Source organism: Rattus rattus, chromosome 1 (genome assembly GCF_011064425.1).
Source record: "Rattus rattus isolate New Zealand chromosome 1, Rrattus_CSIRO_v1, whole genome shotgun sequence".
NCBI lineage: Eukaryota > Metazoa > Chordata > Mammalia > Rodentia > Muridae > Rattus > Rattus rattus.
The window spans coordinates 93,187,504-93,309,399 of NC_046154.1; the positions used below are offsets into that span (position 1 = coordinate 93,187,504).

Sequence of the window (121,896 nt, forward strand, 5' to 3'; positions counted from 1 at the left end):
AGTATTTACACCAGAGGAGGAGGAAGAGGAGGAAGAGGAGGAAGAGGAGGAGGAAGAGGGTCTCTAAAGAAGTGTGAAGAGGTAATCCTTAAGCTCTTTCAACTGTCCCAGAGAGGTTTCTTGATCAAGATGGGGACTGAATGTTTTATATCAATATTTCATTGGGATGATGGAAATTACATACAAATAAGAATTGACCTTGGGTTGTCTGAAAATTATCTAAGTGTCATCCTGTCAACAAGATTTTGTGAAGTAGGAAATGTCTTAGTGTTCTTACCAGTTGATAACACAGGGCATAAGTAGTATTGGACCATTTGATGCTTGCAGTATACATAATCTGGGTGTCAGTCAAAGTAACAAGTGACTTCATGTGGATAAAAGCTCTAAGCTCTGAGACAGAGGATATGGACAGCAAAGGTTAACCAAGACGGCCACTTAGAGGGTTATTCATAGAACAGAAAGACCCAAGAGCTTCATTGCTCTGACCTGCTCTATGAGTAGACTGGAGGATTTGACTGAGAAGGGTCCTGAGTTGGGATGTTGAACATAGGTTGTGTGTGTGTGTGTGTGTGTGTGTGTGTGTGTGTGTGTGTAGACAGGGTTTCAGAGAATAGAGAGAAAACAGACAACTGCAGGGGAAGAAAAACACTGAATCAATAACAATCCCTTCCTCCAGCATGAAACATATCAACCTTTAATGTACCTGGAGTAGAGATCTCCATTGTTTGAGCTACTAGAGGGCTCTGACTCAGATCACCTAGACTCTCCTGCTGGGTAAATACTCCAAGAGAAGCACAAAAGAAATGCCCTCTGCCACCACTACTAATCAGAACAGTGTTAAATTTGTAGTTATGGAGGCTATTTTTTAAAAATTACTAGATATTTGTGAAAAACAAAATCAAGAAAGAAAGGAACCCAAAGAAAGAGGAAGGAAAACTGAAGTGAGAAAGAGAGGGTGATGTGCCAATTCTGTGAGGTTTCCAGACAATAAGAATTACAGTGCAATCTCACCCATAGACAGTAAGAGATAGAGCATATTTTCATCTTAAAACATTGATATACCACTATTTGCTTTCCAAATTAATAAATGTTTACATGATCAAGTAATTATGATTAGCTGATTTTTGTTTTTACCATGCTTAGGATCAATTTATAATCAAAGTGCCCACATCTAAACAAGCTAAAAAAAAAACTCATTACAAATGATACAGATCGTGCCAGCATACAAATGCAGCTGACAGGTGTTGCCAGGAAAGGGAGAAAGTTATGGAGAAAATGTGGAAACTCTATCTTTATTGTATTTTATTTAGAAACAGTTGGTAACCTTTCTTTATTTGTGTGAACATTACAATAAATGTGATGAGTAAGAAGCTATCATGTCTCAGGGTCTGGGGAGATTTGAGTAAACACTTTCTATACATCTTTAATAAGGGTTGTATTAGTCAGGTTTCTGTAGAGTAACAGACTTTCTGGAGTGAATATATATGATTTATTAGAATGACTTATAGACTGTGATTTAGCAAATCCAACAATGACTGGTTGTGAAGAGAAAGTCCAAAATCCAGTAGTTGTTCAATCCACAAAAGACTGAATGTCTCCACAGTTTTCAGTATACACCAGAATTCTGAAGAAGTAGGCTCTAATGTTATTGAAGGGAATGAGCTTGCTATCAGGATGACAGCAATCAGGCAAAGAACAAAAACCTCCTTTTTCCAGGTCCCTATACAGACTTCCAGCAGAAGGTCCAGATTTGAAGCTAGCCTTTCCACCTCTTAAAATCCAGATTAAAGGTGTGATTTCCCACCTCAAGGATCCAAAATAAACGTGGATCTTCCCTCTTCAAATTAAGCATATATTCTTCACAGGTGTGCCCTCTTTTGGGTTTTTAGTAAATTCCAGATGTAGTCAATTTGATAACCAAGAATAGGCATCAGGAGGAGGAATAGTTTATGCCTTCTTAAATTGATCAATGTAGAAGGGAAAAATGGGCATGTTCATTAGAATTGCAATGCCCAGCACCAGAAAAGCTAAGTCCAAGAATGGTAAAGTTCTCAGTACAGAAGCTGAAGGAAAGAAGCAATAAGACAGGACTTGGGTTTTCTTCACCCATCTCCTGTTAAAGAGGTTATAGATCTGTTGCTTCTGTAAACAAATAATCAGTTTAAAATATACCTATTGTTGAGGGGCGTTCACCAGATAAGACTGCCCATATGCAGGTGTGAGCCAATAGAAAGTCTTTATTAGACAGCCAGTGATGACACTGGGTGTTCAGGATCCCACTGTAGACCTGGGCCTTGTTCAGGGTGAGCTTTTAACCACCAAAAATATATTCTGCGTTGACACATTTCAGTTAAACAAGGCAGTTAGCCAGAAGCAGAGCCACAGAAGATACAAAGCAAGATTGGTTCTCAGAACTGCGGACTTTGATGGATTAGGTCTTCACTTTTGATTTGGCAGATGGTACTGTCTCTGTGCCGAGTTTTATGGACCGAATGGTACTTGTGTCACGGCAACAGTTGTGTGAAGGTCTGGGGGCCACTGAAGTTCTGAGGGCCTTTTACATTTACGTATTACTCTATTTCCTTTTGCTATAACCAAATGCCAGAGGCTGAGTCCTTTATTTGGCTTATAATTCTGGTGGCTGGAGGGTCCAAACAATAATTTAAAGAAAGTTGGAGCCCATGGTAGGACATCTACAGAAATGACCTCATCCTATAGCAACCACTCTTATGAGGAGTAACTCACTCTAGGATGCCAGCATTAATCTCTTCCGAGGGTGATGTCTGCAATGCCTTAGTCACATAGGGCTAGACACCACCACCACCTCAGCGCTGTAAGGGTTCTTCTCAGCAATGTCACCCTGAGACCAAGCTTCTAGAATATGATCCTCTGTGGGGCACATCCAAACCACAAACAAACCATAGCATTAGCCAATATCAGACAGAAAAAGCTAAGATTATGAAACTATCTCTATGCAGATAAAACTGTAACAGAGAAGAAAGTGATGGATTTTCAATGTAGAAAGGTTGATGGGAAATTTCAATGGATCAGAAGTTAAATATAAGATTGAAATCCAAAGAGAGTTTATTCTCAGAATACAAGGCTGTTTCAATATTAGGAAGTCCATTTATATAGTTGTACATTATTAACATATCAACTAGGGAAAATAGTCATTTGAATATGTAGGAATTCAGCATCATTTTCCAATGAATAAAACCTGATAACAAAGACACGCCCAAATCTAGTGTATATATTTAACATGATAGCAATTCTTCAAATATGGATGACAAAGTTTAATGCTTTAATATATAAAGTGCTTTCATGAGGCAATGAAGAAGTGATACACTCAACAGAAAAATATTAAAATCACCCGAATCATAACTGTCCCCCAGACACTGAGAGATATTTAACATAATCAGTATTTAAATAACGTAAGTGCAAGCTGCATGAGGAATTCTAGGTGACTATGTTGTCAATGATGACGGTGTAATGGACTTAGTATGGATGAGGCCGAAAGAAATGGACTCTGTCATCTGTCTGGGAGATATATGCATCAGCAAATTAATCAAGAAGTGTAATCTGTTCAAAATTAATAAAAGTACAGATCCCCTTTAATCTAGAAATTCCACTCCAGGAGTGATTTCTAAAGCAATTACTTAAGAAGAATGCTCACAATATCTAGAACAAAGATTGTGAACGATGTTATTTTATTATGAAAAATAGAGGCCTAATTCCAACAATGGACTACCATATTATAAAACTATGGTGAATTCACAATCACTATGCAGCCGTTACAGGTCATACTGTGCATGAATAGTGTTATGTCCAATATGTCAGGGTTGCTATAGACCATGTTAAATAACGAGAACGCAGCTCAAACCTGTATAACAGAGTCATTCTGTCTGTTTAGCTTGAATTTATCTCATGTCTGTCTCTATGTTTGTCTATGTATTTATCATCTATCAATCATCTGCTGAACTATCTACATAGCTATCATTTATCATTTATACACCTAAGTATATAGCATCTATCTATCTATCTATCTATCTACCTACCTACCTATCATCTATCTACCATCTCTTTGTCTATTATCTATCTTCTATCTACTATCTGTCTACCTCCCTTATATATTGATAAATGGTGAGAGAATATTTTTTTCATATTAAAATTAATAAGCAGCAGCTGATGTTTCTTACAATGGTTTATTATTATTGTACTTTGCTTGTGATTTTTTTCTTTCATAAGAAATTATTTCATTTACAAGGAAGTAAGCAATATTTACTTTAAGGTAAAATATATGTCTATTTTCTCTTTTATATAAAGTATAACAGGAGCCTAATATACTTTTTATAAAACGAACCTTACTTTTCAGTCCTAAAGTGAACACAACAGAAAATTAGAATGTAGGTAACTACTAAAATAAAACTACAGATGCTCTGAGAAAAAGAAAGTTTCAACTTTCACTTTTGCTGAGTTTTGCTAAGTGTATAGTCCTAGCTCGCCTGGAATTTGTGCCCCTTTTGGCTTTGTCTCTTAAGTGTTGAGATTGAAGACTTGTGCTGCCATGCCTGGTTCAATTTCACTGGTGATTTAAAAAAATAAAAGTAAAATACCATTCTCTCCAACCCCATAAGAGAAGTGTTAATATTATGCATGCCATGTGGCCCATCCATTTCCTTCCTTAGAACTCCTAGAAGATGTTTAGAGATGTGTACACATGTGGGTGATCAAAATACCATTTATGATGAGGAAAATTAGGAGAACCTCACATGTTCAAAAAATCTAAGAGCAATTAAACTATGGGATATCCATAAAGTTGATATTATTCAGAATTTACATTAAGTTTTAGAATAATGACATTAGCAGATTCATAATAAACTATAAAGTGATAGAAAGTTGATTTCTTTTTCTGCTCTAATTCATACCGGAGGATGTGTTTGAGAATCATGTGCAGAATGACTTGGTATTTTTGCTGCGTTTGGTATCTGGACAGTTACATAGACTTGCTGGCGACGCAGTGAAACCGTGCTGCATTTGATAACCCGCTTCTCCTCTTGTGGTGTTACAGCTACCCCACAATATGATAATTATTTGTTCAGGGAAGAAAGCAATGCTGGACCCATGTTCTTACACGATAGCAAACTATAAGCAGTTAACGGTTCAATGCTCAGTGATTATAAAACCCCTAAGGAAATAATTGAGTGATTTTTCACTACAAATGCAATTAGAACTCATGCTGAGACAAACATGCCATCTCTTGGATGTTTAGATTGGGTTAATTGATAAATATTAAAACTGGCTTTCTTCCTATTCATTGAAAACCCTTAGGAAAATAATAACAAGGCACGTAGTGTAGGCTTTGAAACCACATGCAGATGAGAAGTCATCTCCAGAGAGACCTTATGTATATGGGGAGCTCTGAAGTACTGGTGGACCTGAGTCCAGGCAGCTAAAAAAAAACATATGAAGTAACGAGGTTTAATTCACTGTGCAGAAGCTATGAAGCTAATCATATGACTAATCGATCAAAAATGCCTGGTAAGGATAGCACATCAGAATGCATGCAAACATCCCTTGTGAGATGACATGGGACCACAAAGCGTCTTGTAATATCCATTATCACACCTCATATTTTACAATAGTGAGTGGCCTGCGGCAACAGAATTACTGTATGACAAATTCAAGGGCAGACAGAAGGGAAAAGTGATACTTGACAGAGGTAAAAAAAAATTTACCTGTTGCTTCTGTTATTTTAATGAAGATATGCCAGTGCAGTTCTCAAAGAAAAAGGTAGACTGATACATTATGAAATTTTTTTCCAGAAAAAGAACCAAACCTACAAGAGGAATGAGGTGAGTCACATCCGCGATGCGTGCACACCAAGGAAGGCCCCCTGGAGGACAGACAGGAAAAGGAGCCAGGAAGCACAGTCAGCTCGGAGACTGCAGGCTTTCCATTTTTTATTCTTCAAAAAGAAAAATCTATCAGTAAACTAGATAGCCAATGCCAGAACGCAAATGCAAAATTACACATTCAGTGCAAGAATGTAAACAACAGAAAACCTGCCGCTCGTCTAGAATGGATTCCGACTTCAGTTTTCTGTCTGTTACCTAAGTACACACAAAGACAGGCCGCTTTTGCAATGGGTAGGACGTCTTCCGTTAAAAATGAAGCTGCCCATCTAGCGTGGTATTCAACCTAAGCACAACAGTCTCGCGCTGAGAGGTGATGTGGGAACATAACGAGCGATGCTCTTATTATGCGGTAAGTATTAGAAACTGCCCTATGAGGGAGAAGAGCTGCCCACTGTTCTCTCTGCTAGCCTGTATCTCCAACTACCTATTTCGATGTGACCCTTCAACCCTATGGCTATTCACCCTCTGCTTCTCCTGGCAAGCAATCAACTGGCACGTGCCAGAGTTAAACTCTTCCTATCTGGTCTTATCCGGCCTCTGCTTTAGGACCCCTCCAGCTCGCAGTCTGAAAAGGTCCTCGTGGGTGTTGTTTGAGCACGGTCAACCTTAGACGCCCATCGTTCCCTCTGCTCTCTCGCACATGCGCTGTAGGATCCGGTGGATACTGCAGAAGCTGGGTCTGTCTGCAGGCAGCTTGCTCCAACATAGGCGCATGAGGTTGTACAGTTCCAAGGGGCAGTTCTCAGGGCAGGCAAGGATGTTACCATCTCTCACATAGTAAATGACCTCCTCATGGGCCATTCCGTAGTAGGGCTGCAGTCCATAGGAGAAGATCTCCCAGAGGACCACGCCATAAGCCCACACATCTGACTCCGTGGTGTAGCGGTTGTAGAAGATAGACTCGGGTGGCATCCAGCGGATAGGTATAGCATCGTTTCCATCCGCTTTGTAGTAGTCTGCGGAGTAGATGTTCCTAGAGAGGCCAAAGTCTGCAATTTTCACCACCATGTTCTCCCCAACCAGGCAGTTCCTGGTAGCTAAGTCCCGGTGGACAAACTTGCGCTCCGACAGGTAGGCCATGCCAGCTGCCACTTGCCTGGCAATACAGAGCTGTTCCGCACAGGACAGGGGTGGAGGACCAGGGCTGGACACCCGAGCCCTCGTGGACAGGTCACTGTGGCTGAGGCTGCACACAGTGTGAGGGGACATGCTTCGGAGGAACTCATTGAGGTCACCATAGGCCATATATTCAAAGAGCAGGCACATTGGCTTCCCAACAGCACACACACCTGCAGTCAAAATATCATCGTTAGACCGAATCTTTCCACAAGGAAAGAACACACCAAAATCAAGGGACTAGACGAGAAAGGATGGTGCCCCACTTTTATAGACCGTGTTAATCATATTCTGACTCCCATTTCTTTACTTCAACATCCCCTGGTACCTGGTAAGATTCCGTGTATTTCTTTTCTTTCCTGACCCCTTGATTCTTACATTTTCCCTCTGTTGTCTTTCCACATACACTACCACCCGACTTCATGCTCACTCATTGTATTAGCGATGTTTCCCCAACATTTTATCTCTTGGAATGGAGAGATCATGCCCCCAATTCTTTAAATCACTCAGACTGGCCGGGTATCTGGACAGCAGGTGCACAGTAACTTATGGTGAGTGGATTCAGGAATGGGTATTCCTGGGAATGTGTGGGATGTCTGAAAAAGTGAGAATGAGGAAAATCTACCACATTTAGGAAGAACAATAAAAATAATTCTCTTCGAGGACCTTCTTAGGTGGCGTTTGAAATTTAGAATTTCATCATTGATGTTCATTCTATAAAGAAAGCAATGTTCATATACACGGAGTTTTATGCACAGTGTTAAGAAGGGGTTTGAAAAAAAATCTTAGCACATTACTATATATGAGAAAACTGCATATGAATATCGGGCTTGCACCATGAAATCTGATAGGCATAATTTCACATCACAGTAAAAGTAGACTGTCAGATTTATTTTTTTCAGGGGAAAAATTAGAAGTCTCAGTTTGCAAGAAAGAAGAGAAAGGAGGAATAGGGGCTTTTCTAGTTATGTTTGTAATTCAAGGGATTCTAGCAGACAGTGTGTACATTACAAAGGAAATCAAATGCTGATCACTCTTCCTAGCGCCTCCTACAGGCTCTTCTCTTGGTCTTGTCAACAATCATTTAGTCATTTATTTACCCGTATCATTAAATGGCTTTGATGTTGCTGCACTAGTTAAATTTGATTTGAAAGAATTCTGTCATTAGAAAGCCCAAGACAACATATTTCTTGCAAGAAAAAAATGGTGTGTGTGTGTGTGTGTGTGTGTGTGTGTGTGTGTGTGTGTGTGTGTGTGTGTGTGTGTGTGTGTGACAGAGTCTCGTGGCTGTCCTCAGATCTACTTGGAGGCAATTGTGACTTTTAACTCCTGATCCTTCTTCTACCTCCAAGCATTGGGACTACAGACACTATAAATCAATCTTAGTTCTTGTCGGTTAAGAGACAAGAGACAAGAGAGAAATTTGAGAGACACTCTCACTAGTGATGTAGAAACACATTATGCAATAACCACAAGGCAGTGTACTCACTGTACCTGGCTAGAGTTAGAATCAGCCCAGGGGACCAGGGATGTGGTAAAATTGCAGACACACATAAGAATACATCAACAGTCAAAGGAACAGTTTAAATTCTTTTGCAACAAAACAGTGTCTCAGTTTGGTTCTCATTGTGGATCCTGGTCGAGGGCTTTCAAGCTAAACAAAAGTTTTAAAAGGAAACATATTGTCTGACTCCTTTAAGCTCTATTGTTAGGTTTTCTGAGCCTGATTGGTGGTGAACAGAGGTATAGACCAACGCAGTAGAAGGGATCTGGCATTCACATTGTCTTTTCAACTCTTCCAGATAGTTCTAGCTCATGACTCTTGAAGGAATGTCTATTACTATCCTCACTCAGCCGAAACATGTCTTGTCTTCCCCTTGCTCTCCCTCCTTGTCGCACAGCTCACATCTGCTGTCTCCGGGGATTTCTTGGCTCCACCTTCTAATTGCACACAGACCCCAGTCCCTTCTCATTACCGTACCCGCACTCCCTGGCCCGTACCAATGTCCTTCTGCACATTGAATGATAACATCCTCTATCTCCTTGTTTTCATTCTACCCCTTCACATCTGCTCAACAACCCAGCCAGGAACGTCCTGGAGAAAAACTGTCAATCACTTCACGTCATGGCTTGGCACTTTGTGGTTCAGAGTTCTTACTGATTCCCATTTACTTACGGTAAAAGTCAGGAAGTTTTCTTTAATTTTTGAGAGTATAATATAACTCATTTCCTCTTTTTACTCTCATTCGTGGTCTCTCTTTTTTTTAATCTTTATTAACTTGAGTATTTCTTATTTACATTTTGATGTTTCCCCCCCCAGCCCCTCCCCCTCCCCTTCGTGGTCTCTTTTTGAATGTTATTACATACATATATGTCCATGTATACAATACAAATATATTTCTAAATACAACCTGGTCAGTCCGTATAATGTTACTTGTATGAATATTTTCAGGGCTGATGAGCTGGAACTGGATAAGACTTGGTGAGCTCTTCCCTGAGGAAGACTAATTCTCCCACTCGTGGTATTCTTTGGTTCTTTGTTAGAAGGCCTAGTAGGGTCCTCCAATCTCCCCACTGCATTTACTAGCTGATCTAGTCTTACATAACTCTCTCAAACCATCCCATCGCTTTTCTATTTCTCCTCCTCCTCCTTCCTTCTCCTCCCTCCTTTCTCTCTCACATGTATGTATATATACATATATTAATGTTTGCATGTAAGGGTATATGTGTATGCAGGTACATGTGAGCATGGAGTATGGACACGGATGACTAGTGTCTATCTTAATTTCTCCCCATCTTATGTTCTTGAGATAGAGTCTCTCCCTGATCCTGAAGCTCACCAATTTCTGTAGGCTGGCTAGCTTCAAGGCCCAGGGATACTCCTGTTTCAACTTCCCTAGTGCTGGCATTTACAGGCATGTGTCACCATGCCAGGCCTTTGCATGGTTGCTGGAGATCCAAACTCAGGCTCTCATGTTGTTGCTGTGGGCACTGTATGCACAGGGAACCATCTTCCCAGCACCATCTTGTATTCTCTAAGCACTGAATAACTTTGCCATGGGGTCTGTGCTGGTGCATCTCATTCTTCAGCAATCTCCACTGCCATCCTCTCACCCCTGCCAGGTCCCTACACAAGTGTCACATGTCCACTGCAGTCTTCAAAGTTATTAGTCACATTCCACAAAGTTTTCCTTTGCTTTGAGTTTTAAAACAAATCAGGAGGAATATAAGCCACATCTATACATGCCCACTCCTGCTGTCTCCTAAGGCCACTGTAAGCTCCTCAAGACTGGTAAAAGTTTTACTTATTTCTGTGTAAATAAATAACTATTCTATTAACATGTGCTAAATTTATGAATCTGTGATGAAATGAGGACACAAAAATGAATAAAAATAGTATTTAAATTGTGCTATTCTAGTTAAGGAGAAAAGAAAATGGACAAATGATTAATAGTGTGTGTGTGTATGTGTGTGTGTGTGTGTGTGTGTGTATGCCTTAACTTTTGTGATGGTGAATTAGTGTCAAGGAAACTCCGTTCATAAGGAGACAGTTGAAAATAATTTGAACCGGAAAAGAGGCAACAAAGACAGAAAATTGGGAATCAGAGCAGGTATCTGTGAAACACAGAGTCTGGGGTAGAAGAAATTTTTGGGAAGTAGGGGAAGAGGCTAAATTAGGAAAGGAAGAGACATATCCCACCGACCAGAGAGTAAGGCAAAGGGATAAGTAAGTAAGTAAGAGTTAAAAAAAGAGAAGCTTAGAAAACCTCTTGTCGGAGGAACAGCCTTTCCTCAGTTTTCATACCTAAGAGCTTCACAATGTTGGGGTTGTCAAACTCCGCCATGAGGGCTGCCTCCCTCTGAAAGTCTGCCTGCATGTCTGCGGAGGCCTCCTCCTTCAGCATCTTCACGGCCACCATCGTGAAGGGTTCATAAGGAAGCAAGCCTGGGGCCCTGACAGAAAGACCACAGGTGGGGGTGTTTGTACCCCCAAGATTATGTTTACTCATATCTGTACACCCCACAATTATGCAGCCTTTTCCAGAGCCACAAAGTGAAGCAAGACAACAGCAGTAAGTCGTGCTTACGTTTCCTGATGCGAATAAGAAATTAACTAGTTATTCTTGACACAGGCTGTGCTTGACGATTATTTACCAGCTAGAGAAACACACACACACACACACACACACACACACACACACACACACACAGAGAGAGAGAGAGAGAGAGAGACAGAGAGAGAGACAGAGAGAGAGACAGAGAGACACAGACAGAGAGAGACACAGAATGACAGAGACAGAGAGACAGAGAGAGACAGAGACAGAGACAGACAGAGACAGACAGAGAGACAGAGACAAGAGAGAGAGAGACAGAGAGAGAGAGAGACAGAGAGAGAGAGAGAGACAGAGAGAGACAGAGAGAGAGAGATCCCCTACTGGTTAACCTAAATCTAAATTCCTTGAGGGTGGAGACTATGGCTGACTGCATGTCCTTCCCTAATACAGGGTAAAGTTGCATCTTGCCAATTGCACAGTAAGTGTGCGAAATTTCACCTTAAATGTAACCCCAGTATCAAGGCTACTTTAGGTGGAAGTAGGATTGCAAATGCTCAAGGATGAGACTAGTACTAGCATTGAAATCCAAGCCCACATTCTGTTACCCTAGCTATGTGTCTGTGGATCTGTGGCCACGCAGAGTAGGTATTTTATTCCATTTCATACAAAATGGGCTATGATTGACTGTAACATATACCCATTTCCTGAACTCACTGAGTTTTTGAATTTTTACATTCCCCTTTGTTTTGTTATTCTATAAATGTCTATTTAATGTCCACAGAAGTCCAGCTCTGAGTTCTTAAACACTAAATCAAAGGAAACTTTAAATGAGGCAGAGATTGACAAAAGAAAAATAAAAAAGAAGTAAATAGAAATTATGGCTAAAACATATGAAAATTATTTCCTAGGAAGAAACTATGGATTGCTAGTAATTTCTAATTAACGCTTATGGGATTTTCTATAAATTATACATTTACATTCAGCAAGCTAAGTTCTTTATAGATATGCTACCTTCTAGTGAAGGGGGGGCATTAAGATTTACAATAAAGCAGGTGGAGATAGAGAGATGGCTGAGAACACTGTTTTTCCAGAGGACTCCAAGAGTGGCTTACACACATCTGTAAGCACCTGGCAGTAGCCGGGTACTGCACCCACATCACAGACAAACATGCAGGCACAAAACCAACACAGGTAAAATAAAAAATAAAAGCTTACAAAGTATTCAATACAAACACATGATGTAAAAACACATGATAATAACTTGTAGCCACAGTCAGCAAGTCTAATAATCTGAGAAATTTTCAAACATAGTAAACTCTGGAAGAGATTTCCTCCCCCCATAGTTAACTTTACCTCGCTTGAAAGACCCTTCCAAACGCTCCCTCTCCGATGTCTCTGACATACTCGATGTTATTCCTCGGATACTCCAGGCTGAGCAACTTGGGATTCAGAAGGAGTGGCATCCTCTGGTACATGGGGTTGGGATGCAGCCTGTCCAGCAGGAGCTCGGAAGGCAATGTGGTGAGGGTCACCGCTGCCGACTCTCTGCGGGTGAGAGGGCGCGATCAACAATGGCCGCCACACTTAGACCTAGATCCTTAAAGATGCTTAGGAATACATAGAGCTAAGATGGCTGGAGACTCTTGGGCTTGGCAACAAGAAAGTATGTTGCTTGGTCTTCAGCTAATAGGACATTTTGTCACCATCCGTATCAGCAACAGCAGAGGGAGAAGAAAGGGTAAAGGAGTAGCCATTTCCACCCAAATGATGTTTTAAGTTCTGTCTGCTGTAAAAGCTGACTTTGATACATGTAACCTTTTTAAAGTTCAAAGTTGGGGTGTCTATTGTAAAGCCAGGGTATGGTGGCCGTGAAACAATGGTGGTGTGATTGACATTTCTCCTCCCCAATTCGAAAAGTGAGGGCGTGGGTGGGGCTGCAGCGGCATCCTCACCTTTTCTTATTTTTCCACTCTCTCCTTCGGCAGCAATAGAGAGTAGTGATGGTGAGGAGAGCAAACACCGCAAAGCAGGACATGATGGAGATGATGACAGTCATGGAGTACGCAGGCGAGACAGCGAAGGAAGACGTGGAAGCAGGCAGGTTTGGAATGTCCTCGCTCGGCTTGGAGGACGTTATGGACGGGAATGCTGCAAACAAACAAAAGAGCCCTCCGTGCTTATTTTGGAACCTTTAGAAATCAGTTTTTGCACCGAAGCACTCACCACCACGACCTTAAGAAGGTGCTAGTGTGTCAGCTTCTCTACCGTGTATCCGGTTCTCCTCTGTTATGTATGAAGTGCAGTGCTAATAATCCAACGAGGTTCATTTGTAAGGAAGGGGAGAGTCAGAGGAGAAATACGCTTTCCTAAAAGAAATGCAAACCCCAGGCTTAGGTTCCTTACCTACTGTTTATGACTGACTATGCTCAGAAAATTATACACTTAAAAAAATCACTTAAAATGTTTTCACATAAAGACTGCAGCTGAAGGTGAGAACATTTGAAGTGTGTGTGTGTGTGTGTGTGTGTGTGCGTGTGTGTGTGTGTCTAGTAGGTTTATAAATAATAAAAAATGACGAAGATGAAAGACGAAATCATAGTAACATAAAGGAGCAGAAACCAATTCACCTAAAACGTAAACTCTCATCAAGCTCCCATGTAGGAGGCCAAGAGATTTAAAAGCCAGTGGAAGGAATCTGCGTTTGCGTTGGAAATCTGCAGATGCTGCACCTCTGCTGGTCTGCTTGCAGCTCGAGAGCGTGGTAGAGATGTTTAGACAACCTCAGCTCACGAACCTTGACTCTTCTGTGTAGAGTGAATAAAGACAAAACCAGGAACCCAGAATATTTTATACATGACCAAAAAGACTCTTGACATCCGAGAATCGACTTTCGAGCTTAAAAAGAGAGATTAATTCTTCAAATATCTGGGGGACGCTAGAGTGGCTAATGCCAGGCCACAGAGAAAAACCTCAATACATTTCAAAACCATAAATCATAAGCTCTGTTCTCTCACCAAAAATGAATATAGTGAGAGGCTAAATAAAATCCAACAGGACTATGAAGAAAAAGAAAGATCTGTAACTCTTCTGGTTAAAAATATTAAAAGTAGTCATTGGTATAGGTCAGAAAACAAAAGTCTTAACGACATGTATGAAATTGGTCCAAAATTCTATTTACTGATAAACATTATCTTCTTCTGTTAGACACGAGGAAGAGGATGGACGGAATGTGGGACTTCAGACAAGCAACAGCAACTCTTGAGAACAAAGGGAAGCAAGGGACACAATGGTACCCATATGCAAGCAGAGGTTGCCAAGGGAGACCACACATACCACAAATGACAGAGACAAGTAGAATTTCCAGTCTTTTAAATATTTAGAACATGGTTTGATGAGTGGAATTTTAATTGGAAAAAACAACAAAAGCCACGAAAGCAGCAATTAAGAAAGAAGAGGGTTATCTCAAGAGACTCAAAGATCAATAAAGACAAACTAGTACATAATTATGCAATTACATTTTAAAAATCTTAGAGAAAATGATAGGAATACAGTAGTTACCAAATTTGAATAAAAAGTATACATGAGTAGAACCATAGGCAAGAAATTACTTTTAAAAGACATGGTGTAATGACAAACACACTCTGTGAGACTTGGGAGAGGTAAAATTCTAACTATCACAAAGTGTCCCATGTAGAGAACATTATTTTGACCTGTTAAGCAATCTACAGTGCTAATATGCAGCCCAGTAAACAGCACAAAAGAAAAAGGTACACACCAGTTATCTGACAGAGCTTTAGAAGTGTCTAAGGGAGCAATTGCTGACTGATCCCAACACAGGAAGAAAATACAGGCTCCACAAACAGGAAGATATTAATTAATACAAAAATCAAAAACAAAAGAAAAATCCATATTTCAACAGGAGCCAATGATGTTTGAAAACTGGCATTTCTAAAGTGACGGTTATGAATAGTGCCTGTGTCTGCCTTCTTAGTTTGGAGTGAGAACAGCTCGGCATTTCCAACTGAACAAAAGAAAAGCTTTAATACAGAAAGTGCCCAGGGCCATTTGAGACAGAGCATTCAGGAAAGTACAGGTTATAGGGAGTGTTTACCTCTGACTTCTAGTCTAGTAGTGGACATAGCGAATACTACTGGCTACCATTGGCCAAGCAAGTGTTTTTGAACTATAGAGGTCAAACACGGTCATTGCTGTGACTTAGAAAGGCATATGGGACAGGAAGATACTCAATACAGCAGTAAACATCTGTGTGGAGTTGGTGACAGTTTGCCTTATCAAGACACAGCAGTGATGGGCTTCGACTTCCCAGGTTTCGACACAGGTCCACAGTCCCCCCAAGCTCCTTCAATCCAAAGGAAGCTTTGAGTCAGCTAAACTTCTCATTCTACAAACAGTAGGAATCATTATTCAAAGATATAGATCAATATCTATTTTTTATATCTTGATTTTAGACAGCTATTCATAATGTATATGATATGTGAGATAGTATAATTTGTGAAGTTGATATGGTAAAACCAGGAAGTATATGAGTAATTTTTTTTTCAAAAAAGTATCAGAAAATTGGCTCTCTAGATAAAGCAGAGTGTGATGTCATGTGTTTGCAACCCCAGCGATGGGCATGGGCACAGACCGCTGGGTCCCAGAGCTCCCTGGCTGGCCCTTCTAACCAAGCGGTGAGCCTCAAAGGAATAAAATGGATAGTGTTACAGGAAGACATCAATGTCTGGTCTCCACATACGTGTGAACAGGTGCACCTACTCACATACATTTGTGCACACACATACACAAACCGCCCACCTACACCCACATACATGCAAACACACATCTGATTATTATGAAATAGATTTTAATGATGGGTTCCTAATATTTATGATAATTCTGTAAGATTTATTTTTTTAAATGGAAGAATTTATATCGTTTGACCAGTAGTTCTGCTGTGTGGATTCAAACATTTCTCCCTTTCTGGATAGTTCTATTATGATTCTCTGATTGTTGCTCATAAGAACAAGTTGCTCTGGTTTTTTCCAGAGCCATGCCAATCACATCTCTGAAACCGAATAGCCAAACAAGATTCCCATTAGAATTCATTTTTATCCTTAATTTTTATTTAATAAGATTTATAACTTTATCTTTTTCCTACGATCACCAAATAATCACTCATCCTTATACTAGCATATTGATTATTGTTAATGGCTTTTAGGAATCAGGAGCTTTGTGAACTAATTGTCAAGGAAGCAGATTGCTAGCAATGAAATGAAAGGGGATGTTATAAAAGTGGTAACGGATACTCAAGAACATGTAGGGGCAGTGACAGTGTGATTTAGGCATGTGTATATCTTTTAGTGTAAATGTAAACTAGACATAAATAAGGTAGAGGCAACACCAGTAGAAAGCATCTGTAGTCGGAACGTTTGTGTCTCTTGAAAAGCCATATGTGATTCATGCCCTTATCAAAGAGATCCAAGAGGCCTTCCCCTCTGCCACGTGGGATTACAGTGAGAAGACTGCAGTGTCTGAAGCCCATCAACACCAACCATTTACATGGTCCTCACCTGATCCCAAATACACCTATGCCTTAATCCTAGACAGTCAGCTCCCAGAACGCAGAGAAACAGATTTCTGTGGCTTGCAGGCTGCTCCCTCTAGTGTGTTTTGCTGTTGTATCCTAACGGGCCAAATCTAAGATGATATGGAGGGTTATAAGACCTGAGTGGGATGAGCATGAGTAGATAGTGTTTTACAAGAAGAATCGTATGTACTGGGTCGGAACCAAGCTGCTTTGTGCTTCTCCGAATGTGTACCTGATGGTTTCATTGCTGTAGGTGGAAATATCTGCAATTAAGGCAGATATCAGCTTTGGGTCATAAGAAGGTCTCACATGCCAATCAGAGTTATCTGGCCTTTGCCCTGAAGCAAGTGGAGAAAACCACAGAGGGTTACAAGTAGCACAGCAGTTGGTCGGTCAGCTTTGTGCATGAGGAAGATGTCTCAGCTCCAATGACATCATTCCCATCGTGGCTGAACACAGGTAAGGAGAAAATCTAAAAGCTTCAGTCTTGACAGAAAACAAAGCTAAACAAAAAACAAATTACAAAAATATAAGTTGGACATATGAAACTGTTTTACTTTCCAAACCAGAAGCTAGAGAAGATGCAGTTCCTTCTACAGGCTGGTTAGTCTGGCAGCACCACTTCATATTTTGCTATTGTGCCTCAGTCTCTGAGGTAAGACAAGACTATTGGATGATATTCACCCCTTCAAGGATTCTCTCTCAAGACCTCCTTCGAGAAAAAAATGTAAAACAACTCTTAACTAAAGACCATCTGAATCTAAAAGAGACATCATTATCATCATCATCATCATCATCATCATCATCATCATCATCATCATCATAACGTTTCCAAACCTAAATCAATAATGACAACATCACTGGGATCTTTGTGTAATTCTCTACATAAGGATCAAGATTGGATATCTCCAGGGGAAAATCCAATAATGCTGGGAAAACAAAGGACAAGATAAACAATGTGTTCTGAGACTCTCGCTGGGGATTCTAAAGGTTCTGTGGAGGACAGAGGAGCGTGAAGAAAAAGGCAGAATCTGATTTTTGTAGAATACTGGGAGAAGAACTAGTTCAAAATAAAAATGGAGTCCTAGGAATCCCTATCTCTGCCTCTCCAGCACTGGGACTGAGAGTGCAGGCCATCGCTCTTCTCTTTTACAAGTGTGCTGGGGGTTGAACTCACATCGTTGGGCTTCCACACTCTACTATGTGAGCCACCTCCCCAAGCCCACAGAGAGACGATTAGGCAGTCGGCATGAGTATGCCCTACACTAATGAGAGAACAAGCCTTCCTCACAGAGAATGACCATGTTCTAAGTCTTCAGATCTCACAACCTGTCTACTGCATTCAGTTCTGAACATCCACTATTCTCCCCCACTGTAGGCAAGGGCCTTGGAACTCACCTCACAGAAAAAGTTGGGAACTGAGGGTGTTTAATGTAAAGAGGAAGAAACTAGAAGGAGATAGGACATGCATTTCCAAATAGTTTTAAAGTCTGTGCTACAAAGTGAACCAGCAGAATGGAGAGAAAAACAAACAAACAAACAAACAAACAAACAAAACAAAACAAAACAGAGCAGCAAAACAGCTATTAGAACTATAATGGCCCAAGCTTAGTTCAACATAACCAAAATGTTCTCCCAGTTAATGGAGTGAATTTTAGTTTAGTTTAGTTTCTTAGTTTCTAGCTTTTCCACCCCTGCAAGATGGATCCAATCAACATTTCAAATGATTAAATTATTAATGCATTACAAACCCTCCCTCCCTTCCTCCTTTTGTCCCTCTCTTCCTCCCTTCCTCCCTTCCTCCTTCCCTCTCTTACTTCATTTTTGGCCAAAATAGTAGCTGACCCTTATGGAAACTGAATTTTTAGAAACAAATCACATATTGATCTAAATGGTGATGAAAAGCTTGTCAAGTTATCTGGATGATGTAACATTAAAAACATTCTTGTCTACAGGAGTTTCTCACTCCTAACTATGTGAGAAGCCATTGGCATCTCTTTCAGAATAAATCTGTTACAATAATCAGGCAAGCTTTTCATGTGAAATCTTGGAAATTAAAAAAGAAGATAACATCTCTCTACTTGGAGTCCTGCCTGGCTACAGCAAGTGGCCACTTCAGGATCCATATCCCCCACTGCTAGGGGTCTCAGCTAGAGTCACCCCATAGATCTTCTGGGGCCTCTCCCCAATCCCAGGTCCCTGGCACATCCTAGAGAATGGCTTCCCACTGTCAATCTCCCTTCTTTCTCCCCTGCTCTCCCTGTATATTATTCCCCCTGTCTTGTTCCCTCTCCATCTCCTATTCCACACAGTTCCCTCCTTCTGTCAACCTCTGATATCTATTTTGTTTACCCTTCTGAGAAAGATTCAACCATACTCCCTTGGACCCTTCTGGTTACTTGGCTTCTTAGGTAGGGCCTGTTGATTGTAGAATGGGTATTCTGTACTTTATGGCTAATGTCCACTTATAAGTGAGTTCATAGCATGCTTGTCCCTTTGAGTCGGGGCTATCTCACTCAGGATGATATTTTCTAGTTCCATCCATTTGCATGAGAAATTCATGAATACTTATTTTTAATGGCTGAATAGTATTCCACTGTGTAAATGAACCACACTTTCTGTATCCATTCTCCAGTTGAGAGACATCTACATTGTTTCCAGTTTATGGCTATGAACATAGACAGCAACCCACCCACAAAAATCTTCAACCCAAAAAATGTATCCTGCCTACAAGTTATGCAGGGATAAAGATAGAGCAGAGAGTTAAGGAACGGCCAATCAGTGACTGCCCCAAATTGAGACCTGTCCCATGGGCAAGAACCAATCCCTGACACTATTAATGATACTCAGTTATTCCTGCAGACAGGAACCTAGCATAACTGTCCTCTGAGAGGGTCCACCCAGCAGCCAATGGAAAGAGATGCAAAGACTCACACCCAAGCGTTAGATGGAGCTCAGGGAGTCATGTGGAAGAGTTGAGAGAAGGATTGAGGGGCATGAAGAAGACAGGGACTCCACAGGAAGATCAACACCTGGACCCTTGGGGACTCCCAGAGTTTGAACCACCAACCAAAGAGCGAGCACAGGCTGGACAGAGACCCCTGCAGATATATAGCAAATGGGCAACTTGATTGTCATGCAGGTCCCCCAACAACTGGAGCAGGGGCTGTCCCTGAGTCTGTTGCCTACCTGCCTGCCTGCCGACGAATCCCATTCCTCTAAATTGTCCACCGTGTCTGGCCTCAGTGGGAGAGAATGCACCTAGGTCTGCAGTGACTTGTGTGGGGAGGAGAGTGATACCCAGAGAGGTGCTTAAAGAGGGGGAAGATGAAATGGGGGGAGGACTTTTGTGAGGGGGTACTGGGAAGAGAGGAAGGCTGATACTGGGTTGTAAAGTGAATAAATAATTTTCTTTTAAAAAAGAAGATAATAGAGAACATAACCTGTAACAATTTAAAAATTAGACTTTGATAATGTAGCCAGAATCAAACAAACTGGGGCTTGACTACTGGCTAACTCAACACTAGATAGATCATGAGAGACACGTCAGTTGACCTGCTTCTCACATTAACTAGGATGTAGAATGGAACACGCTCACAGTACATACTGTCATAGGGCTGTTGGGGGGCTTAAGAAAGACTGTGTACCTACCGTACCAATTGGTTTGTTGGGACTTGGTACACAGTCTTTCACTCTCTAGGTACTTGAATGATGAGAAAGTTGGAAGGGACAAGAAAATGGGTGGAACATAGCTCTCCATGACTGAATAAACCAGACTGTACTTCTTCAAAAGCTTTGAAACAGAAGGCATGTCCCCTGCTGACTGTGCCTGGAAGGTATGTGACATCCCACAGAAGAGACCAACAGTATGCTCATCACAGAGTAATGTAAATAGGGCACAGTCATGATGTGCTCAAGGAGGTATTTCACTTCAGCAAAAGGCACTAAAGTAAAACAAACCCAGACTACTGAAGCCCTAGTTCTCTTATTCGAGCAAGTAGAAAATATTTTTTTTAAAAAAAATCCTTCTATTGCCCCCCCAATAAATTAGCAAGGATATTTGGAATTTATTAAGAAACCAAAAAGCGGGACCTGCAAGATGGCTCAGTGGGTCAGGGCGTTTACTGCTGAGCCTGATGAACTCAGTTTGATTCCTAGGACCAATATAGTAGAACTGACTCTCACAAGTATGCAAGCACACACACACACACACACACACACACGTACACACACACACACACACATACACACACTCATATACACATACACACATACACACATACACACACACATACACACATACACACACACATAGAATAATAAATGAAATAAGATCTTTTTAAAAATCATAAAGCAAGAAATATTTGAGGACTTATTGCATTCCATAGAACACAAGTTGTTGTATGTAATAAGGACGTTTTGTTAGGTTACTAACCCACCCTAAGATAACAGAGATGACTACTTGCTTTTAACTCAGAGAGCCTAGACATTACTCACCTACATGCAGAAAAAAAAAATGATCCCTTTACAACATTTGGAACTAATTTTCCCAAATGTATCAAACATCTCATAAAATTGCTTTTCAAAGACTAGGAAATCGGTATCTGTAGCTAGTTTGTGGTGCTCAGTATTTCAGCTTATAGGAGTTATTTCTCTCCTTCTTCCTGTGGGTCCCAGGGATTGCTCCATTAGGATTTACCCTCTGAGCTGTCTTGCCCTCCCAATGGCCCTTTTAAAATCATTTCACTTAGTGTTGCACGCATTATACTGAAAACAGGGTATCCTGAAGCAACAAGAATAAAACCCGACTGTGGTGGTTGGAATAGAAATGACCTCCATAGACTAATGCGCGTCTGATGCTTGCCCATAGAGAGTGGTCTATTAGGGGTGTGGCCTTATTAAAGTAGGGTGGAGGAGTGTGTCACTGCGGGGGTAGGCTTTGCGGTCTTCTACACTGTACCCAGTGTGGCATACAATCTCTTTCTGCTGCCTGTGGTAGACCTCTCAGCACCTTCTCCAGCACCACACCTGCCTGCATACCACCTCGTTTCCCACCATGATGATAATGAACAAAACCTCTGGAAGTGTAAGCCAGCTCCGATTTAAATGCTTTCCTTTATAAGACTTGCTGTGGTCATGGTGTCATGGTGTCACAGCAATGAAGTCCTAACTAATACAACAAAAACTGCGTTGTTCTATTTTACACTCAGAGGAGAGTATTGTATATTACAGGTAAGTTGGGAGAAAGGATTTTCAGTCTTTTTACATCAAAGACGTGATATATAGGTACGTAAGGGACAGGCTTATCTGAAGTTGAACATTCTGCAGGATATTAAAGCATGATACAATACTCCTCAAATATGTCCAATTAAAAAAAAACTTAAAAGAAATCTCAAACCCTAGATTGCACTCCACACCAAATACAGTGGAATATGTATGTGGGGGACCCCCAGGCAGCCATACTTTCCAAAGTTTTTTAGTTGATGTCAATTTGCAGAATGAATAGAGAATCATTCTGAGCCAATGCATGCGGGCATCCGCAATCACAGAATTCCAAAACCAAAGCCAAAACGTTTGAGGCCAGCCTGAGCTACTTAATGACATCATATCTAAACACGGCCAGCATGTAGGATGTGGCTCCGATGTGGAATGTCTGTTGGCATTGAATTGGCCATGAACTTGTTCCTTCTCACCACCGAAATCCCTACTCTATTTGAGCACCTTGAAAGAAGGATAGGAAATTTCCAGTTCTTCAGATAAAGACTACGGCCCAGATTGGTCTTGAAGGTTTCATTTTTGAAGGATGCAGAGTTTAGTGGGTAGAGAAACGAGATTGATCTGGGAAGAGTTGAGTAGAGGGGTGAAGATTATCAAATTATGTTGTATAAAACTCTCAAAGAGCTACTAATAAATGAACACAATCAGAAATAAGATTCCAATGACATACTAAGGACTTACCTCTCCCTTACTAGTAGAATGGTTAATTTTTAGAGTTAAAACAAAAAATTTTGAAAAGTGAGAATATAGGTGATTTACTGTCTTTTTCATTTTCCCACTTGGGCCAAATAAATATTGTATAATTAATATTGAATGTATGTATAAAAGCTCAAAGACTGACAGAAGATGAAAGAAAAAAGAAAAAGGAAAAAAACTACACCTTTTTTTCAAAACAGATATACTTGTCACAAATAAAGATCACAAATCACCTCAATAGAGAAAAAAAATAGTATTTGTTTCCATCCAAAAATAATTACATAATACAAAATTGTGACTGCAGAATCAGAAGGCTACATTTAAACTGGACTGAGTTTGCAAACATATGAAGTATAAAACAGGCCAGCCATCTTGAGATAGAAGATAGTATTTGTTCCCCTCACTAAGTGTCACACAGTCTCCATGTTCTACTTTGAAGCCAGAAGCTAAGGGCTCCGATGAGCTCCGTCCGACACTTGTGCACAGGCGCTAATGATGCTCGCCCAGTACACTGTGTTCTGGCTTTAGAGAAGCGTAGTATAAATATACATGCACGAATCCACTTACAGACACAGATTTCAGAGGCACAAACAAAATTACTTACTTGTTATGTTTTCTTTTTTATAATCTGAGGGGGAAAGGATAAAAATCGGTTTTAAGTAAGTGTTAAGATACCTCCTAGACCCTGTGAACTATAGCTAAGAAACACGGCTTTCCCGCTCAGCATTTAAATGAATGACAGACGAGCGTTCAAATGTGAAGAGTGCATCTTTGAAATTAAACCAGTCGTCATGCAGTGGCTCAGTTGTGTTTGATGAGGTCAGCATTTTCAAACATGTGGCTTATTTCTGCATGCTTAAAAAATCTGCATCGTTGGCTAAGGAAGAGGATTATTTATTCCGTTACGCCATTCCTCTGACAAACTGTAAGATGTTTCCTAGCCGTTTTTGCATACATTCCAGAAAACTTGTAAGATCCAGTAAGAAATAAAGCAAGATCCAAGCAGCAGTTAAAAGTGCCCTTTAATTTATTTGAAAACAAGTGAACTGAGTTTTTATGATAACCTATGCAATTAGGAGGGCATTATGATTCTGCTATTTTGTGTGTAGAAATGGCAAAGCGAAAAATATTATTAGAACAGCCTAGAAAGCCTAAAAATGTTAGGAGCTTTAAGTACACACCTTAACGTGGCTGAAAACAGTAAGAAAAAAAAAATTTCCTTAACTTCCAAAGTCTGGAGGAAATTCTTTGTTACCTAAATACGGCAGTCTTGTGCAGGCTGTGGGGTCCTGGTGCATGCTGGGAAGCTTGCTGCACTCCGGGACCGGGAGGAGATGCATCCCGGATCTGTAGAGTCCGCGGTGGGTCTTTCCTTCCATTGCCAGCCATTCCTTTGCACAGAAGAGCTCCTTTACTGCCAAGCAGTACTCTCTAAAATGTAAGTCAAGCAAGACTTGATGAATCATGACGAGTTGAAGCCAAACTTGCAGTGGGGCTTAAATTTTGTATTTTTGAAACATCGTCACATTGTAGTGTTTCCCTTATAAAAGCATTTTTGAAATGACTATACCTTAAATAATGCAAGACATTAAAGACACGGTGTATTACGCTGTGAAGTTAAATGCTATCTTGTTTAGTTTTGTTTTTTTCAAATTTAGAATGAATTAGATAAGAGTCCTGGTAGATCTTCTCTCAAAGTTCATATTAAAAACAAAGGAACAGGGGCTGGAGAGATAGCTCAGAGTAAAAGCACTTGTTTGCTACCCTTGCAGAAGACCAGGTTTAATTCCCAGCACCCATGTGGTGGCTCGCAACCACCTGTAACTAGCTCTTGGGGATGCAAAAGGCACTTAAATGGTGCACATACATGCATAGAGAAAAACATTTATACACATAAAATAGAATAAATAAGTAAACCTTAAAAATAAAGATATAGAAACCAAGTTGACAACTTAAAGAACATACAAACTAAGGAAGAGAAGCCATCACATCTGGGCTGATGGGCAGAGCTGGAGAAAGGAGCAGGCTACACTTAGAGGTTCTGCCTGCGTTGGTCCCTGAAAAACGGCAGCATCTCCTGTAACAGCTGACAGGGGCACTTTGGGTTCCTTAGCCAGCCCTGCGCTGGAGAAGCAGAGCCCCGCCCTCAGTGTAGCCCTTAGGTTTGGAGATGTTGTATAATGAGTGGAACCGCTGAAGAAAGACTGAACGGGCTAACTAAAATCTGGACGTTAATGTCTATTCGAGTGTACTAGGACAAACTACATCAAGAGAAACCTGGGTAATTCCAAGTTAAGATTGGTAGGCCTAATAATAAAAGGACAATAACTTAAAAGGGAAAATAATTAAAGTACTAAAGGGCTTGGGTTTAGCCCAGTACAGACACACACACACACACACACACACACACACACCCATGCGCACATGCATACACACGTATTCACTCACATACACACTAAAATACATTACATGCACATACACACACACACACACACACACAGGGAGGGGTATGACAGGGGTCCTATGTCCTTATAAAGGAGCGAGTTTTACTTGTGTGTGCATGCATATGCACACGTACGTCACAGAGCTTGTTTGCCGTACACAAGACAACTTTCTGACTGACCCAGACTCTAAGATTTTCTGTAAGTTCAGAGCATTTGTATCATAGATTGCCTTCAGTGGTTATAATGGGAGGGATTTCGTGCTTTTAATTAGTTCTTTTGGGCGAATGGCAAAATTTGTCTGACCTTCCTCTCATGGCAATTCCTTCTTTGGCAAACTGTTGGCATACAGTGAGGCAAAAAACGCAATTTTTTACTGGCTCATTTTCAAAGTTTTACCTGCAAATGGGCATAGGAGTAGGTAGCACTCCAGGGCTGCACTCCTGGAAGAGGTGATTACACAGCAGAGCCTCGGCAGCTGGCCGGCAGAGTGGGCTCACAGCCTTGAGTTCATTCCACGCAGTGTGGATCAGCAGCTCTTGGGCCTCCTCAGGGTCGGGATAGGAGGTGTTGAAGAAGACAAGAGAGTCTTTCGCCAGGGCGGCATCACACACCTCCCCTCTGTACTGGGCACAGTAGCCTTTGCTTTCTTTCTGTGATTTGCTGAAAGAGGTGATGAAGGGCAAAGCCAATCATCAGCAATTTCTTGGCATCCATTACACACACACACACACACACACACACACACACACACACACATCACGGAAATAGAGAGACTGTCCTGACAAATGTATTGAAATGTTTCTTATGAATATTCTCTCCATTTCCGGCACCAACCCGGTCATCTCTAGACACCTCAGGCTGTGGCAAAGGCTGTGGCAAGCTTTGGAAATGGTCAACAGCAGAGTGAATTTGGGCATTTTTGTTGTTTATGTTACACATAGATATGATTGTTCTAACTGCAGTCAGCTCACATATTTCCTGCACATAAACTGGTATAATCCAAGGAAAGCATTCATCCCGGCAGATAACAGACGAGAGAACATAACAATTGCTCCCACGGAAAAACCTTAGCTTTAAGAACGGTCTGTTTCTGCAGTGCTCAGTACATTCCCATGTGGGCTACGTCGTCACTTGTTTATTGGGGCAGTGGTAACTCAGAGACTCCCTGACAACCCTTACTGAACATTTGCATGTGAGGCAGCGTCATGGTTCACTGTATATTATAGTTTCTGTCAGACCTCTATCATTATCTGGATGGGAAACTTAGATCATTTTTTCTTATTTAAATGTATACTATTAATTTTAGATGTTTACTATTAAGATTTAGCTTTGTGTTACCATTACATAAAAGATTGAAAATAAGAAAATCTAATCCACTGAAGTTCATCAACTTTTAAATGGTTAAGGAACACTGAGTTTGAAAATGGATACTCTATAAGCCAACACTGTCTGGTCTTTGAAACGAACCTGTTGGAATAAGACACAGTACACTCGAATACAAGGGTTTCAGTATGGATTGGTTATTTACTAATTTGCCATCAGAATCATAAATGTACCATTTAATTAATAGTGGATATTTAAAATTTTTTTTAAAAAGCCTTGAATAAGAAAATAACCTACTTAGGAAACTCAATCCATGCTGGCACCTAAGAAAAACATTTAGAGTCATGGTTGCCAAAGTAAAAAAAAAAAAAGGCAGAATAATAACGAATAAAGAAATAGCTCAGCCGGGTTTACAAAGGGTTTGGTGTGTTATCTCTTGCTAAGAACAGAAAAAAAAATCTTGCTCCATATAAAAGGTAAATAATTCTTCCCATGTCTCTGACCTCAGAGTTATTCATCCAGGCTCTAACATCAAGTGTTCACCACAGACAGAAGGTAATTTTTGTTTTTTGTTTTTCCCCATGAACATCAAAATATAGAACACATTGATGTCTTTCCTGTAATTACACAAGCATAACACATTTTTTTGGAAAAGAAAAGGACATCATAGAAAATTGATTTTAAAAATGACTTCAGAAATAAAATAATAGTCAGTTTCTCTCTGAATCCCTGCTGCTTCCTTGTTGAAACCTTAGCATATCTTTGGAACAATATTAGAGTGACTTAAAGAAATGAATCCTTACTTATTTTTTTAAATATTAACCAAATAACCCCCCTAAAAGTATAAAAGAACTAAAGAGGGGAGTCAAATAGGTTTTGAATAAAAACTTTAGATGGCACAAATGCTTTGCTTGGCTCCACAGCCCAAGTATGTGAGTATGTTGTGTGTGTTTCATTAGTGTATAAAGAGATATATCATATATATCTAGAAGCCACTACCTACCTGTGCATTGCCTAGTCACAGTTTTGATATTTTAACTTTTTTCTTTTCTTTTTCTTGAAGATATTTATAAAACTCAAATTTTCCATAACTGTCAAAATTTAGATATCAGACATGGAAGCAAATTGAACATTCAGTCCACAGACTTCCTAAATCTATCAGTAATAATAATATAAGGATATAATAATAATAATAATAATAATAATAACCCCTAACTGTTGCTCCCAGCAAGAACTGGTTTTTGAGGTGCCAGAAAGCCTCCAAAGCCCCCACCTCCCGGTTCTGTGGGCTTTTGCGCGGCCCACCTGAGTCTGTGTATCGCTTTAGCTCCTGGACTGCTGAGAGGGCAGTCTCACATGCAGCTGGCTCTGCTGCTCGTTTGAACACTGGGGCAGAGGTCACAGAGGTCCCTTTACAGAATGCTGATTGTTCTGGAATGTTCTGGTATACTATCTCTTAAAAATAAGAGTTAATGTTATGCATGGCACCTGTTCCTGTCTTACCTCCTGGCAAACCTCCTTCTGCAGTGGTAAGAAGGAGTCTTTGACCCCAGACACCTCCCTCACCTTCTTTTATGAAGAACGGCTCTGCAGTCAGTCACTGGAGCATTAATATTAATTCTCTCTCCACTAACACATGTCTGAATCACATTCTCAAATATTTCCTTCCGGTTTCTACGAAGAAGGCCCCATCTATTCCCTTTGAACTTTGTTCAGAGGCATGTCCAGAGAACAGCTATGTCCTGTTTGGTTTATGACACCCGTACTGTAGTGTAGGTACACTTGATAGCTCTCCCTCTCCTTGGATCTTCCCTTACATGGCGACTGTCGCCTTTCCCCTGCAAAGGTGATGGCCGAGGCTCCCAGCCATTCCTCATCTTCAAAGCAGCTGGCAGGGGTTCCGTCTCTTCCTGTTGTCTGTCCGCGACTCACTTGCTAGGCAGAGGCCAGCAAGTACAACTCAAGACTTTTCGGACTCGATTCTTAAAGAAGTACATAGACTCACAAAAAGGTCCTAATGATCTTTTGATGATAATTTAAACCTTTGGAATGTGGTCAATACCAGATGCCCATAGTCACATGCACTAAGTTAAATGTTCACGCATGTGTACCATGACGGGCACTCCTTTTTCAAAGTAACATATACATGACGATTCTTCAGTCTTCTGCTTAAGCAAAATTTTTGTCTTTTTAAATAACATTTAATTGACGGAATCTTCGTATAGCATGCATGACGTGATACTTTGAATTGAGCTAATTGACATATGTATCATTTCAGACGCATGTTACAATTTGTGGTGCAAACAGTTAAATCTATTTAGTGATTATTTGAAAGGAATACTATACATATTGCTAACACTGGTCACCTTATCCTATGATGACTCTCTTCGACCTGTTCCTATGTCTCACTGAAACTTAATGCCCTTCATATTTTAAAGTTTATGCTTTTTACAGATTTTTCACTTTTCTTGAGAGCTAAAAGTAATGTCTACATTTTAAAGTGGTTGCAGAAACTTAAAAGAAGGATATTGAATGACATGGGGAAACTACATGCGGCTTAAACTGCATCTCCACAGAAAAGGAAGCAATTGTACCCTTTTATACACACTTCGTGCCTGGGTTTCTGCTAACGTAACAGGCTAAGCAGTTTTAATAAGGTCTGCGCAGCTCACTGAGGGAATATATTAATATCTGACCCTTTATAGAAAATGTTTGCCAGCCTCCGCTGTTGCGTACTGATCAAATGTCACTTTGCTGGACTGCCAAGCACGCTGTCCTCAGCGAGGAGAACATGACCTTCCTGAAAACTGCCTGTGCTTCCTGCGAGTGGAAGTTAAGAACCATTTACTGTACAAAATGTGCGACAGTATACGGAAGCAATGTTTTTTTTTTATTAAAAAATAAAAAAAATAGAGAAAGTTGATTTTATCTCTCCCAGAAGCTAAGAGAAAGATTCAAGGTTGGGTAGTGGGTGCGGAGGGGCTCAGAGGAGCCGGAGGACAGGGAGAGACTACGATAATAATATACCATATGGACTTCTCAAAGAACAAATACAAAAGAATGAATATAGTTCGAAACTAAAAATGTCTCCTAGACAGATATTTTATGTATTGTCTATTTGTGTATAATAGATTATATTATTTATACGCAGAAACTTTATAACTGATCTGTAAATACATTTTTGTGTCCTGCATTTTTGCATCATAGATATTGTAAACATTTGCCTGTGCCAATGTAAACATTTGTTTTTAAAACAAAGCTGCGACTCGATTTCTTTCACCAGTGGATAGGTATGCTGTTTGCACACTATATCCACGAGGGCAAGCAGTTGGAAATAGTATTCACAATTCTTATTTCCTTTGAGTAGGTTTCTAAAAGTTTTTTTGTCGATAGATACAATCACTTTAAGGCTAACAATAAAAATTTCTAAGTTGGAAATTATAAAACAGGCATTTTCGCCACTTTCAGCAGAGTTTGAGTGTTTACATTATCACAAGAGGAAAGTGGCCGGGGCAGCTCCTTTTATTTCTTGAGGCATCATCTCACTTTGTTGCCCATGCCAGCCTGAAGACTTCATGACCTTCTGTTCTAGCCTGCCGAGTGCTGGGGCGTTTATTTAACTTCCAACATGTCTAAACTGCTTCATTTGAATTTATTTCCATGGAGATAATCTATGTCACTCTTCTAGCCCTGGATTTTATTTTATTTATGATTCCAATATTGTAATTAATCTTTATATGCAAAATAAAATAAAGCTTCTATAGGCTTGGAAGTATATAAATTGGTTTTGTGTCTCCATTTCTTTTTTTTTGGTTCTTTTTTTTCGGAGCTGGGGACCGAACCCAGGGCCTTGTGCTTCCTAGGCAAGCGCTCTACCACTGAGCCAAATCCCCAACCCCTGTGTCTCCATTTCTAATAAGTTTACAGTACTTGTTTTTTTTTTAAAAAAAAAAAAAAGCAGGGAGAGCCGTTGTGTTAACCGGCTGGTGGTGTGTCTTCGTTGTCCAATGGCGTGACTCTTCCCTGCGTGCACCATGTGGCCCATCAGTAGACACTGGGCTTCACTGTGAAGTTCTTAAGAGTGGGTGTGTTGCCTCTGAGAGCTGTGGATCTCCTCAAAAGCTAACAACTGATCCCCAAAGAGGACATCGCAGCTGTACACCCAGAGATGAGATTTAGAAGGAACCACATTGTGTATTGAGTTATTTTCTTTATGGCATTGGAATCAGTGTCTGGAGTTTGATGTTCTTCTCAGTTTCTGTGCAGCGGTTGTGAATCGGTACTCTGGAGTCTGTCTGTCCAAACTTGGAGGCCTAGCACTTTGTGACCTGTGTGGTCTGGCAACACTGGCTGTACCTGGATCCTTGTACAAAGAGTACAAAGAGTAACACTTCTCCCTGAAGTCCCTGTACTGTCAGAATGAGAAAGGGCATCATGATGCTAACTGCCGTGGTCATTATCGCTGTGGATCAATCATCTTTACTTAGGACACTACATGGGACTTTTAAAGCTTTTTTGTTTTATTTACCTGTCTGTTTTGGTTTGATTTTTTGGTGTTGGTGGTAGTTTCCTGAGATGGGGTTTCATTTAGCTAAGACTGGTTTTGAACTCCTGATCCTTCTCCTTTATCCTTCCATGACAGCTAAACACCACCTAACATAACTAATTGTTCCACTGTCATTTTTCTTTCATGTGTCTGTTTTGAGAGAAGGTGTCATGTCGTATAGACCAGCCTTAATTTCACTATGTAGCCTAGGCTATCCTCAAACACACTATGTAGCCCACTCGAGTCTTAAACGTCTGACCGTCTTCACTCAGTGATGGGATTAGAGGTATGAACTTCTGTGTCACATAGTGTTTTTATGAAAGTCAATTTTAGCCATTCTGTATCTAAAAAAGCCATTGTAAACAAAACTTCTATAGGCTGATTTCTCTTGGAAAAGCATATATAAAGGAGTTTTGGAGTCAGTCTGGAGTTGCATTTCGAGATGCCTCATTTCTAGCTGTCTCCAGTGCAGTGTCTCGGTTCCTTTCCTGAAAATGAAGAAGGCCATAGTTCCTACTTCACAGCGATCTCCTGAACAGCTTCCAACACATGGGAAATAGTCATTGACATTAGTTACCTTTATTTTCATTTCATAAAAATACTAAATGGATTTGGACATTAGAAATGTCTAAAAAGTTTATAGCGTTTAGCAGGCAAATCATTGACGTGTTGAATTAAAACCACGAGTGACATGAAACACTGGAAAAATAATGGATGCTTACCTCCATTCTGGTAATCAGGAAGAAGAGTCCATAGGAGAGCACGGGGGAGGCGGGGAGGAGGAAGAAAGAGAGAGAGCGAGAAAGTCAGCACACACTCCTCTTAACCACTTTAAGATTCTATAAGGTTCTCTGCTTTTACGAGGAGGCTGGAAACTTCATTAACAGGTGGAATTGGGGGAGATTAAGATAGTGCTGTCCCCGGGAGCTGTAACATTTTCAGGCAGGAGCAGCCATGAGCACCACTGGTCACACATGAAAGAAAATACCCATTTAACCAAATTTTTCAATTAACTTGAAAAGGTAGACAGGAAAACAAAAGAGCTAGATGACAGATAGATAGATAGATAGATAGATAGATAGATAGATAGATAGATAGATAGATAGATAGATGATAGATAGATAGATAGACAGATAGAGAGATAGACAGATAGATAGATGATAGATAGATAGACAGATAGATAGATAAATAGACAGATGGTAGATAGATAGTGGATAGATAATATATATCTGAATAGATATATGATAGATATTAATATGTATTACTGGGACTGGAAATATGGTTTCTGATTGCTAGCTGCATTATTATTTGTCAGAGAAACTGCATCAGAGAGAGAGAGAAAGAGAGAGAGAGAGAGAGAGAGAGAGAGAGAGCTGAATGTCTATTCAGCAAATCCACTTGCTCTTTTCTCTATAAAGCCCCTTCTCCTTTGATATAAAGGAGCTAGAACAGAGGAAGAAGGGGAGCCAGCGATACGACAGCAGCAGGCGACAGTTCATCTGTCCTCCCAGGTTCCTCAAGGAATGGCTGCCTATCAGTGAGCAGAAGGAAGCGGAGGGATTTATAAGGGGATAAGACTGGAGGTTTAAACTAGATTAGACTGCTGTAATTAATCCTTAAACACCACCCGAGAATTGTGGAATCTGCTTAAAAGCTGTAATGAATTTGATTCCCTAAGGGAAAAGAAGATTCTAGAATGCATAATTTCTCAGCACCCAGCGACTGGAGAAAAGTAACAGTTTTCTCTGCGTGCATGACAAGTCTAGATTTCAATACACTGTTTGTATATGCCATCTTGAAACTTGTCACCTCTCTGTTTCCTCTTGAATTTATAAGCCATCTGACATTGTTTTGATATATATATGTATATCATATATATTTGATATATATGTATATCATATATATTTGATATATATGTATATCATATATATTTGATATATATGTATATCATATATATGTATATCACATATATATGTATATCATATATATATGTGTATATCATATATATATATATATATATATATATATGCATGATCATGGTATTAGCCAACAAAGACCCTCTCAGCATGAGTTGCTTAGCTGAGAGAAAGATGGTCCTCTTCTGATAGACCTCATTTGTAGTGGCAGGAAGTTTCCCGGGTGTGCTTTGCATACCTCACTGCAAAATATCGGGTAGCAATTGAGTGTAACTGCTGACCAATGCTTGTTTATTCTTTTCCCTTTTTGCTAAGAACAAACCCAAAGCACGTTCAGTCACTCTAAAATCCAGATAATGTTACAAGGAAATGCCAGATCACTTTGCAGAGATGGATACTCTCATTTTGTAGGAAGCATGGAATGGTGAAATGGGGGAGATGTGACCCCAAGTTCATCCCGGTGTTCTAAGACCAGATATGTATGTGTTCTTTGAACTTTGGAACTCCCTGTGTGATATGAAGGACTTTAACTGTCAACTTGATATGCCTAGAGAAGAGAACTTTAATGGAGGAAGTCCTTGAGCAGATTGGCCTGCGGGGGGTTGTCTTTGTTAACTTATGTAGGAGGGACCAACCTGCCCACTGTGGGCAGTTCCATCCCTAGGCTGATGCTGCTGGGCTCTGTAAGAAAACCAACAGAGTATAAGCTAGCTGGAGACCCAGCTGGCAGGCATCACCCTTCATGGTTCCTGCATATACTTCCTGGCTATGAAGTGAGTTCAAGCAGGCCTGCCTTAGATCCTGCCTTGACTTCCTTCAGTGACAGACTGTGACTTGGAGCTGTAAATTGAAGTAAATCCTTTCCTTTCCTAGATTGTTTTGCCTACGGTATTTGGCACATGAACTGAAATGAAGCTAGAACAGGGACTTACTAATGACGCTGAAAGTGGGGAATGCAGTTGTGAATCCCTGTGAGTGTCCTGATCCAGGACAATGGTTCCCCAGGGGTCATGGTTGTTGTGCCCTCTACCTCAGGGCTGAGGGTTCTCCTGACAAAGAGAAGTCATGTTGCCCAACATTCGTTTATCCCACGAGATTAAATCATAGCTCGGCCTTTTCAGGTTGTGATGATGGAGGAGTAAGCTTCCTGGTTTATGGGGAGAGGCTTGGGGACATTTTATGACTCTTTTCAATGACTACTATCAGATGTAAATGTCCCAGAAAGAAATGTGTTTTATTTCTCAAACACCTGGCAAGGGTCTGAGCAACATGTGGATGGTGGCTAGGAAAGCAAAAGCTGGTCTTTTTATTTTCCATTGTCCTTCAACCCCTAGACATATCATGAGACAAAATCCTCAACACAGACTATACCAGCTCTTTGCACATCCAATTTCCTGCTGGTCAGAGCAAGTGAGGCAGTGGCTGTGACAGAGAACAGTGAACTCTGGAGCTCTGAGGGGAGGAAAGGCTACAATTGGAGACAATAGTAGGAGAGATTGGGGACATTGACAGGGGCAAGAGGAAACATTCTGTATGACTGAAGCAATGCCACCAGAGGCCATCAGACAGGGCTGTCTGGAGAGCAGGTTTCATGCAAGTGTCATTCCCAAGCTTTGTGAAGTCTCAAGAGAATCGTGGATGTCCTGGCTAGACATACACCCCCTCTCTAGCCCCTGGGTGAGTGCGGTGCTAAAGAGCTCATTTGCATCAGTGCCTTAGCTTCTCTGAAAGACTGACCAATGGAGCACTCTACAGATTGAAGGTAGTTCCTCTGGGATTCCAGAGAAGTCTTTGTGAGGCATCCATCAGGTCTGATGGACAAGAAGAATTGAGAAAATGGCATATGGCTCTGGTAAATGAGAGGTCTAAGCCAACCACACTAGGGGGACAGTGGAGGAGGGTCAGGTCTCCATCACTGACACCTAACCTGAGGACAGAGATGAGCTGGAAACCACAAGACATGTGGTTATTTCCCCAGCAGATGGGCATGGTTTTGAGTTACCATGGCTTCCGAAGCCCCTCCAAGTCTTTTTCCTTACCTGTTTTTTCTCTACGCTTACATGTTCTTACCTGATCCCCAACATTGTGTAGCATTTGACAGTGCAGAGGGACAGATTCAGATATTTCTCATGAGGTTCAGAATAAGCTGTGGGACCAGGAAGGGGCTGACTTGTGAAACCCTTCCTGAGGCTATGTATCCTGCTTGATGTCCCCCTTCTAGCTCTTGTCCCCTCAGTTTCCAGGATACCTTTAAAACTCATTCCTAGGAACTCCAGTTCCTCCCAACTCTAAAATGACTTCCACACAATCTTACTGTCAGACTGACTGACTGGTTCAGTCATCCCTGGTACCAATCTTGATGGCCCTTGATCCTACTGAGGTGGCTGGCGTCCTTCTACATTCAACTCTGAGGCTATAGCAGTTGGAAAGCCCTTCTCTGCTGCTGCTTGCAAGCCAGGCTTCACTCCTGCTACTCCAGCCCCTGTGCCACCTTGGTTTCCTCTGGGCTTTCATTGCTGTTTACCCCTTACCCCTGGACATTGCCTTCTACATGGACTGTCTCACAACTTATGGAGATCTGTACCATAAAAAGATTCCACTGGGAAGGCAAGATGGTTCAGTGGGTAAAGGGGCTTGCTGCACAGCCTGGCAACCTGAGTTCAATCTCTAGAATGGAGTTGGGAATATAGACTGAGTCTACAGGGCTTTGGGGTTTTGTTCTGACCTCTACACATGCCATGGTATGGGCACACTATTTTCTCTCTCTCTCTCTCTCTCTCTCTCTCTCTCTCTCTCTCTCTCTCTCTCTCTCTCTCCTTCCTCTCTCCTTCTCTCTCTTTCTCTCTCTCTCTCTCTCTCTCACACACACACACACACATACACACATGAACACACATACATACATCATAATTATTTAAATTTTAAAAGAAGATATCACTGCATGTCACTACATGTTAGGATTACATATCTCTCTGTTGATATATTCCATTGTTAATGGGGTTGGATCTGGTTCTCACTGGTGGGGACAAGGATGGAGCGGCTATTACTCAGTAAAACATATGTCAGTTGTGCTCAATGGCTTTTATAGTTTCTGAAAGATCATGAACATCCTAGCTTTGTCGGGTAGAAGTAGCTGTTTTATTAGGTTCTTTTCCTGTTGTTCCTGTTTAGTGATACCTCTAAAACCATCTTGATATTTATGATGAATAGGCTCTAAGATTACCAGACCAAGGATGGGTTCTTCCCAGGTACTCTGCTGTGGACAAGGGGAAGGTAGAAGGGTGAAGAATTTGGATACACATTTTTGTAAGTTGTGGATCCAAATCTCTTATTACAAATAGTTATTGATTAAGATAAAAGCCAAAAAAAAAAAGGAGAGGGTTTTTAAAAACCGTTCTCATTTGAAATTCTAACAAAAAATGTCTCCTACTCTGCCATGGGTGCGTGTGCCAGAGGAGTAGCGTGCACAGTGTGGGTGCAGCAGCCTGTGCTTTGGTTTCTTCTGCCTCGCAAGAGACACGGAAGTGGTTTCAGGCCCATGGGGGTGGGGGTCACAGGCAGCTGGGTCCACAGCAGGCCTGGCTTCGGGTCACAGTGAGGATGTACAGGGTGACCTCACTGTTAAGGCTCCAGAACAGGCTATGTGGGGATTTGATGATGGTTTAGCTGATCTGCTAAGAGCTATGCCTCACTAGAAGGTGGGCAAAGGCAGCAAGTCATCCAGGGAGGACTCTGGCTTCAAACCCAGCTAAGGGATGAAATCCCAAGCTCTCCAGCTTCAGACTTCTCCAGAACTAGGGGATTGGAGGACACCATTGAAGTGTCGATCCCTTTCCCCTGCCATCTAGGGAAGAGGTGGAGGAAGGAAGGAACAGGAGCTCTAGTCAAGGATTATCACTAAAAAACCAAGAACATGAATAAATGGGGCTCTCTGAAGACTGGCAACACTAATATTTATCTTCCATCTAGGGGCGAATCAAGTCAAACTAAATCACATCCATGCATGTGCCTGAAATGTCCCTGGGTACGTGGGCTCATCCTTTCGTTATACTATGTTGAAATCCCGAGCGTGTATTAACTAGCTCTCATCTGGCGCCATGTTAGGGTGCTTATAGACCTCAGTTTTACCCCGGCAGTCCCTCCTTTTCTCTTTGCACCTGCCATTGCCACTGTGTTCTGGATGGCATGTTCTTTCTAGGCTCCAGGGCTGCATTCAGCATATTTGACAATTGCATACAAAGTCCATTACACAAAGCAAAGTGTGGTGCAAATGATAATCTTTTTTAAAGTTTTTTTCTTTTTTTTTTTCTTTTTACTGTTTTTAGTATATCTAGTGATTTCAAGGCTCGTCATTGCTTGGGTGAAGTGATATCCTTAACTGGTACAGTGATCAAAGACCCTGTAGAAAGACAGATCCTACAAGGAGATAGGAGACGAAGCCTATTTCTCACTCTGTGGGTATGCTCCTGAGGTCTAGCCTTGTCTACTTATATACTCTGTGCTTTCTATCAGATTAAAAGTCCATGGCACTATTGAAAAGTTCTCCACTGGGGAAGATCAAAGAAATAAGTTGTAATAAGAAACAGCGGGCTCCAGGAGCTGGCCCTGAGTCTGCCCATGGCTGGCTTTACATGTCCAGCCAAACACCTTTCGTCTGACCCTTGAACAGTAGACCTGCTATGAGTCTAACATGCCTGGCATTTCCTGATACGAGGATTATTTTCACCTCTAGGAATTCCACAAATGTGCCCAGAAGCCCTTTGGATATTTAACTTTTAAAAATAACCCTCCACAACACAGAGCAGGTAGCCTAGAAACACATGTGTCAGCTGTTTCCCATGAAAATACCTGCAAACCCTGTTGTCACTTGGATAACACAGGGAAATAAAACACAAAAAGCAAAGCAAAACAAAACAGAAACAGAAACATGGTAAAAATGCCCTTAAGAAACAGCTGTGTGGAAGCTGGTTCAGCCATGTTAAGTAAATATCTACCAACTTTGTGAGAGCCTTGGGAAGCTTGCTTAACCCAGAGAAGAGGGGCAAGAGAGGTTCTAAAAGGAAGAGTGGAGCAAAGAAGGAAGGAAGGGTGGAATAATAGAAGGAAGAAACCAAAAACCAAGAGAGGGAGAAGGGAGAAAGAAAGGGGAGAGGAAAGAAGAGAGGCAGAAGCAGAGGGAGGGAGGGAGAAATGGAAGAAAGAAGAGAGAGAGGGAGGAAAGAAGGGAGAGAGGACTTATGGGTAGTGACAGGGAGGGAAGGGTGACAGGGAAAGAAGAGAGAAGTTAAAAAGGAGAGAAAGAGAAAAATAAGGTTCTATACATTGGTGTCCATCATTTGAAGAAGAATGTGGAGATTTTGTTTTTGACACAACAAAGTCAAAATCTATGTCTTGATCACCCATGGGCGTCAAAATGAACAAGGGAATAGCTTCGAGGGGACTGGGGTGGTAAAGGGGTTTTACCTCTGCCTCTCTTCCAGGTGCTATGGAGTGGCCGCTGCCCCTCTTCTGGAGCATGGTAAACACGCAGCACCTACCTGCTATACTGACAGTGGCTGCAGCCTTTGCGGTACTGAATTTCTCTCCATGCTTATTGGTAGCTATGCATGTGTAGAGTCCTGGCTTTGTGATAAAGAGCTGGAGTCTTGAGTCAATCACTCGGTCTTTCACATTCTCTTGAATAGAACCTGAAGAAACCTAGTGAGTGTGGGCAAAATAAAAGGTAGAACGACATCACCCTCTCCTAATACACCACATTGGTCATCTGGAAGGGTACAGCATTTCAATCATGGTCAACAGGCATGGGCAGACCTGCAAATATAGACACACGCTCCCTGTCCCTGGGTCTGTGTCCTTGTACTATGACTCCTCAATCCCTCTCTCAAGAAGGACCATCATTCTCCGCCCTTCGATCTAGGCTAGCCAGTGATGCATCTTGAGATCACTTACAAACCTCTGACACATTGTGGCTTGCTTTCCTTTTGATTTTGGAGCCTGGATCCCTCTGTGACTAAGCTAGAGAGAGGTTGCTGGATATGGTGGTTTGAATGAAAACCAGGCCCCATAGGCTCATAGGGAGTGGCACTATTAGGAGGTGTGGCCTTGTTAGAGGAAAGACATCACTGAGGGTGGGCTTTTAGGTTTCAGATGCTCAAGCAAGGACCAGTGTCTTTCTGCTGCTTGCTGATCCAGATGTAGAACGCTTGGCTCTTTCTCCAGCACCGTATCTGCCTCCATGCCTGCATGCATTCCAATATGATGATAATGGACTAAACCTCTGAACCATTAAGACAATTAAATGTTGTCCTTTATAAGCATTGTCTTGGCCATGATGTCTTTGCACAGCCATAGAAACCCTAACTAAAACACTGGAGGGTGAAATAAACAATCTCAGCTGTTCCTCAGAAAAAGCACCAAACCACCAAACCATAAAGATATTCCGGACTAGGGGTTGGGGATTTAGCTCAGTGGTAGAGCGCTTGCCTAGCAAGTGCAAGGCCCTGGGTTCAGTCCCCAGCTCCGAAAAAAAGAAAAAAGAAAAAAAAAAGATATTCCAGACTAACCAAGACCCACCCAAACTGCCAGGCATGAAAGCCAGACTAACCCGGTGTTTGCCAATCCTGGCTCAAATCAGCAAAACCATCAGTTGACCCCCAGACTTCTGACCACTAACAGTTACTCTTTTGCTTCACTCAGCCTTGGCTGGATTGTGAGATGGTGATGGATAACTGGTACAACCTCTGATGACATTCTTCATAGATACTCTCTCTGATTTGTCCTGATCTGCAGACAAGAGTAAGAGGTTTCAGACTCTCTAACGTCTGATTCTTTCTCTATAAATGGACATCAGATTGATAGATGTGTGGTGAGGAAAGTGGTTTGTAAGGCCCAGGCACCCTGAGGCACAGCATATAAAATATGTCGGCACAGCATATAAAATATGTCGGACCCTCAAACCAGAAGTCGAATGTTCTTAAAGAGCCAGAGCAGTGGTACATTAGCATGGATTTGACCGATTAATTTTAAATGCCTATTCATTAGCCATCATTTCAACTATAGTAAACACCGCCTACATTTTAAAAATTGTTCAAATTATATTTTTATTTGCTTGTTTTTCATAAGTACGTGGGCACGCTCATGCCATGGCATGGGTGGCAGGGTGTGAGTTGGTTCTCTCCTTTCATGGTGTAGCTCTCAAGGATTGAACTCAGGTCATCAGGCTTGGAGGCAGGCAGCTTTACCACTCGCCCTAGACTATTCCCATCTCCTATCCAGTCGGAAGTTAGGATCTGTACCCTGTTGGTCTGACACCAAAGTCAATGGCTCTTTATCGCTATGTTCCCTAGTCCTTGAAAAGAAGGCAAATGAATTGCTAGAAAGCAAGCCCAGTCGCTTGGATCACGGGTATTCTCAAAGCCTCATTGTGGAAGGGTTGGTTGGCAGCCTTAGCGGTTGGGGTTTGGTCTGGAGCTGCTATATATTCAAATGCTAAATACTGACCCCCAAGATCTAGTTGCCACTTGATGAGCAGGGCTTCACATATACCAAGTGATGCTATGTAAATCTTGCTCCCTAATTTAAAGCTATTGGTTAAATAAAAGTGGTTACAGCCAACTGGGGAGAATAGAGAGGTAGACAATTTTCAGTTACCAGGCTGAAGTTCTCAGGTAGGGGCCAAGTGGAGAGAAGAGGAGGAAGAAGGAGAGAGAAGAGAGAAGGAGACCTCCATGCGGCCAGATGGATCACGAGCATATGGCCAGGAAAAGTGGAGCCTGAGGACAGGCTGTTGGGAATGTAAATGGACTGGGCAAGAAAACAGCAAATATCTGGGGATCCCAGCTCAGGAATTAACAGTCTGGCTTATAGAAAAATAGATAAGGAGTAATTTACCCAGTAATCATGCTAGAGCTGATTTTAAAAACCCGTTGGACCCTGCCTCAAATATTAGAGGACTGGCAGGGTCACATTAAGAATTAATAGAATTTAGTAAATCCATTTACCGTTGGTAATGTCAGGAAGCTGCAGAAGCATTGAGAGGCAGAACCAAGGAAAAGTTACATCATCAAGCACATAGCTTTGAAGGGGATGTTGGACGCCCTAACCTTTTCCCTTTCTGCTTCACAGCAGTTCCTGAGGAGAGCCGTCTCATCCACGCTGCCACAGCCATGGAGGTATTGTGTTGAATCACATCCTGAGGAAGCCGAATGACTAGACCCAGACTTCTGAAACCAGGAGCCAGAATGAGCCTGTCTTCCTTGTTATGTTGTTTTTCTCACATATTTTGTCAGGGCAACAGAAAGTGAATGCTACAACCTCAACAAATCAACAAATGTCACTGTTAAGACGGCAGCTTATTTTGAAGTGGCAATTCTTCCTTCTGTATTCTTAAGCACCATGGCACGTTTTCAATAACTGTTCATTAACTGCCACTACTTAGGTGAAGGGAAAATGATACCAGTTTAAAGGAAATTCAAGTGATTGAGAAAAATTAGAGAATTAGCCAATGATGTTTTAGAAGACTGGATGTTGGCACCAAGGTGAGTTCAGTTTGGCTTCCCCGGAATAAATCCCTCAGTGTGAATGTGGCTAAGAATGGGAAATTTGAAGAGAGTTTTCTTACTATTTTGCGTGCAGGTTTTCTCAAACTAGCAAAAGAGGGTGGAGAAGCTCTGAGATGTAATCATCTTAATTTTTGAAATGTGTGTGTGTATGCGCGCGCATGTGCGTGCGCATGCGTACGGCATGTGTGTTGTGATGTGTACGTGTGCATAGATTAGGTGGGGGTGCCACAGGGCATGTGTGCAGGTCAGAGGACAGCTTTGGATGGCTAGCCTTGTTTTCTACATTGCTTGAGACAGAATCTCATGCGTACTGTATCTAATAGCTACTGGAGGCTGTCAGTCTGCCTCCCACATCTCTGTAGTGGCTCTGGGATTACAGATGCAAGCTTTTATGTGGGTTTTGGGGCATTCAGACTCATGTGCCTCTTTTGTGCCTCTTCAGCTACACTCAGTTTATGACCAGCATTCGTCCTAGTGTCTAATGGTCCCCAGCACTAGACACTTTCTGTCTTCCCATCCTCTACCCTCATTACTAGTCTCAATCACTAGGAAAACTTCCCGTGTCAGATTAAACATTAGGGCATTGCCCCCACATAAGTAATCTGGTCTCTGGGAAACTGACAAAGCATAGAGAAATATCTTTAATAGGTATGCATCATCCAGGTTAAGTAGGTACAGCCTAAACAGCACTGGCTATACTTTGGGTCTCACTACCTCCCTCATATGTATTCTTTGTTATCATATTTATCAGATGCCCAGCATCTAACAGACCCAAGCTTTTGTGTCAGGCCTAAGGAGCTGGACATCTTTAACCGCAAACGTTCTCCGGTTTTGCTACGAAACAGCAATAAGACAACCTGATACTTGAGCGTCTGTAGGCTGTAGGCGTGCGTGTGCTTTGGATTTTATATCTTGTTTGTGAAGACCACCTCTTTTCAGTTGACAGAAGCAAAGCTGTGGAGCGATTGCTTTCCTCCTTTGCCAGGTTGGTTCCCTCCTCGGAGAAGAAGAGCTGTGTACTGCCGTGAACAACTCAGAAACAGGCAATGTCCTAATGCTACCTGCTAAGTGCTCGGGTCCAAGATCTGGAGTCTACGAATAGCTTCTGGGAACCTGGCCCTAGTTAATTCTGATTGGTAAATAAAGATGCCAGCAGCCAATAGGTGGGGAGAAGAGAAATAGGTGGGGTTTAGGTTTCCCCAGTCTTGGAACTACAAGGAGGGAAGAGGAGAAGGAGCTGCCATGCTGTAGGAGAGTGTGCAGGAGAGGGGGGAGGGAGGGGGAGAGGAGAGGGGAGGAGGGGGAGGGGAGGAGAGGGGAGGAGGGAGGGGAGGGGAGGGAGAGGAGGGAGGGAGGGAGAGCGGCCATGAAAGTAAAAGAGCTTGCAGGAGGGAAAACCAGAGCTGCCATGTGAAAGGGCCAAGAGAACATGGCCCAGAGGGCTGCTCAGTTGGGAAGAGCAGCCAAGACAGAACGTAGAAATTAGTAAGTAATAATGGGGTTGTGGATAGAAAGTAGATTCTAACAACACGGAGGTTACGCAACTATTGTGCTTCTTAAGGCAAATTAAAATATAAAGGCTGTGTGCGTGCCTTTCATCTGAGAACATAAATGAGGTTAGGCAAGAAGGAACCCCGAGCTGGGATTTATTAAAATATTCAGATACAGCTGCCCACCATTTCACACCTAAGCATGACATTCCTAAACACCCCCCCCCACACACACACACCCGAGGTCACAGGGTCACGGGAAACCTGCGTCACAGAAAGAAGAAGAGTTCTTTAAGCCTCCTGGGCTCTCCATCCAAGTGCTGGAATAGTTCAGTGGAGAGCCCAGGCCACTGTGAAGCTCTCTGGTCAGGGTGATGTGGTTTCTAAGCGCGTTTCCTCTTGCTGCCAGAGACCTCTCTTGATTCTCTACATGACTCACGCACAGCAGGCCTTGTTAGTCATAGTTTGAATGTTTTTCTTTCTCTCTTTGTAGCTTGTTCAGACCAACAATTTAGAATTTTTGGTGATCTAAACGTAAAAGCAACCCTCTGTCCTCTAGTTGGATCATTTGGCCTGCTTCTGGGTTTTAAACGTTTAAAAGGACAACTTCAGATTCCTGTGACCTTTTACCAAGGTGTGTTTCAAGTCCACCAGTACAGTGGCCCTGCACATCTGTCTGGACTACATGGATTCGAATAATTTTGCTGTGAAAATATTTTTAAAGTATGTCTACATTGAACAGGTATGAGATTTTTTTTTAACCTGTCAGTATTCCCTAAATAAAATGGTGCCACAGCTATTTCCATAGCATTTGTACTAAGAGATGATTAAAAGTACAGAGGAAGATATGCACTGGTTAGGTGCAAACACAACAAGATTGGACATGGAGGCTTGAACATCCTAGTAATGTGTAATCCATAGAGAGTTCTGGAACCCAGGCCCTGCAGTAACCAAGGACTGACAAGACTTAACTCAGGTGATTATATCTGACATTTACAGTAAGGATGTTTTTGCTAAATCACTCTGGTTCACTTAACTAAAGAAGCCAGAATTCTTATCTCTGGATAGAGCAGTGGTTCTCAACCTGTGGGCCACGGCCCCTTTTGAATCACACATTAGATCTGCTACATATATATATATATATATATATATACATATATATATATTCATAACTACCAAAATTACATTTATGAAGTAGCAACAAATGTTTTATGGTTGAGGGTCACCACAACATGAGGAACTGTATTAAAGGGTCGCGGCATTAGGAAGGTTGAGAACCACTAAGCTAAAATATTCTGTCTTTCTGATAGTGATGACTTTTGTAAGGACATAGATTGAGCTGCTGATGTACTTGACAGCAGTAACTATTTCTCTGAGTAAATATATACATATTACATATAAACATATTACAGAAAAAAATATAGTAATGGAATTTGGGGGGATTGTAGAGATGGCTCAGTAGTTAAGAGCACGTTTTCTTGCAGAGAATCCTAATTTGGGTCTCAGCACCCACGTCATGATGGGCAGCATACACTGCCTGTAACTCCAGCTCCGGGGAATCTGACGCCCTTTTCTGAACTCCTTGTGCACTTGCACTCACATGTACACAAACCCACAAGCATGTACACGCATGTGTATGCTCTCTCTGTCTCTGTCTGTCTCTTTGTCTCTGTCTGTCTGTCTGTCTGTCTCTCTCTCTCTCACACACACACTAGAATAAAGCTTTTTAAAAGAAATATTTTTAAAGAGTCAGTAAAATAGAAAGTTCTATCAGATAGACATCCTAATTTCCACTGAGACCGTGCATACCTGTACAACATTTGTGTGGGTCATTGATCTGCTGACAGTGCTGACTAGAGATAGTCTATCTGTAGCCATAGATAATCTAGTAACATCATGACTTCACCTCAACACAGAAATGCCTTAGAATGTATCTGGGCTTCAGTGGCCCTACATTATAAGTAATTCCAGCTAGTGGGGAATACCTCATGTAACAGGTATGACCGACAGGTTTTTTTTTAATATATATTTATATATGTTTATATTATATGTATACTATATTTTTCTGTAATGTTTAAGGCACAAGAGTAATATTGATTTACATACAAGTGCTCAATGAAACGTTTACTGCTCCAGCAAATCAGCAGATCAATACACCTCCTTACAACAGTCCCGGGAAGGTTCATGCTCTGTAGATATACTAAATATTGTTTGTCTCTGCATCATAGAAAAAAACATACTCAGATGAAAGGCATTTCCATTTTGTTTTATATTCCCTTAGCTATAAATATTGTCCTCTTTCAAGTTGCCTACTGAATTACCCCAATACTTATTTCATGCAGTTATTTCGTTTTACCAGTTATTTATATAAAATGACTCCGAAGCTCACGGACTTGAAAACCAAAATCATGTCCCTTTAAAAATCCTGCTAAAATATAGCTATTTGTAAGAATATAAAACCCCCCACAGTCACATATATGTACATATATATATATATATATACATACATATACACACAGTTTATTTTATAAAACTCATTTTTAAAAACTTTCGATTGTTACATGGTTCTTAGGAATCATGTGTATTGGACAAAGCAAGAGAGATATGCGATTTTTTTCTAAATGTTTAGTTAAATGCCTACATAGCAGCTCTTTTTATAATAACTCAATGAAGATGGTCCTGTAATATGGAAAGACTTTCTCTTTAGTCAGCTCTTTTTCATTCCCATCAAATTACTGTATCCACTTCCGTAAAAGAAAATAAAATCTTTCTGTCACCCTCAAATTTATCTTACTAAAAATTTCCATGGAAAAAAACAAAAAACCAAAACAAAGCATGAACATTGACAAGGGCAGAAAGGAGATGGGTCTTCAACTTGGGACACATTGTTGGATTTTCTTCTGCTCTTTGTCTCTGACTGTTCAACATTTCAGTTTGCACGGGAGATGGGAAACAGACGCATCTTTTATAGCATCATAGGCTTATTACCGTGTTCGGAGGTTAGTTTTAGTTTGTCTCTGGTTGGTGACTAGCCAGTGTGAATACTCTTTGTATAACATCCATAGTTAACACTCTGGTGCTTTCTAAATCTCCAGGGGCAATGTCAGTCCAGTCAGGTTGACTGTAAATAGTATCTCACAGAGAGGGATCTGCTGTCTAGGAGGGTGAAGAGAGAGGATGTAGAGGAGAGAGAAGCTCTCCTCAGACATATAGCAGCGGGATGTGCCTCAGAGTTTTAGACACTTGCCTCTTGGCCTCAGGCTCTGCACCAAAGAAAAAGATGCGAGCTTGCCAGATGATTCCATGAGGCTGGCCTAACACCGTCTGTCCCTGGAACATGATCTTGAGAGCTCACCAAAAGAACAGGCTGCTCCCAGTTTAGAAAATAGATACAATAATCCAGAACAGAAAAATGGAGCAAGATGAAACACCACGGTGAAACGAACGAAAAGTAGTGGTGCTTTAGGGAGTGAAGAGGTGCTACAATAGGAGGGAGATGTCATTTCCTGTGAAAACGCCATGCTCGCCAACAGCTGACGCAACTGACGTCCAGAAACTATATTGATTTAAATGGCGTCTATACCAAAGCAATGAAAATATGTTTCTTTACCTCATGAACACAATCTTAAAACTGTGATAGGTTAATCTTTTGGTTTGCTTTGTTTGGTCAAATTGACACAAGCTAGAGTCGTCTTGGAAGAGTAAACCTCAAATAGGGAACTGGTTCTACCAAGCAGTCTTGTGGGGAATTCCCTTGATTTATGTTTGATATGGGAGAGACCAACCCACTGTGGGCAGGTGGTCCAGGGCTGTATTGGAAGGCACACTGAGCAAGCCATGGAAAGCAAGTCAACAAGCAGCATCCCTCCATGGCCTCAGCTTCGTTTCCTGTCTCCAGGTTCCTGCCCTGACTTCCTTTCAGGATGGACTATAAGCTGTCATCTTAAAATCTTTCTTCCTCAAGTTGGTTTGGTTACAGATAAGATAAAAAGTATATTCTCACTAAACATAAATAGACAAGAGTCAATATTTTAAAAATATGGCAGTAAGAGTCCTGTTTAATTTCCCATTCTGGATACAAACAAACAAAACAAAACAAAAACAAAACAAAACAAAAAATTAGTTATTACAGATGAAATTTCATATTGCAAAGAAATTAAAATTCCAGAAAAAAAATGACATACAAAAAATATTCTTCCCTTGAGAGACTTCCCAACTTTGGAAAGTTTGAATTCTTTTGGTTGTCTTTAAGGAGTGAGAAGAGAAAATAAAATGTAGCAATGACAGCATATAAAGAATAATTAGATACAAGAAAGAAAGATATCAAAGCACAGGACGTTAGGATCTCTCAATGTTAGCTGTAAGTGAAATGGTCCACCTGAAGTATCACACCTGTGTTATAATCACCAGGTATGTACCAGGAGCTTCAGAACTTAAGTGGTCCAAGATTAGAGGTAGCCCTTAGATCCTGACACAATGAAGCAAAAATCAATTCCAAAGGAAAGTACCACTCTCCAGCCCTCAAATTAGACATCTTCAGTCCAGTACCATGAAGAGTGGTCAGTCGAAGATAACAGACACACAAGGGAACAGGACGATGAAGGAGTCACGGGACAATAGACAATAGAAACAGACTTGCAGTTGAGTTCCATGTCAGGCGAAGGAAAGCAAGGTGGCCTCCCAGCCTCTGCAGTAACGCTTTTGACTCCCAGTGGCCATGTGTGCCCCTCATTCCTGCATTCTTCATTCACTGGTCTATAACCACACAAACCTTCTGTCAGCTCCTCCAAGAAATCATGTCTCCACCCTTATCTCAGAGACTTTGTCTGGTAATCTTCCAGCAGCTATGCACATAGTCTCCCCTGTCATCACATCCATGCCTCTTCCCAGCTGTCTTTGTCCCAAGTAGACTCAACTACTCTACTGCTACTGGAATCTTTGTCCTAAGGCCCAACTCTCCGACTCATAAAACCCAGCTTTATGGGTTTTCGTTGTTGTTGTTGTTTGCTCGCTTGCTTGTTTTGTTTTGTTGTAGCTAACATAAGCTACGCATATTCTCTCTGATTTCATTCTTTATCCTTCCCCACAAGGACAGAAACCATTTGACATCATGGATAGTCTCTCATTTTTCTCGCTCTTGTTGCCACAGAGCCTACAATATTATTTGATGCTCAGAGGCTCAACACTTGTTTGTAAAATGAACGTGTGAATGCTTGTATGTACAGTACTTAGAAGAGGGCCTGGCTCAAAATAACCATGTGATCACATTAGCTACGATTAGCATTACTAAAAAAGAAGAAATATTGAATGGATTGTAATCCTGGATTATTTTTCATTAAAGTAACCTCCCCCAGTCAACTGGTCTTTTTCTGGTACATTTTATGAAAATTGTTTTAGTTGTAGGAAGGACTTTGGAACCATTTCTCTTTTACACAAAAAAGTAAAAGATACATGATACGGGGAAGAATGTAAACTCCCAGGATTCGATGCCAGTGGTTTCTGGTACCAAGGACAGCTTTAAACATTGGTAAACTAGGACCAGTGAGACAGATAGAAATGGTAACACTATATCTTAGTTACTGTATGCTTATCACAGTGCTGTGATAAAGAAATATGGCGATTTACAAATGATAACATTTAATTTGGGGCTTATGGTTTCAGAGGATCAGAGTCCACCACAGTGGAGCAAATGTATGGCAGCAGAAACAGTTAAGAGCTTACATCTTGATCTGCAAGAGAGTGCAAAAGGCAAAGAGAGTGGCAGAGGAAATGGCCTTTTGAAACCTCCTAAGCTTCTCAGTGACACACCTCCTAATCCTTCCCAAAGAGTTCCAACATGTAGGGATCACATACTCAAACGTGAGGCACCAAGGGCTGTTCTTATTCAAATCACCACACACCACAGGTACATGCTGTGTGCAGAAAGTCGCCACCGGCAGGTCTTCCCCAAATCATCCCCATGACAAGGCACTCACAGCATTTCCGTTTTCAATCCAGCTGATGGTGGGGACAGGGATGCCTATTGCTGTGCAGCGTAGGGTTACAAAGGAACCAAAGGTGACATTGTGGGATTCAGGAGCACGCAGGATTCTTGCAAAAACTGTTAGGAAAACAAAGGGCATGAGTGATTGTTCCTTATGAAATGGCTAAGCAAGGCAGGACTTTAAAAACTCCAGTCATACTGTGTGCCCTGAATATGATCACTCCTCCATGCTCTTTGTGCTATGACCTTGCGTTTGTCATCACCCCAGGACACACTGAGCTAACTCCCATCACAGACGTTTGTCTTTATTGTTACTCAGTTTAGAACATTTGTGCTCATGTGTGATGGGTTCCTTATGTCTATAACTCATGTCCCATTTTAAGGGACATTTTCTTAGAGCTGTAATCATCCAACACACAGTATATAACTCCCAATCACCTTTGCCATTCTGTCTTACGATCTTCATACACTTACTGCTATCTGGCTATCTGATATTCTATTCGTCAGTTCCTACTTGTGCGTTCTTCAGCTCCCCCATTAGAACGTCTTGGTCTATTTTGTTTCCTGCTGGATTAAGTGCCCAGAAGAATTCACGATGAAAATGAACACAGGACACCACTGTAGCAAACTAAAGAAATGATTAATGTTTTATATCCTCAACTTTATCTCTAGTAGTGAGAACAAATTAAAATATATCATGCATTTCAAAGAATGGGATGATAGACTGAGGGAAAGAAGGAATGTTTAAGATAAACGTGAGGAGGAGTATGAGTCTCCTGCATTCCTCATGGTTATACATCTTCACCAATTAAAAAATTCAGTCTGTAGACTTAGCAATTCCATCTGAATTAAAGGCAGAGGTGGACACTCAGAATCAACTGGACCGGGTGGTTGAGAAGATGGACTAGATTTCTGCGCTTTACGGATGTGGAAACCGAATCCTCATTAATTTTATTTACTTTCCCAGAGTAACAGCAGCGATGAGAATGACCCTGGTCTCATGCCGTCTGATGTCAAACCCAACAGGCTTTTAAGCTGTTATGAAATCCTTTTGTTTTCCTATTAGGTTGTCAACATATTTTATGCTCTTTTCTGTTGTTTTCTGGGGTCTGAGCCCAGGACATCACAGGAATTCTAACCCCTAATTGGCACAGCACTTTGACATCGTTCTTCTAATTCACTGAAATTTGTGGAGTTCATGTGGACAAGGCAGAAGATTGACAAAACAGCCACAGCAAGGCTAGAGCTTCTCAGCAGTCCCTCAGACTTTTGACCTTTTCAGAAGGTCACATCACTCAAGGGTATAAAAATGTGAGGATCTCTCTTGACAGCTGGATCTTAGAATGGTGCAAAATGGAATTAACTTGACTTCCTATCTTTTGAAATTCAGGACTCCAAGGTGTGTTATTTATAACACCATTTGGGTTCACCCATTTTAAATATGTAAATGTTGTACCCAAACACTGGGGGGGGGGACAGAAAAATAATAAAAATGTCACGTTCAGTGTCAACAGTACTTAAAAAATACAATTTTTTTTAATGTAGTGAATGTTTAACGTGCAGTTAAAATCTGTCTGTTAAAGTAAAATTGAGGGCTAGAGGTGAAGTTTACTTGGTAGAGTGACTGCCTAGGTTATACAAAGTCCTGATTCAGTCCCCAGCACCACATAAACCAGATGGAGTAGATCATGCCTGTAATCCCAACACCGAGGAAAAGAAGGTATGAGGATTGGAGTCCAAGGTCATCCTCCAAGGTCATCTTCAGCTACATGGAAGTTTGAAGACATCCTGAACTACATGAGATGATGTCTAAACAACAACAACAACAACAGCAACAACAACAACAACAACAACTTGTCTTTAGAGGCCCTGGGATCTAACTAAACAAAAAAATCAGAGTTCAGGGACACAGTAAGCAACACCCTGGCGACCATGTCATGTCTGTCAAACTCAGAACACAGAAAACTTAAAATGGCAAATTATGTAGTTGCCTCAATAAATAAAGAGTAAGAGGGAAGAAATCTGCTATGGGCTGAAAGAGGTTTAAGGGACATGTCATCTAAGAGCTCACTTATTTTCCCCCCACTGAATCTGAGGTCACAGACTGTGTTCTTTTGACAGCCAAACCCAGGCTGATCGGCATTCTAGCAGGGGTTAGCCACATACTGTCCTTGTTTTCTGGTGAGAGTAATGGAGGCCTGTGCTATGCCACGCGGCTCTAACACGTGGCTGCAATAGAGCGTGCATGAGCTGGCCCCGCAGGTTTTGAGCTGAGTCACTGTAATCAGAAGCACATGGAGCCCACTGCCTCTGAGCATTAAGAACAGCGTGGTCCTTGAGAGCCCGGGGAATTGGATCACGTTGGTATCAGTCTTGTTACAGAAGTGTTCTAATGGTTTGGCTGAGCCTTGGACTTGAAAAGAGGGCCTTTTAGTTGAAGACTAGGACCGTAAAACAAACCGGAAAAAAAAATAGGAAATCTAGAGTCTTTTTCCTGTTTTGATTTATAGAAGCAAGTGTTCTAATTCGGGAACATTGAGTTCTTCTTGGAAATGTCGTAACCAGGGGTGGGCTTGCTGCGTTCTGATTTACAGCCTTTCTTTTTGTTTCGGAGGCTATTGCATTGTATGGATTGCCACTTAGGTTTGCCACATTGTGAAACCCTTGGTGGTCTATACTGCACAACACGGCTAAGCATAAAGTGAGATAGAGAATAAGCCAGCCGGCTACTCCTGCACAGCTCATCATGATGCTGAACCTAATTCATTCCCCATCCTGCCTGATTCAGAGCTTTCTAGGGGCTCTGTTTGGGCACACGTGATGGGTACTACTAGCCACATAGGTGGCTCCATGACTATAAAACTGGTAATAAATAGTTGCTCTCTCCAAAGCGGGCTTCGGCATTAAGTGTAGTGTGTTAAGAGAAAAAAAATGACCGTAGATTACAATGAAGCCGGTCTATCCCACACTCTCGAGTTCTCTTGTCCCCTTTGCAGTATTGACAGACATCTTTAACCCTTCCTTTCACTTTCTTCCCTCTACTCCCATAGAAGGTTCTAAGTATCATTCATACATTTTAGGTTTCACTGAAATGCCTTGTCTTCATAGGGTCCTTCCTACCCCTCACTCTGGTTATATTTCACGTAGCACTTATCACCACTGGACAACTGTGGGTCCTTTATGTATTTGTATTGTGATTGTCCCTCTCCCTGGGATGCAAACATTATAAAAGTCTGGCCTTGTTTTTCTCATCACTGCAGTCTGACCTATGCATGTGCAGGTCTCTGTGTATCGCTAAATGTACCCTGCCTTGTATAGGGTAAGTATTTATTAAATGAATGAGTGAGTGAGGAGAGTGAGAGAGTGATGAGTGGGTGAGTGAGTGAGTGATGAGTGAGTGAGTGAGTGACTTACTTTCCTGGTGAGATAAGGCAAATGAAGTTATCTATAGTTTGTGAAAGTCAGCCATGCTGGACCATCATTCTCTTGCCTATCCTATCTACAGGAAAGGAAAGAGCTTGATATGTCATCGAAAGTTTACCAGACGTTTACCAGGTCAGGGCTTTTCCACCCAAACATTAAGATGTGATTTAAGAAAGGCTGGAGAGGCAAGAATGACCAGCAGAAGTTGTTGTAGTCTCCTTGTTAGCTAGACTAGAAGGCTTCACTTCAACCCAGCTTTATCAGCAGTAAGGCCCATGTGTTTCTACCCATCTGTATTGGCTTCCAGTTCTAAATGTGAAAGGTGAAGGTGGGCTGAGAGAAATTCCAAACATTTAACAACCGTCCACGTCAATCCCAGCAGCTGCAACCAAAAATAAAAGTCAGGCTAACTTCATCCCCTTCAGGAATGAACTTGGATATAGTTCTGTAGCAGATCCCATTGCTTCGGTGGGTAGCCGCGAACTGAGAATGCATTCTACACCAACAGGGAAGCTACGTGAGATCTGTTTGTTAGCCACAAATGTGTGTCAAATGTCTTTATTTTGTAATTTACTTTCGTGTAAGAAAATTTGTTTTGTTATAAGAACAGGCAAACTGCTGAATAGCAGTTTGAAATCATTTAGTGTTTTTGGGGAAATTCTATAATTATTCTGATATTATACAACTCCTCTTGATATAGATGATCTGATTTATCACTATCCAATTTGCTATCCACTTTTCCTCATTCATGTTCCCATGAGCAGGTATGGTAGGAATCACCAGCACTATTAAAAAAAAAAAAAAAAAAAAGACATGGCCAGTGTAAAACCTTAGGATTTTCTCTTACAGAATCTATTACATGTTTTGGGTTTTTGTCTCTTGGCATATTTGCAGCCTTATCTGAAGGTCAGGAATCCTACAGCAATATAGTTTGCAACAAATCCAAGCATAATCCTTCTATTCACACCCTGAACAGGTGCCACATTCATCTTCCAAATCACTTTCAGATTTGTAATTAGTCTTATGATTGCCATTTTAAAGATCAGTATGTGTTGGGGAGATAGGACCATCATAGTTGTTCTTGTGATGTCATGGAAAACACAGGGAGTCGAAGACCTAGACCAACATTTGAAATGGCAGGTCTCCAGTCGCTCCTCTCCGTTCAAGAGATTTCTCACGTTTTGGCCAGTTCTCTATTTCTCAATGATTATTTCAAAGGAACAGTGAGATCTCAAAAATTTTATTTTCTCTTGCTTTCTCCCTTCTGTAGTATTTTCTACCTTCCATTGGAGAGTTCTTTGTAAAGGTTTCAAGCAATCAGTGACTGGCAGGAATAAAGGGGAAAGGGAGATGACTTAAAACTAACCCAGACTGCCAGGTGGAATGTTTTACTTGATTGGTGTTGTAAATAACCTGGTATCTAGAAAGAGGAAAACATTGTAAATACTCGCTAGGCCTCTCCTATGCCTTAAATCTAAAATGTCCTCCACACACTCATGTGGTTGAACACTTTGTCTACAACTGATACTGCTGTTTTGGGAGGTTTGGGGTTTTTTTGTTTGTTTGTTTGTTTGTTTTGACGATTTATTTTATCATTTTAATTATGTGTGCATTAATTGTGGGGGAGTATGCACATAGTGTGTGCACGTGTAAGTACATGTGCCTGAGGACTAGAGTAGGATGTCAGATCCCCTGGAGCTGGAGTTAGAAGCAGTTGTGAGCCTCCCAGTGTGAATGATGGGTCCTTTGAAAGAGCAGTAAGGCTCTTAACCACTGAGGCATCTCTCTAGCCCAGGTTCTAAATTCGTCAGGACATACAGGTTAGCTAGCAGAACTGGGTCACTGGGGCGGACCTTGAGCACTGCATGCATTTTGTGGTACTGGTCCAGGCTTTCTGCTTCCTGATCCACTGTGTTGCATGGGCCTTTTGCAGCTGCAGATAGAGCTGCAGCAGCCAAAGTGGTTTGCATCCCTTGACTCTCAGGGCCAAACGAAAGCTCTCTTTCTTCAGGCTGCCTCTGCCTTTAGCATGTCAGGACAATGAGGAAAACACTAACACAGGTTTCCTAATATGAAAGTTAAAAAACCCAAACTATGGTTGAATCAGTTTTCTTGTCCGTTCTTTTTTCTTTAGTCTCATGCTGTGCTTCTAGAATTTGGAAGATGGGATTCTAACCCTTCTCTGGATTCCATGTTCTCCTAAGAAATGTGATATGACCTGTAACCTGCATCTACAGGGAAGCAGCTCCAGCTTCAAGTTCTCTGTGACTTCTTATTCCCATGGCCCACATGATAGGACTTAAGGTCAGGAAAATAAGCAACCGAAGTAGACTGTGCATCTGAGAAGAAGCAGCAAGGCAGAAAGAGGGAAAATACCTTTAGCGTCCCGCTCGGGTTCACTGTCTTCTGTTAATAGGAACAGGAGGAGATGGACACACAGGCAACAAACAGAAACAAAACAATGCATGGTGAGAAGGGAGGCCATAGACCGCAGAGCATCCATTGTGCACGATTTATTAGACTCTACTTGTTTCTTATTTCAATAAGAAACGAATGCCATGAACGAAGGGAAAGCACTGACCTTTCTTTGCAAGCAAACGATCCCATGGCATAAGATTCCAAATTACCACTTGTAGTCAGGCAGTACTATACAGAAAATAAACTACAGCATACTCGAAGACGTAGCTCATTCATGCATTTTTGTTTTAATGTGGACAAGGACAATCCCCCCTTTCTTTCAAGGCAACAGAGTCCCTACTATTCTAGTGAATTCTGTTCCTCTGTTTGCCTGGCTTCTCATCTTACCAGGCCCTGCTGTGAAGTCAGTGCTGTGGACTGTGGGATCTCAGCTATCATTTCTATGGTAATAGACTCCTGTTGTGGTAAACAGGGGATTAGGGGGTTTCTGCAGAACCAGGGCCTACCACCAACAAAGATCTGGAGCTCTCATTTAACCCGCAGAGGCAACTCAGAGAGTAGAGAAGAACAAAGCATTCTGGGAACAGACTAGCCAAGGCTGCTCTGGAGAGGAAGAAAGGAAGAAAGAAAGAAAGAAAGAAAGAAAGAAAGAAAGAAAGAAAGAAAGAAAGAAAGAAAGAAAGAAAGAAGAAGGAGGGAGGAAGGGAGGGAGGGAGGAAGAAAGAAGAAAGAAGAAAGAAGAAAGAGGAAGGAAGGAAAGAAAGAAAGGAAACAGAAAAATTAAAACTCTGTTAGAAAGAAAAGATGAGGAATTTGTACACTTTTTTAGAAACCCTAACCAAGAGAAACTAAAAAACAAATTAGTCTTTCTAAAATGTTCACTCTGACCATATCACACAAAACTCTCAAGGATTATTTGTTCCAATCCTTTCAGACCTTTAAAAAAAAGATTTACTTAATTATAAGTCAGTTGCAGTATGCATGTATATGGAAAAATAGTGATATTGTTGGTTATCACTGTTTCTGACAGGAATAGGCTTGCACAGTTCTTCATAGATGATGGGTATTTCCATATATGTCATACACCACTTACTCTCTGATTGACTATGGTTGGTGTGACTGGGGCTCTTTTACATATAAAACAAAGCAACACATCTAAGACTCAGGGATCTACAACCAGAACAGAGCCAGGAATGCAGTGTCCTCATTCAGGTTCAGACATGGAGTCCTCTGCTGTGACCTGTGTCTCCATTCTGTACTTCAGACCCAATCTCCAATTTGATCTGACACTCTCTGATCTCTCCTGCCTTCACCAAGAAGTCGACAGTATTTAGTTTTATCTTCTTGCTTTAAGAATCCAGGCTAGAGGCTACTAACACTTTATAAATTGATGTCAACTACAAAAATAAGTTGACTATCAAATGAACCTTGAGTGCAGATGAAGAAATTTGGTTTGTATAGAATTCCTAACAGTGCCAGGCAAAGTACAGAGGAAGATTTAGTTTCTTCTATACACAGACACTTAGAAACTGTAGAGTCCCTGGTTTGTTTTCGCTGCATTTTTATTGTTTGGTTTGTTTTGAGACGTCTCACTGTGCATCGTATGCTATGCGTGGACCTCTGTCTCCTCTTCTTGAGTGCTGGAATTTAGCTGTGTTCTACGATACCAGGAAGAGTCCCTGCTTGTATCCCAGACATTATCAGAAGAGATAAATACAGATCCATTGGTGAGCCAGATTAGGGCTGAAAAATCGTGAAAAGGACCTCCTCCACACACACACACACACACACACACACACACACACACACACACACACACACACACACACACACACACGACAGCTAAACAGAACCAACCAAAGAGATGCACCAGTGTCTGAGATTTGCTGTTTTCTAGAAAACAAGCTTGGAGGTTGGACTGAGAACCAGGTAGGTAGGTAGGTAAGACATACCTTCATATGTAAACTATAAAAACTCCTTTCTATGCATAGATGCACATATCCACACATGTCTGACATGCTTTGGCATTAATACACACATATAAATAAATACATGCACACACACAGAACTGGGGTTATCTTAGAGAAAAATATGAAAGATTACGCTGTGAGAACATATTGAAAGTTGGTTGCTCCCCGTGGAGCAGCTTGCCGGTCATTTCAAGGACAGGTTGCAGTCCTAAATTCACCATGTGACCCATGTGTCCATGGCGATTCCAAGTGACTTCTGAACTTGTCATCTGCCAATTTGAAGCTCCTACCTCATGGTCTTCATTTGGATTTAATTGATAAATTCTCATCTAATTGCTTTATGTGTTATACTCGTGTCTTCCAAATAGCTTTTAAATCTTCTGGGGAAAGGCATAATGTTAGAACCGGGGGTAGCAACCGTCTTCTGTTGCTGTTTTTTTTTTCCTGAAGTATAGAATCATTTTTCACAGAAAAAAAGTCTATAGTTTTTAAGAAGTCTTTTGCCATTTGTATAAGGGATGGCTTGCCTTCCATTTTCTTGACTGGCCCGGGAGGTGGTTAGGCTAGACAGTCAGTGCCTGCCCTAACTACACGGTGTACTCAGTCTACTTCCACATCCTCGGTCAACAGTCATCAACTATTCTCTTCAATATGTTAGTTTATAGGGAACTCAGGATCATTTTAGCAACCCATTTTGGCCAATTCTTTATGAAAAAAATGGAGGAGAGACATAATCCCCCTGTTTTAGTAATCCCCCTGATTACTACCCATAAGACCTGTTTCCTACTTGCCTTCACTGGGGGGAGAATTGGAAAAAAAAAAAGTCCAATTAGTGTTTTGATGTCTCCAAACATAATAGCCAATAGCTCCCCATCCTGATTGTTAATTTTAGGAATTTCCTTAGCTCTTCTTACCTTGATACACTAACACGCACGATGAGTCTAAGATCTCTAAAGAGAAGAAGCACTATGTGCGCTTTCGTTCTGTGAATCCAAAGTCTCATGTGTGATATGTATAGTCAGCCAGCTGATATCACCGAAAATCACAAGTACCCACCACTGATGTTTATTCCTTTTCTTATTAAGGTCTACCTCTCCAACTTCCCCTGTGTGTGTGCATTTGTGAGGTTAAAGTCATCCGTTCCACAACAGGGGAGGAAATTGGAAGGCCTATCAAAGGTCAGGAAGAAGGAAAGTAAAGATTCCCTGAGAGGAGATAAAAGGGATAAACTTGGTAAAATCACACAAGTCATGGAGACCCTGTGAAGCAAATGAAGAAGCAGAATTAAGCAGACTTCAGAAGTATGCAGATAGCATGCATTCTTCTGGCTACAGGAGAGAGATGAGCCAAGGCATAGCAGGGATTCCACTAGTGAGGCTGAGGTCTCAGAAGAGCCGAAAGCACAGTTCTCTGCTGCTAGCTGGATGGCACTGATACTTCCTGTCTCTGGGAAGGAGTTATCATGAGGACAAAGGTCAAAAATAAGACAGAGAGGGCTTGGAGGAGGAGCCAGCCGTGTCCTGGCCAGCTCTGGGGGAGAGTGTGGTGAGGTATTTTAGAGAAGTTTGAGCAAGAGGAAAGTACTGAGGTCACCATGAGGGGAGAGAATCTGAGATGTGTGAGGCAGCTGCTTTGAACATGAGCACTTTGGAGCTTCCAGGTCTCCTGGTCCTTTTCTTAGCTCAGTGACTAGGACCCAGTCAATGCAGCATAGCGTGACAGCACAGAAGCAACAGCAGGCTCCGGGTACTCTACAAGATGCTATTATGTGCATGTGCCTGTACCTGCAGTTTGTTTATAGTATCCAAACGAGCCTGCTAAAGTATTCTGTCTTCTACATGGATAAAAAGAACAACTTTAACTAGCACTTCCTGTGACTCCGTTGAAACAATAATACACCCACTCCTTATTTATTCTGTGAAATAGAAGTGTCACAGGATAGACTTGCACCTCAACTTTTTGGCTAGGATCGAAGGTGTACGATGCTATGTAAACACAACACAGAGACTATATTTGTGACAGTGCTGAGTTCACAATTCAAAATCACCGAACTAGAGCCAATACATAGCAGTATTACAGATGATGTCTAAACTAGCCCAATACCTAAGCCAACAAGAAGACAGGCAAAACACAAGAGATAGGCAGGAACTGGCAAGTCCCAGTTCTCTCAACAGCAACTGAGGTCTCATATCACATGGATAGGTAGGTAGGCAAATAGATAGATAGATAGATAGATACATACATACATACATACATACATACATACATATATACATACACACATCATAGATAGATAGATACATACATATATACATCATAGATAGATACATACATACATACATCGTAGATAGATAGATAGATAGGTAGATACATACATACATACATACATACATCGTAGATAGGTAGGTAGATAGATAGATAGATAGATAGATAGATAGATAGATAGAGAGGTAGTCTTCTTGGCATTGGGAACGAGTAGTCCATTGCTTGAAAACAAAGGCAAGAGGAAGATGCCCCTCCCTAGGAGAAGAGGAAGACACAGTCACAGTATTGCAGAATTTGGGTGCCTATGGGACTAAATCTGGATTGAACTCCAAAACATTACAGATTGGGGTTCTAAATTCTGGTTATTACATCTTTATTAGGAAGAAGTAACTGTAACTTTCCAAGGGAAACCTTCAAAACTCCTAGAAAAGAGAAAAAATATTTTAAAGGAAAAATAGTTAGGAGTAATGATCCATAAGTGAATAGGACGTTGGGAATAAGAACGTTAAGAAATACAATGTGCTGGGTAACTAGGTTATTAATCCCACTGAAAGGAAATAATAAAAAGGTAGCACAAATCTCAATACATAAGTCACAATAAGAGGCAAACAAAATGAGAGACAAAGTTTAAACCCCAGTTAATAAACCTGAAGAAAGCAGTATGCATACTAAAAATTAAAACAGAATAAAAAATAGAATTAAATAAATTAATAAAATTAATTAAATAAAAAATAGAATATCTAAAATTTATGTACATACAAGACATACAACACATTTTGAGCAAGGTGATCGAAGAATCAGTGAGTAAGAAGTTAATATTTAAGAAACCATGAAGCAGACTGGTAAGATGTTTCAGAGGTCAAGAGCACTGGCTGCTCTTCCTGAGGCCCTGAGTTCAATTCCCAGCAACCACATTGTGGTTCATGACCATCTATGAAGGCTTTTTATGCTCTCTTCTAACATGTGGGTGTACATGCAGCAGATCACACATACATTAAATAAATAATCAGAAGGAGGAGGAAGAGAAGGAAGAGGAGGAGGAAGAGGAGGAGGAGAAGGGGAAGGGGAAGAAGAAGAAGAAGAAGAAGAAGAAGAAGAAGAAGAAGAAGAAGAAGAAGAAGAAGAAGAAGAGGAAGAGGAAGAGGAAGAGGAAGAGGAGGAAGAGGAGGAAGAAAAGGAGGAGGAGGCAGAGGAGGAGGAGGAGGAAGAAGAAGGAGAAAAGAAGAAGTAGAAGAGGAAGAAGAAGAAGAAGAAGAAGAAGAAGAAGAAGAAGAAGAAGAAGAAGAAGAAGAAGAAGAAGAAGAAGACGACTGTGAAAACCTTGGTGCATATGGAAGGGGGGAGAAAACATGCAAGATTAGGGAAGACCATAGAAGTGATTCGAGCCTCTCCTGATGTTACAAGAGCATGGGGGATCTACAGTAAGGGAGGGGCAGAGAAGCAGCATGCAAAAAGATAAAAGATCAAAACTGTCTCAACTTGGAGCCACATCTATATCTCTGGAAGAACTAAACATCTAGATCTCTGTAGTTTTAAAATCTGAAACTCACCGTCACTGGTGAGGCTTTTAAACATGTAGCACAGGCAACACAGCCTGCGTGGCGGAACCAGTGGCTTTGCCTAGGACTCGGATCTTTCCTTACAGAAATACTCGAAAACATCTTGGTCTTTCCACGGGGCAGCAGGACTGTAAGTTACTTAGGAAATGAGTGTGTAGGAAGATTAATAAAAATAAGTTGACATTTGTGGTTTGAAAAGGTGTCCTCCCTAAAGAAAAAAAATGGCGCCTGTTTTTCTCCTTAAAGAGCAGGTTGAATTTAATGACTCATCTTGAACAAATAAAATATGGCAAAAGTGACGTCATAGCTTCTGAGTCTGTACTGTTAGAAAGAAAAAGGAAAAAGAAAAAGGAAAGAAAAGCCTTCTTGTTTTCCACTAGCTCTCAGGCAGGCACTGGGGAAAGCTGTCACTTGTAAGGACACTCGAGCTGCCCTCTCCTGGGGCCCACAAAAGAGGAAACCAAGGATTCTCACCATCCGGCATCAGCTAGAACTAACCTGCGCGCATGCCAAGTCAGACCCGGCTCTTCCAGACTCATCCAGCTTTCAGGGAAGAAGTAGTCAACGTGCACCTATGACCCGGAGTAGCCCAGCAAACCCACTCGCCAATTCATGACGCATTGGCCATGACGCTGTCTGTTTCTTTTAGCCATCAAATTTTTATGTGAAATATTACACATTAATAGATGATGGACAGGCCTGAAGACAAGCTAGGATAAAAGCACTGATTGTCAAAGGTCAAGAGGAAACTGCCAAAGCTACCAGCAAGTGGAGTTGGCTTACCAACAAAAGAACAAAAATGACCAAGACCTTCACACCCTTTGGCTTGTGAAGTCATGGGATAACATTGAGAAAAAATGTTACCATAAAGCATAGAGACAAAGCAAGAGTGAGTCCATGTAAAAGGAGACATAGAGGAACTAGAGAGGTGACTCAGTGGTTAAGAGCACTGGCTGCTCTTGTAGTGGACAGGGGTTCAGGCTGCTCTTGCAGTGGACAGGGGTTCAACTCCCAGTACCCACGTGGGCACTCACAGCAGTAACTCCAGTTCCAGAGGATCTGATGCCCTTTCTGGCCGTGTCAGGTACCAGGCAAGCATGAGGTACTCAGATAGAATGCAGGCCAAACACCCATACAAAGTGTGTGTGTGTGTGTGTGTGTGTGTGTGTGTGTGAGAGAGAGAGAGAGAGAGAGAGAGAGAGAGAGAGAGAGAGAGAGAGAATATTACCATAGAAAGAATTAATGAAGAGTATATTTAGGAAATGAGACATTGAATGCATAAAGAAAAAATAATGAAAAAGAGAAAGCATCCGCACCTGGTGGTTCGACTTAACAGGAATATGAACTGTGGTCTATAGAGTTACTTAGCTTTTGAGATTAAGACATATTAGATCCTGCATAAGGTAGGGAGAGAGAGTGGCATTTGTTAGGAGTCAGGCTGTAAAAGAGTAAGCTCTCTGCCTGCTTGGAACACCAGAGATGAGACTCTGTGGTTTTAACCTCTGTCAGAGCAGGAGCACCATCTCTGTGTTAAAACTGTCAAAGTCGTCCCCAAAGTAGAACAAGCTGGCTCTAATGTCACAGTCAGCAAGCTGCAGGGGGAGGGGGGCAGAGGAGGCGAATTGAGCCAGAAGAAGGATAGGAATAAAAATCAAGTAGACAAAAGAAACAGCCAAATTAATACCACACTTGGTAAAGATACGTAGAATCCTGAGGCTGGGGGAAGAGGAGCACATGTTCAGGGCTAGCCTGAGCTATCTAGAATAGCCTCGTAAATTAACTGATTTATTAATTAACTCCACCAAGTATTAGAAATAAGTTTTCAGCTTAAGTATAGTGACTAAATCTTTATACTAAAGATGACAAAATCCTTTAGACTGGGTTATTTTTACAAATCGGGCTATCTCCTACTTACGTCATAAAGGGGGGCTAGAAAGGAAGCAACTGAAGACGACAAAACAAGGGGGGAAACACTGAATTAAAACGTATCAGCAAGATTAATATAAAATACGACAGAGTTTATGACAGAAAGTACTCAAAGCAAAAAAAAAAAAAAAAAAAAAAAAAAAAAAAAAAGAGGCATGCCACCCAAAGGTTAAAAACACAAATTATAATTTGGGATTTATAAAAGGGGGGGTTATAATGATAATGTGCATGCGCTCAATAAAATAAAAATTTCAAAACATGTGAGACTCAAATTGGTGGATTTAAAAGAGGTCCTTATGAAACGATGCTGCTAGCCCCTGCCGAGAGTTACAGAGTTAGCTAAGGGGCCTATTTGAGATGACAAGGCCAACCTTTAAAAGGGAAGGTCAGAGGGTTTTAAAAATGTAACTGAAGGAGAAAAAGAAAACTATGTCTCCTACTCTGGTCCAAGTGCAATTTACTTTTCTGCCGTGGTAGAAATTTATGGACCACAAAACTAAAATAGAAAGATTATTAGTGCTACAGAGCAGCCTCTCAAAATAGCCGTTATGAAGTCCAGTTCTCATGGTCTCTTCATGCACCTCTCCAAACGGTTCCTGGCCGTTCTGCTACACGGTGATTAAAGAAAATGTCTCAAGTGCTCACCAAGGACAAATAAAAATGATCCCATTCACATCAAACATTGAGATGCTATTTGCCCTTTACTGTTTTGTCTTGTTTTTTTTTTTTTTTTGTTTTTTTTTTTTGGTTTTTTTTTTTTTTTTTTTTTTGGTTTTTTTTTTTTTTCATTTTAGGACAGTCTAAGACTTAGGCTGGCCTCAAGTGTTCCCTTTGATGCTCAACTAAAGAGCTCATATTTTCCTCTGCATCCATTTTTTTTTTGATGTAATAATGTATGTATGGCCCAGTGGTTAAAAACACATTCTGTTTGTCCAGAGGCCCTGAGTTCAGTTCCCAGCACCCACATTCACAGTTCCAAATCCTCTGTAAACCCAGTTCCATGGAGGTGTGACTCCAGTCTCTGGGCCATGTGTGTACCTCACACAGACACATTTATTTGCCTTTATGCATGTGGTTTTCTTCCCAGACAGTAGCTCAAGGAATCCTGACTCTCTGTCGCCAAAGTTCTACCTAACTCTGGAGATCTGGGGGAAGTACATAGAAATTAGGCAAACTCAGAAATTGAGAAACCCATACTCAGCACTAGGTAATCTCCTTCCGTTTATACATGGTACCAAGGGTGGGAGAAGTGGATTAGAATCTTAACTTTATTGCTCACCGGGTTTTTGATCTGATTCTTGCTCAACTTCTACAAATTTCAGGTTTTTTTCAACCAGAAGGGGAAAAAATGGAGTGATTGACTCTCAACTCGGAATTGTGGAGAAGATTTAAAGTCATGAAACGATGGGAGATATTTGGGGGCGGGTGGGGGAGACTTGAGGGATGGATGGGGGTGCATATGACTAAGATACACTGAGCACATGTGTAAATCTTCCAAAAATATTTTAAGGATATAAAATAAAGATCTAAAGATATAAAATATATAAAAAAGAAATAGAAGCCTATTTTTTTTTTTAAATAAGATAGGAGCTTAACGGGAGGCAGGGAGACTGCGTGACGGTTGGGGAGGAAAAGAGAGAGTACAGGAATGAGTGGGTGGTCAAAACATATTATAAACATGTACAAAGTGTAAAAGAATAAATTAATAAACTATCAAATTTTTGTAAATTAAAAAGATTATTTCTATAAATCAGTTAATAAAATTTATTATTATTATTATTATTATTATTATTACACACTGATTGAAAATACATCTACAAAGCATGGGAGGTAAGATTTGAAGCCAGATTCATATTCTCCCTCTCCCTCTCCCTCTCCCTCCCTCCCTCTCTCTCTCCCTCTCTCTACCCCCTCTCTTTTTCTAGCATATCCTTCTGACTCATGAAGGCTGTTCTGTCCCTTCAACAGACTTCACAGGTAGGTTCTTATTTTATTTTTAACATCGGGCTCTCTTGCCTCATGCTTTCCAGATGCAGCTCAGGTTACGTGCTGTTTTCTCACAGGTATGAAAAGCATGTCCCCATCTCCATACCTCAACGAAACTATCAAGAGAAGAACCACTCTCTGAAGGCAAATTCATCCTGTAGTCATTGATGCTAAACTCTGGATGCGAATCTCTGTATGTGTTATTTGAATCTCTTCTAGAATTGTGTTTTCCAAGAACCATTGAATTAGGGATACCTGTGAGTAGACAAATGCTACCAACAGACCAAGGGGTCACCTTTACTAGATTTTATTTATTTATTTATTTATTTATTTATTTATTTATTTATCAGTAATTGAACACAAGAGAGTTGAAGAGCAGTGGTGTTGTTTCTCAACAGATTCTTATCTTGTTATTCAATCATTAAAATGAAATAGGGAAATAAGAACAAACCTTAAAAAAAAAAATAGAACCTGGATTCCCTTTTTGTCTCTTGGTAGCTAAAGCAGGGCAAAGAAAGAAGATCCTGGTATGGGGCCACTGTTTACTTTTCTGTCTCTCTTGAAGCAGGGCAGGAGTTTGCATGAGGCTGTCCCTACTGGGCCTCCATCCCTGGAGGAAATGGAACCAAAACACACCATCCTCTCAGTGACACCCCGCACCAAGTCCTCAAAGGGACCTTCTCACCTCCACAGGACCACGGTTCTCTGGTGTGACCCACAGAGAACCTGTCCCGTGGCCTTTAAGACAATAACATTTTTCTAGTTCATAATAAGGACTGCTGACTGCTAAGCATGGGGGAAAATATTTACCCAGTTAATCAGAGTAGAGCCTGAGGAAGTTTACTTGTTTAATGCTCACGTTTATGTGTAGATAGGGAAATGATGAAAAAGAGTCTTTCCTTTTACTAAATTGGTCCTGCAAACATCTCACTTTAACACTAAGACTATAAAAAGTTGGGCTTCAGTTCCAATGTATTCTTTCAAAGAAAAAAAAATCATCCTCAATTCTGATGGAAAGCGATGCTAAACTGCTTGGTTGCTAGAGGAGAAGTCCTCCCCTGGCTACCATTCTAAACCCTTTATATCTGAAAAAATTTTCAGCTTACAAAAACCTAGCAGATGGGAGGAGGTTCCATGTGCCGTCTACCCAACTTCTCCTAGTCCTGCCACAGCAGGCATAAACCAAGTTTTAGGATATCCATCAAATTTTCTTTTTATCAGAAGCTCGGGAAGATGTCTGCATTCTAAGAGTGGTCCAAAAATCAATTATTTTCTTGTATTTAGGACTTTCAGCTGGACAAATAAATAAGAGCCCAGCGATCGTAACAACTTGGGTGTGAATTACCACCGGAGTATTCTGGTTTGTTAAATGGTGTGAACTGGTAGTGTCTGTGGTTATTTTACAAGAGATTCGGAGTGTCCAATGGGACCACATGCTTCCAAACTGTAGATTTCCGTCATTTAAAACTACATCTGACACAGAATGGAACCAAAGAGAACCTCAGTGAGAGCCAGAGTCGAGTCCCAGGTCATCAAGGCTGTAGTGGCCCCACTAATAGTTGCTGCCACAGACTCTCCCTTCTTGCTGTGCTCTGAGTATGAGGCAGGGATGGGCTCTCTGTGCATGCGCATGCGCATGCACATGCGCATAATAGACCTGTAATCCCCATCCCTGTCTGTTTCCTTTTCGTCTCTCACAGAGGTGTGAGCACACAAGGAATGGTGAAGATCAGTCAGAACTCGGTTGGGTCCCACCTTCGACGCTCTGAAGTTTCCATGACTTTTCACTATGTTTGGAAAGATTCAAGACATGAAACTTATCATAGGTTTCGAATGTCTTCCAATGGCCCGTTGCTGTGAGGGTCACCAGTCTGTGGTGCTACTAAGAAATGACGAAGCTTTTAGAGGCAGAACTTGATGCGAAGAGTTTAGGTCACTCAAACACACTTTTGAAGAAGATATAGAACCCAGCTCTGTCTCACTCTTTGCTTCCTGGCCACCATTAAGTAAGCGGAAGTCTTTCTTTCACCTCCCTACACAATGCATTGTGCTGTTCTAGACCAGTGATTCTCAGCCTGTGGGTCATGACTCCTTTGGGGTGAATGACCCTTTCATAGGGGTCACCTAAGACCATTGAAACACAGATATTTACATTATGATTCACGACAGTAGCAAAATTACAATTATGAAGTAGCAATGAAAATTATTTTATGGCTGGGGGGGGTCACTATACCTTGTGGAACTGTATTAGACAGTCACAGCATTAGGGAGGTTGAGAACCACTGCCCTAATGTCGAGGCTAGGATGAGGCCAAGTGACCACTGACAGAATCCTGTGAAAATGCTCGTCAGAACAAACCCTCTCTCCCTTTAAGCTGACTGTTTCAGGCTCTTTGTTACAACAATGGGAAGCTGATGGTACAAATCTTAATTATTTTTTATATCTTTCTCTGCTACCTCATTACATTAAACATTGCAGGCACTAAACAAGTGTAACAATTTATAATTATAATGGCATTTATCTCTCACTACTTGTGGGTAACCTATCTACTTAGACTTTTAAGATTCATCAGGAATAATGACATTCCAAGTAGATATCTTCAAGTCAGGACTTCTCAAAATGTAGCTCAGGAGGCTTCCTGGCTTCAGGAGGCCAAGGAAGCCAGAACAGGACTCCATGGAGCTGGAGTTATAGGTGGTTTTTAGCCACCTCATGTGGGTATTAGGACAAGACTCCCATTTCTCTCCAAGAGCAGCAGTAAGTACTTTTCAGCCACCGAGTCTTCTTTCTAGCTAGCTTCTCCATATAGATTTTGAGTTGGGTGTGTTCTAGCCATGGAATAATAAGGCTCTTTCTGATCCACTCAGCTTCATGGACAAAACTAAGCTTCAAATACTATTTGGACATACATTTCAGGGGTTGGGGATTTAGCTCAGTGGTAGAGCGCTTGCCTAGCAAGGGCAAGGCCCTGGGTTCGGTCCCCAGCTCTGAAAAAAAGAAAAAAAACCTAACTGGAGATACATTTCAGAAAGGACTGGAACAGTGCAACATGAGGAGACATATGAGACACTACCAGACAGGGCTCACACACATGACTTTGTCACAGAAATCTCTTCACATCCTTCAGTCACTAAAGTTTTAAACCAACTTTTCACTTGACATTTACTTGGAACACAAAGTGATAGAAAACTTAATATTTCAAGCAAAACCTTTGGGCAAATATCTATTTTTTTAATAGGGAATAAAAGTTATATAAGCTGGGAAACACAAATTGGTTTTGTTTCGGTGTTATTTTTTTTTCAGGTTGTCCCCAGATAGCCCCTTTCCAGTTTTCTACTAGAGACCCGTTCCTGTTTCATACACCTCCTTCGATAAGCTTTCTGACAGCACTCGTCACAGTGGGGCCAAAGCGAAGCTATAATCTCTAACAAGCAACAGGCATGCAGGTGCAAGGCGACGCTGATCGAGGCTGGATTTATGTTCTTTGGAACCCAGATGAGCAGTTGGGAATGTTGACATTCTGTTGATGAAACATGAGAAACCTAGCCAGAAGCTCTCCCTGGATAGAAGGCATCAGCTTTAGAACAATGCTCCCAGCAGACAAGAATCCTGAATACAGCCAGGATTTATGGAGAAGCCGCCATGGACACTGTGTGCTTGTTCCATCTGAAGCACTCTGGGCTCTCAGCGGTTCCTCCACCCTCCCCTTTTTTAACACATGAAGAAATAGACTTCAAAGACCGAGTAAGTCATTCAAACTGTGTAGCTAGTAAGTAGGGCCTTCAGGATTAATACCCAGGGCCAGCCAGTGGGTAGGCAAACCTCTGAGTGCCGATCTATGTAATTTGTGCAGACAGAAGGGAAGAATCACAAATGGATAGTAGAAGATGAGATAAAAACCCAGGCCCACCTCTTCCTGTTGTAAACCCTGGTATCATCTCATTATCTGCAAATTAAGGGTTTGAACTAATTTCTTACAATTATCATTCTAGATATAAAGTATGATTACAATTCTAATAGACTCAAAGCTAGTAAACACACACACTCTCTCTCTCTCTCTCTCTCTCTCTCTCTCTCTCTCTCTCTCTCTCTCTCTCTCTCCCTCCCTGTCTCCCCCTCCCCGCTTTTGGCTATCTCAGTGTAGACCTAGTGGTTCTGGAACTCTATATACCAGGCTGGCCTCAAACTTAGAGATTTAACTGCCTCGGCCTTCTTGGGATAAAAGGTGTGATCTCCATTTTAAATTAACATTTACGTTTTGCTACTGATGGATTGTATTGCTTCTGCCTCAAAGATAAATCATACATGAAATGGACTGTTAGCTACCCTTGCAAATTCTCACATTGTTTCTAGTTGCACAACTAGAACCCTGTGAGTCACATTGAAGACCTTGTCTGTCTGACGTATTCCCCACCCCACCCCCACAACTGTTCTCATGAGTGTTACCCTAACCTACACTTCTGTAATTTGTGAGGTCGATAACTTATTCTGCCAGTGGAAAAACTGAGGCAGAAGGATACACATTTTTTAAGGTAAGCTCTGAAGCAGCAAGTGGAGAACTTGGGCTCTAAACTCAGTTTCCCTAAGACTCTGGAGCCTGTTCAGTTTCTACGACAATCTGGAGCCTGTGTTATCAGCCAGAACAGTCTGTTCCTCCAAGAGCCATGCTTGCCATAGCCTATCAGTCATGAAGGCAATATACTAATTCAAACCCCCAAACTATACACTTGCTATCTAAGGAAAATATAGGTAAAATTATTGGATCTCCTGTTTCTCATAGAATTCAAAAGGCTTCCCATGATTTCTTTCCACCCAAATACATACATTTTCAATTTACAATTTAAATTTAGGTTCAAAAAAGACAGCATAGTTTTTTCTATCACTTAGCACTTGGAGCATCGATCTGCCATCTATGTTGAGTATATTATTTTATTAATTATTAAAGTTTCCTAGGCTATAAATGTGTATTTGAATCTATGAGTCATATTTATACACAGAAAATTAAGTTCAAGTTTTTACCTTAGTCTCCAGCTAAAGCCTATCAATTTCTGTTCATAATCATTTTCCATTTTAAATAATTATTGAAAACATAAGCAAGACACAAAATGGTTTTCAAACCCATTTCCTTCAGCAGTTCAGATTGAAAGGGACTAACTGTCCTCTGACTTTCCTGGTTGTTGGTTCAGTACTGTCATTGTTGATGTGCCTTCTTTTCCTTGGAGTCTTTAGTGACACATCTGCAAGGAAAGGACCATTGCGATGTGCTCCCCTAAGGCCTTAACAGACTTTCGACAACCACAGCATAATGTCCAAGTCAGGAGGTCAGACTCTTCTGGAGCATGCACCCATCAAATCATGCAGATTTAGTTCTGCCAAAGATGCCCCTAGGGGTATCAGAGGCTTATGGGTTTCTCTTTTGTTTGATTTTAAAATGCATGTTCTACTCATGACAGCAAACCAAACCTGTTAGTGGCATCAAACAAGTGGAGCTGATGCCTGGAACAGGACCACCGCACGTCTATTAAAACTGCAGTCACCGAGACACAGCACACATGGGGTTAAATACCTCTCTCTGTGGCATTTGTCATATTAAGAGCTGTAGCGTAAACAAAGGAAAAAGCAAATCAAATGTGGTATAAACATCACACAATCGCTTCCACTCTTGTAGAGGCAACAAGAAAATCTGATCGCCAACAGAGCGGGCAGGCGGAAGTCTAACATTGTAGAAACAGCGCTATTTATTGTTTGTATGTTTATTGATATCAACTTCAGAAACATGAAGATCAAGAGATTTGTGGGCTGGTAGAGAAGTCAATAGATGACATAGACAGGCAGACAGATGAGAGAGAGAGAGAGAGAGAGAGAGAGAGAGAGAGAGAGAGAGAGAGAGGATTAATAGAATAGGTAGATAGACAGGTAGACAGACAGGCAGACAGACACATGGTTGCTTAATTTAGGATGATCTCTACTTTGTTGTTTGCAAAAGATCTTGAGGAGAAAAGTTTCTAAATAGAAACTTGGCCAGCTCTAAGAGCATGCAAGTCCAGCCTTTTAGACTGCAGGAAAACTATCGGCAGCCCTCTGGTGCCCTGACTAGCAACAGAGGTTCATGTCCCAGAGCCACTTAAAATTTCCACCCTGCTTGCTTTCCCTCCTCGCTGCCAACATTCCTGTTCATGTTGAGATAAGATGCTGCTTTTCAAAGCCTCATGGAAACGGGAGATGCGTAAACATTCGAGAAGCATGCAGCAGTGTCTACCTAGAAGGACTCTGTACCCTCTCCTGCTGCTTCCTGCCCTGCTCTGGCCCTCAGCGGCCCCTTTTGTATCTCTATCAGGACACTTCACACCATGAGGTCCCTGGGAGCTCCAGCTTCCTTTCTGTCCAACCTTTATTTCTCTGTGATTTATGAAGCCAGAAGCAAGCCAGGTCGTAGTAGATAATGCAACCACCAGGGGCTTGGTGCATTCTAACATCCATCTAGTTTAATTTGCGTCTTGACAACTCCTCTACTTATTTTGGTTTTCTTCATATAATAGGACTCATGTGAATTCAATGTTTACATGAGGCAGTAAGATCTAAATTCCTATATCCAGGGCCAATAAATAAGTCCTCTTACTCATGGTTAAGTCAAAAATTTGAGGAAAGAAAAAACAAAAACAAAGAGAAACAAAAAAAATGTGCATTGGGTCTTTACCAATAATGAAAAATCTTATATCAAAGACCCATATGAATACACACACACATACACACACACACACACACACACACACACACACACATGCACACACACATACACACATACATACACACACATGCACACACATGCACACACACATACACACACACACACGCACACACGCACACACACACATACACACAGCCAGAAAAATACATAATCATACCAAAAAAACATTTCAGTTCTGTAAGATTAATTACATATATATATATATATTTTATATATATATAAAAGAAGGCCACTGTTTAGGAGCAAAGGGGCTAGAGAGATGGCTCAGGGGAGACCACTTGGGGCTCCTGCAAGGGACCTGGGTTCAGTTTCTACCACCCAGGACAGGTACCTCTCAACTGATTATAACTCCAGCTCTGGGATCTGACACCCTCTTCTTAGATCCATTCTTACCTGCATTGTACACTCGTATAATTAAGCACATAGATGTACTCATAAAATAAAAAAAAAACAAATGTTTAAAAAATATAATAGGAGCAGAAATTCAATCTTGCAGGGCAGCATTGTCCCCAGCGATCATATGACTTTGTGCATATGACTTTTAAGCAGCCTTACCATCCATATCAGCACTTTCTGTTCTCATCTCCCCGAGCCATTGTGCCCCCTAACCGGGAGAAAGCCTTTCAGATATACAAGGAAACACTTTGGCTCACTCTGTGGATATGAACCATATCCAAGTTAAATGTAGAGCTGATTAGAGAGATAGCAGGACTTTCCCTGAAGGAAAAAAATGCCCTACTATGTAGCACTGAAAAGTCAGTTTTTAGCCTAACAAAAATAATATATGGATAACAATTTTTGAGGAGAAAACCATTGCATGGAATCATTTTACTGGGGAAAATGGGATTCTTGCTTCTATGGGACCTCATTGAAATAACCGATGACAAGCAGAAAAAAATCATTTCTAGTCTAAAAGAAGGCAGGCAGCCTTGTAAGCTAGCATGGTTAGCATATATCTTTTTGATAGCTGCATAGCAATTCTCATATGAGGAGATAGTTAAGTAATGAGTGCAGCTAAGGGCTGAAAGCCACAGCCCAGTTTAACTTCCTTTAGCACCGGTAAGGTTGATCCCAGCAGGCACTGAAGTATGCAGTTAAGGAAGCCAATGAGACTGTGGTTTGACCCAGATACAGGAAAGTACTAAAAATGAACATCTTAGACTTTATGTAATAGGTCAAGCAGATTTCCCTGGCTGTATCCACGGTCCCAGAGGACCCAGAGACAAGAGTTATCCTTCTGTAGGAGGGCAGGCACAGTCATGAGACTGACAGCCCTCTTCTGCATTTCATATGACCATGGAACTCAACAGACAATGTAGAGTCCCTGTCAAGGTGTAATCGGTGTACCTCTGTCTGTCTCACCTAAAACAACACTCTATTTTTTGTATGGGAGCCTACATTTGTTTTATATTCCTCTTTTTCTATAAGTCAGTGGCCAATGGAGCTGGAATACATTCATAGAAGGATCAGAACACAAACTCAGTGCATATGCTGGAGGCTCCAGGCCACTGGAGAATCCTAACAAAAAACTTCAGGTTTCTGCTTCTCAGTAAATAAATGACCAAATGCAGAGAACCCAGGCATATACCTGTCCTGCGTCCTCCTTCACCTGAACCATCTAGGAAGTTCTGGTTACTTTCTCTGCGAGCTCATGCAGGATGTCTTTATGGATTGATTTCCTTCCCGGAGGGAAGAGCAGAATTTCATTTTCTGCTCCCCCAGGTCCTCACCTCCAATATGCTCCAACTGAACCAAGATGGTGAGTCAACCTGTAGGCTAGACCAAGGACTTCGACTAAGTGTTCCCCATCCTTGAGTCTGTTCTGGAAAAGCATAAAGCATCACGCAGGTGAATGGGAAGGTTCATGATGCCTTATCAGAGCAGTACAATATTTGGGAGATATAATTTCCCAAACATGAACACGTTATATTAACTTCCTAATTATAAAAGTCTCTTTACACAGGTTCAAAGAGTATACAGCTATTTAAATTGTATAACCTAACTTCTCCCATAATTCTATAAACAGAGATGTGGGCCTTAACTTTGATTCACATTTACTCAAATATATATATATATAATATATAAATAAAATATGAGATGGTGTTTAACTTACTTTTTCACTTATGAACATATTACGTAGGCAACTAATTGATACTTTTCAAGAACCATGTTAATCCTTGTGCAAGGACTTATTAAAGGAGAAAAATAATAAAGCCTGAAAATAACTGTGTGGTTTTCAATATGTGCCCATGCTAGCCCGTGCTCACAGCAACCTAAGATGTGGGCGACGGTCTTATTTGTATTTTAGAGACAGGGAAAATGAGGCTCAGAATAGATATGAGGGATATTCCTATACCTACAAATCTGTTTCACATTTTTCATGGCTGGGTGGAATTTCATCATAGGCCTCTTTTTTATTGATATACAGTATAACTCTCGTTTAATTTGCTGCTATTATATGCAACTTTATAACAACTAATCTCAAATATATACTGATATAAGTTTTTACTTAGACAATGCAGAGTATAAATTATTGAGATGATTCTATATGCATCTTAAGGGGGTTCCCCCCCCACTAAAAGACCACCACTAAACTATCCCAAATTATCAGGTAAATTGAAAGTGTTTGCTTGGCCATTCGGTCTTTCTCTTAGAATGTGTGTAAGCTGTCTTTTCTTCAACATTTTGATAACACGCAATTCTTGCTGTCTTATTGTGATGGGTCTGGATAAAGCTGACCCTGATGACTGATTAGGACTTGGTTTTTGTTGTTTGTTTGTTTGTTTGTTTGCCCTACTTGGGGGGGTTAAGTCTTCCATCACTTCTGGCACGTGTACTGGGGGTTCATTCGCAGTTATGTTCCTGAGTTCAGATTCTTCCTTCCTCCCTTCCTTCCTTCCTTCCTTCCTTCCTTCCTTCCTTCCTTCCTTTCCTTTCTTTCTTCCTTTCTTCCTTTCTTTCTTTCTGATTTTCTATTAGCATATTTTTCATTATTTCTGAACTCATTTTGAACTCAAAATTGCCTCCCATCTTCCTAAAATGCATTTTCATTCATCCTTTGAGAATCTCACACGTGTATACAGTACACCTTGCTCATACCCACCCCCTACTCCATCGTCACAACTTCTTGTTCATTTATTTATTTCTAATCTCACAAAGAGCTCAATCAGGGATGCCCTTATTTGCATAGGTGTGGGGCCATCCACAGAGACATGGAGACCATTCCCCAAAGGGTGAGTGTTTGTCCCTCTCCAACAGCCAATAGCTACTCAGTGGAGGTGGGGCTTAGGAGCCCCTCTCTTCTAGGCTGGATTGTCACACAGGAAACATACATTTTGTTTCTATTTCTCCTTTTGTGGTTTTCACTGCTCTGAGCATGTTTATTTGTGCTCCCTACTATGCTATTCTGCTTGCTGAACTCCTCTGTATGTTGTGTTAACGTGAACTCAGGAGCGTTCCTTCCTAGACAGCTATAACTCATGATGTGAGCGCATCCTTCCTGTGTTTCTAATACATCAAAATGCTATGACCCCTGAGTAAGGCACTTTCACTTTGCATAATTTTTTTCTTGTTAAACTTTTCACTTAGAACTGACTCTTTATGTTAATTTCTCCTACCAGTGATCCCCAACTGTGTCAATTTAATATCATATCTCTGTGTTCTGAGTGTTGAATATGTTTCTAAGAAGACTTTTTATTCCCTTATAATTGGAATTCAGGTAAAGACAGACAAGTTTTTACGTGTGTGTGTGTGTGTGTGTGTGTGTGTGTGTGTGTGTGTGTGCACATGAATCTTCCTGGCTTCTCTTGCCATCACTACGTTCCTCAGCCCTAAGCAAGGATCTGGGTGTTTTCCTCTACTTCTCATGGGGTCCAAAACCTTGTCTCCTCATCTGTATGGATCTTAAAACTGGGAAACGGAAATGGGGACATCACCCACGGCCTCAGAGCAGCAGGAAACATACTTGGGAATTTACCAACGAAGTTGCTCATGCCTAATTTCTTCTGGTGTCTGGATTTATACATTTTACCCCCATGAGTTGTGTAGTGCGTCCTGAATTTCTAAGTCTTTGCAGTAGGTAGGCTCTCATATTCTCATATCTGTCCTATTGCTGGCGCTATAAGATTTAAACCCAGGTTTCAACCCTTTTGGATTCAGCGTTTGGATACTAAGCTACATACATTTCAAGCATAAAAGAATCTGGGATTCATTGCTTTACTCTCTTGGGGAATATTCTTTTTTGCCCTATTTTCCTTTCTGGCAAGATTCTAATACCCATGTCTTGCCTTTCAACATAATGTAAACATTCTCTTTCTAAATGCTTATCTGTAGAATAGATCAAAATTCAAGTGGTTGGGGAGTGGTGTGATTCAGCCATGCAGAAGAGGCCCCTCCTTCCATATCCATGATCCTGTTCTCTGCTAAAGCCTTAAAGTTGTTCCACAATCCCGTGTTTCCTTTTGAGTCATCTCCCCCATCCCATGGCTATTTTAAAATCTTTCCACTCTCCTCACCCTGCCGACCTCCAACCCCCGCCGTGCCCTCTTTACCCAGGATAACCTACCATCTACTTCCTAAAAGAGATGGTTCAGATCGGGGACTATCCCCATTTCCCCTCTACCCCAAGGAAGAAAACTCACTGTCCCTAGGGAGAACAGCTGTATAATGGACCATGGAAGCCTAGATACTTTAGAAAGTAAAAGCGGAAGTCTATTAATATTTACTCCAGAGCGACAGGTGTGAAACAGAAGTGTCCTGGGAAAAGCAGGGCATGAGATTTCCCTCTGTATAAAGTTCGTAGTTCCACCTGAACCCTGGTTGCAATCCTTGTATGTGCCAAAGCACCCTGTTACTTTGACTGTGCCCCTCTCCTCTGTATGTTAAATTCCCTTTCTGTGATGTTTTAACACGGTCAGTATTTCTAACTGCTTCCTATTCTGATGCCACACCTCTTTTTGCCATGTTCATTGAAATATTTGTGAATCTTTACACACATACAGAAGCCCACATGCACTCACACAGGCACACATGCACTCATGCACACACACATACTGACACACTCACACAGGCACTCACAAGCACACACACATACTCACAAACACACACCCACACACATGCACACACACCCATATACATGCAGACACACACTCACGTACATGCACACACATGCACATGCTCAAACACACTCACATACACACACATTCACACACACACACACACACACACATACATGAACGCACACACCATCATGGAGAACTGTCTTCTTTTTTAATAGAAGAGACAACATTTGATGTGTCTCAACTTCTTAGATACTGCCACCTGTGTGACCCCGTGTAAATGAACCACCCTCACTGTCCCTTAATTTCCTAAAATGGCACAGTATGCGATACTCCTGTTTCAAACACTCTGAGTGGCAAGTACACATGGCTCTCCACACGAACCATTCAGCATCATTTGCACATTTCAACATTCTAGCCCTCCCATCAAATTTGAATGACACACATGCTACAGAGGCTTGGGTTTCATCAGAAGCTCTATATGTCACGTACGGTATCTTTTGACAGAAGACAGAGGATTAGTATGGTAGTTGGAATGAGAATACCTCCCATAGGCTCCTACATTTCAGTGCATGGTCCCCAGTTGATAGAACTGTTTGGGAAGGATTAAGAGGTGTGGCCCTGTTAGAGAAAGTGTCTCACTGGTGTTTGAGCTTTGAAGTTTTGTTGCCAGTGTACCGTCTCTGCCTCCTGCTTGTGAATCAAAACATGAGTTCTCAGCTGTTCCTGCTGCCCTGCCTTTGCAACATCATCATAGACTTGACAGCAAGAAAAATTATGACAGATACCACTTACGTTATAATTATATGGACTAGCAACAATATGTCACATATTTTGGGTATTTTGATCAAAAATAGAGAATGTAGAATAGACATAGGCAGTATATAGGTTTCTTACTAACTTTTAGAGAAATTCCAAGTGTTAGCATGAGCTCCCGGCCATAGCAAACTTTGATAAGACCTCCAGCATATATTAAGAGTCAAGGCAACAAGCACGATCATTTCAATGTTAGAAAGAAGGAAGCGGTATCTCATTTTATTGATTCACAATTAAGTGGCAAGAGCAGACTGTGTAACTGAGCTCCAGTAGATTAATACTGACAACAACTTTCTCTGAACCAGTTTGAAGCAATGTGTTTTAATAACTGAGAGGACAGAAAACTTGAGTTTGATGGGTTGATAAGGAAATCTTTTGTGGCATTTTATATAGTTGGATAACATCATTCTCTATCGAACATAGCATTCAAGGCGATCTTGTCACCAGGCAGGCGAATTTGAGTTACAGAAAATTGTGAGCTGCCCTGTGCTGGGAATGGAACCCCGGTGTTTTGGAAGAGTAACTGGTGCTTTTAATCACAGAGCCATCTCTCAAGCCTGTATTCTAATCTTTAAATAGCATCGACAAATTAGAAGATGTTAAATTGTACCAACTATGTTATAAACTATGCTAAGATATATTATCTGTATATATAATAATGCTATTGTGTAAGATATATTATACCTTATGTATACATATTGTTGGCCATTTTCTAATGGAAATTTTATGAGCAGTTGGTGCAATGACACCGTAAAAATGTTGCCTCAACCTGAGACAGATATGGAAAAGGAAGTCATTAAAGCTGTGAGAGAAAGGACCTGGGTCTATTCAGGAAGTGAAGTTAACTTTAATAAAAGCCTAGTAAATAATCTGGGGAAAATGCGGGGAAGGACAGAGTTTGGCTGAAGCAGAGTGAGATGGTACAAAGGTCAGGGATCCACCCATATTTTCCTTGTTTTAACGGCTGCTCCTGTGTTATGTCTAGTACAACATTTGATCTGTCAAAAACAGAAAATAAAACCATCATCTGTGAAGTGCATACCAAGCCAGAATGCTGGACAGAATCAATAGCTTGATTCTTTAAACTCAATTTTACAGAGGAAGTAAAAAGTCAGAGCTGTTGGATCCACAGCTCAGAACAGGAGGAGCTGGGAAGGATTTCATGGCCGAGTCACTTGTTCAGCACAGGGAGGCTGGCAGTCCCCCTCCCCACCCCCATTTATTGAATTAGATTTTTCTTCTTGTATAATATATCCTAATTACTGTTTCCTCTCTCTCTCTCTCTCTCTAGTCCTCCCAGTTCCTCCCTAGGCCCCCTCTGGGTCGTAGTTCCTATTTTTAAACCAAATGTGATAAAATCGTAGGTAAAGAACCAGACAAACAATGAAATGGAACACTGAAATCCATTTGGATCCTGATTTCTCAATGGAGATCCGTTTTGGATTCTGATTTCTCAATGGTGGTCTTTCCCAGGAGTTTATTGAATGACCTAATTTAAAAAGAATCGGACAAACTATTATTATGCTCAAAGCAGTAATTGCTACATAATTCACAGACTTAGGACCACGTTTTATATGTTTTATTCATTGTCTTATTATTCCCATTCGTTGTGAAACTGTAATTGGAAAAGGATTAATTTTTTTTCTATCTTCCTATGTTTTGAAGTCAATCCAAGTGTATTAAAAAGATGAACTTATTTGCATCCAATCTTATAAATGAGAGAACTGTCTGAGCCAGAAAGACACACCAAAATGGTGACATAGTTTTACCGCCATTGTGGATTTCGTTTGCTGCAATGCTCAAAAATAGCAGCAATTGGGGCCATAGATGGGATATGATCGTTTATGCTAAGGAAATGCCTTTTGACTTCTCTGTTTTCAAAGCCTTGCCCTCAGAGCTGGTGAACCACAACTTCCTACATCACATCTTTCTCCATCCAGAGTACAGCCTTCCCAGAAGGCAGTGACGGCGCACGCTGCCCCTTACCCTCCACTTCCAGCTTCACCAGTTTGGAGTAAGCTGTGCCCAGGCTGTTCTTTGCCACACATCGGTACTGTCCTGCATCTTCCTTCTGCACATTGTGGATCCTTAAACTCCCAGATTCAAGAACTGCAATCCTGGAATTTTCCTGCCAAAGACAGGGACATGAGTTTGAAAACAGCCTTCGTCAAAGACACACTTGCCTTATTTCACTGATGTATCATTACCCTTAACACCCGAAGTTTCGGCCTCCTCTCCGCCCATGCCTATTAACATATACTATTGAGACCATGCAAGATGATCCAATTAACCATCTCAATAATCTCCTAAGATTGCATCTGTTCCTTACTTTTCCCTTCATCACATTAGAACACAACGGTGATCATGATTTCTAACGGTGGGGATTGTTTGAAAGCATGGCACTTTGCAGCTGGAGGCGTAGCTCAGTGGTAGGAAACTTGCTTAGCATGCACACGGCAAACCACCAGAATAAAACACAAGGCAAAGCATTGCTTTTCGTCACCGTGATTCACACTGTACCCTGAGGATCTCCTTAGGGGAATGCATACCTTTGAGAATTTCACAATTACCCTTTGGAGTTCAGATGTGACATTTACTTCCTCTTTTTGAATTCATTGTTAACCTCACAAAGCCATTCACTTTTTAATTTTTATTGCAGAAAATGCATCAAGACTTATAACCAAAGGAAAGTCAAGTGGTGCACATATTGAGATTAAATCTGGTGAAACTCACCAAATTTATGGTTTGTTTCAGTTATTTGTCGTGTCTTAAGAACTGTGTATTACTTCCCACAGAGTGGGTTGGGCCTGGTAGGATGGGAATAGTCTGTCCTCTCATTCTTGGTGAGGGCAAAGCCGTAGAGATGATGATCATGCATGAAAACAATGTATTAGTAACCAAAGAGTCGACACACAAAACCATACAAGCTAACCCAATGAATAGTTAATTTTTTGTAAATGTGTATGTGTGTGTGTGTGTGTGTGTGTGTGTGTGTGTGTGTGAATGTATGTGCAGGTGTGTCTGTGCAGGTGCACATGTGTGTGTATCCATGTGTATATATGTGGCAAGAGGAGGGCATCCGATGTCATGATCATCTATTCTCTACTTTGTTCCTTTGTTCTTCACTGAACTTGAAGTTAGGCTGGCAATCAACCAGCCCCGCCATCTTTCTGTCTCCTCCCACAGCACTGGGGTCGCAGGCTCACCTGTGTGGATGCCTGTGAGCTCAGGTTCTCATGCAAGCAAGCAAGCATGGTGACCCAAGAAACCAGCACCAATAAGAGCTTTAACCTAACTTCTCTTTGGTACTGAGACGAGTTTGTCTCTATCATTCCAAGTCTCCATGCTGTAATCTCTCCCCTGTTTTCTCTCATTTTTTTCCTTCCAATCCTTATCTCTCTGCTCCCAGAAGCTATCAGTTCTAAAACTTGGATATTAATTCAGCTTTGTTATCCCCGAGGTCTCAAACAATCGATGATGATGATGTTGTTGTAATTGTTGCTGTTGATGATGATCGTAAGTGATTCAACTGACCAAGAAAAACAAGCCTTGCTTTGCTTGGGCTCTGCATCCATTTCATCTCTAATGTTACCATAGAGTGAGTGTGCATAGTTAGGAATAAAAGAATCTAAGTCTGCCTAGTGCATATACAGAAAACATATACTAGAAGCTTGTTACTATGTAGATAGTTAATTAGAAGTTCGGATACTTATATTTAAAACATGACTTATGCCTGTTGGAAAGGAAAGGAAAGCTCAGCCATTAAGAGCCTGCTGCTCTTGCAGAAGACTGGAATTGGATCCTAGCTCCCACATTGGGTGGCTCACACTGTCTGCAACTCCATTCTAAGAGATCTGATTCTCTCTTTTGGCCTCCAAGGATACCCATGTTCATGTCAATGTGCACACACACACACACACACACACACACACACACACACCATAAATCTTTTAGAATGATGTCTTACACAGAGATTTTTGACACCACGATCACTTACCCTGAGAGCACTGTCCCCCTTAATCCAGGACACGGATGGCTTGGGGTTACCCATGGTAGTGCACGGTAGGACTGCTTTCAATCCCTCTATTATTTTTACATTGATGGGAGGACGAGTTATTTTAGGCTCTGTGGGCAAAATGAAAGTCAGATATGAACAGTGTGTCTATATTGTCTACATGTGTCTATATCAAAACTGGAATTTTAACTTTCTGGTTAATTCTTGACGTTCATTTCAAGGATCTTCTTAGGGAACTTAAATGTCAAAGTTTGCCAAATGGAAAATCAGTCTTAAAAGGTGGTTAGATCTATTTTGTTAAAACTTCTATTTTCTTTTGCAAAACTCACATTTATGGAACATACCAGATACCTGACATTTCTTAATACTCCTTATTTTAAATGGCATTTAATTAAATGTCAATCATCATAAACTGCCCTTATAACTCAACACTATATTATACCAATGGATGTGATACATTTGAAAGTTGTTCTTAAGTTAATCTTATATCATTTTGAACTATAATCTTTTTTCCCTTTAGTCTTCATCTATTTGTTTGTTTGTTTGTTTGTTTATTTATTTATTTATTTATTTATTTAGTGTTTCCCGAGACAGGGTCTCATTACATAGCTCTGGATGACCCAGAAATCACTATATCAAAGGGGCTGGTCTCAAATTTGAGCTGATCATTCTGCCTCGGGCTCCCAAGTGTTGAGACTGTAGTCATTTGTTTCCAGGCCTAGTTCCCACCTTACTTTGACTACTAGATGTCATGTCTCCTCTAGAAAGCCTGGCAGCTGCTTTTATATTAGTAACTAGAAAAAAAAAACCTGATACAATTTAGAGAATCAAAATTCTATGAAGGGAAGTTTCCTCTTCGGCCAACACTCAGGTTAACTTTACTGAAGAAATGGCTGCTGTTGGCTCTTTTTTATTCTCTACTGTGAAGATTTGAAAGGAAGACGTTATTAAATCTAACATGTAGAATGAGGTTCAAATGCCTCAAAGCACTCATAAAGTAATTAAACTGCCTTATGCCCCCAGGGAGCATATTCTGTAGATACAGAACAAAGAGATGTCTTTGTAGGACTTATTTCTGAGTCATGTGTGATTTAGACCACTTTGAGAGATGAGTAAGGGGTACAGATTCTCTTTTTCCTTATATTTGAGTATGTGGGAGGGGTGTAGAGCCATTTACATCAATTATAATTCATATTTTAAAGGTTAAATGCCTGTTTTAACCCAAGCATTTATTTCCTCTTACAGTTAATATGATTCTACATTATGGCTAAAGTACAAGGCAGGTTTAAAATATTGTACAGGAAAGTATAAACTTTGACCATTCTGTAATGTCTGGAATTTACAGTTCTCTTTTATATTTACCGTAGGAAACACCTAGAAAAATTGGACATTTCACCACCTGAGGACCCAGCTATACCTCTCTTGGGCATATACCCAAAAGATGCTCCAACATACAACAAAGACACATGCTCCACTATGTTCGTAGCAGTCTTATTTATAATAGCCAGGAGCTGGAAAGAACCCAGATGCCCTTCAACAGAGGAATGGATTCAAAAAATGTGGTACATCTACACATTGGAGTACTACGCAGCTATTAAAAACAATGACTTCATGAAATTCATAGGCAAATGGAATGAACTAGAAAATATTATCCTGAGTGAGGTAACTCAATCACAGAAAAACACACTTGGTAAGGACTCATTGATAAGTGGATATTAGCCAAAAAGCTTGAATTACCCAAATGCAATCCACAGACCAAAGGAAGCTCAAGAAGAAGGATGACCAAACTGCGGATGTTCCCATTCCCTCTTAAAAGGGGAAAAATATCCATAGGAGGGGATATGGAAGCAAAGTTTAGAGCAGCAACTCAAGGAATGGCCATTCAGAGCCTGCCCCACATGTGGCCCATATATATACAGCCACAAAAACTAGATAAGATTGATGTAGTTAAAAAAAATGCATGCTGAAAGGGACTGGATATAGATCTCTCTTGAGAGACACATCCAGAGCATGTCCAATGCAGAGGTCAATGCTAGCAGCAAACCACTGAACTGAGAACAGGACCCCCTTGGGGGGAATTAAAGGAAGGATTGAAAGAGTCGAAGGAGCTTGCAACCCCGTAGGAACAACAATGCCAACCAACCAGAGCTTCCAGGGACTAAACCACTACCAAAAGACTATACATGGACTGACCCAGGGCTCCAACTGCATAGGTAGCAAAGAATATCCTTGTTGGGGCACCAGTGGAAGGGGAAGCCCTTGGTCTTGCCAAGGTTGGACCCCCAGTGCAGGGGAATAGGGGAGGGGGTGGTAAGGGGGATGTATAGGGGTATACCCGTATGGGGGAGGGGGATGGGATGGGATGGGGGCTTATGGACAGGAAACCAGGAAGGAGAATAACATTTCAAATGTAAGTAAATAAATATATCTAATAAAAAATTTTAAAAAAAGAATGATTCATAATATAACAATCCAACTTATCTTTAGGCAAAGTATTTTTTAAAAAAGTCAATGGTGATTCCCTTAGAGAATCATGAAATGCTGTATCATCCAAGAAGTAGAGATCATTATGAAAAAGAACCATTAGAGACAAAGTAATCCTTGAGAATCAAAAACATCCCATGCCTGGCAATGGGTAAGAGACACCTTGGTAGTGGTGGTGGTGTTCTTAGATCCATCAGGGGCAGAGTAGATGGCAAGTCCTTCTTCAGCCTAGCTTCATCTGACTGCCTTAGTGGCCAAAGCTGTCTTATGCCTCCTGAAGGTGTGTGGACAGAAGGATACACTGTGGAACATGCTGTGACACAGGACAGCTTCCACAGTGAGACGTTTTCTATGCTTTGTTTTCTGGTTGTTGTTGTTGTTGTTATTGTTGTTGTTGTTTTTGCTGCTGTTGTTTGTTGTTTGCTTGTTTGTGTGATTTTTATTTTGTGGGGAGGTTGTAAGAGCAAAGGTCTGGTAGGAGGGGATGGGGAGATGAGCAGGACAAGGGTGCAAGATTTGATACTAACAAATTTTCAATAAAAGGTTTTTAAAAGAATTAGAAACATCCCTTTTAAAGATCAAAATACTGAATATGACATAACACTCCTACTGAAATCCAAAATTATGATATTAAAGAAAAGGCTAAAGAAATATCGTAGCAAGAAGAACATAAAGAGATGTAGAAAATATGGAAAAACCGTAAGTTCCAGAAAATGAGATCCAATATTTGTTGAATTTGAAAATAAAATAACAGAAAAAAAGAAAGAGCATTATTAGAGGAAAAATAATTTTAAAACCCTTTGGTATCTAGACTAAAGCAGAACAGGAATGTGAAAATAAGCACATATTTTGGTGGATTTGTAAAAAAAAAATGTGAGCTCTGAAGATAATAGAAAATACTAGAATTTTAAAGTAGGCAAGCCTGAGATTTACTTTTAAAGAAATAAAAAGAATTTTCATCTGTAAACTAAGTGTGTTGTTATACCCAACTGAGGGTTTTCTCCTGAGGGCTGAAGGAAAGAGCTAGAGCTCTGGACATACACAGCAACATTTCTATCCAATAGGAAGACAAAATGAAAAGTATCAGCCCCGCAAAAGACTCAGAAAATAGCTCATGTATTCTCTAAAAAAAGGGTACATATCGGTTTCTTCCAACAAGACAACAGTAAAAGATAAGAAATAATACGGAAAAAATGAAGGCCTAAAGTCAAAGAGGCTCCAATAGACCCAGATTCCTTCGGATGACAGCATGGTAGCTTCTTATTGGTAATGAGAAAACTCAGTTTGCTCTTGCAAGGCTGACAGCATTGCCTACAGCTGGTGACTTCGGTACAAGGTGCCATGAGATCAAGAGATGCTGACACTACTGTTACCTGAAAAGAGACAGCAAGCTTCTGCCTACTCCACAGAGACAAGTCATGACTCTGGGAAAGTTTCCACACCCATGAAGCTGGACAAAAGTGTCCACAACCAGAAAGTGACATAGTAGCACTTAGGACTTTGTAACTGGTCCACTGCCAGTGTGTGTGTGGCAAGGTCTGCCTTGCCTTTGGAGATTGGCAAAGAGTTCAGATAAATAACAGTTTTTCAGGGTGAGGACTTGTGAGTGACTCTATCTTCTAGCTATTAAAGCCCTCCAGGATGATGGCAAAGACAAGGGAAAGATACCGAGATTGCAATCAGACTGTCTGATGAGTATGAGAGCATCTATTTAGGAGCAAGTGCTTACTGGGATGAGAGACGGAGATCATCATAAACCTACACAAGAGAAAAGTGTTTGCACGGGAATAAGAGAATAATGGCTCAAAAGTAGCATCAAGGAATAAGAGACTTGCTCCCAGTTACAGCTAAACCTGTGTATCGAGGACGAGGGAAAACTACTTTAAATAAAGTATCTACAAAGTGATGAGAGATTTAAAGGAGTCTTTGTGGAGCTCTGATTTCTGAATGCACAGAAAGAGCTGAACAGGAGGCTCGGCAGTTAAGAGCACCCCCGGCCTTTCCAGAGGACCAGCGTTTGGTCCCCAGCAGCCATATTAGGGGCACACAATAACCTGTAACTCCAGCTCCAAGGAATATGATCCCCTCTTCCGGTCTCTGTGGATACCTGGACATGCACATGATACTTATGCACATAAATGAGCAAGATAAAAGTGAATCTTTAAAAAAACCCAGCGATTTCAGAAGGAAGTTCCCAAATCTAATCAAAAGCTGTGTGAAGGCCAGAAACAAGTGGGAGAGGAGAGATCTAAAGCTTGCCCTAGGGTGGCAATGGCAGCAGGAAGAAGGGATTTGGGACAGGTTGGCCCTGGAGGTTGTATTCTGTGCTTGAGCTTGTGCTGAATGTCAGGTTGTCAGAGCACTCTGTTAATGGCTGTTCCAGGTTATGTGGAGACAACTTTAAAACCATAGACCATACTCCTCCCTACTCACTCATCTTCACTTGCAGGGCGCCACAACTTTCCACGGCTCCTCCCACTCCATTGTTGGCTATGCAGCAGTAGATGCCATCATCACTGTCTTCCACACTCAGGATGGTGAGGAGCTGACCGTTTTCCCGGATGCTGTAGCGGGTGTCAAACAGCCTGCAGGTCACGAAGCAAAATGGAGGTCAGTGCATCCTCTGTGATTTACACACACACACACACACACACACACACACACACACACACACACACATATACTTATACACACACATACACATACATACATACATACACACACACAAATTCAAACATACATATTTACACATGTAAGCATACACACAAACACACACATGCAAGCACATACATATATACACACATATACACAAACATACCCTCATATACAATACATATATATATATAAACACATACAAATACATACATGCAAACACACATATACATACACACATATATACACACATATACACAAACACATATGCATATATATATACCTATATATACACACAAACACATACTTACATACATATACATACAGGCAAACACACATATATATACACACACATATGCACACATATACACAAATACATACTCATATATACATACACAAACACATACATACACACATACATATACACATAGGCAAACATACATATATGCACATACAAACACAAATATGCACAATACACATCTGTGATTAATGGACTGAGTGGATGACCAGTCAGTGAGAAAGCATTAGAAGAAATGCGTGTTTTGAAAAGCTGAGTAGCCTTGCTCAGTGTAGCAAAATTAAGCTACTTTATATTCTGACTCCTCTGGCTCCATAATCAAAGCTCCACTAAGTTGTACAAAACTCTCCTATGAAGTGATAGCTGCTGCTAAGATTGAGTGTAACATTTACACAGGAAAGTGTGTGCTTGTGTCTGGTCGCACGCCACTCTGAACTTAGAGTATACAAGGCTGTCTGACCAGCAAGCCACACTGATGTGCCTGCCTCTGCCTCCCTAGAGGTGGGATCTCAGGCACCCACTACAACGTTCAACTTTCCTTGAGTGTGTGTTCTGGGGATTGCACTCAGGTCTTACGCTTGCAAGGAAAGACCATTACTGACTAAAGAGTGCCCCCCAGCCCAGGGAAGTCATGATTATTTAATAATTTATCTAGTAATTTGTTTAATAATCATGAACATGATCATGTTTTAATAAATGTGAATACAAGCAATGAGTTCATAGTTTATAATTAACTAAATAAAAATTTTACCGAATCTTATTTCCATTTTGTTGAAGGCATTAATGACTGAATGAATACGTTTAATAGAACTACTCCTATTACCTTTGTGTTTGTAAGTGGTATCATTCTTTGTGCTTTACAAACATGTTAATTGTATAAAAGTAAAAGGTTTCAATATGTCATTTCCATGCCCGTATATAATAAGTTTTGATTATACTTATCTCTTATTACTCTTTCTGCCCCCATGTTGAGGAGCGTGATAAAAGAAAATCAAATATTTGATATCTCGAGACTGTCAGCTGACATACGTGTTAACGATAGCTAGTAGAGTCTTAAGAGAGAGCTAAGAGGCATAGTGGAGAGATGCTCTATCATCCAGGAGAATGCCTCAATTATCATTAACTGACAGTTATGATGCAAGTATGCATGCTAAGGCCTCTACTTGTAGGGGCCAAGATGCTGCCTGGAAACAACAAAACAAAGGCAGTCCTTCCAAAACGATAGCAGAGGGGTCAGCTAAATGAACTCAGATCTTAGAGCAATGGACTCACAATGAGCTAGGAAAGCTCTAGACACAGTGTTGAAGCCACATCTGGGGTCTTTGGGAGTTTGTAGCAAAATTCGGAAAAGATAGCTTAAAATACTTCAGGGGCTGAAGAGCTGGCTCAGGGCTTAAGTGCACTGATCGGTCTTGCAGAAGACCTGGTACTAGGTTTTTCCCTGAACCCATAACCAGGTGATTCCAAATCCAGGGGATTCGGCCCTCTCTTCTGGAGTCTTTGGATATCGTTCACGCATGAAGTGTACATACATACATGTAGGCAAAGTGCTCATACATATAGAATAAAACTAAAATAAGTCTTTCAGAGGCTGCTCATAAAAGAAGAAAAAGTACTGCCGGGTAAAGACAGAAATTCAAGCTTTTTCATGAGGTTTTCCAGTCTTGGTTGTTTGTGAGCTGTCCTGTGGTGAGCTTCTGAGAGGGCTTGCCTGGCAGAGATCCTGGAGGCTGTAGCTCACAGTGATCCTCCACAGTGTTTCAGAGTGTGTGTCACAGCAGGGAACACATTCCAGTCAGAGGCAGCAAAAACATGTCTGTCCTGTCTCCCCTCCAAGTCCATGGATCCCAGTCTATGGACACCAGTTTAAGTACTTGATGTAGATGAAATGTTCACATATCCCCAGAATATATGACAAGACCAGTGTCAGATGTGATAGGATTTGACATGTGGCCTTTGGAAGGTGATTAGGTCATGAAACTGAAACTCTTGTGAGTGGGACTAATATCCCTATAGAGGAGAACTAAGAGAGTGCCATTTATGTGAAGAGACTAGGGAAAAATGGACATCTGTGAACAAAAAAAAAGTAAGCTTCATCCCCTGACTATACGCTGTTGGCTTCTTGAACTTGGGACTCCCAAGTAGGGTAGGAAGTAATTTTCTGTTGTCTATAAACTACCTAGTTTTAGCAATTCTATCACCAGGGCCCATGTACTCTAAGAGCATTCGGCCTTGATGCAAACTGCATTGCTTGGTAGAGAACCTCCGGCTCTCTTTGTTTTGGATTTAAGTATTTTTGGTGAAACAACTATTGTCATGAGGGAAGGAAAGCAGAATCTTTATCTGCCAGATGGGAATTTTATTTGTTTGAAAATCTGTCTCATTTCGAAAGAAGAAGAAGGCAGTGACCTAGAAGTCAGACTTCTAGACACAGTCTGGGGACCCAGAAGGGAAGACAGGCTGCTCCCTCATCTTCTCTGTGTGTCCTGGACCTGTGCCTGCAGACTTAGAATACAATGCTGCTTCCTAATCTGAGAAGCTTCAAGATTCCCACTGGCATTCCCCGGGTCAGATAAATCAGTGTTTCTCCCTGAACTTCAGAACTCCCATCTACAAAATGAATGTCTTTTCACTCTATGTATTCTAGAAGGTGACCTTTAGTACCACCCACGGTGTAGGTGTATTTCTGTGGATAGGAAAGCATTAGGCAGAGCAGGATGAGGCAGGGTACTTACTTGATGAGAATTTTATTTCTGGTCCAAGAAATTTCAGGCTGAGGGTAGGATTCCACGGCGCACATGAAAGTCGCTACTTCTTCAACTAAGGCATCTACAGTTTCAAGAGGCGTGGTGATGACAGGGGCTAAACAGAGCAGAAATAACGGAGAGATTTTGAGAGCGCTATTTTGTCACTTGTCCTCTATCAGCCAGAAGCTAAGACACACCTGAATGAGTATTACCGTTCCAAGGTCCACTGGGCATGGGAGGACCTGTCTGTAATATCAGTGTTTCAGAGACAGGGGATTGTGACTGACAAACTGAGTCAGCAAATAAAATACGGTGGAAAACAACCAAGGGAGACACCTCATGTCGACCCCTGACCTCTGTGTGTGTGTGTGTGTGTGTGTGTGTGTGTGTGTGCGCGCGCGCAGATGTGCAAATATACACCAAGCCACACAGAAACACACAAGCAAAATTTTAAAAAGTAATTAAAATGTAAATTAAAGCTATACTCACTAGGGAAGCTATAAAGATAAAGGAAAATAACAAATGTTGGCGAGGATGTTAACCCTATGCAATGTGAATAAGAATTAAAATGCTGGTCTCTGGGGAAAAGAGTAGGGAGAAAGAAACAGGAAGAGAACTATGATCAACAGTTCCACTCCCAGGCTTGTATTCAAGAGAACTGAAAGCAGAGATTCAAATATTCAGATAGTTTTGCACGTCTCTATTTGGAGCAGCACTATTTGTGATAGCCAAAGCATGGAAGCAACCTAGGTGCCCACCAACAGACGGAAAAGCAAAATTAGTATACACATCCAGTGGAATATTACTTGGCAATGAAAATAAGGGAGTTATTATATCTTATGGCATGGAGAAAACATGGAAAGAAAAAACAAAGTATAAGGAATTAAACCCAGAAGATCATGTGAATAGGATTCTATGCATAAAGTGTGTCTAATTCAAACTCCTACAGAGCAAACCAGACGTGTTTCGATGGCTGTGTAGGACGGGGTGGGAAGAAGGATGTATTATCCTGTAGAGCTGGATTCCAGGTGGTTGTGAGCCACCTATCATGGGTCCTGGAAACTGAACCCAAGCCTCTAGACCAGCAGGGAGTGCTCTGTACTGCTTAGCTGTGTCTCTAGCGCTACAAAAAAAATTAAGTGGTTATTGATACTTTATAATCGATTATAAATGAGTGATCACACACGTAGATGGGTACATCTGAATCGCGCCTAGCTGTGCTAAGTGAGTAGTGAAGGTAAGGGTATGGGTGGTTTTGCCTTCTTGCCATGCTCTGCTGGAGTTGGCCTGTGCTGCCAAGATCACTTGCTCTTTTCTATTTCTCCAGGAATTTTGTGAGTAATTGTTAAGTAGCCATTACTGATAAACTCTATTGCATACATTTATAGTTAGGTTATATCAATCCTGCTTTAACAATCAATCACATCTAAGCTGGAGAGATACTTTAAGTTCAGTTCCCTAGGACCTAGGTGCACAGGCCTGCAATCCCAGCCTTAGAGAGGCAGAGGTGGGAAAAGCCCTGAGGCACACTGGTCAGCCAGGGAGGCTGAGTTAGTAGTGAGCTGCTGACTCAGCATGTCTCAAAAAAATAAGAAGAAAGGCAAGTGAGAGAGGCATGTGGAACCCCCCCCCCAAAACACACACACAAGTGAGAGAGGCACATGGACAACCCCTGTTAGCATTTTGTCTAGGCTCTGCCCCAGAGTTACCTGGCAAAAGCCAGGTGTGCCTGACTCACGCTATAAAAGGGGCTGCTTGGTCCCTCTTGGCCTCTTGCCTTCTCTCTCTCTCTCTCTCTCTCTCTCTCTCTCTCTCTCTCTCTCTCTCTCTCTCTCTCTCTCTCCCCCTCACTCCCCCTTTCCTCCCTCCCTCCCTCTCCCTCAATTCCCCTTCCCTTCTTTTCCACAAGCTCATGGCCAGCCTCCCCTACTCTGTCTCTATCTCTGTCTCTACTACCCTCTCAACTCAACTCCCCATGCCCTGAATAAACTCTATTCTAAACTATACCATTGTGTGGCTGGCCCCTCAGGGGACAGGGATGCCTCAGCATGGACCCATGGAGGGACCCTCTTCCCCCACACCTGACTGCACCAAACATATTCCTTCCCTCTTTATTTTTATAAAACACAACAGCCCTCCCCCCCAAATCTATTGCTTGCTTTTTAAGTGCACCATATCTATGTTCCGGGGTCGTTTCGGTGGTAAAGATGGTCCATAACAAGTGTGGAATGCTGTGTTGTGCCTGCTGTTTCTTGACTCTGTTTCCAGGATTTCTTGGTCATTTGAAACTGGGTGTGGTTTAGAATCCTTTTACAGCAGAAGGAGGTGAATCAGCAGAGGTTTTTGATTGTGTCGTTTTTGCTTTTGCTTTTTCTCATAAAGGTGGATGTTAAATATATTTCAGTGCCCTGTCTGGTAAGCAGGGCAAGATGTGATTGTTATAAATAGTCCTTCAAAGGCCATCAATAATAAACAGTGCCGGGTGGCAGAGCAACATAGAAGGAAATATGGCAAGTCAACAGCCTTGGAAGCAGAGCTAGCTTTTTCTGCTTCATTTGACTACTTTGTCTTTTCAAAATAAATTCCATTTTAAGAATGAGCTTTATCCATCAGGTTTTTTACTCTACTCAGAATCTGAAATGCAGACGTAACAGGGACACACTTCTCTGAGAACAGTTAGGATCAAAGAAGTAAGACAGACTCAGTGAAATCTCGAAAATCTTAGACACTGAAATCCGTGAAGTGTCCCTTAGAGCAGTGCTGTGGTTACACCTTCTCACAATGCTCCGTGATGTGACAGCCTTCACTGATGGCTGACTCTGGCTTTAGTGATGTCAGTACCTAAAATTGTTCAAGAACCTTCTATGTAGTCTCCTACTTCATCTTTATATCTTACCAAAGTGAGAGTTAAATACAATTAAGTGTTTGCAAGTGACACAAGGGCTAATGATAGCTGAATACTTTTTGAAACCATCACAAAAATAGGAAGTGATAGAGATGGGTTTAGGGTTAAGGATGGTTTAGAGGTTCTGTCTTAGGGGTGGGGAGACGACTCAGTGGGTAAAGTCCTTGGTGTGCAAGCATGAGGACATGAATTCAGATCTCCAAAACAAGCATGAAGCTGAGCATTGTGGGTAGGTCTTTAATCCCCATACTCTCAAGGTAAGAACGGGAGGTGGAGACCGGAGAGTCCCTGGAAGCTTGCAGGCCAGCTAACCTGCATTGCACAGTAGCAAACGAGAGGTCTCTACATACATACCTTGGCTTGCATATATCTACACTTATACATGATACACACACACACACACACACACACACACACACACACAGAATCAGAGAGAAAGAGAGAGCGAGATCTGACATAGACTGTCTTATAGTCTTATGCACAGAAAATGGGAGGCTTAAATATTAATTTTAATCACTATATTAACTTCTAAGAGCAGAATATAGTTTTTCAGATCCACTTCCAGAGTTATCCAAATTCCCTTTGAAATGTTCCCTGACACAATCGCCTGGCTGTACTGAAGAGTGTAGTTGATTGACAGATCTCTTCCTGTTTACTCACCTCTAGCACCCGGCTTTCATCCCAGCCAGAGCCTGTCTAAACTGGAGCTCTGTCTCTTCCCCTGATCCCAGAACCACATGAACAACAAGCACACAAGGACACACACAGACATGTAACTTGGATCCACAGAAAATGTAACTCGAATTCTAGCTGTTGATAAGCAGGATGTGGTACTACCTTCCTTGACCCTTTGTGGGCCTAGAACTGCAGGCACACTGACTTCTGGTTGAACCCTTACTGATAGACGTGTTCAAAAGCAAAGTAGCCGGGTACATGGTGTTTTAAAAAGAAAATTAATACTAAGACCTCAAAAATTCGTGTTTTTCTAATTATTATCAATACTGCATTGTTATCAGTACAATAATATCAGTACAGTTCTTCTTTCAATTTAAGAAAACACTTTGGTATTGGAAAATTTTCAGATTCCCCAAAGAGAGCAATGGGTATCGATCCTCACCTGATATATCCTAATAGCTGGCTCATTTAATTGAGGTCAAATGGCAGTTTTTGTCATGATGTCTCTGTAACTTGTAAGATTTACCTATAGCAGCCAGCACGCGGCGATTTTTAAAGCTGTGTCATTAACTACTCGAAACTGAATGCACTTTCCCCGGAGTCCCTCTGTGTAGCTCTCCAGTCTGCATCTCTAGGAGGTCTTAAGCCACAGTCCTGGAAGGACCCAGGTAAAGCATGCTACCTGTGACCCTCACAGCAACATGGGTAATCCTTAGTGTGACACTGGCTAATGGCATTGCTTCACTCCACAAGGAAGCCGAGGCAGAGACTAAGTACTTTCTATAACTTTATGCAGCAAGATGCCGGAGACAGGAAAAGGAAACGGCCAGTAACACCCACCCAAGCCTTCAGTATCCTTGTTTTACATCCTTCATCGTCTGACCTCTAGCCTGAGGTTTTTTCATGTAAGTGCAGATTCTGTATCCTCAGCTGCACGGCCCCTGAAAATCACCAGTCTTGGGTTAATCTGAACAGTTGCTCTCACTAACTCCCGTGCTCACATAGTGCTTGCCGGACACGGGAAAGCAGTTGTTCAGGTCGGAGTCACTCTTAAACTGCTGTCCACAACCCTAGCTTGATGCTCTACTGGGCCCATGGACCAAGGGCCCGAAATGACCAATCGGCTGACATTCCTTCACCTATCCTCGGTGACCTATTCATCTTCTGAGACATTATGAAATGTCCACACTTTGGCTCTGCACATAAATGCAGTGACGGAAAGCAACCGTGCTTTCCTGCACATGCGACGCGAGTAACTCTGACCATGTGTGTCAGTATGAAGCACTCACCCAGGACTTGCTGTTCTGGATGGGGTTCACAACAGCTGTGTCAGCTCTCACTGACTCATGGGTGGAATCTGTGCCTCCTATCCCCGTGTACATGTGATTTGAAAGACAAGGCTTCTCCACTCATCTCCAGAGAAATTAGACATGAAACACTCTGGGTTTGGAAGAAAACGGGGTCACTTTGAAGGTGGGGTTTTATGGGGAAATCCTGTGCATATTAAAGAATTCTGCCTATGTGAATCTCTTGCTCATACAGAAGTTTTAATACCCCATCGTGTATTTAACACATCCTGATAAATCAGCGAGTGCTCTTAAAATATGTGGCTTTGGAAATTCAAAGAAACTTGACTACCTTCATACATGATGATTTCCAAAACTCCCCTATTTGAGGTGAGAAAATTAAATCCATTAAAAAAATCTTACTGGTTGAAATTATCTAGAAGGACAATCACCTTTCGGTCTCAGACTATTAGGCATTGACATTCATTTAAAGTTAAAATAAAATAAACTATTACTCTCTGTGTGCAGAGGGAGAGACAGATCCTTTTAATATTCTTCCAAGGCTTAAACAGGCCTCGTTTTAAGGTCGTCTATTTGAACCCATCCACTATACGGAACGCTACAGTGTGCATTGTGCGCCGGTCCTTTGATTTCAGTCACCACACTGGACTTGGACAAGTAAACTCTCCAACAAGGTCTTTGACTAGCTACTGCAGTGAGGAAGTTCAGCAAAGCCATCGTCGTTCTCAACTATGTGTTCATCAAGAGAAGAACACATTCAAATGGTTCTTTTCTATCGGAATACGCCATAGAGCACAGCATTGAAAATCTTAAGGATTTTGTTTTCCATAATGGTACCTACGTTCAGAATTCCCCTTGTATGTCGAACAGATGTCTAATCACCTAGGGGTAGTGCTTGGGAATAAGGCAGACATGAACCCAATGGTAATTTCAATATTTACAGTAAACAAAATAGTCTAAGAGAAACATTGTTTTGATTTTTTTTTAAAATTTGCAGAAAACACATTGTTTCAAAAAAAAAAAAAAAAAGAGCAAAATCGAATTGGTGTTCTGGTAGTTTTCTTTAAAAGTCGGGATATTTGGTACTGATACCCTGTGCCATGATAATCTGAAAGTTTGTAAAACAGAGATGATGATGCACATTTGAATGAGGGCTTGGGGGACAAAAACAACAAAAATTCATTTGTCTCCAGACTCTAAACAAGCACACAAGACAGAGGTGTTTTGTGGAGTTTTGTTCTTATTGCTTTGTATACCCACAGTTGATTTCGAACTCAAAAACAGTTGTGCTGTTCTTAACAGGCTGAGGTTTAACACGAATCCTCCTCCCTTGTCAGCTTAGCATAGTTTAAAATAAATAAGACCGGTCAGAATCCATAGGTCTGAGCAGCCAGGTATCGCTCTGCCGGACATCCGTGTTTTGATCAGGAAGTATTAAAATAACTCGGAGCCAACGTTAAGTTCTTCTGGCTATTATTAGTTTATCTTAAAAGGTCCAGGTTCTTTTGTACCTAAAGATATCTTAAAGTATCACGGTGGCGTAATTTATTGAGAACATTAGAAGATACCAAACCTTTTGCCCCAGGAAAATTAAGTAAATAAACAAATAAAGTAAAATAAACCTGGAGGGATCAGATTGTTTGGAAAGAATGCTGCTTGCTACGGAGAGATCCATGACCCCATGGTCCCAGGACTGCAGGTGAACTATAAGACTTAAAGATGTGTTTCCCATGTACATACAAACACCATTCATTAATTATTCAAGATAAATTTTTTTCAGTACTTTAGCAACCCAGTGGAAACGGGAATTAATTCATCTGACTAAAATCTAGAACTCTGCACAGCTCTGTTGACAGACACTTCTCATGCTGCCGTCTGATAACATTTAGTGTGCTTCTTCGTGCCTGGTTTTGAAGCTCCCTTCTCTTTGCAAATCACGTATTTTCCACTCTTCCTGATTCTAACTTTCATAATTCTCGGCCAGAAACCACAGCTCCATGGACGTTCTTGCTGCTGCAACAGGTGTTTGTCACTTTCTTAAGTTGCTTTCCCCCTTAGGTGGTGTTATTTCCGGTACATTCCAAAAGGGCTAGAAAAAAAAATACTAGTGCAATCGCTTGCCAAGCCTAAATCACAACCCCGGTAGCAAAGTTACAGGGACTCTGTTGTCTCCAGGATTTTATCTGTACTCTTCTGTGTGCCTTTCTCTGGGTCTGATTTCTAGCTACTGAAGTGTTCACCAAGAGTTTGGGAAAAACCAAAACTGAAAGTAGAAACGACTTTTTCTCAGAAGCAAAACACTCTGGATTTCTGGAAGTGGGGTGGATCACAGTCTTGGCAAATCCAGTGTAGACCGGGTTTGATCACCCTTTAGAAGACCACCCCAATGTCTGACACACAGAAAAAGAGCCAACCTCCATAACTCACAGTCTACCTGGCAACATCTCCCTAGAAGGGAGGTCTCTGCACACCATGTTGTGTTTAATTGTAGAGCTTAGAAGAGAACAATCAACCAGTCTGTATAGATCTCTCTCTCTCTCTCTCTCTCTCTCTCTCTCTCTCTCTCTCTCTCTCTCTCTCTCCATACAGTCTATCCCTACATCAGACAAGTATCAGCCAACACGAAGCTCACAAGCACTTAAGGGCAAGATTGCACAGACCAACCTTTTGGAAGTTTCTCGGTCCCGCTGAAGGCAACCAGGGTGAGCATCTGTAACAGTGGAATGTTGACGAGCTCTCTCATGATTAATCAGGCTCAGGAAGAAAGGTCGCTTCTGGACAAAGTGAGGGAAAAAACGCTCCCTGGTTTACATTTTAAAGCACGGTTTGTTACAATAGAGTCGTCTGCTAAAGGCTGTTTGCGTCTGCTGCGGCCGCCACGGGCTCTAAGTATGATCAGGAATCCGCAGACCTTACCGTGATGATGGACAAGGCCAGCTGGGGAGTACTCACTCAGTCGGGTAATGCAAGTGGAGGGCTGGAGGAACAAGGGAAAGAAAATCCCTTCAGAATCCCTTTTAAGACAGTGGCAGAAGGACAATACCAGATGCCTTTTATGGCCACCACTGCTTTCCCTGAGATTACAGCATTCCTAATGTGAGGTTGGTCCCCCACCTCTCCTGCACTCCAATGAGGAATCCGGATCAAACTAATTTTGACTTTCTTCATGGCTCACCTGACCCCCAGCTGACAGCCAGCCTAGCCCAGCTGCTCCAGACTTCACCCATCACACATTCCTTGAATTCCTTCCCTGGCACTGGTGAGGTGTGATACTAACCTGTTTCTTCGGCAATCATTAAAGTCTTACACTTTATCCCTGGGATATATGACCATGGGAGAGCCCCTCCGCCCCAAAGGCTGCTGTGACTTCTTATTGCATAAAAACACATGTGATCCTCTCTGCTGTGACGTAAGGGGACTCCCTGGTATCTCGTCGCCTCTCTAGCTTCATCTTTTATGATCCATGTTTCTTACTATCTGGTATCATATTTGATGGCCTTGTTCCCGAGCAACCCTAACGGACTAGAAGGCTGATGATATCTTCCCACATCTGTGCTCGACTGCATGCAGCCATACCTACCACCTACCCCCATAACATAAAGGCTGGACACACCAGTTCTTCCAGTGGGATACAAGCTTAAGATGGTGCTCAAGTAATGTTCATGAAGGCACACTATCTTCATGACTTTTTGCTCATTGTTATGATGGAAACTACTCAGTTTCCACCCTAAATTACAGCAATTACTGTGACAGGTATTGACGAGAAGCTGGAGAAAAAGAGCACTTAAAAGAACACATTGTTGGTAGGATCTAAATCAGAGCTATACTGGAAAGTTGATATTGATCTGCTGTGCGTGTGTGCGTGCGTGTGCGTGTGTGCGTGCGTGCGTGTGTGTGTGTGTGTGTGTGTGTGTGTGTGTGTGTGTGTGTGTGTGTGTGTGTGAGAGAGAGAGAGAGAGAGAGAGAGAGAGAGAGAGAGACAGAGAGCATGGTTTGTAGTGAAAACCCCCTTTTCTTGGGAGGATACATTCTATCACCCCACTCCAAGCTTGAGTCACACCTGGTCACTCTGCATTCACACTTAGGAAGCAGAGACAGCTAAAGGTTGCATTCAACTTGCTGTCTTCTTTCTCCCTTTCAATTTATCCAGGGCCATAGCCCGTGGAATGATGGCACCCACATTTGGGGTGGGTCTTCCATCCTTAACCTTTCTGAACACATCTTTGCAGACATGGCCAGAGGTGTGTCTCCTAGGTAACTACAAGTCAGGTCAAGATGAAAATGGGAATTAGCTATCACATTTGCAAACCATAGTAACGAGGGCAAAACTCCAATCCTCCAATTCCCATTTTGTCAAACCGTCTAAACGTAGTTCCTAAAGCACAGTAAATGACATAGGCCAGCATAGAGAGAAGAATTACCCTCATACTTTCTCTAATTACTCAGTTTCCATCCTGAATCACCACAATTACTATAACAAGTATCGGCAAGAAGACAGAGAAAACGAACACTTACCTGTTGTTGGTAGGATCTAAATCAGAGGCATACTGGGAAGTAACATGGTAGTTTCGTGTAACCATACAAGCCTAAAATACAATTAGCGTCTAATCAAGCACCCTCCCCCTTCACATATAGTCAAAGAAAAGTGACCTGAGAGTAAGTGTCCACCAGTGTGACCGGAGAAAGAAAACGTTGAACATACACCTTAAGTACCACTACCCGGAATTGATAGATGGAAATTCTGACGTCCACAATATGGGTGAGCCTGAAGGTGAGAGGACAGGGAAAATAAGCCAAGCACGAAGAGTTAAATACTGTGTGAGCACCCTTCTATGTGGACTCTAAAAAAGTCAGTGTTGCAGAAACAGACAGTAGAAGGGGTTTTTATCAGAACTTGAGGGAGAGAGACTGAGGTCCAGGGAGATGTGGCTTTTAAAGAGGCTCACATCTTCTGTGAGTCTAGAATGGTGAGTTTTCATGATCCACCACGCTGTGTGGTGACCACATTTAGTCACAATGGATGGTTTAAAAATTGCTAGTATATATTTCACATGACTGCTGCCTCGAAACTGGTATCTCGGTGGGGTGGTATGTGTGTTGATTAACTTGATTGGATCTTCCTTCCATGTGTACATACGTCAGAACCGTTCCCCAGACATATCCATGAAACATACTGCCGACTTAAACAAATGGAGTAGGGGGGTAAGGGAAGGGCTAGCTCACGGATTTAAGAATCTTCAGAAGGGTTAAAAAGAGCGGGAATGTTGGGGAGGAAGACGTTGGTTGGAAACCGAAATTTTCAAATATTTGTCGTGGAAATGTATTATGCAGGATCCTGTAAAAAAAAAAAAAAGAATGAAGAAAACACAAGGCAGGGGACAGAGGGGACAGACTGTTCCATGTCTCTGGGAGGGCAGGAAGAGCTGAGCCTTCGACTACAACATCTTGACACAAAAGTTGCCAAGGAAGCAGACTCGAGAGACGGCCGAGAAGTCAAGAGCACTTGCTGCTCTGCGGAGAATCTAGGCTCAGCTCCTAGCACTTCTACTGGGAAGCTCACAGCCACGTGCAGCTCAAGTTCCAGGGAATTCAACGCCGGCTTCTGGCCACTATGGGACATACATGGTGCACATACATGGTACATATGCATATACTCAGACATGCACACATACATGAAGAAACAAATAAACCGTGTTTAAATGCCGAGGAAGACATGAATAGGAAAATGCATAGGCAAGGTAGCAAAGAGCTCGTGGAGTCCCCATATGAGTCAGAAAGTGCTGTGTGGGATGATTTAAAGCTTTGGCCTCGGAGATTAAGGAAGCACACAGCTGAGGTCGTTGGCTTTAAGTTTAGACAGATACTCATTTGCTTTGGCATGATACTTTTTTTTTTCACCAGTATTTGTCACCTTCCTAAATGACACACATTGAATGGTTGGGTAGGTTTATTTGGGGAATCAAGGGAGGAAAAGGTATTAGTTGGTGTTACATTAGTCCAAGGAAGCAGCATTCCCGAAAAGAGAGTGGAAAGTGGTGGACACTAGGAGGCAGGGCGATGGGACAGTCAATCAGCAGGTGATGACACAGGCGGAAAGCACACAGTGACCAGCACTTGTCCTCATCTTAAGATCACTTGAGCAGTGAGAAACTGGAAAATGGGGTCAAGCGAAGGGAGCGGCCTAGAGTCAGGGGTGAAGTCAGTGATTTAGGTGTTAAACTGGGGAACGGAGCCTCCACAATCTGCGGTTGTTTTGCTTGAATGGGGGTAAGCTCATTTCCCAGTACAGAGACAGGTTCTGGTGTTTATGAGAACGTAAGGTTGTTTGTAGTAATGTGGATGGAATGAATTCGAGACAAATGGAAACAAACAAATAAAAAAGAAAGGAGGAAAGAAAAGAAAAAAGATTTGGTTATAAATCCAAGACAAATGTCAGATTTCCAACTTAAAGAAAACCATGAATTATTTAACTATGTCAGAATTACCAAGAAGAAAAATGGCCACTGAAAGAATTTATTTATATCCTGTATATTTAAAGTGGCTGTTAGGTAGGGCCTGTTAGGGTTTGACTGAAAAATGCCTCGCATGGAGTGAAGTATTTGAACACTCGTTCCCCAGTTGAGACGCTGTTTGGAGAGATAATGGAACCCTCAGGAGGTGGATCCTTGCAGGAGGAAGGTACATCACTGGGCACAGCTTTGGGTCTTTACAACCTCAACCCACTTCCTCTTTTCTTTCCTTCTCCCTTTCTCTCTCTGTGTCTGTCTCTCTCTTAATCTCTTTCTCTCTCTTTCCCTCTGTCCCTCTGTTTCCCCTCTCTGCCCTTTCCTTTCTCCTTTTTCTTTCCCCTAACTCTCTCTCCTTTCTCTCTCCCCTCCCTCTCTCCTTCTCTCTTCTGTCCTCTCCCTCCTCCTTTCCTTCCTACCCTTCCACTCTCCCTCCTTCTCTCCCTCCTCTCTGCCCTCTCTGTTTCCTGTGTAGGAGTGAAAATGTGACCAGCTAGCTTCCTGAATCCGCTGCCCTTCCTGCCTCACCAGCCTTCCTCACTGTTAATGAACTCTGTCTGTCTGGATTCATAAGCTAAAATAAATCCCTTTCTTCTATATAGTGCTTTTGGTCATAGTATTTTACCATAGCAACAAAGAAGTAACTAACAGAGGGTTCCACAAGGAAAGGAATGGCCCGCTCAGATAAACACAGGCTATATAGAGAGGTACGAAGCATAATGAAACTGCAAAGACCTTAGGAAGAGCCTGGAGCCCCCTAATAGATGTGGCTGAGCATCTGTAGAAGAAACAGTTACTGTGATCAAAATACAGAGTATCCAATGAGAGGGAAGACCATTGGTTGAGAGATACATTTCCAGGAATGGCTTTGATTTCTAAAAAATTCTTTCCATTGTTTAAATCCAGCTGGAAACTTGAGGCCAAGAATCCCCAGTGGTGGGGCTCATACACTCAGTTTCTTGGGTCACAGAGCAAGTGAAAGTGGATGAAGAATGGATTTAGAGGGAAAGTAGGGGTTATTCAGGAAGGACTCTTTCAGGAGTTTTGCCCTCCTTGGAAGGCAGATCCATGCTAAGGAGGAGAGACACCCATGCCCAAAGTCTCATTTGTTGTCACTGCTACATGCTTTAGTTGTTCAATCATAACAACTCTAGCCTCTGTCCTTGCTCCCCGAGACTGACTACACTGTTTCAGTCACGCCGTCCCTGCCCCCTTTAAGCCCATCTTCAGCACCACTGTCTTATAAGGGGGATTTCACGATATTCTCTGAGAACCACTGGTCATATTCCTGAATCTAGAGTTTCTTCATGGTTCAAATTGATCAACATAGATACATTTCATATTATACTGGGTATTTCAATGACTTGACAAGCTTATCAGTCTTCGAGTATGAGTCTGAAAACCCAAGGGAAATAGAGTTGGAAGAGACTGGGGTTCTCACTTCTGATTTGACAGTACTGAAAGAAGAGACCCTCTGTTCTGCCCACTGGGGATGCTGCTTTCATTGTCTAAGTACTGTAGGGTTGGGATGCTCTTATTCTTCAGGCTTTCTTTCTCTTGATGTCATCTTCTGCCAAGGGCTATTCAGATGTTCAGTGATACCCTAAAGGGCTTTTAAAAAAAATATTTATATATATATATATATGTGTGTGTGTGTGTACATGTATGCACATATGTGTACATATACATATATGTGTGTATACATCTATATACATATGTGTATATATACAGATATACACACACATACACACATGTGACTACATGCCATCTATAACTAGGTAGTAGTCATTAAAGAAAAGTCTGCACAGATGCCATTGTCTTTGACAGTGACCTTGTTTTGAAATCCTTTACTTGAGTATTTATTTATGTTTATGTGTGTTCTAGAAAAAATCTGCTATCTGCTCTCCACAGAATCCAAGGAAAGCAAATACCTGCTCCTCCTCCTAACCCCAATGTTGGGTATGGATAAGTTACCTGAGCTCAGATGGTCAGACACCTTTCAGGGACTTGGAACATGTAAGAAGGGAAAGCTGGTATATTAGCAATATATATAACAATACCAGTAATAATATATTAAATTTTAACAGTTACATTATTTTATTTTATATTATTTATACATAGTATATAATTATCATAAGCATACATATTCTCCTGAGTTCTTTTAGTGTTGTTTGTATGTACATATGCTTAGGGCTGACCACTTGTGTGGTTGGTGCCACCTGTCACCTTGTGTTTTTCCACCCATCTTCTTTGTTCCCCAAAATAACAACTCTGAGATTGAATGATTAGGAATAAATGCTTTGGCCAAATGTTATGGTTCTGTTCCTCAACTAGCTCATAGTTTAATGTCCCATCTATTCTATTCTATGAACGCCACATGGCTGGTTACCTGGTTCTCATCCTCATGTGTCTGTCTCTGTCAGCACTCCCAGGGCCAATCTCCTTCCTGTGCCTCACTATGTCCCAGAATTTACCCCCTCTCTGCTAGATGTCCCACCTCCTAATCCTGCCTCACCTCATTGGCCAAAGGTGTTTTTATTGACAGGTGAATGCTTTTACACAGTGCATAAGAGATTATCTCTACACACTTGGAATTGGGAGTTGATTCTCCTCAGGCACTCATGCCTGGAGAAAACTGATTCTCCCTACTAGAGGTAAACCGCTAATGCAGATCTAACTTTAAAGGATGGCCTTTCCCCTTGTATATGTGTATGTGTATGTATATGTATATGTATATGTATATGTATATGTATATGTGTATGTGTATGTGTATGTGTATGTGTATGTGTATGTGTATGTGTATGTGTATGTGTATGTATATGTATATGGCACAGACAGATGTCATGTTTTAGTTGTACTCTCTAGCTTAGCAGGCTTAGATGTGAAATTGGTCAGAGGTATTTTTACCTTCTTTCTCCTGTCCCGTTGTGCTCAGTTACAGTCATGTACTGTTGCCATCTTGGAAATATTAAATATGGCTGCGCAATGTGCTGGACGGAGACTTGACTAGAAAAAATTGTCCAGAGATCACAGTGGACAAGGCCTGGCCTCTGTGACTGATTGGCAGATATCTTTACAAAGTGACATGAGCAACTTGGTAAGTAAAAGCACACATCATGATAATGTGCTCGATACATACAAGTTGCAGCTCAATTAAAATTTTGACATTGAAGTATGTGAGACCATAGTTCATTTGGTAAACAAAGTGTTTGCCTTGAAAGCCTAAGAACCTAAGTTTGAACCCAAAACTCACAGATAAGTCTAGGTGGGTGGGGCAGCGGCTGTGAAAGGTACCTGGTTGAGATAGGTCGAATCTCCAGAGACCCTAAAAGGGACGGCAGGCACATTCCCAGTCTCCCAGGAGACCAGGGCCTTCTCATGTACCTGCAGCTCCCACAGACCCCTGTAGAAAGGTTTGAGACAGATCAGTCACGTAGGGCAATGCCTCAAGCCTCTTCTCCACAGGTGAGGATGTGACCACAGGTCACATAGGCTCAAGACAGATCAGTCATAGAAACAGGACCATCCCCCTGAATATGTAGATGAGGTCTTCCCAAGCTCTCAGGCCAAACCAATGGGAAGTGCCTGCTGCCAGACCCTGACCCATCCTGAAACTGTATTTAAGCATCGTGGTCAAGAATAAAAGTGTGCAGGAATTATTCCATCATCTGAGAGCTTCTGTCATAAGAGCTGTAACACCACCTCCTGGGGAAGAGACCTGCTCTCCCAGAAATCCACCCTGCACCCCTCCTACTGCCAGCTCGTCAGTCCCCTGCTGGCTCAGCCCAGCCGGGGCAACAAAAGCAGCAGCAGCAGAAAGGAACAGAACCAGCAGCTGAGGTGGAAGCAGTCCCCCCTCCCTGAGTGAGTTCTCTCCCCCCCACCCACCCAAACCCATGCACATAGCCAGACCAGAGATCTGCCACAGGGAGCCTCCTGGGCCAAAGAATCACATAGGTGTGGTTTCACGAGTCTGTGATCTAACACTGGGAACTGGGGGGTGGGGGTGGGAAGATCCATGGGCTTTGCTGGTGTGAGTGAAGAGGATCCCACATTGCTCAGTGTGTAACAGCCCAGTGGGTGGATTAGGCAGTGTGACCTTGTTAGAGATGTATCCCTGGAGGTGAGTTCTGAGGTTCCAAAAGCTTATATTAGTCAGTCAGTCAGTCAGTCTGTCTGTCTATCTCTCTCTGTCTCTGTCTCTCTGTCTCTCTGTCTCTGTCTCTCTGTCTCTGTCTCTGTCTCTGTCTCTCTCTCTCTGTCTCTCTCTCTCTCTCTCTGTGTGTGTGTGTGTGTGTGTGTGTGTGTGTATGTCCTGCCTGTGGATTAGGATATAAGCTCTAGAACCATACCTGCCTGCCAGCCACCACTCTCCCCGCCATGATGATCATGAAATAACTCTTTGAAACTGTTAGCAATTTAGAAGAAATTCTAAGAGTTGTTTTGGTCATGGTGTTTAGTGACAGCAATAGAACAGTAATTGAGACAGCTATCCAGTCAGCCTAGCCTAATTGATGAGCTCTAGTACAATAAGAGATCTGTCTCAAAGGGGGTAGATGGTGTTTCTGGGGCTGACACCTCAGGTTTTCCTCTGTCCTTCAAATGCAGCTGTACACCTGTGTACACTCACCCCATAAACATGAACACACATGCCCCAAAATATAAGTAAATAGAAATGTTTACATTGGTATGGCTTAAGTTGGACTCTAAAGTGTGCTTTCTCAGTGTTAACGTGATCCTTGCTTGGGTGACAGTATTAGACAGCGTTCATATAGCTCTCTGTATCACCGAGCAAAATCATGTCAATGTTTGTCCCCCCTCTGCCCTAATTCCTATGAGAGTGGGAAGCTATTTTAGAGAGTTTAGAAAAACATGAGTCTAAATTTCTACAATGCAAAGAATTTGTCTTCATTTAATTAATCCAATACTGAAGATGCTTAATGGAGCAGGAAGATTTTGGACCTAGGTCCTTGTAATATCAGCATATCCAATAATAAATTCATCATCCTCCCGGAACCCTGAAAATTGCTTAATCTCCTCTTTTAGCGTATATCATGATATTCTCCTCAGCTTCCAAAGGCCTTCATGCGGGGACGATCCCTGATGCCTAAGTCTTCATCCTGTGTTTAGGCTAAGTCCTATCGCTTTACATGGCAGTTCAATCCATACCTCCCTCATCACACTCTGCCTCAGCTTAAGGCCCTATTAATTTGTTGTCTGTTCACCATAGCGTCGACCCAGTCAAGTCTCTACCACAGTGTCGTGGTTTGGAAATGAACTTTCCCCTGCAAAGGTTCACTAAGCACCTCAGAATTCTGTCTTACCATTTGGCTAGATGATCGTTGGAGAGACTCTCAGTGTTGGAGAGAAAGGAAGACCAGGTATTCCATGTTGAATACTTGAAATCTCTACTTTTGATGGAAAACAAAGGGGGTTGTTATTTATTCAGTTTATCAGGGAAAAAAATACCAGGCTGGAATCCTGGGCATATTCCACGTACAGGAAAAGAATGGCTTGGTCTTTCCCAGCCTTTGCCATTTGGAGTCAGAAGAGCAGTGCCTAGCTCTTTTTATAATACAACTGCTATCTGGTCCCTGAGTACACAATAAACCTCCATTCTGCATCGTCATTCCTTCCACCTCCCTGAATCCTAGATCTTACCCAGAAACTCCTCATTTGGAAAGACAGAGAGAGGAGACTAGAAACTGCCATGCGAGTCTCTACCCAACAGCAAACTCCTCCCCATTGCTGCCTATCGGCTTCCTCCTCCTGCTCCTCCTTCCTCCACACTCAAGATACGAGTCCCTTAAAGGATCACACATGGGGCAGGAGATAAGTGCTTGGAGTCCTAGCTACTTAGAAGGCTGGAGCAGGAGGATTTCTTGAGCTTGTGAGTTCAAGATCAGTCTGGTCAGTATAGTCAGACCTCATTTCAAAACAAAAATAGCTGTGCTTTAAAAACCCCTGAGGAAAACAATGATAAAAGTCTGCGCTATGTCATCTTGAAAAGGAACACCCCAGCAATAGACTTTACTTCTAGATTTTTTTATTTCTCAACTCACTCCCAGCCAACAGCACTGTTTACATGTTCCGACTGTGGCTTACAGCTGCACAATGCAATTCAGTTCAGCAAATCGCAGCCAGGCCTTGAGCCAGCCAGTACTTGAATCCAAAAGCAACACGGACAACTGCACCCATCAGGCTGGGCGGCCTTGTGAGAGACACTCTTGGCAAAGCAGGGATCACTGAAGAAGGATGAGAATACTTCTCGCCAAGCCTGCCCTCAGACGAGTAGAATGTGGTCTGTAACCTTTACAGTGACCCCAGTATAATCCCCTGTCCAAGAGTATAAACTAGATGTAATGACTCTCTTTCAAGAATCAGAATGCAAAAGATGTTCCTGGCATGTCATTTCTGAGATAAGTTTATAAAAAAAATTTGCTGCTTCCGTGTAGGTGTCACAGTGACAAGATTGTGCTGAATTGGTTATTGGATGGATGTGGTGGGACTCAGAGGACTGGAAAGAGGAAACATCTGAAAACTGAAAGTTTCTTGGATGAGAGCTGTCTAAATTGGTATACTGTTTGCCTAGGATACATTGGGTTCAATCACTAACACCCATAAAAATAAGATTGGTGGTGCAGGTCTATAATCTTAGCAGGTAGAGGGGGAAAGGTCAGAAGGTCAGGTTCTGCCTTGACTACATAGAAAGTTTAAGACCAGCCTCGGTTGTATGAAACCCAGCTGGAAAGAAGGAAGGGGGAGGGGCGTTCCCTAATCATGATTTAGGAATTTGCTGATAGTGTGAGACGTCTGCTTAATATCCTGAAGGGTTCTCCAAGGCCTGAGCATTGCAAAAACACCCTGCAGTGTGGACTTACCTTTTACTCTTCTTCCGTTTTGCTAAACCGCTAGATTACCTTCCTAAGGCTCGCCGCCAAGGTCTACTCCCTCTTTGGCTACTGACTCACTCCTGAGACTGGTCACCACGGTCCAACTATCAAAATATCAAGATCCAACAATCAAAATTCGTTATCGTGACTAACCTGGTTAAAATACCCAATGCAAACTCACCAATGCGCTCGAGTTTATCCTAGCACAGCCCTCCCACCTTTTCCCTCTTAAATTGAATCCCTGCAAAGCTACTCACTGGTTTCTGCCTGATTCAGATTTAGACGCTTTGTCTCTGTGCCTTGCCTAATAAAAGATCACTTCGTGCTTGTGCTTGGAAGTCGGTGTCTTGAGTTTGGTCTGTGCCTAATCTGGGGTCTAGAGGGGAGTACCCCACAGCATGCGGGTCCCTTCACATCCTAACCAAAATGTCTGATAAGGACTTGGAGTTGTGGTCTGGAGCGCGAATGAAAAAAAATATCTGGACTGGAGAGTTAAATTTGGGATTGTCAGTAGATTGATGTTGCTAAACCATCAAGCAGCAGACGTCATCACCACGGGCAAAGGTGAGGCGTGACCCTTAGTAAGGCTGTGATGAGGGAGCTCAAAGGAAGACAACAAAAGATGGGTGGGAATCGCTGAACGGGTGAAGTGTTTGGTTGCAGACGTGAGATCCTGAGTTTAATCTCACACCAATGGAGACACGGTAGTGCCTGGCCGTCATCTCAGCTCTGAGGGAGACAGAGGCAGGCTCACTGGGGCTCACCGGCCAAACAGCCTGGCCTAACCAGTGAGCTACAGGCCAAAGAGAGATCCTGTCTCAAAATACCCAAGGTGGCTGGCTTCTGAGGAATGATTATCAAATGAGAAATGACCACAGGCCTCCCCATCCCACATAAACATGAACACACGTGTACCCACAAGAACACATATATGTGTATGCTCAAGGAAAGCAAAGATTGAGGGATAATTGACAGGGAAGTTGAAGGAAGCCCAGGTACTCTTGTTCTTGTGGGCAGAAGGAGAAAAAAAAAGTCTCTGAAGAGGGAAGAGGAGGCCAACTTGGTCAACCACCGCTGAGAGGAAGAGAAGGCTAAGGAACAGGAAGTGGTAACAGATCTGCAAAGCTGGTAACCTTGACAGGCTAGGTCATACCAGAGATCTGAGAGCTAGCATGAAACGATACCACCAAGCCCTTCAGAGAACCCTGAATTGGACTTCTTTTGATTGGTGGAGTGTTCATTTTAGAAGAGCAAAAACAAAAGTGTCATACAACATCAGAACTGAACGAATTGTTTTCCCAAAGTACCAGCCCCCTTCACTGCCAGCTGACTGAAAGATCAAACACCAACTATGTCACATCTCCTTTCTTGGCTAACAGTTCCCATTTGAGCACACACATTCTCAAAGCGCTCCTGTCCAGGACTGGCATCACACCATCTAGCCTCATCCATTGATACTGTGCAAAATGCTGACAAGATGCTGAGTCACGGTGGCTCGGCCGTGTGTAACATTAGCATCCGGAGTCCCTGGAAAAGACATTTCTAGTCTAGCAAAATGCACCGCTTCAGGAGAACAGCATCCTTTGCTTTAACCTCTTCATGACTCAATGGCACGAAACAGTTCTAGATGAATTGTGCAACAGGAGTGAATCAGCAGGACACGGTCAGATTATTCACAGTCTATTTTTTGCAACAATCTCTTCGAGCTGATGCAAAGATAAGTAGATGTGTTCTAGGCATAACTCTGACGCTTTCCGGAGATAATTCCATTAAAATAGAAGACCACATAAGACTTGCTTTTGTAGTGCCCTGGTAATCAGCTGGATTAGGGTCTGCGAACCAACCTCAGCCCTGGCCTTTGTTCAAAGACCCAGTGTGTGGTCCAAGGGCCAGATTGGAAGTTGTATTAGGTTAGCCCGGGGAAGGGCCAGAATGAACTGAGGACTACAGAAAGTCATGGAGATTCTGAGTGGTGATCTCTAGCACTCTATGTATAATTATACTACACACTCAGAATGATAATTTCTGTGGATTTCTGTTTATGAGTGAAGTAACTGTTTTGGCATCAGCCAAGTGAAATCATGATTGGCTGGATCTTTCTGGATTAAGAAATACTTGGAGACTGCACTAAGCTAATGTGACATTTAGTCAACTTTTTATTCTCTCATATTTTTCTTTTGAAAAATGTTTCAGATTTTAAAATAACAAGAAAAAATCAGTGATTTTAAACAACCATGTTTTAAGTCTGTTTAAGTATGGCTGTAACTTAGGAAATAATAATAATTATAAATATATTTTTATTCTATTTCATGTGATGTATAGAAAATATATGTCCAATAATATTTAGAGTACCCTACATATGGCCTCATGGACATTTTTATTCTCATTGGTGATTACAAATTTTCTTTTAATAAACAGATATACCACCATCTGTGTACTCATTCAGTTTAGGTTCTGCAATTTAACTGTGAGAGATAAAACTGCCAATATCTCATTTATTTATATTTAACTCATCTTCCGATTAAAACCTGAAGGTAAATAAAGAATTTAGTTACTCAGCCAAAGTCTGTATTTATGAGGCCCCAGGTCTATGCTTCCAAATTTCCTTCCAAGTATTTTCTCCAATATTCTATCACAGGGATTCTACTCGTACGGATTCTATCACACCATATTGATGGTTTTATTGATAATAAATTAATTGGTGAAGAAAGAACCTGCACTATTTTATCCTTAATGTGAAACTTCGCCTTTTATGAGGTGTGCTTGATGCCTCGTGTGTGTTTGACATCAATAAATGTTGTCTGAATGAACCAGAGACTCTTAACAACCATGGCGAATTTCCCTTATAGCATAAATATGAGTTTAAGTGTTTTAAATCACAATCTATGTCCTAAAACTTGTAAGACAATTATCATGATTACCTGTGTGGTTAAGGAGGTAAGAATGCTAATTATTTTTCTTTTCCATATTTTTATTACATTTGAGTGTGTGTCTATCTCTCTCTCTCTCTCTCTCTCTCTCTCTCTCTCTCTCTCTCTCTCTCTCTCTCTCTCTCTGTGTGTGTGTGTGTGTGTGATGGTGCATGTGCAGAGTTTGAAGGACAACATTCTTTCATTCTACCACATGGGTCCTACAGGTTAAACTCAGGCTGTTTAGTTTGATGGTGAGTCTGTCTGTCTTCTGAGCCTTCTGATTAGTCAGTCCCCTTTCTAAATAGGGTGATTTGTCCTTTGAATAATGCACACATGTTCCTGCTACAAGCACAGCAGTAAAGATGATGCAGTTGCCGTCGAGGGGCTGGGAAATAGTTTAGCAATATAGAATATGTTCTGGATGTCCAAAGACTTGAGTTCCATTTTTAGGTCTACCATAGACAGTTGCCATCAAAACTGGGTCCACACACGATGACTGAGTACATAGCTATATGACATGTAGACCTAGTCGGTTCTAAGCTGGAAAGAATTGGGTTCCAACTTTTTAATATAGTCACATAATTAATTAACAATAAAATTAATAATAGTTAATAATTATAACTCATGTTATAAAATTCTACTAAACCATGAAAACATGGGCAAATATCTTCAAAGGTTAGTACTGGTGGTATCCAGCCTAGGAATCTTCCAGGGAAATTGAGATTTATCATTCAACTGGGCTTCTAATTCCTCTTAAAGCTATCATTAGTAGGATGATATTAGTATCCTCATGTGCTTACTCTATCCACCTCTTCTCCAAGTGTCTTCACCTAGTCACATAGTTCATCCCCAAGAGGGCAGGTGCCAACGCCTCCTCATTTCACGGATGAAGAGACTAAGTTTGTTTCAGTCAAGAAAGCCTGAACCTAACACCGTACTCAGCCAATACCCATGGAGTCACTCCATGGATCTTTCTTGTGTGCTTGCACATGTGCCAGGCACTGTGCTGGCTTCTAAGAGTCCAGTGGTGCTCAGAACAGACGCCTGTTCTCTTTGAGGGTTCAGCGGGAAGAGCAAGGAATAAATATGGAAGCACATGTTGAGGTAATAGTTATGAGAGGAACTACAGGGTGCTCTGGGGTGCTCTGCAGGGGCCCTTCCTGAGGTAAGACGACCAGCAGAGGTCTTTCTGGGAAAGTGATAATGAAGCTAATAGTACTTGAGGCTCGTGAATGTTGATGAAGAACTGGGAGAGAATGTACCAGGCTTTGAGAAGAGCATGGCAGAGCGTTTTCTAATCCCTTCACAAGCTCTCAGAGTGAGGTCCATATTAGTCCTGGGCCTTTAAAGATCAATTTCTCTGTGTCCCCGTCTTCGGACTTTATATCCACCACATCTGCTTTAAGGTACAGATATCTGCTTTCCATTCAGTTTGACAATAAGTAGAAGATTTGTTATGAGAGTCCTTTCTCCTCGCAAATTAATAAATCCATGTTAGAGCAATCTTGAGCACATTGTCTTCCCTTCAATACTCCAAATAATTCTGTTCTGACCACCCTCATTCTTCCTAGAAATAGGTCATGTTTGGTTTAAAAGAATGATTTTTTTTTTAAACTGACCATTGATTTAGTGAGCACTCATCCCTTCGTTGTACTGATGGGGTTTAGTGGCAAGAGAGTCCATCTGGAAGACAGTCTGAATGAAATCATGTTTGGAGTATTCGGGGAAGGAAACAGAGACCATCTTGCCTTGGCAGTCACGTGCTGAGTGACTAATGCTGGTGTTCCTTTACGAGACCGTTTTATGATAAAACTGTAGTAAACCGTGCTGGCGTTTCCACACAGCCAGCATGGAAATGAAACTTACTCATAATATTTACTTCTTCTCCAGAGTGCCTTAGCAGACCCGAAACATCTGAACTAACAAAAGTCCTCCAACTTCTAATATGTCCCAGCTGCTCTGAGGATTGTGTGTGTGCCTGTGTGTGTGTGTGTGTGTGTGTGTGTGTGTGTGTGTGTGTGTGTGCCTGTGTGTGCGTGCCTGTGTGGAGGGGATTTCCTTGTATTTATTCATTTATGTGCCCTTTGCAGTAGGGCAAGTTCTGTCCAACTGGAATTCGATGTGCCTTTACTGAGCATTTGTTTTATGTAGAACATTGGCTTGTGTCTAAAATGTCTTCCAAGCAGTGCGCAGCTGAGAGCCATGAAAGATGAGATTGTATATTGTTTGGGGACAGTGATATGACCGAATGGTATTTTCACAGTCAACAATTCATTTTTCTGCCAGTACAGAATGCCACGTTATTAACAAGTGGGTATTATCTGGCAACTGTCATGAAAAGATACATTTGTGTAACTGTTCTCTATTATTAATTGTTTATGAGCAGCTGGTTGGCTTTCAATATTACAGAGATAAAAATCATCAGTGGCTCTATGGCATTTAGTTCTTTATTTTTTACTTGTGATCTCCAAGTTGGGAGAACAAAGCAAATCAGATCATAAATGTCTCAGATTTTGGGGGAAAAAAGGTAGGAGGTGCAAGAAAAACCTATTCCTTGTCTTTCCCACCTCTTTCCTAAACAGGAGCGTTTATTCAAGTAACTGAACTTAACTCTGGGGTTACAGAGATGGGCAAGTCTCTGAGCAAGAAATCTGCACCCTGGCCAAGGAGGAGAGTGATGACATCAACCATTAAGAATGAGTGCAGGGCTTGGGGATTTAGCTCAGTGGTAGAATGCTTGCCTGGCCAGAACAGGATCCTGGGTTCTACCCACAGCACCAGAAAATGACCAAGATACGGTGAGCTGGGGACATAGGTCAGTTGATGGAGGGCTCATCTAGAAAACGTAAAAATCTACCTTCTTTATCCAGCTCTACAGAAGCAGGGAATGTGTGCAATCCTAGCAAAAGGAGGTGAACAGGAGGATCAGAAGTTCAAAGTCATCTCTGCTAAGTAATAAGTTTGAGTCAATCCTGGGATACATGAGACCCTGTCCGGAAAGGTAATAGGTGGGTGATGAGGAGGGAAGAAGGGAGAGGGGACAGTGTCAGAGAGGTGTGTTGAGAACATAAGGGAGCCAGGCAACATGGGAGCAATCTGAGGATGCTCACAGAGGTTAGTGTTTGAGCCAAGAAGGCACCAACCAGGTACATCAGCGGTCAGGATAAGAACTAAGCTCCCAGGAAGTGGATTCCATAGGGTGCAGGGATATGAGAGCTATTCTTTATGATTCTTCTTTTATTTTGTGCCTTTCTGTGGCTGCCAAGTAAAAGCAATGTGCCAAAGGATGCAAAGGAAAAAATAAAAGAGAATAGATCACTTTGGCTAGTAGAAGGAGATGGGCACCTGACCCAGAAAATGGTGACCTAACGACATCTATATAGGGCAATAAGGATCATCTTAAGCCAGGAATCCCTGTCATTCATTACAGGGTTGAGGAGGCCTGCCAAGAGAACGTTGTTCAATACTGACTTTCAAATCACTTGCCTCAGGGAGCAAATCATTTCAAAACTCAGTAAGGTGTTCTGAATGTTGAGAACTTGGACCAGCAGATCATAGGAAAGGCTCCACTCTTCACCAGGCCTCACTCCTGCATCTGCCTGTGGCAGACAGGACAGGACTCAAGGAATTTTCCAGGGAGGCCCTAGTCATAGATGGCACTACCAGGTCTAAGGCTGGGCACCTGTTGGCAGGGATGTCACAGGTCTAGGTCATTAACCTCAGAGTGCTAAGCGTGGTGGTGTAGGGTGACGATAGGAATGGGCCCAAGGTTACACCATCGGGCACACAGTGTGCAAGCTGTGAGAGACAGTCTTGAGACACTCCAGAAGGGGCTCACATGCCGTGACTGCCCACGCCCACGGCCCTTTGCGTGCCTCATGGATCAGCTGAGACCTCATTAGATCAGCTCAGGAGTGGGACACTTGCCACTTCTGGGTTCAATCTCTAATAACAACAACAACAACAAATTAGAAAAAAAGCAGAAACAAGTCTTTAATTATGTGTAAATAAGCAAACAAAAATCTAGTTTCCAATGCAGACACTCACCACTGCTATACTGTGTTTGTGTGTGTGCACACACATTTTCTTCGCTACTAAATCTCCAGACCCTTCGTCCTTCCACTTTCAAGACCTGCTTTGGCATCAAGACCCCGTCTCTCGTTAATGATGCTGAGGCAACTAAAGCATATCACATGATCACGTGACCAGGGTGAGCCAGAGAGATTCTTCATGCAAAAGCAAAACAAAGTGTTGCTTTAGGGGTTCATTCATGGTGGTGAGTGGCAGCAGCAGAGTCTGGGGAAATGGCCATGGTGACAGGAAGTCACAGAGCCCAGTGGCTCCTGGACCACTTTCTTATTTTTCGCTCAGCCTTCTAGTTTACGTATTTAGGCTTGTGGTTGATTTCTTGCGCTTCTCACTCTTCTAGAAAATTCTTCAGAGCTGGTGTTGGTTGTTGACGGTGAGAGTTGCAGGTCATTTTGGGCTTTTTGTTTGTTTTAAGCTCTACCTGATGCATCAGGTACTGTTCTACAGATAGAATTTTCATAGGCATAGAAAGTTGTTGTTATAACTCCTGAAGGCCCAGCACTGGGTTCTGCCCAAAGTGAAGCTCAAGTGATTGGCATTTAGCTAACATGTATTATTTATATGTACGACATGTATTGTGCCCACTCACTGGTCACAGATGATCTCCCAACAGCCTCCTTGCATTCACCCACGTTCTGCGTTCGTGACTGATCCTTCACCCTCCTGACAGAAATCTGTCATGGCTTACCTACTGGGCCTTGCACTCCATCTCACAGCTGAACCAAGTTTAGAACGTGATCTATTTAAATGCTCGGTGCGAGCAGGCTTTGGTTCTACCGTTGAACGTAAGTCAGTTGTAGCTTGCACACGTGGGTGTCACGTGGCCTTAGCCAGACCCTGTCAGGGCTCAAAGAGGGTCACGCTTCATTTACGTGTTCTTGATAGCACTTAGCTTTTTACTTGGATTTAGAGATGGCTCTGCACACATCAATCAAGGGAGCTGTTTTAAAGTCTTTATTCTCAGCTGTCCCCGGTGCCAGATTGTCTAACAAATAGAGGGATAGACAGATGTAATTTGTGGCTTGCGAAGACAATTCTGTGTCATGCAGCAGGCCAGCTGGTGGCACAACCCACAGCGCAGTCCATGCCTGACTCACAGGCAGTAAGCAGGCTTCTATTCTAACTCATACCCAGATGGATGTTCAACTCCCCCACACGTCAAATAATGAAGGTTTGCTGCAGAAAATCAACTTAAACATTTGTTTAAAAGTTGACAGCTGAACTTGGCCTTGTACCCTAACATGCTTTTGCATAGCACGCTGTTCTTCCTGGATTAAAAATCAACGTCTATGATAACTTGCAAAACAGAACGGGCAAAATAATAAGCAGGATATGTGATATCTGTACCAGACACACATAAACAGACATTCCGGTCCCAAGTAGGTCAATAGGATTACAGTGCTCCTCTCATGGTAGAGTCAGAGAATACCAGGACTTGTATGCAAATCAAGCTCATACATAAACATCAGGAATGAGAGAGCCCTGTTTTCTAACAGAATTTAACGGTAAATATTTGTCATGGGGCTTACAACTGGCTACTAACTACAGTGCACAAGAAAGCTTATTTAGAGTAATATTTTAAAAGAAAGGAAAAAGACTGTATAACACAAAGAACAAAGGGTAGGAAAACTATAGAGCGACAGGAAATCTCTTTCTCAGGGCCCAGAAAGCAGCAAATACTAAATCTAAATATGGAAATGAGGTTAGGGTTGGTGCACTTTGGGATATGAAGCCCAATTAACAGCTACTTCTGTGACAAAGAGCCCGGCCCTGACCAACTAACTACTAGTGATAAATGCCTTATTTCTGATGTTCTTTAGCTTCATCTTGACAATGGAGTTAAATCGAAAGCACTAATAGCCCCCAGTCTGCCCAGCAGGCCCTTGGCGCCTGCGCACTCAACGACCTCCCAGCATGATTGTCAGGGTCTAGTACAACCTGAAGCCTTGGCCCCATCCAGATGTGTCACAGTTTTATTAGCAACATCTGAGTCCCTAGGACATGCTACTGGGTAACCGGGAAATTTGGGTAGGAATGGGTTGGTAATCTTCATACTTTATAGAATCAGGACGGCTGATAAAAGAAGTGAAGCTCTCAGTCAACCATTGAACTGAGAACAGGGTCTCCATTGGAGGAGTTAGAGAAAGGACTGAAGGAGCTGAAGGGGCTTACAACCCCATAAGAACAACAATATCAACCAACCAGAGCTCCCAGGGACTAAAACCACTACCCAAAGAGAGAGACCCATGGCTCCAGCTGCATATGTAGCAGAGGATGGCCTTGTTGGGCACCAATGGGAGGAGAAGCCCTTGCTCCTGCCAAGGCTTGATGCCCCCAGTGTAGGGGAATGTCAGGGCGGGGAGGCAGGAGGGAGTTGGGGGCGGGGATAAGGAACGCCCTCATAGAAGCAGGGGGAGGGGGGATAGGATAGGGAGTTTCCAGAGGGGAAACCAGGAAAGGGGATAACATTTGAAGGGTAAATTTTAAAAATGCAATAAAAAAAAGAGAAAGCAAACAGGCAAAAACATTTAATTTAAAAACAAGGAAATAAAAGCATACACACATACACACATAATTGGAATTATAATAAACCAACAAAGACCAGTAAAAAAAATTAAACAAAGCAATATAAGATTAAAAGTCTATAAAGAAGAAGGAGGAGGAGGAGGAAGAGGGGGAGGAGAAAGAGGAGGTGGGGGAGGAGAAAGAGGAGGTGGGGGAGGAGAAAGAGGAAGAGGAGGAGGAGGAAGAGGAGGAGGAGAAGGAGAAACAGTGGCAAAGCTTTGAAAGGCTAGAGTACTGCCCCACTATTAGCCAGCTGCATGGGTACACCCAGGAGAACTGTTGGGAGGCCTGTGGACCTAAGCAAGCTGTGCCCTGTGAGAATTTGAAGCACAGCTGTGCACGTGCCTAAATTCCATTTCTCAGGTGGTTTAAGTAAATGTCTCTGAAACATGCAGCATGACCCGTGGGCACCACTCTCTGAGTCTGTATGAAATGCAGCAGGCATCAGAACCTTCTCAGGAAGCCTGAGCTGAGGAGCAAGGTCTTTGTTGATGCCAGGGTCCAGTCGTTCACTGGGATTCCAGGATCTGAGTAATCACATGAATGTGTGCAAGGGTGGTAGAGAGTGGGCCTGGGGGTGGCTGAGGAGTTGGTTTTGCCAGGAAGGAAGTGGTGTATAGGGGTGTACTTTGCTCTGTGACTCCTTTGTCAACCTTGTTTATCTCAGAGAGAAACTCTGACCCAGATGACACAGGCCAAATGGGACGTAAATTGGCCTGATTCACCTTTCAAAACTAAACGTAGGAAACTAAGTATTCTAATGATAGTTATTGCTGTCAATGGGATGAACAAACCCTCGTTCATAGGTGAAGATCGTAGAAATGTTTGTTTGTGACAGAACCTCACCACACAGCCCGGGCTGACCTGAACTTCTCATGTAGACCAGGCTGCCCCAGAACTCACCGAGATCTGCCCGTGTTAAGGACTCTGTAAAACACAGATGTGCAGGTTTCCGTCTTTACTTTTACTGTTGTGAGTTAGATCAGAACTGTCGCCTTACACATTTGTGATGCCTGGTGTCCATGGTGTTATTTTGAATCTGATCCCATAAAGCCATAACACGTGTGGTCCGAAGCCTGGGGTTCCCTGAGAGGCCTTTGGAAAAGGTAGGGAACATGAAGAAAGCCCTCTACACTGATGAAAAGATTGAAGTTTTCAATCACTCTCGAATGTACAAGCTACCAGGTCCTTTTCTGTAATCAATTTGAAATAATTCCTTAAGTTCTAAGAACATATCCTATAAATATTAAATGTGTTCCTTACAATTAGGGAATTAGCAGAAGGATGTCCAGGAAGTGCTGTTTATGAATATATGACATTGGGAATAACCTGTTTCCTGCTAGCGTGCCATTTCTAAGGTAAAATATGATACATGTATACAGACCTAGCAAGTCACGTTGTTGAGAAAGATGTAATGAGGCAGTAATCTGTCGATAATGGAGTGTTGGCTTTTGAAAACCTAGCTAGTAAACGCCTGTAGATTCCATTCTCATCAAATACATTTATGTGATGTTTGGCAATGTTAATATTTGTTTCTTATCAAATTATGCTTTATTTTCTCAAATTTTACAACCCATGTTTGGAATGAAAATAGCAACTGTTAATCATGTTCAATTTATGTTTCTGAATTTTAGGCAGCCAACGAGGGATTCTTCAGGTTGGTGGCGCCCTCTGCTGATCAATGTGTACACAGACCTTCAGAGACAGGAAGCCAGTTATTTATCAAAATCAAACTAAAAGGATTAGGAAGAAAAGTAGGGCAGAAGCAGGAATCCAGTGAAAGATTGATTTAGTCTAACCGTTGCACGGGGCACCACTAAAACTCCTCAGAACACTGAGCACGAGCTCAATCTTTTATCCTTTTGCTGGGCCTCATTACTGGACCATCTTCAATTCACAGTCACCCCTTGCTATGGAAGCCCTCAGAGAGAGAATGGGAGCTACAGACAAGAGTGCAGGCAAGAGAGCAAGTTGTAATGGCCAGTAGGTCCAAGGCCTAGGGTAAAGAAAGAGAACCAAGTAAATGACGTTTGTGTGGGAAGGGGTGGGTCCGACTGGCTCAGAAGTGAGATCACAAGTGGTGGGGGAGGATTCTTCAGCTCATGTAACTGGAAAAGAAGGCACTAATAGATCATTTCTGTCGGGTGGGACATCTGACACAAAGAAGTATGCCAATAGCTTAGAGAAGCAATAAGGGTCATTATCACTGTTTATTTATTGTAGGTAGCCTATACTTTCTGTTCACAGAGACATAATAAACAATTTGCCAAATACTTTCTCCCTTGCAGGCACACTGTGCTTACCATGATTCTCAAACCTATCCATCTTGCTAGTGAAGGCATCCAGCTAATGCATTAGTACAAATGCACAATGAACTCGTCCATAGTCAATAAGAGCTTCACCGTGGTTTGAAAGAGGATACCCCTAACAGCTTCATGTATTTGAATGGTTGCTTCCCATCTAGGCTGTTTGGGAAGAATTGGGAAGCACAGCCTTGTTGGGGGGGGGTGACCTTGGAGAAAGTTTCTCACTAGGGGTGGCTTTTGAGGTTTCAAAAGCCTACACCAGGCCTCGTCTTGCTCTTTCTGCCTCCCGCCTGCAGGTCAGGGTGTAAGGTCTCAGCTGCTGCTCCAACACTATACCTGCCTGCCTGCCACCATGCTCTGTGCCATGATAGCAATAGACTCGGCCTTTTGAGTAAGCAAGTTCCTGATTAAATGCCTCCTTTTCTATGTAGCCATGGTCATGGGTTTCTCTTCACAGCAGCAGAGCACGGGTGAAGCTTCATCTTAGATCTCTGGCATCCATTCTACAGCCGTAGAGAGGTCCCAGGTCACCATTGTTATAACTGCCCTACAGAGCACACTTTAATTTTTATGGAAGATTTAGGTATATTTATGTATTTGCCGTCCCCTGTGCCCTTACTAGCTCCAAATATTAGTGAGATGGCTTTGTACCTCGCCAGCTTGATCCCTCTGTATGCAGATGCCATGGAGCTCGCCACTCATCTGTTATGGAGAGCTGCTTTTTCAGAATTCTCAGCTGTCTGTCCATTTACTTTTACAGAAAGGATAGGTGTGTGCCTGTATTAGGAGTAGATCTGAGACTGAAGACGTGGCCGGCTCAGTTGGCAGAGGGCTTGCCTGGTATGCATGAAGACTTGGATTCCATCCCCACCACAACATCAAACTAAGACTGATGACGACACAGACTCAGAATTCCAGCACTCAGGAGGAGGCAGGAGGATCACAAGTTCAAGATCCTTGACAGTATAGTGAGTTTGAGGCCAAGGATGTGCCCAGCCTTCTCTCTCAAAGACAGACAGATAGACAGGCAGGCAGAGACAGGGGCAGAGAGTAGGCTTCTGCAAACACACACACACACACACACACACACACACACACACACACACACACACACTATTAATACTACATAAAGGCCTACTCTGTTTCTATGGCCTCTATGGTAGAATTTACTGTGAAGAATCTTGGTCAGCTCTGTTCACTTTTAAAACTATACAATACTGGGACCGGACAGGTGAATCAGGGCTTAAGAGCAGTGGCTGCTCTCTCAGAATACCCAGGTTCAACTCCCACCGCCCAGCTAACAACCATCTCCAGTGCCAGGGAATCCAGTGCCCTCTTCTGGGCTTCTCGACATCAGGCACTCGCACTGTGCAGTGTGCAGCTAAAACATGCGTGCACATAAAAACATGCATGCACATAAAAACAAGTGAAGAGTAAATAATAAATGAAAACTGCACAGTGCTGTAAGCAGGTGAGGCTGAGCCTTGACATTCCTAACCCAGGGCCTGACACTAGAGCTAGAGCAGGAGGGAAGAGGTGGCAGGGGATGATCGCCTCCTCAAGCACATGGCTCTACAGCTGGGCGGTCTGATTCTCATAAAGCCACTGGCAGCACATGTAGAATGGGAATCGTATGAAAACGTACGACATGAAGAATCTGTTTGCTGCTCTTGGCCAGGAGAGGTATAAGACTTGGCGTGACTGATCATAAAGGTTCTACTTGTTAAGAACACGTTGGCCATGGTAACTGAGGATAGCTAGAACATAAACCTAATCTTGGAGGACAAGAAGATCTTGTCCTCACAGCGTGTCCTTAAACCTAGGCTATTCAGCCTCCGTGAATGTGACTATAAACATGTTTAATGCCATTTTAGCAAGTGTGTACCATAAGGGGACTTATGTCCAAGTTGATACTGCCTTCATGGTCATCTCTGTTACATCTTCAACACTGTCCAAGGAAGAATATTTGTGAAATAAGCAATTAGACCTGTTTCATGGAAGTCAGCATACACTCACAAGGACATTTAGGTTCAGACCCAACAGTCTATATTTTTAATTATTGATGAAGTAAAATATGTTTTCCAGTAATAGTTGAAAACACTAAAATGTATCGTGTACAAATAGGTTCTGGAGAATTTGGAGAAGCCAAGGAAGTTGTAGGAGCAGAAATTGAGGCCTCCCGATCTATGTTCTAGAGGTAAACATTGGAAGGAGAACAAATGAGCTACACAAATCTCAAAACAACTTCCGTATGTGAGCTTCATATTTTCCATACACTTAGAAAAAGTGAAGAAAAAGCATCCCTGAACTCTCTCACAGCAATGAGGTAAATACTTGGGAAGAATGCTAAGTCTTGAATCTGAAAGTCCCTCTTGTGGTTGAGCATTTGGTCCCCAGCTGGTGACACCTCTTTGGGAACTTGTGAATCCTTTGAGGCTTAGACCGCAGTGGGTCTCGGTTCTAGC

At 41.8% G+C, this 121,896-nt stretch overlaps 1 protein-coding gene across 6 annotated transcripts; it reads right to left on the bottom strand.

The window, feature by feature from the left end:
• Positions 1-6,397: 6,397 nt before the first annotated feature.
• On the bottom strand, positions 6,398-97,021 carry Musk (muscle associated receptor tyrosine kinase). Of its 6 annotated transcripts, XM_032889790.1 has the most exons (16): positions 96,825-96,903; positions 89,262-89,388; positions 86,010-86,161; positions 81,075-81,202; positions 79,064-79,205; positions 54,709-54,738; positions 48,902-49,026; positions 38,413-38,572; positions 31,682-31,688; positions 25,487-25,750; positions 23,902-24,077; positions 23,251-23,274; positions 13,039-13,234; positions 12,440-12,631; positions 10,837-10,985; positions 6,520-7,204 (listed from the first exon to the last, which is right to left on the bottom strand). In XM_032889790.1, the coding sequence occupies exons 1-16, from the start codon at positions 96,901-96,903 to the stop codon at positions 6,522-6,524; spliced, it is 2,634 nt and encodes an 877-aa protein (XP_032745681.1). In that variant the 3' UTR covers positions 6,520-6,521. The 6 variants fall into 6 exon arrangements, with proteins under 6 accessions (XP_032745671.1, XP_032745681.1, XP_032745694.1 ...); XM_032889780.1 differs by lacking the exon at positions 54,709-54,738 and having other exon boundaries at positions 6,398-7,204; positions 96,825-97,021; XM_032889803.1 differs by lacking the exon at positions 23,251-23,274.
• Positions 97,022-121,896: the final 24,875 nt, after the last annotated feature.

Coding starts and splice junctions, on each gene's coding strand:
- Musk (XM_032889790.1), bottom strand. CDS start 96,903: ATGAGAGAGCTCGTCAACATTCCACTGTTACAGATGCTCACCCTGGTT. Junction 38,573..48,901: donor GGATTGAAAACGGAAATGCT/GTGAGTGCCTTG, acceptor CACACTCACTAG/GTTTCTTCAGGTTCTATTCA. Junction 10,986..12,439: donor GGAAGGGTCTTTCAAGCGAG/GTAAAGTTAACT, acceptor TCTTTCTGTCAG/GGCCCCAGGCTTGCTTCCTT.